General features: G+C 49.0%; 1 protein-coding gene across 1 annotated transcript; it reads right to left on the reverse strand.

Annotated features, from left to right (window-relative positions):
* Positions 1 to 11,084: 11,084 nt before the first annotated feature.
* Positions 11,085 to 104,580, reverse strand: ONECUT3 (one cut homeobox 3). Its single transcript, XM_044998929.1, has 2 exons — positions 103,551 to 104,580; positions 11,085 to 11,377 (listed from the first exon to the last, which is right to left on the reverse strand). The coding sequence occupies exons 1-2, from the start codon at positions 104,578 to 104,580 to the stop codon at positions 11,085 to 11,087; spliced, it is 1,323 nt and encodes a 440-aa protein (XP_044854864.1).
* Between the last annotated feature and the right edge of the window lie 39,599 nt (positions 104,581 to 144,179).

Genomic DNA, 144,179 nt, shown 5'->3' on the forward strand with positions numbered 1-144,179 from the left:
AAACAGTTGTCAGACGGGCGTGACATGGGTAGAATTGAATGGGATGACCTAGGAGAACTTAGAACCTTTTCAAAAGAAAACGGGCGTTTTGTTTGACAGTTTTCACTTTTTCGTTTTAAACAAAACAACATTGTTTTGTTTCCTTTTAAAAAATTTCATTTCACATTTTTGCATCCCCATCCCCAACCTTTCCGCACTCCCCACTGTTACGGCGAGGAGAGAAGGGAAAAAAAACCCTATGAAAAGGGGGTGTTTTTTCCCTCGCCATTTTGAAGTGAACAATTTTGAAAATTAAAAAAAAAAAGGACTTTCCTTTCAAAATGTTTCATTGCACATTTTTAATGTCAAAAATGACATGTCCCCCCCTCCACACACACAAAGTTTCCGACAAGACCCCGTTTTTCTACTAAAAACCTCTTCGCTGCAAAAAGTTGGCCCAAATCAAAGCAGACTCGACGCTCTTCCACAGACACCTAGCGTGGGCAGATCGGACCAGAAAGGGACAAACCTTGCAATTTTGGAAATTAGGGATTAGCTGATCAAAAGCAAACCCCGCTCAATTCCAGCTGGGGGAAGGGTGCTCCAGAGAGCTGCATAGGGTAAAATCCTGTCCCCCTTCCCCACTGCAAGCAGTGGCCTGAGTTTTAGTGGGGCCAGGATTTCACCCGTAGAATTCCACCTTCCACCCATCCTCCAGGTATATGGGGATTGTCCTAGCACGTTGCACCAGCTGTTTGCTCTCTGGGATCCCAGACCCAGCACTACTTGGCTGTCCCCCCACTGAGCACTTTTCATCCCTAGATCTCAAAGCACTGCACACATTAGCTCCATTGTACAGTGGCGCGCTGGGGAGTGGAGCAGGGAAATGACTTGCCCAGAGGGGAGACCCCAAGTCTCCCGGCTCCCAACCCAGTACCGGTGGCAGGTTTAGAAATCACCGGTGCCCCTTACTGCATTGCACCCTCGGCTTGTAATCCTGGATACAGCTAGCTGGGAAGGAGGGACGGTGTCTGAGCAACGGGAAGCCACAGGTGGGTCGGCAGCAGAATTTCACCTTCTCCAGGAAGGATAAAATGCTAATCACCGGCCATTGCACGTCCCAGGGCTGCCCCCACAGGGTCCAGAGCTTGCCTCTGCTTCCCACAGTACGAAAATGTTCTTCAGGGACACCCCTGGTTGAGAGAATTGTCGTTAGGACACAGCTAGGATTGTCGTTCCCTGGACGGAAAAATCTTTGGTATCGTGACAGGTTGTTCCTCAAGCCATTTTGGTGACTGTCTGGGCAGCCGGCAGCGCCAAGGGGACCCTGTGGGAGCCAGCAGGGCACTGGTGCCGGGTTTGGTTTACCGTCGGTGACTCAGCCTCCCCTCCCCCAGGCAAAGGCAGGAACACTTGCTGCAAGAGGGGAGAGGGACAGACGCCAGACTTGCCGACCTGCTCGGCGTTCGCCTCCTCCGGCGGCCACCCAAGTCAAGCCCGTCGACTCGCGTGGGAGCGGAATTAAGGCGCCGCCGCTGAGCCCGTCTGCAAAATCCCCCCTTGGGCCCGTCACGCCACTTTGTTGGGGCCGCTTGCTTGGTGCCGGACTGTGGAAACAAGCTCTCAGGTGCGGGAGGCCCCATGGCAGCGATGTGAGCTTGGACTAAGATCCCAGAAGGACCCAAGTTTAGGCAATGCCAGGGAAGCTCCCCTGCTCCAGGAAGGACGGACGGGGCTGTGAGTGTCTCAAGCAACTCTGGACACAAGATTCCTGCCCTTCTCCTGCCCAGCAGCTGGCATCTCAGTGACCTCGGAGACGACTCCTTGTCTGCACTGTAGGTGAGGGCGTCCCGCGGATGGAAACGTGGACTGAAGTGGTAATGAGATCTGGGGGAAAGCCCTGTGCGTGGAGAAGGTGCTGGTGCAGGTGGGGGGGAGGAATCTGGGGATCTCCCCACCTCCTGCCACTTAAAGAGCCCAAGAGCTGGGTGGGCCAGGCCAGTCTCTCATGCTGCAATCCAGTGCTGAGCATCCGTGCCAGCTCTGTGGCTGGCGCTAGGCAAATTGCCAGAAAGGCAAACCCAGCAGGCACCGATCCTGGAGCCTCCAGGCTGCATCAAGGCCGGTGGAGCGTTGCTTGCTGGGCTGGGGTTGCTAAAGGAGACCCCGTTTGAAGGAATTCAGCTAGCCTCATTAACCCCGTGTGGGCCAGTGAACGGCCTCCCCCTGCCATGTGCGACAGCGATACAGGCCAGGCTGTCTTGCACAGCCAGGGGATAGCAAATCCCTTTCCTGCCACAAGAGCTGCTAGTAAGCAAAGAAATAACGTGAGGCCAAGGTGGCAGGAAGGCAGCTCCTGCCGCTACGGGGAGCAGCGGTAGGAATCACCAGAGGCTGCAAATGGAAGGCAAAGCTGTTCCCATGGGCCCTGAGAAAGGTTTGCCACTCGCCCTTTTGGCCAGTAGGCCCAGACCCTGTGGGCACCAAGGGAAGCTTCTGAGCTCATTTACACTGGCGTAAATCCGGAGCAACCCCACTGCAGCGAACGGAGAGTTACTCCAGTGCGCGGGGCGGCTGGGAGGGAAAACAACTGGGGTTGAAAAGAGCAAGGATGAGACGCCATTGGCAGCCCCAACAGGTGTGGCTGGCCAGGCCGCCCAGGCCAGAGGCCATCGCTACCCCTAGAAGTCGGGACTGCGGAGTTCTGCAGAACCCACTGGGCCTGCCGCCGCCCAGGAGCCGAGACGAGGCAGCGGGGCCGAGGAGAGCGTGGGTGGCGGAGATGTTGTCTCGTGCTGCCTGCAGGGGGCACTGTAAGACGCTCCAGCCTGGGTCGGAGCTGTACCGTGCCTGCCGCAGTGGGCTGCAGAGAAGCTGAGATCTAGCTCAGACGAGCTCAGGGCAGAGGGACCATCTTCAGGGGTGGGGGTGCAGAGGGGCCTGCGGGGGGTGGGGGGAGCGTCATTTAAGGCATTGGCTCTTGTAGCGTTTGAGAAGCAGAAAGAGGTAGTTTAATCTCTTCCCCCCTCCAGGTGTGGCTATTTCCTCGTCTTTTCATGCGCCCCCCCCCCTGCACCCCCCTCTTTGGACAGGTGGGGCTGGGTGGACAGACCAGGACGGGGAAGGCAGGCCAAGCAGGCTGCACTGCGCACATTTCGGGGACGGTGAGCTGGTTATATTTTGCCCCATGGCTGGAATAGGAAGTGGGTTTCTCCCTAAGCCTTTTAAAACCTTCCCCTGGCCGGCAGGACGAGGCAAGCTAACCATCTCCCTCAGCTCCCCCTGCCGTGGGTGGGGCCCCACCACAGCCCAGCCCACTCTCAGGTGTTGTCAGACCCGATCCAGCAAAGCAGGTGTTCGGCTGTAACTTGGATGCAATGACCCACCCGCTTAAAGTCAAGCACGTGCTGACGTGCCGTGCTGAACCCCCCAAAGAGAACGGCAGTGGCAGGGTCTCATGCAAGGGCAACTGACCGGGGTTATGCACTGAATCCCTCCCAGGGAGTGACGTATCCCCTGGGTCATGCTGGCACAAGGGTGTGAATTTCACCCTGAGTTAAGGGCAAAAATGAGCCATCGGTTTAAACAGCGACAATTGTAATGAGCTTTAACACAACCAAGAGACAACCCCCCAGCTCTCCCGGTTGTGATTCCTGGTGTGTGTGAGTAATGAGACAGCTATTTAAGCCTGGGTGTATGCACCCCCCCCCGTGTAATAGGCACGGGATAGGAGCCCCAGTAGAATACAGCGGGGTCGCGAGGGAGAAGGGTGTGACCCAGGTTCAGGCCCTTCCTCTGTGACTTTGGGCAAGTCTCCGTGTCTTTGGCGCCCCATCTGCCCCTGCCTCTCACAGGGATAAATGCATTAAAGCGTGTCAGGTGCTCTGATCGTGCGGTACGAGCCTGTCGCAACAGACTAAAACTGGCTCTTTGGTCCATCCTGGAGCAGGAAAGTGGAACTGTGCATGGCCAGGCATCGAAATGCTTTCCAAGCCCGCTGAACCGGGGGAGCCTCTTTTCCCGCTTTGTTTCTAAAGCTGCCAAGGGATTTGGAATGAATGGGATCTGAGCATCCAAATCACCTAGGTTGCTTTGAAACATCTCAGCCCAATTGTCTTCCTGGCCTGGTTAGATCCTGGCACCGGAGCCGAAGTGGCTGAAACAAAGGGGACGCCGTTTGCGGGTGTGTTCATTGATTTGGGCCCAGGCTGGGCTGTTTCCCTTGTCTCAGTGGGCGCAGGGGCCTTGCTGGTCCAGCTGCAGGGGTCATCGTGACTGATTGTCTCTCTCGCTCTCTTCTGCGCAAAGACACTTGTGATTTGCTACGAAGTGAGCAAACAGATCTGCTTAAAACAAAACAAGGTGACTCAAGATTACAAGGAAAAACTCTGACAATGTGGGGGATTTTTTTGGAGGGGTGGGGAGGTCAGATGGGTTGGACTGCCATGATGGTCACTCATGGAGGCGATCGGCCTTGTGTCCCAGACACTCTTACCCTGTTTGCTGGACACTAGGATCTGCCATGTGACTCGGTCCAAACCCCATCCTCGATCAGCATTCCCTCCACCCCCCGACCCCTCACGGTGGGGGAGGGGCTTCTTCTAAACTCCCCGGTGTTGTTACAACACAATTATATACAAAGGAAAGGAAGAGAAGAAGAAAACTAAAGAAATAATCGTCTCCCATGAGCGCATGATTTTGAAAAACATGATCCATGCAGAGAAGTCCGAGTCAAATGAAACCTGGTGGACAAAATGCACATTGTACCCCCCTCCCCCCCCTCCCCCGAATAATTATTACATTACTTCAAGAAAGAGTATATTTTTCATGCATAAATCAAATTTTCATCTTGTCTTTTTTTTTTGTCTTTTTTTCTTCTTAAATTACATTAGAACACAGAACACATATAATAAATACTCTCGTAAGACATGACTCAGAGAAAAGTAACACATCCCAACGCAAAGGTATCGTCCTCATCAGTATTCGTTTTTCTTTTTTTTTTTTAAAAGGACTTGTTTAAATATGAAATCTGTAAACTCCACGGGTCCTTTTTTAAAATCTTTCTCTCTCTTTCTCTCTCTCTCTCTCTCTCTTTATATCGTGAAACTAACCAGCTTTCGTTTCCTTAACATTCAATATGTCTCCCATTGAACGCGTCAAAGAAATAAGAACATGCCGTCTTCTGCAAAATTATAATTTAACAGTATAAAGCTTCAAGTCACAAATTCCAAAAACTAGCTAAGTAATTTTTTTTATCACATAAACTATACATTAAATATTTTGAGGTATTTCAGAGAACATTGTCAAAGGCTTGTAAGGTCTGTGCTGGGTCTAAAAAGGGCTTTCCCGTGCATGGAAAAATGTCTTTGGTATCAAAAGCCATGTGGGTGTTGGGCAGAAGGCTGGGGGGATGGGGAGGAGAGGTCTGGGATGGGTAGGGCCAGGGGAAGGATTTGTAGGGTGTGTGTGGGGGGTGGGGTAGTGGAAGTATTGGGTGTGGATGGCTTAACAAGGCTGCTCACCCAACCTGCCTATTTTGAGGGCTTCCTATTGCATTTTAGCTTGGGAGAGCCGAGGGGAAAATTAGCTTTGGACTGTGTTTTTTCAAAGCGGCCATTACTGTCAATGGGAACAGGCATCAAAGTCTGTGAGGCTGCTTTGATAATATCTTGGCCTTGGTCTTTGCCTCTTCTTCACTGGGCTAAGAACTGAGGTTTGGAGACCTGGCCCCAGCTGACCCAGACAGAGTTAGCAGGACCGTGTTTAAAAACCATCTTCTCGATCCCTATCTAGGTTTCGCTTCTGAGCTAGTCTGGCCCCATGCAAATAGTAACCAGTTCTTTCTGGGACCGTGCTGGAACTCAGTTTAACGCGCCGGTTCAGGAGGGTGCTGCTGTGATTGACTTTGACTGGAAGTCAGCAGATTTGAGCGCCTCTGCTGCAATGCTCTCCTGAATCAAAGCTGACGGTTCCACCTCACTGGGGATGGGTCTTTGGGAGCCGCAGACCTGTAACATCCTAACTATGCGTGCAACTGACCCTGAGACAGTAAATGAGGGAGGGCACGACCTGCCTCGTCGCAACGGACCTGGGATAGTGTGAGAATTGGTGCTGCAGATCTTTGATATCACCAAAGAGGGGAGTAACACATTATTTCTCACTCACTGATCAAAGCAGGGTGAGGAGCGGGGAGTGATCCTCAGAGGCCAATGAAAGTAATGGAAACATGTCTCCAAGGGTATTTACACAATGCAAAATGTGGGTGAAAGGGGGTAATTTAATGAGGGGACCACCCTGAAAGTGACTTTCCAGGGAATATTGAACGTGTGCAAATGCTCATTGTTCACCCTGGCGGATGCACACTCTGGAACTGCTTCTGCTCCCACGTGCACCAGTGTCTCCAGGGGAGTTGCTCCTGATGTGCACCACTGTGCATGGGAACAAAATCAAGCCCCACATGCCTTTATGCCCCATCTAGTACATTGGTGAGTAATACCTCAGCTGAAGTCTAAGAACCGGCTTCTGATCTCGCTGACCCTGGTGTAAAACCCCCTGAAGTGAGTGGAGAATTACTCTGGATTTATTATTATTAGTTGACTCCTAGATTTTTAGTCCAGAAGGGACCATTATCTAGTCTGACCTGTATACTGCGTGCGCCATTTTGTACACTTGGAGCTTCCAGTGAGGTCACAAGTGAGTATCTCTGTCCCCCTCTAGTGGTGGCTGGGTCGTTTAGCTCAGGCAGGAGAGGCTCATGTGTTTCGACCCGGAGATCTTCGGTTTGAGACCGGCTGATGACGACCAGCCAGGGGGCATGGCGCTATATGAGGAACAGGGGCAGGCCGGCGAGGGGCGGAATTGCCTTGCCCAGCCCTCATGCAACGATGAGCTCATTCTCAACTTCCCTTCCGCTCCTCCCAGGTTTGGTGCCATCTTGCTTCGATTGTTCCTATCAGACATGCGGAGCCATGGACTGGAGGATACCCTGGGTGGGATCTCCTGACCCACAAACTAGGGTTCAGGATCTGAATTTCGTGGCTCCAGACCATGTTCTAAAAGAGAGGTTCAAAGAAAGCTAAAGGCAAAAGGCTAAGCGTCCTGCTGGAAGGATGTTCGTGTGTCCCGTATAGCATCTTCTGGGATGGGATGGAGGCTCCCAGTGAAAACATGGATGGGATGGATCTGAGCAGAGAATTTCCCATCCCCCCTTCCTTTCTTTCTACCTTTAGCCTTGGTATTTGGGAGCCTCACCCTGCCAACTTCTGTAGCTGCTCCTCCTTGGGCTCTGACCATGCTGCGAAAAGCAGGGAGGGGTCAAGGAATGCACCTCCCGGTCCTACACAGGAGGATGAAGAAGGGAATTTTTAACAGTGAAACACGCTTACATCTCTGTGGCATCTGCCAGGCTACAAGAGGGCCTCAAACAGACCCAGCTCCCATTTCATCCCTTGACTTGAGGCCTGCACAAGGGGTGGTGATCATGGCCTGGGATGCGTGAGGGGGGATTGATGGCAGAGGGGGTAGGGGAGTGGTATGCACTGGGCAAGGGGGAGGTTCAGGGTGAAAGGGAGGTAAGGGGGGGTTCTGCCCATGAGGAGCAGAAATGGGGGGCAGAGGGGTATTTTTCTGTCCCAACACCCAAAGGCTGCAAGAATTGCCAGAATCCATCTGCTTAGAGAGCTGAGGTAATAGTGAGTCTCTCGGACAAAAGCAAAGAAGCAGAAAAAGAAAATAGCCACACACCTTTGGTACAAGAAAAAGGCACTCGTCTACCACGCTACCATCCGGTTCTCTCTCTCTTTCTCGCTAGGGGCTGGACAGGGCTGCACAGGAGTGCTCAGGAAAGGAGCAGGAGGCTGGGGCAGGGATGGAGGGAAAGGGGGGAAGGTTTTACTCATATACCTGTCGCAAAGGTAGCTGGGAAAGTGGCGTTTCCAGCACAGACCAGACAAGGGGAACAAAATCTTTGGTATCAGACGTGATTTTCAAATCACAGAAATTGAAAACTCAAGTGAGGTAGCCTTTATTCTCGGGTTCTCACTGGAAATGTCTTTGCATCCTTGGGGCCTGCTTGACTCAATTTTTTTGTCACTTCCCAAACCAAGGCCCCTTCCTGGCTTCTCAGCCCTTGAATACTACTAGATGGGGTTCAGGAATCCATCACCGTCACCGCTTCATGACAAGACAAGAAGAAACAACGTTAGGGGAGTCTCGGTGGCAGGGGGGGAGGGAAACGACGTTGGCTTTTCCATGACTGGTCACTTTGGTTGGCAGAACGTGATGTGGCACCTGGCCTTTGCCTTCCGTCCCTCCTGCTCGCGCGTTTGCTCGTGCTTTTCTAGTAGTCAATTGTTACGTGTGATTTGGTCAGAGCCATATCGATCTGAGCCTCCCTTCCCCTCGCGTTTGGTTTGTCCCAACCTCACCTTTCCCAATGATTGCTTTGGTGTGACTGTCACAAGGCGTCCCGATAGCCTATGGGGACAATTCTAATACCAATCGGTTCTTTCTTTCTTTGTAGGTCTATTTCTTTTTTTTCTTTCTCTCTACCGTTTTTGTGTCTATAGCTGTATCTGTAGAGATAGCTAGGTATCTTTCAACAAGGTGCCTCGCTGTTTCACAACAGACCATTTTTCAAAGTAAAGTGAATAGAAGAAACCGTAACGCTAGATCAAAGATGGTACTGTTTTACCCGCATCAATTCAATATTGTCCCTTTAAAAAAAATTTTTTTCCCAGTGTGGGACGCAGCCTCCCTTTTTTCCCCCACCCCCATCTTGTCCCCTCCCACGCCTCCTCCTCTCCCCAAGGAGGCACTGGAGTTTTTTACGGAGGCATGTGGAAGGGATGGTTAGTTGGTTGATAGCAGATCTTAATCATCTTCCCTTGTGATTGCTTTGTATATGGCATGAGTCACCATTGAGAGCTCAGAGGAAACAATCATTTTGAAGCTAGTACCATCTCTCTAGGATTTCGTTTTAAGGCAGGTTGCTAATTGGCACAAAAAAAAATCTGTCGTCTTTCGCAAGTTGCTGGGGGGGTTTCAGGTGAGCTTATTATTTTTTTTTTTTTGGTTTTAATTCCTGTTTTGTTTATTTTTCTTTTTTCAATTTCTCCCCCGCTCTATATAAGTGTGTGTGTGTGTGTATATATATATATATATATATACACACAAAAACATATGAAACGTATGTGTGTATATATATGGATCCATATTTTTTGGTTTTCTACCGTGCACCAATGTTGATTCCGTGACGATTTTGATTTTCCGTCTTTGGTACCAGTGAAGAGGAAAGGGGCAGGGAGGGAGGGGGCGGAGGAGACAGTGCATGTGCTGGGGATGGGGAGGAGAGACAAAGCAGTCAAAACAGAGCTTTGTTTGGGTTTGCTTATAAACCAAAACTGAAATAAAGGTGAAGATCATGGGCTGAGCCAGACTGGCCTCACCGCTCCAGTCCCCAGGAAAGAGCAGATCCTTCAGGCGAAGTCTTTCCTCTTGGGTTTTTTCAAAGGATTATTTTAATACCCGATTTATGTCGCTAAAATGTGCTTCTTGACCTGCTTGAACTCTAGGTGACCCAGTGCAATTCAACGTAGCAGCCTCCTGCGCTGGCTCCCGAGTCCCTCTGCTTTCGGAGCAAGGTGAGCGGGGCTTGGGGGAGCGTTGTGACGTTAGTGTCTCCACGTTTTGCCATGGGCGTGGAATATCTTTGGAAGGAATCCTAGGAGAAAAGGATCTCCTCTTGGGGGGGTTCTTTCTTTTTTTGGGGACCTCTTTTGTGCACCTGGCGTCATGACTGGTGGCCGTGATGGATGCTCTTGGGCACTCCTCAGAAGAGCAAATAATCTTCCCTATGTGGGGGTCTCTTGGCTGCAAGGTGGGGGTGGATGGAGTGAATGGAGGGAGGGGGCGAGCTCTTCCTCACAACCTACAGTCTCATCCTGATGTGCCTGACCCCCCGGGGGAGCTACCGCTTGCAGTGGGCTAGCTCGTGTGCAGTAAGCAACCCCTGTGACTACCAGCCCAGTGCTTTGCTCTGCTCACGCTGGCCAGCTCAGGGTCTTGAACGCTCTTGACACAAACATTCACCCTTAAGCCTCTGGTCCCCGAGGAAGCATTTGCACCCCAGGTGTTGGAGGAGAACGGAGGGTTTGGGGACTCTCCCAAGGGCCCTAGATCAAGGCAGTGGCAGTGGGATTAGAACTCAGGAATCCTACCGCTCTCCCTGCTAGATAACACTGCCCCGCTCTCCCTGTGAGCAATAACACTTTAAAGGGAGGAGAGCACCTACCCTCTCCCCACCCTTGGGTGCTCAGTTACCTTTAAAGTGTACATCTCAGCATATCCTCTCTCCAGGTGCCCTGGCACCCGCCCCCCGGGCTCAAAGGGCCAGATTTTTAAACGTACGCAGGTGCCTACAGCTGCAGAGAGGTGCCTTGTGGGGTTTTGGGAAGGCTCTCGGATCCGAACTCCCAATGAAATCAGTCACTGAGATCAATGGGAATCAGGCACCCCAGTGCTACGTGCCTTGGACAGGCTGGGCCTGAATGCCTCGAATCACCCCCCCACACACACACACACACGCTCAGGGACTGAACATGTGGAGAGCGCAGGGCTGAAACTCACCCCTCAAATCTTGTATCTTATAGGGGGATGGGAAAGGCCAATAACGTGCAATAGAAAGACGAGCACAGCAAACGCGGCAGCGTGTGGGGGGCGGGGGTGGGCACAGTCTCCTCCGCTGCAAAAAGCAGGAGCCCCCATTCTCCCCCAATGGCCTGGGGGGTCACTCACTCCATCGGGGGAGATTCCTCAGATCTCTGAAGGGAAGGAAACCGCCCTGTTCCGAATGGTTCCCCTTTGAAGCGAGCTTCTTCCAGGGCTCGAGCGTGGCAGTGAGACACGGGACTAAGCCACGGCCCAGGGGGCAAGTTGCAGCATCTCCGTGCGATGGGTTTGGTGGGGTGGTTTCCCTGCAGCACCCAAGAGCACCCACCTGAATGGCCAAGGTTGGCGTGGCTTGTTGTGAGATGGGCGGGGGGATGTGGTTGGCTTTGTCGTGAGGAGGGAGTGGCTGGGGGTCGGGGAGGGACAGAAGAGGGGCGTCATGCTTTGGAGAAAGTGCTTGTAGAAGATGAGGGAACCCCAGGGTTGGCGCCCGCATCCTCCTGCCAGCGGTTCATGCACCGCCGGCGGGCGTTCATGAAGAAGTTGCTGACGGTGTTGAGCTCCAGGCCCAGCTGCTGCGAGATGGTCATCTGCATCTCCTTGGAGGGGCGCTTGTTCTCCTTGAAGATCGCGATCAGGGTGCGGCGCTGCAGGTCCGTGAAGACCAGCCGCTGCTTCTTGGGCTGCAGGTTCCTGTCTTTCTGCTGCTCCTGTTCTTTGCGTTTGCAGGCTAGATGTTCAAAAGAAAGAACACGGCCATTAATTGGGTGCGGGCCCATGGTGCCCAGCGCTCCTTTCTCACTACTTCCGCCCTCACTTTTGGCCCATCCCTCTCTGCCACCTCTCCATCTCTCTCTTCCTCTCTGTTGCCTCTGTCTCTTGAGATGGGGCCACCTGCCTAAGACATGCCATGCAAGCGACCACGTGGAAGCCTTGGATTGCACCTCATGGGTCACTCCAGTATCTCCTTCTGGCAGCAGGGCTGGAATTGGAGGAAACTCATGGCTTGATTTTGCCCTCCTCACCCTCTGGCAATTTGGGACCTCTTAATTCCTAAATCCTGAGTGGGACTAACACAGGGAAGCATGCAATCCTCTGCCAAGTTTACAGCCCTAAAGCAGAGGTTCCAGTAGGCCCCACTGGAAACCTTCTGTAGCTCTCCATTGGCTTCTGCTGGTCTCTGCTGACCTCAGTTGGACAATCAACAAACCTGTGAACCAGTTTCTCCTCAGACCCGTGGCTCTGCCCCTAAGCCCAGATGCCAACTTAAAACAGCAGGAAACAGCTGAAATTTTCTACGTGGACTTTCTGTGATGGCTGCTCACGTTTCCTGGCCCGCACCAGTGGTTCTCAAAGCAAAATGAGGCAACGATGATTCAGCTCCCCAGTGTGACGGGGTTTGCCCTCTGTGATGAAGTGGGACTGTTCTTAATGTTTCCTCTGAATACTGTGTGGGTGCCTCAGTTTCCCCTATGCATTTCTTAAGTCTCCAGCGTGCATAACTGAGTGACACTCTGTCTCCTGGCAACAAATGGCCGGGGCCCTTCCCCCCTGCAAGGGGATGGCTTAAAGTGAACAAAGAGATCAGGTGACCTCCTGGCCCAGGAAAGAGACAAAGGCCAGAAAGGAGGGACTGGAGGAGGTTTCAGTTTTGGGCTGGCTGGGAAGAGGCAGGAACCCCAAGTCTGGGGTCTAAGCTCCTTGTCCCCCAGAGGGACCTGGCTGAGGTGTCCTGGCTGTACCTACAAGCTCTGTGTTGGACTGTGTTCCTGTCGGCTAATAAACCTTCCATGTTACCGGCGGGCTGAGAGTCACGGTGAATCACAGGAAGTGGGGGGTGCAGGGCCAGGACTCCCCCACACTCCGTGACACCCTCATTTCCCCTCTGTCTGTGAAATGGACTGTGCGACGGTCCAGGAAATCTAGGCTTCCTCAACTGCCTTCGCTGCTCTCTTCGCGCCCTCTCCTGCTGGATTCAAGTCCATTCTCAGCACGGCATTTCTGTCCAACAGAGCCAGGTTCCATAGTTAAAAATCCCCCCCACGCCCCTGTCTCGGCATTGAGCAATAGGTCACCCCAGGAAGTGATAATAATTAATAATAAATAAAGCCCCATTAAACTCTCTGCACTCTGCCGGGGGGCTGAGGCAATGACTAAATATATGGGTTTTACTTGGCACAAATGCCCAATTTTTGCTCTTTTGGGGAAAGCTTTTGTCATTTTTTTTAAAGGAAAAAAACTCCTTGTTGAAGCAAAATACGTGGCTTTGGGTTGCCATTTTTCTGCAGTATATGTTAACACTGACTGGGAGGTTCAACAGTGCCTAAGTGATTTAGGAGCCTTGGGGTGTCTACACTTCAAACGCAACAGCGGCACAGCTCTGGTGGTGCCGTGTGGACACTCATTACAGCACCAGGAGGGGTTCTCCCATCGCTGGGGATAAGCCACCTCCCTGAGAAGCAGTAGCTAGGTCGACAGATGAATTCTTCCATCACCCTAGCCCTGTCTACACAGCGGGTTAGGTCGGCAAAGCTGCATCTCTCGGGAGTGCAGATTTTTCATGTCCCTGAGAGAGGTTCCTATGCTGATGTCCATGTTCAGTGTGGACTAGGGTGACCAGACAGCAAATGTGAAAAATCAGGACAGGGGGTGGGGAGTAATAGGAGCTTATATAAGAAAAAGACCCAAAAATCAGGACTGTCCCTATAAAATCAGGACATCTGGTCACCCTAGTGTAGACCTGCCCTAAGTGCCATTTTCTAAAACGGCCCTTTGGGTGAGACTTACGGCGTGTGTGCGTCCACACTGCAAACAAAACCCCGTGGTGGCATGTTGCAGAGTTCTGGCTCGTGGCTCGTGCTCTGGCGCTGAAAATAGCCGTGCCGACGTTCCCGCTTGGGCTGGAGCTCGGGCTGTGGGATCCATCCCCTTCGCCAGCTCTGACAGCCTGAGCGGGAATGTCTACACGGCTGTTTTCGGCTGTAGCATGAGCCTTGCAAGACCAAGGCTGAAGACCCAGGCTCTGAAACTCGCTGCTGCAGATCTTTTTTGGAAGTGTAGACATACCCGGGGATTCAGCGTTGCAGTGTCTAACTTGCAGGTGTCCTGTTGCCAGCCGGGATACACAGCCTTGAGTCAGGTGCCCAGGCTCCCTGTACTAGGTCCTTCCCACACGGCGAGTTCTCTCTCTGTAACTGTACCAGACCCTTTGTGGATCAGCCGTGTGAGTGCGACATCACACACACTCAACACCTTCTCAGCGGGAGGATCTCCCTGGTGGGATATTTGCACTCAGCTAATGGGCACGCTCTCTGCTCATGCCTTAAGCTCTTAGGCAAACAGATGCCATCAGCCCCCGTGCCAGCCTCACATAAAAAATATCTGAGTCTCATCAGGAGTGGTTTGTTCGCGGACTTTGGCCAGCTGGAGCAGAAGGACAGGATACCCCTGGTTCTACTTTCAAGGAGCTGAGCTGGAGCGGATGGGTGAGGTTCTGTGGCCTGCAATGTGCGGGAGGTCAGACTAGATGATCAGGATGGTCCCTTCTGGCCTTAAAGTCTATGAGTCTATGGCCTCAAAAACTCTGTGGGAGCTGGACTGCTTGAGAGGACAGATGGGAATGCATAGCCCGTCGTGTCCTATGGCTGTTGTGAAATGGAAATTCCTTAAAAACCAAGACCAAATAAGGAGGAACAGAGGATACAGATTAGACTGGTGCATTTCGTTGAGTTTCATGGGTGTGACATCCCCCACAGCCAATCAAGAAGCTCCATTTTTGTGTTGAGGATTCCAAGTCCATTTCAGACTCGTTTATCATGGATCTGGCAAGGTTGGTCTGGTACTTTCACCTCTTTGCTCTGCCCACCTGCCATTTAACACTCTTAAATAGTATCCTCTCCTTTTCCCGATGATTCACAATGAGGAGCACAATCCATCTTCATTTCCAGTGACACAAGGTAAAGCATTCCTGGCCTGTTATTTAATGGGGTTTTATGGGGTCAGTTCAGGAGAGCTATTAGGTCAGCAGAATGGTACCTTCTGAGGACACTGGGACTTGGTCTCAATACTTTGGTGAGGATCTTATGCCAGGGAACTCTACTAGAGTTTGTCTACACTGGAATTTCTACTCATGTTTTCCCATGTGCTAACTAACATGATTGTAAACTCTAGTGTGGACATGACACATATTTGTTCCTAGTTGTGTTTAGCCCTAGGTTGCACGTTCTGGGCTTGATTTGCCATTGTTCTGTACCTTGTATGGTCATTCACACCAGTGCATAGTGGGTATAAAACAAACCCATTTCGATTTTAGTGCCACTTTGCACTGGTGTAAAAGACTGTACGAGGTACAGGGCCAGGGGCGGCTCCAGACCCCAGCACGCTAAGTGCGTGCTTGGGGCGGCATGCCGCAGGGGGCACTCTGCCGGTCGCCGGGAGGGCAGCAGGCGGCTCCGGTGGACCTCCCGCAGGCATGCCTGCGGAGGGTCCACTGGTCCCGCGCGGCTTCGGTGGAGCCGCGGGAGCAGCGGACCCTCCGCAGGCATGCCTGCGGGAGATCCACCGGAGCCGTGAGACCGGCAACCGGCAGAGCACCCCCCGCGATGTGCCACCGTGCTTGGGGCGGTGAAATGTCTAGAGCTGCCCCTGTACAGGGCAATGGAGAATTTGGTCCAGACTGTCCTGTCTACCCCCAAATTTACAATTGTGTTCTTTAACATATGTTAAAACATGACTAAATATTTAAGTGTAGACACACCTACTGAGTCAAAGGAATTACTCTAGAATTGTAGCCATGTAAATGAAAGCAACATCTGATCTCTAGAGTTCCAAGGTCCTCCAGAAACGTAGTCATGACACTATTCTCAAAACTACCCTCTAGCTTGTGGTATTTATGGAGACATCATCCAAAATCTAGATAAGCGGGGGTCACAAGCACCAGAACCCTGAATATGTTCTCTTTTTTCGGAAGCTCCTAACAAACAAGAAGGATTATCATGTGAGAAAGGCAACACATTTCAGCACCAGCTCTCTAATACCCAAGGTAACACGTCATAACGGACATGTGGCTCTGCATTTTGGCATCTCTGCTTAATGATGCACAGCACCTTTGTCCTAGCAGTGAGCTGTCCTGGAGCTGAATTCTGAGGGTCCTTACTCACGCTTTACTCATTGCAACAAAGCTGCCGTTAACTTCAGTAGTAGTTTTGCCTGAGCAAGTACAAAAAATGAATAAAGTCAGTCCTGAGGATCTGGCTCTTCGGTAGGTGAGCTGGATTTAAAAAAAAAAAAAAAACGGTGTGGAGGGGAGCGAGGGGGGAACCCGTGAAGATTTTTTTTAAGCTTTACCCTTTTTTATTTCAAAATTTCTCATTTCTAAAAATTTCATATAAAATTTCAGAACATCTTTGATCACCTCTGTACTTGTTCAGAAAACAGAGGGGAAACATTAAAAAAAAAAGGCCTCACAAATTTCCCCAATATTTATCTATTTTTAATGTCCAATAGAAATGTTATCAGATCTCAACAGCGTTGATGTGTGTGACGAAGTGGGGGCGGGGTTCTTGGGTTTTCTTGGGTTTTCCAGTGGGTTGCATGCACAGGGAGTGGGACTCAGTGTCCCCGGGTGTTACTGGTTTAACGAGGGGAGGGGAGAGGGAGTTTGTTGGTACATAGGACTGGAGAGGGACTCCGGACCCCGGCCGATGGCCTGGAGGATGGAGACCCCAGTGACTGGTGACCCAGAGACCCAGCTCAGGAGTCACAGCCGGTTCTGGCCAGTGGGAGGACAATGGGCTGCGAAGAGAGGACCCCGGTGACCTGACCAGCCGGTTCCAGCCAGAGGAAGGCTGAGAGGAGAGGAGGAGACCCAGGCCTTCCTGTTTACAACCCTGCTTCCCTGGAGAGAAGACAATGGACAGAGGGGGGGGCTTGGGGCCAGGGATATCGGAGGCCCAGCTGGGAAGCAGGGGGGCTCTGGGCTGGAGAGGGGGAGCAGGCAGAGCCCACCTGGCTGCAGGGAGACTGGGATGTGCTGGGCTGAGGGAGGCCAGGCCTGAGGCCCGGAGAGTTTCCTGTGCTGTGTTCAACTCTCAATAACCCCTCCTGTTTTACTGGTCTAGAGAACAGGGGGCATCAACCCCTTTGGGGGTGAGGAGGCCCGGGGGGGGGCAGAGCGCCTGGACTCTCTGAGGGGGCCCATGGCAGAGACAGATGTGCTAAGGCTCAGAGAGGTGCGGCTCCAGGAGGTGGGGGGGCCTGACCCCGAGAGAGAGTGGACCCCCAAGAAGGGCTGTGGCACTGAAAGGGGCACCCCCCACGGACCACACGGGGCCACGAGTGGGCACGATCTGTGAGTCCGTGACAATGTGCAAATGGGGAGATATTTAGTGGGACAGAAAGGGAGGGTCTCATGTTATACGGTCAGTCCCAGTGTAAAGGCATCGTTCTGAAGCCGTCTGCCCTAATCTACCGGTCCCAAGCACTCCCTTGTGTCAGGCTTTGTGACGTAAAGGGATCCAGAGTGCAGGGAAAAGCCAGACATGTGGGGCTGATTCTCCCCTGCTGTACACGTGTGTGGTCACGTACACCCGTACAAAGTGAGTGTGAAATCCCACGGGATCAGCAGAGGAGTGTTCTACACCCACAAAGATCAGAGCGGTAGAAAATCACAGTGGGATTTTACTCTGTATTAAGGCCGATTTAAAGGTGAACTGAAATTAACTGTGGCCAGGTCTACACTACAGACTTACATTGGTATAACTGTGGTGCTCTGGGGTGTGAAAAATCTCTCCCGTGGGTGTAGGAGTGTCTTCACTTACGTGCCACGGCTATGCCGATGCAACGTTTTCAGGGTAGACCTGCCCTCAGATAGCAGCTCGCTTTCTGAAGATTTGTAGAGGCTTAGGGATGGATTTTGGAGAAGAGCCTTTCATTTTGCATGCAAGATCACTTGCATTTAGACATCTAACTACCTAACTGGGTAACATTTTAAAATGTGCCTAAGGCTATGTCTCCACTGCAAAAAATAAGCCGTGTTTTCACAAGAAGCTAGCTAGCCACCTTGAAACACTATCTCAATATAAAACACACACCTTGTGGTGGCTAGTGGAGATCAACCCTAGGTGGGAGTATATATAAAAACTAGAGTCATTTATAGGGGAGACCAGGTTACCTAGTGGATAGAGCTCTGGATGGGGATTCAGGAGCCCTGATCCTATCCCAGACTCTACCTCTGGCCTGCTGGGTGACATCAGGCAAGTGTCTCTGAGCCTCAGTTTCCCCATCTGTAAAATGGGGATTGTAATGCTGGCAGACCAGGTGCCAGCTCATGCCAAGGCTTTTAGGCCTCACCGAACAATGCATAGCTGGACGCCCGTCTGTCTCACCTGTGTGTTAGTATTGTTAAGATAGGTATTGGACTGAGATGGTGTACAGTGTTTAGACTTTATGAAATGCTTGTGAGTCACTGCATGCATTAATCTCACGCATGACCTTGAGTTCCCACGCTATGAGGTAATACTTACGTGTTTGTTCTGTGACTGTAGAATGTTTGGTCTGAAACTATGTAACTCGCCAAATGGGGGAAAACTTCATCTAATGCTGAGTGCCTATAGGAGATGTTATCTCCTGCCCATCAGGAAGGACTAGTGAAGGCAAACGAGCCATTGTGGAGCAGGCACTTTGCTGATTGCCTCCCCCCCCAGCCCTGAAGGGGGTACCTGCCTCATGCCATCACAGCGTGAACGCTGGGGGAAGGGAATTAAAATGCCTGTTAGAGAGAACTTCCTGGAACTCTGAGAGGTGGGGATTTCTAAGCACATGCCAGGAGCCCCCCAACTGTTTTGCCTGGGTTAACCCTGAGGGATGTTCTGAGGCTGCTTACTGTAGACGTTGCTATTCCCTTTTGACAGCTGACTGTAACTCGTTTGTGTGTGTTTGCTTCCCGGCTTCCACCTTGTAAATAACGCTCGTTTCTTTTTCCTAGTTAGAGTCCTTAGTTAGTTGACTACAGGCGTGGCTACAAGCGTTTGTCTTTGGTGTGGGAGCTAAGGTGCAAATCGAGCTGGGGTAAGTGACTGGTCCTTTGGGGCTGGGAGTAACCTGACTTTTTTGTGATCTTTGGTGTAACGTGACCGTCTGTCACAGAGTCAAGCTGGCCTGGGTGGCAAGATAGACCGGGGCGCCCAAGGGGACTGCCTGTGACTCCATGGCATTGCTGTATGGTGCCGGAGGAGTTTACACCTGTTACGCAATTGGTGAAATCTAAGTTTAGAACTTGCAACCAGTTTGGGGTTTGTGCCCTGCTCCTCAAAGTCTGCCCTGAGGGTGGTATTCTCGCGCGTGAGCCACGCCAGATGGCATGAGGGCTAATGATGAGGTGCTTTGAGATCTCTGGAAGAAAAGAGCTGCAGAAGAGCTAAGTGTTATTCTGAGCTGCATCAAGGTACAAACTACCTCTGCCTTGTCACCAATGCCAGAGCTATCTCAATATAAAAACACCCCCCCACCCCTTTTTTTTTTTTTTGCAGTGACTTAGGGCTGCGTATTTCAATGAAAGTCAATGAGATTTCAGTGCGTAAGTCCCTTAGTTGCTTTTGAAAACGTTACTGTGCGTCTCAGGCATGCACAGCTCTTCGCACTATGGTGTGTGCGGGTAGCTTATTGCAGGAGCAAAATTCATAGATCTGAAAGCCAGAAGGGACCACGGTGATCATCCAGTCTAATCTGCATAGTCCAGGCCAGAGAATGCCACCCAGTCACTCCTGCCTTGAGGTCAATAGTTTGTGACTGAGCTCGAGAATATAGTTTTAAAATATATCCAGGCTTGATTTAAAGACTCCAGATGATGGAGAATCCATCACAACCCGGGCTAAGTTGCTCCAGTAGTTAAATTACCTTTCCCGTTAAAAAATGTGCTTCTTGTTTCCAGTTTAAATGAAATTGCAGGCCTCAGTGCGGCTGCTTCTAATCCTGGCCTTTAACATGAGGAATAGTGAGAGTACATTTTAATTGCAATTCAGTTCCTCCTAATTACTGGCAAAACCCATTTCTTTTTCTGACTTGCTTTCTAAGTTCGCGTTCATGGACGAATCCTATTTAAATGACAGGCACCTGGAACTAACAGTATCAAGCTAACTTCTGAGGTCCTCCACTTCCAGCCAAAGTTGGGCAGGTCTTGTGCTGAGTGAGTCATGTCTCACAAATCATTTGTCCAGCAGATTTAGCCTCTTTGCCTGCTGCCTGGAATAGACACAAGCAGGTTGTAATTTCCTCAGATTTATTCACTAATCAATGAATTTTTGGCATTTTTTTAGCTCCATGGACTGCTCCCAAACAGATTCTGTATGCATTCCATGCTTCTGTCAGAGAGAACTGATTGGTCATATAAATCCCCCGGTGTGGATTCTGTCCCCTGATTGGCTGAGTGCACCATATTTGCTTAGCTCTACTTAGGACAGATGGTTTACAGGAGACAGCAGATTTGTCCAAGCAAATATATTCCGTTCAAGCCATTTTCTCTCTGGTAATAATGGTTAACAGAAATAAATATCCTGGCCCTTGCAAATGGCCCTGAATCCAGAGGCTCTTTCTTCAGTGGAAACAAACAGCCTACATAACAAAGATACTTTTAACCCTTTGTGGTACCAGGTGGAGCCTGCGTCCCATAAGGTACCTCAGTCAAACAACCGGCAGATGAATGTTGTAGTGGAAAAACCTACCCTATGACCATCAGATGCTTGCAAAAAAAACAAACAAAAGAAACCTTTTATAGAAAATTTGACTTTTTTTCCAGACACCAATTTTAAAAAAAACCAAACAAACCAAAACAAAGCAAGCAAACAAAAAACCCGCAGATGTGCACAATTGGAACAGTGAGTGATGTGTTTGCTACGACAATATTCCCTCCTCCACCTTCACCCCCGCCACCTCCCCGTTCGCTGCAAGACCCGCTTTTGTCCAATCCTCTGCTCACACTCGCAATGTTACAATCACGAGCCAGAGGCAAAGGTGTGCAGCAGGTCAAACCAGTGTGTACAAAGGACTTGGGACGGTGCAACTGCAATAACAATGTGGTATTGGAGTGTAAAGGAATTGTTAACGTTGTGGAGAAAGCAAAGACATAACGGGCGTGTCAAGGCTATTTACTGCCTCTTGCTACCTGTGATAGAATGGTCACCGTCTGCCAACAATTACTACCCAGCAATCTCTGGACTAATGTAACATCTTCCCTGTGATCAGAGTAGGAATTAACGCGCACGGCAAATGTTGACTTTCTGTTAGTGACCACTGTATAAATGCAGCAGCATCTCCCTCTGTTGGTGTGTGGCATAGCTCCAGCTTCTTGCTATGGGTGGCATAACAGTCATATCTCCTGCTCTCCATTGGGCGATAGAGTTATAAATTTTCAGGTCACAAGATCTAGTTCTAGTCTGACCTCCTGAGTACAAGATGTCTGCAGCCCCTCTTTGCTCCTTGTCCTTTATGTAGCAGAGCTGCAGGACCACCCATATCTGTTATCTGCAAATACTTCCTACCAGGGGCCTAGATTTTCAAAAGAGTTTTCAGGGCCCAGCATTCAGCACCTTCTAGGGGCCTGGTTTTCAGAGGGCGACTGCTCAGTGCACTCTGAAAATCAGGTCTGTTGAAAGTGTGTCCCGGTGGACCGGGCACCCAAAATGCCCCGCAGCTTTTGAAAATCGGTGCTGCCTCTTGCAGCCCTTGTCTCCTGCTGCGTGTGGTATGGCTGCAAATACCTCCAGCTTCTTGCTACAGTAGCTCGGTGGTTTGCATGGGAACTCCCGTGTGGTATGTGTGAGGTTGGTGTGCTCTCCCGTAGGCAGATAATACGCCATATTAACCCTGGGTGAAGCTACTGGGATGACCTGCAGGGATGAATTTGTCCTATTACGTTTCCCATGTATTGATTATCCTCTAGATAAGCATAGACAATATCGGTTATTCGGTGTTTCAAGTTTTTAAAACCAGCATTTGTTTCTAAATACAATTATCAAGAGTAATTATTAATAATCATAGAAATATGCAATAATTAATTACTAATAGCACTGTTGGAACACTCAGACCTCAGATATAGTGTTCTGATTGGTTGGCCACAAACAGGGCTGCTGTTGAAAATAAAGTTTAGCCTTAATCTTGCCACTGAATATCTTTGTCATACACAATGTTAGAAGTGATGTGCTTAGGATGGGGGGACCAGGGTCTGTTGTGATCTAGCGGGTTAGGCAGAAGGCTATGGAGCAAATAGAGATGGGTTCTCACTCTGGTGCTGATACTTTTCTGTCTGTGTGACATTGGGCTAGTCATTTTTCCTCTCTGTAAGAACATAAGACCGGCCATACTGGGTAAACAGAACAGGGCAATTTATCGAGGGATCCATCCCCTGTGTGTCTAGTCAGAGGTTTAGGAACATTCAGAGCACGGGGTTGCGTCGCAGACCATCTTGGCTAATAGCCACTGATGGACCTATCCTCCATCAATTTATCAAATTATTTTTTGAACCCCGTTATACTTTTGAACGTCACAACATCCCCTGGCAACGAGTTCCACAGGTTGACTGTGCGGTGTGTGAAGAAATAGAACCTTATGCTAGTTTTAAACCTGCTGCCTATTAATTACATTGGGTGACCGCTGGTTCTTGTGTTATGTGAAGGGGTAAATAACACGTCCTTATTTACTATCTCCACACTGGTCATGATTTTATAGACCTCTCATATATCCCCCCTTAGTTGTCTCTTTTCTAAGATGAACAGTTCCAGGCTTTTTAATCTCTCCTCAAATGGAAACTCTTCATCCCCCTAATCATTTTTGTTGCCCTTCTCTGTACCTTTTCCACTTCTAATATGTCCTTTTTTGAGATGGGGCGACCAGAACTGCATGAAGCATTCAAGGATTTAAGAAGTGACATTGACATTTTCTGTTTTATTTATTTATCCCTTTCCTAATGGTTCCTAACATTCTGTTCGCTTTTTATGACCACTGTTGCACATAGAGGGGGTATTTTCCGAGAACTAGCCACAATGACTCCAAGATCTTTCTTGAGTGGTAACAGCTAATGTAGACCCCATCATTTTGTATGTACAGTTGGGATTATGTTTTCCAATGTGCATTACGTTGAATTGATCAACACTGAATTTCATGTGAATTGAATTCATTGAATTTCATCCATTGTGTTACCCAGAGATCTAGTTGAGTGAGATTCTTCTGTAACACTTCACAGTCAGCTTTGGACTTTATTATCATGAGTAATTTTGCATCATCTCCAAGTTTTGTCACCTCACTATTCAGGGCCCTTTCCAGACCATTTATGAATATGTTGAAGAGCAGAGGTTGCAGTACAGATCCTTGGGGGACTCCACTATTGGCCTCTCACCATTTAATTCTACCCTTTGTTTCCAATATCTTTTAAGCAGTTACTGATGAGAGGATCTTCATTCTTATCCCATGATTGCTTACAAGGCTTTGGTGAGGGACCTTGTCAAAGACTTTCTGAAAGTTCAAGTACACTGTATCCACTGGATTACCCCTTGTCCACATGCTTGTTGACACCCACAAAGAATTCTAATAGATTGGTGAGGCATGATTTTCTTTTGCAAAAGCTGCATTGTTGTATAGGACTGGCTCAGGGACCCACAGATTCAAAACAGCCCAGAAGAACCCTTAATCCTTGAGGCTCTCTGATAACAGCAATGCTTCCCAGGTGCGGTATTAGCAACCCCAAACATTTGAAAATCTTGAGCCAGGTCTCAGATAATCTAGAAACTTCCTTTTACAAACAGTGAAAGCTGAGATTCTCCCCTAATCCAAGAGCCAGGGACTTAAAAAAAGAAGCCAAATATGGCAACCCTTGGGATAAAATCACGAGCATTAGCCACACTGTGGCTGTGCTATCAGTGCCCTTCCTACACCCTTAGGGATTAGCGGGACTATAGAGATACTAAATATTAAACCCTTAGTCTTTGTATGATGATGACACCCTCTCTGAGATCGGGGCGCCATGATGCTGGGTGCTGTGCACACGGATAAAGATGTATAAAGTTGTGTCTCCATTGCAGCTGGAAGCAGGCCCTCAGCCCTGGTGACGCGTGTTAGTGGGGCTTGAGCTAGCATGCTGAAAACAGCAGTGTGGACGTGGCTTGCGGTGGAGCAAGTCTAGGGCTTGGCTGGGCCTGAGACCCTGAGTTGTAGCGTCTGCGCTGCCAGCACGAGTCTGTCTAGCCAGGCTAGGAGGAGCAAGCCCAGCTGCCGTATAGCCTGATCCTAAGAGCTCACAATCTAAATAGACGACAAAGGGATGGTCCTCCTCATTTCACAGCTGGACAACTGAGGCCGCAGGAGATAAAGTGATTGCCTGAAAGACACAGGAAGTCTGTGACCCAGATGAGATTTGAGCAAAGATCTCCAGGGTCTGAGTCCACTCCTTCAACCAGGAGACCTTCTTTCTCTCAAAAGAAGCCTATCATTTAAGGGCTGAAGGTCCCTGGTTCAAATCCTGCTGCCAATCCATACAGGACTGAGAGGCCATAATAGTGGCCACCTGAACGAGGCTGAATCCTAGCTTATGATGTGTCAAAAAATCTCCCAACTCTAGTCACTAAGGCTGGAATTTGATTCTTAGCGCGGATGTAGCACTTTTCACCCAGAGAGCTCAAAGCACTTTACAAAGGAGGTCGGTATCATCGCCCCCATTTTACAGCTGGGGAAACAGAAGCACGGGGAGGCATAGTGATTCACCTAAGGTCACCCGGGGAGCAAGTAGCAGAGCCAGGGATAGAAGCGTGCTCCCCTGACTGCCTATCCTGGGCCTCGTGGAGAGGCTCACGCTGCTGCCTTTGGGATTTGGACAGTTTAGGCACTTTCTAGACTTATCGTGCTGAAAGGGGTGGACACAGGCAGGAGGGATGCTGCAGTGAAGCGGATCAGTAAAAAACCTCCCTCGTTCTTTCTTTCTTTCTCTTTCTTTCTTTCTTTTTCTGCTGATGCAGCTTAACATGCCTCTTCCCGGTTCAATCTAATTACAGCTCCATGCAAGGAAAATCAATAGTGACTCTAGTCAGGTCTATTTACAATGGCTATCTAAACCCCACGCTGATGGATCTTTTTCATATTTCTCATCCCTCGCAGCTGCTTTCCCAGGCAGGCTTTGTCTGCCAGGAGCTGTCTGGGCGTCCTCTGTCTGGAAGGAGTCCCTGACCTCATACCGCATCAACACGGTGGAAATGGGAGTGTGAGAGGTTTGCCACATTTGCGTTGCACCAGTGCTGGAACAAAGCCCAACTCTCACAAAGGCGGGGCTTCTTGGTCAGCCAATCGGTGCCCTTGGATGCGGCAGCCTCCCCCAAAATGCAGCATTCTGGGAATGGTGGGGGCAGGACAGAGGTCATTGCACAAGGAGCGTAAAGCTTGTCTACAGGGGGAAATTGACCGGACTAGCTCCTGCAGAATAGGCTAGTCCAGAATAGCTTCCTGAGTGGACACCCTATTCCAGAATAAAAGCCCCTTCATTCTGGACTGATTTGCCCTTACAAAGTGGGGTAAATATTTGGGAATACAATCACTTTTATTCTGGAATACAGTGCCCGCGGGGGGAGCCGTTCTAGAATAGCTCGTGCTGAATAGCTTGTTCTGCAGTCGCTGTGCCGGGCAGACCAACGCTACGTGGATGTTTGGAAGAAGGTGTCTGGGAGCACGGAAGAGGGGGGTGCAGAATGTTGGGATGGGTTTGGGGCTCGAATGTTCTCACCAGCCTGACAAATGGGGAGCAATCCAAGTATGTGGCGAGAGGATGGTCTTGTGGCCCGAGATGTCAGTACTTCGGGTTCAATTTCTAGTTCTATCACACAGGGCCGCCCAGAGGATTCAGGGGGCCTGGGATCTTCGGTGGCGGGGGGCCCCCGCTTCGGCGGTAATTCGGAGGCGGGGGGTCCTTCCGCTCCAGGACCCGCCGCCGAAGTGCCCCGAAGACCCGCAGCGGGGGGCCCCGCCTCCGAATTACCGCCGAAGACCCAGCTCTTCGGCAGCGGGTCCCACTCTGGTGGTAATTCGGCGGCGGGGGGATCTTTCCGCCCCGGGGCGGAAGGACCCCCCCGCCGCCAAAGACCTGGAGCAGAAGAAGCTCCCGGGGCCCGGCCCCGCGAGCTTTCCGGGGTCTCCGGAGCGAGTGAAGGACCCTGCTCCAGGGGCCCTGAAAAACTCTCATGGGGCCCCTGTGGGTCCCAGGGCCTGGGGCAAATTGCCCCACTTGTGTCCTCCCCCCTGCCCGGGTGGCCCTACTATCACAGGTTCCTTATAGCACATAACCGTGTCCCTCCTCAGCTATAAAATGGGGATATTATTACTCCTCTTGTCTCTTAAGGTTATAAGCTCTTTGGGACAGAGATGTACGGTTCTACGTGGATATGGACCCCACTGGTGTACAGGCTACAGGTCCCTCTCGATGCCATTCCACAGAGGATTTGAATTGTTACACTCCGTTACTCTAACTGCTTGGCTCTTCAGCTGAAGAGGTCAGTATCGAAAGCTTTTAGGTCTGGTATAATCCCTGGTGTGCTGGCCAAGCGGGTGGCCCTCATGCAGTATTACCAACCCCATGCATTCAAATATCATGCGATTGGCTTACAATCATGAGATCTGAAAAATAATAGATTTTGTACCCTGTTATTTGCCTTCTGCTTTTTGAAGTTTTATGGGGTCATGGTTTCAGGTCCAACAATCATGAGGGCTAGAAAGTTATTTTTTTAAAAACGAAATGCTGGGATTTCTGTCTAACCCCAGGACTCCAGGAGCTGGGGATTTAAGAAAAAGACCAAATATCATGAGATTTGCAATAAAATCGTGAGAGCTGGCAACTTTGCCCATTATGGCCATTCTTATATTCTTACAGATAAGTTCATGGAGGATAGATCCATCAATGGCTATTAGCCAAGATGGTCAGGGGTACAACCCCATGCTCTGGATGTCCCTGAACCTCTGACTGCCAGAAGCTGAGACTGGATGGCAGGGGATGGATCACTCGAGAATTGCCCTGTTCTGTTCACTCCCTCTGAAGCACGTGGTACCAGCCACTTTCAGAGGACAGGATACTGGGCCGTTCTTGTGTCCACAGTAGAACTGGGTGGGAACTCGATTTTCCATTTTGCAGGAAATTCTGCGCTGTCGCCCTTTTTCTGTTCAACTTCCTCAAGACATTTGTTTGCCCCTAAAACGAAATTTAATCCAGCCGGGCCCGTTGCCATGAAACGTTTGGCTTTTAACGCATCAGCCTTTCCCAACAGAAAAGGTTCCACTGGAAACTCTCTAACTAGCCTCTCACAAGGGGGTCGGGACCTTAGCTGGGGCCACTGCATGCGACTGCAATTCTAACGAGAGTGAGGAACTGTTTGGATGTAGGGTCCGTTGCTACTGGCATGGGAGGTGGAGGGAAGAGAGTAGCCAGCACTTCCCTATACCCTGCTGATCCTGTGTTACCATGTCAGCCACTTGGTGCCACTCCCAGACTAGCTTGTAACGAGGAGTTCGTTTGAGAAAACGGCAAACCGCTCGCCTAATGGAGCAAAATTCGCTGACTACATTATTTGCTGGGAATTAGTTACTCGACTCTAATCACTGACGCAAGCCGCGGGGAAGAGGATTGTTCCCATAAGTACAGTACAGCCCTATTTTATACGTGTGTCTTTGGGTAGACAATTAAAACTCAGATCTGGCCCTCATTAAAGTTCCACTTCAAAGCTGCAAGAATATGTCAGCTTGTGTCTATGCACCTAGAGCAATGATGTCCCATCTTGATGGAAGCTTTTGCTTGCTAATGCATTAATAAAATAATAATAATAATAATAATAATGTTTAACATTAGGGTTTTAACCAGAGGGATGTGGCCAAATTCCAGTCTGAGTAATGAATTATATTTTACCAACCTGCAATTGCAGTTGGATACATTCTTCTTCTTCACTTCCTGTCTCAAAGTGTTACTTTTATTAGTGTTACAGGTGCTGTTGTACATAGCAAGAGACAGTCTCTGTCCCCAAAGAATCTGACTAGATGCTGGGCGGGAGGGGAACGAGAGTGGAAGTAACTCACCCGAGGTCACACGTCAGGTTACTAGCAGTGTAAGGACCTGAACTCGGGTCTCCGGTGTTTAATTTGTAATGAAGGAGGTGCCAGGGCTAATTATTTTTACTTTCATCGCTGATGCGGCAAGGCCAGAGGTGCCGGGGCTCTGCACGGCCAGGCCCAGAGGTGCCGGGGCTCTGAACCGCCATGACCAGAGATGCCGGGACTTAACCATGACACAAACTAAGCACTGTAGGTCTCATAACCCTCTGCACTAGCCACTAGCCAACACTGTCTCCCATGCAGAGTGCAGTTGCCTGCTGTTTAAGAGCCGATTTGCTTCAGTGGTTGGTAAAGGGTGTGGTCACATGTGCAACGAGTGTGTTGTTCTCCTGTGGCTCCACCCCATGGTTGGGCATGAACAGCAGGGCTGCGTCTACACCGCACGTGGCAGTGAGGCTCCCAGCAACGTCTACACGGCTGGTTTTAGTGCAGTGGGGTGAGCCCGAGCCTGTTCACCCAGGCTGGCTGCCGTGGGCTGTGCGCACAGACCCTGCAAGATCAGAACTGACCTGCACTGGCAGAGCGGGGTGGGGGCCTGAGACGGTTAGAGCGTTGCACAACAGAACTGGTTCGCCAGCAGGGCGGGGAGCTGCAGAACTGGAGTGACGGGGCAGGGGGCCGGAGCCAGGCCCGAGATGCGGTGGTAGAACTGGGCGGGGAGCTCAGAACTGGAGTGACGGGGCAGGGGACCGTAGCCAGGCCCGAGATGCGGTGGTAGAACTGGGCGGGGAGCTCAGAACTGGAGTGACGGGGCAGGGGGCCGGAGCCAGGCCCGAGATGCGGTGGTAGAACTGGGCGGGGAGCTCCAGAACTGGAGTGACGGGGCAGGGGGCCGGAGCCAGGCCCGAGATGCGGTGGTAGAACTGGGGGGGGAGCTCAGAACTGGAGTGACGGGGCAGGGGGCCGGAGCCAGGCCCGAGATGCGGTGGCAGAACTGGGCGAGGAGCTCAGAACTGGAGTGACGGGGCAGGGGGCCGTAGCCAGAACCAAGATGCGGTGGTAGAACTGGGGGGGGAGCTCAGAACTGGAGTGACGGGGCAGGGGGCCGGAGCCAGGCCTGAGATGCGGCGGCAGAACTGGGCGGGGAGCTCAGAACTGGAGTGACGGGGCAGGGGGCCGGAGCCAGGCCCGAGATGCGGTGGCAGAACTGGGTGGGGAGCTCAGAACTGGAGTGACGGGGCAGGGGGCCGGAGCCAGGCCCGAGATGCGGTGGCAGAACTGGGCGGGCAGCTCAGAACTGGAGTGACGGGGCAGGGGGCCGGAGCCAGGCCTGAGATGTGGTGGTAGAACTGGGCGGGGAGCTCAGAACTGGAGTGACGGGGCAGGGGGCCGGAGCCAGGCCCGAGATGTGGTGGTAGAACTGGGCGGGGAGCTCAGAACTGGAGTGACGGGGCAGGGGGCCGGAGCCAGGCCCGAGATGCGGTGGCAGAACTGGGCGGGGAGCTCCAGAACTGGAGTGACGGGGCAGGGGGCCGGAGCCAGGCCCGAGATGCGGTGGCAGAACTGGGCGGGCAGCTCAGAACTGGAGTGACGGGGCAGGGGACCGGAGCCAGGCCCGAGATGCGGTGGCAGAACTGGGCGGGGAGCTCCAGAACTGGAGTGACGGGGCAGGGGGCCGGAGCCAGGCCCGAGATGCGGTGGCAGAACTGGGCGGGGAGCTCAGAACTGGAGTGACGGGGCAGGGGGCCGGAGCCAGGCCCGAGATGCGGCGGCAGAACTGGGCGGGGAGCTCAGAACTGGAGTAACAGGGGGGCTGCGGTCAGGCCTGAGGGGTACTGGGCAGAGCTCTGTGCTTATAGCATTTGCCGGCCCCGTACCTGGCTCAGCCCTGCATCAGCACTGACATTTACCAAACAGCCCCTAACCCGCTCGCCAAAAGACGAGCAACTGCTAGTTCCGCACCAGACACTTTCTCTCTAATTTCTGCTTCAAAGGGCAAGACGAATGTTTCACTCTGCTGCTGCACAGTCACTCATTACTCGGCCTGCCAGGCCTCACAGTTCTTGCCTTTGATTGATTAAGTGTGTGTTGCGGTCATTTCCCTGAGCGTTCAGGCCCCTTCTCTAGGGCGCTGCTGCCTGTGGGCAGACGGGGCGACAGCCTGGGGCTGGCTGATGGATCCAGTTCTCCTTGGATCGGTTGCCTCAGTGCTGTAGGGGCTCTGCTCCCCCTCCACGGGCTGGCTGGAGAGGATTCCCCGCTCCCCCACCCCACCTGCGTCAGGCTCAGCTGCTCAGGTTTAGGGCATGTGGATGGTATTGAACCACATGCTCCTGTGGCCACGGTTGGTGCCGCTCCACATGGCGACATTATAGGCAAATTATTAAAGGAGACAATTTGTATGTCTGCAAATAGTTTGTGTAGAGCCGTAAACGTCAGCTTTAAAAACCAGTGTGGATTTAGTGGTGGTGGAAGGCAGTGGCCTGGCAGGCCTGGGGAAGGAAGCGCTCTCCTTGCCTTCAGCCCTGTCAACATGCCTCATGCACAATCTAGGGGGGGGACGGGACCTCCTTTGTGGGCAGGTCACTCTCCATCCCCCTTGCAGTTCTCTGACTCTCTGCTGAGCCTGCCCGTTAGCGCACAGCTTGGGATGTGGGAGCTGGAGCTGAGACCCACCAAACTCATCTCACGGCTGCCACCCCACCTCCAGCAGAGGGGATCAATGTTCAGTCCCTGTGCGGCTGGGCTGGATTCAAACCCTTGACCAACTGAAACATCCAGCCAGCCCCCTAATAAATGCTAATTTAAGACAGGATCTCACATGGAGATGCCTTTGGAAATCTAAGCTCCTGCAGCTTTTTACTGCTGTTAGCTCTGCCAATGGCACTCTGGGAGCGGAGCTGGAGTCTATGCTACGTTTTCCTACCTTCCAGTCAGTGGTAACTGTGCAAATCTGCTGCTGGCAGTGGGACACCGCAGGTGTCGCTGAGGGATTAATTAGAAGACGTTAAGGTTGCAGGGACTGGGGTGTCACTGAGGGCATTGGTGGCATTTGCAACTGGGATCATACTTAGCGAGGCAGGAGAAACAGGCAGCCCTATGATTGCATCCCCACCCCCAGTCACTCGTAGTAGCAAGCAGACCCTCGCTTTAAAGCTCAGAGTGATCCACACTGGCCAGTAGCTGTTTATGCGCCTCACTTGCTAGATTACAAGACAACGTCGAGGAACGGACAGGAAACCCCCTTTGCCCCACAACAGTATTCTTTAAAAAAATAAATGAACCAGCAGCCCTGGAGATTAAAGTTCTCTATTCAGCCACAGGGCAGGTAATCACTACTGCATCACAATGGTAGTGTTTTACATACACTCTGCACTGGTGCAAGGGATGAGACAAGGTGCAGGGCAAGGGAGAGTCACACCCTCGCGCTACTTGTGACAAGGAGTGTCCATTCTATACATCTTTGTTTCAAGCAACATTGCTCTTCTAGGCGAGAGAGTGAGAGAGTGGTTAGAGTGCAGACTTGGGACCTAAGCAACCCACGTTCAATTCCCTGCGTTACCACAGGCTTATGGTATGACCTTGTCCAGGTCTTACTCTTTCTGTGCCTCAGTTTCCCATCTGTACAATGGGGATAATAGCATGGCCCTACCTCACTTGGGGGCGTGGAGGGTTGTGAAGCAAAATGCATGAAAGGTTGCAAGATGCTCTGGTACTACAGCAATGAGGCTATGTAAGGACCATAGATAGGATACTCCAGTGTGGCATGCACAAAAATATCTGCACAAAGGATTTCCCATTGCATTTTTCTATTTACCATATGGGAACATATGGTGTACCTCATCCCGTGCCCCAACAACAACTAGGGGGTGAAACAAGACAATCCCTGTGCTCTCGAATGAACTCGTGCAGGAAAAAAAGACTAAAATCGGAGATCATCTGTGGGCGAATCCTTTTCACAAAGCGATCACTCCACAGCTGACCTCTCAGTCCTCGTCCTCAAAGGAAACCTGCACAGCACCTTCGAAAGACGAGCCTGGGCGCTTACATTCATAACTTTGCTAGACACTAAAAAACCATGGACTGAACAGAGACACTGGATTTACGTCTCATTACAACAATCTGTAACCACTAACCCGCCAGCCCCTTTTTGTCCTGTGACTGCAGGACTGTTCACTGGCCTCTTTTCCTTGAATGGTCTCTCGAGATGTGTGTTAACGACTTATGCTAAACAATCCGAGTCCACCTTGTACTTAGCGGTGACGTGCTGAGTGAGTTTCCCAGACCTGAGGAGCTCTACGTAAGCTCGATAGCTTCTCTCTTTCACCAACAGAAGTTGGGCCAATCAGCGATATTACCTCCCCCACCTGGTCTCTTTACTGGGGGAAGTTTAGTCGTTCCATTCAAATAGTTTCACTCTCCAGGGAGGATTTTGGTTTGGTGCAGTGGAAAGTATTTTTTCACAAAACAGAGAGAGAAAATACCTTATTTGTACAGTAGCATCTAACAAATCCATTCAAGATCAGGGCCCCATCGTGCCGGGCGCCGAACAGACCCATAGTAAGAGACGGTCCCTTCTACAGAGAGTTTACAGTCGAAACAGATAAGACAGAAAAAGGGTGGGAGGGGAAATAAATAGAACGAGGAAGTGATTTGTCTAAGGTCAAAGAGTAGGTCCATGGCTGAGCCATGATTATGACCCACCAGCCAGATTCCTAGACCCGAGTTCTACCCAGGGCTGTTGGACCCCAGCCAGTCTAGTCCCACTCAGCTAGTACAGCTGCTGTTGGCTTTGGTCTTGTTTTAAAAGTCTACGGTGACCAGACTTCCTCCACTTTCCCCAGGAAACTACTTCATAGGCGAATCATCTCACCACTGGGGCGTTTATTCTTTGGCTTGTCCTGCTCTGTGCAGCGGCACATATTTATCAATGGGCCACTCAATGCGACGGATAAGGCAGTTTCATTTGTATCCAAATAATTCAGTTGAACGATGGTGGGGCAGAATAAGGAGGCAGTGTGGCTAGATTGAATCTCAGAGGACCTAGGTTCTCTTTTTTCAACTCCGCCACTGAGCTGCTGGATGATCATGGCCAGCTCACGTCACCAATCCGTGCCTCAGTTTCCCCCTCATGATACTGACCTCTTTGTGAAGCGCTTTAAGATCTATGGATGCTAAGAGCTAGGGATAGTATGAGTAGTTGCCCTGACATGGATACAACCCTCCTATGGCAATGCAGCTCAGTATGGAAATATGAGACGTGGGGCCTGGTTTTCACCTCACTTACAAATGCGGAAATCAGGAGCAATGCCGCTGAGCTACAGCTGGGTAAGTGAGAGGAGAATCGGGCACTTCAAAGGTGGGTTCCCCCTGGAAGAAGAACTCTCTAAAAATGGCCTTGGGAGGCTCCATGTTTATGGTCGCTCAGTGACTCCAGATCAAACGTGCTCAGCTTACAAGTAAAAATATATTTTGTCCAAATGCCACCCTTGCAAACACCCCTGGGCTCTGCATGCTGAGCTAGCCTCTGTTCTTCTGCATCATTACCTGTAACTAAGAATCTGCTATGGGGCTAATCAGGCCCTCCATGACCCCTCCGTAGCCCCACGGCGAGGGGTTACTGATTGGGACTTAGCAAGCCATTCTGTTGACGACACACTAGCAGAAATAGGAGCCAGCCCCCACTCCCAGAGTGGAGCTGTCTCTGCAGGGTTAACAGATATAACCTTGCTTACTTCTGGCATTAAGATCTGCAGATCTGACTGTGAAAAACACACTGGGAGCAAGTCCGAAGGGAACATTTTCTTAGTCAACTTCCAGAGCAGAACTAGTGCCGAGAGACGGACGGCAAAGAAACGCCCGCCTCCTGTTTCCCCCAGACGGGTTTCTGCTCTTGGGTAAGTGTCACAGAGACAGGGGGAAAGAGCATTTTCCTTGACTTAACCTTGACAACGCAAAGCAAAATAGCCACCAAATCATTTCTAAAGGGCCATAATAGAGACAATCAAGCGGCTGCTGTTCAGAAGCACCGATTATGCCTCCCAACATGAGCGCCGATAAGCATTTAACTAATACCTGATGGCTTTCCAGGCCTCCGCAGGCTGTCAGCCAGCAGTTTCTCCATTATACCCACCAAACCTCTGTTTTCTCCACCCCGGTGCTCTCTCCCTCTCCATTCATCTGCAATACAACCTGTAATTTTCTGCCCACTTTGCTTAAGTGCTGGCGATTTGTTGGAGTCACAAAAGACAGGCAGAGCTTTTCAGGGCCCACATGCTGGGTGTAAGTGAGGTGAGAAAAACACTGGGCTCTTTTCTCTTCTCTGTCAAATAGGCTTGAGCTAGCCCAGGGGTGGGGGAATCTCCTGGAAGGTTCGGTTTGAATGAGTGTTCGGAAGCTCAGGGGGGTTTATCCGAACATTTCTGTTGGGAAATCAGGCTGGGAATAGCTTTCCCGGGAAGATTTCTGGCCCAGCCTGCTCAGAGATACAGCGGAATCCTGGCCTTTCCGAGTTGCTGTCAGTATGTCCCACTCTGCTATAAGCCGAGCACTCAGTGCAAATGTATCTCGTGTCACCTATGTGATTTGGAAGAGCAGATTTCTTCTAGGCCAGTGGTCCCCAACCTTTTCGTCTGGCAGGCGCCAGACGAAGGACCGTGGCGGTGATGGAGCACCCGCCCAAATGCCGCCGAATTTCTGCGGCATTTCGGCGGTGACGCCTCTCGATGACGTCACTTGTCAGCGGCAAGCGGCGTCATCGAGAGGCGTCGCCGCCGAAATGCCGCTGAAATTCGGCGGCATTTCGGCGGATCCTCCACCACCGGCTAAGATGTGGGCGCATTTAGATGCCCCTGCGGGTGCCATGGCGCCCACAGGCATTGTGTTGGGGACCCCTGTTCTAGACTGCACTATAAGATCTGCCTTCCTCATGGGCATTTTGGTGGTTTGTTCCAGCCAAAATTGGGTCCTATTGGATGCTAGAAATGGACCAAACCAAAACCCAAGACGGGATCAGCAGCCCTTGGATGTGAGATCCAAGCTTTGTGTCTGCCCTGCATGAACCCTCTCCCGCCTTCCCACCCCCCGGCCCAGATCTGATCTCTGAGCTTTGGGGGAATTTTGAGTCTTGATCTGAATTTCTACAAAAAACGTAGAGTCCAAGGTTGGGTTGAGTCTCTCGTGAACAGAGAAGCTGCAAAGAAAAAAATAACTTGTGCCCTTGATGATGTAGCAAGAAGGCCTGAAAAGATTTGTTAAATACGCTTTTTTTACATGTAAAATTCAGGTCTCTCTAGTGACTGGCGAGCTAGTGAAATGGTGACATCACAAGAGGCCAGGAATTGAAAGCAGTTGAGAGAGGAAGGGGTTCTTAGTCAGATGGGTTGAAACACTTTTTTTTTTAAATTTCGTTTTTTTTTGTTAAAACATATTTAACTGCGAGAACTAATAAACATTGTTGAGAAAACATTGTCTCCTCACCTCAGAAAAGATACACTGGCACTAGAAAAGGTTGAGAAAAGGGCAACTAAAATGATTAGGGGTTTGGAGAGGGTCCCATATGAGGAAAGATTAAAGAGGCTTGGACTCTTCAGCTTGGAAAAGAGGAGACTAAGGGGGGACATGATAGAGGTTGTGACAAAGTTCCTCCTCTACCTTGGTGGGGCTTGCGCTTATTGGCAGATTTGCTCACCTCAGTGATCTTCCCCACAGTCTGGGTCAACTCCTCCTGTGTCGGATCAGGAGTTGGGAGGTTTGGGGGGAACCTCTACTCCGGGTTCCAGCCCAGGGCCCTGTGGATTGCAGCTGTCTCTAGTGCCTCCTGTAACAGCTGCATGACAGCTACACCTCCCTGGGCTACTCCCAACACCTTCTTTATCCTCACCACAGGACCTTCCTCCTGGTGTCTGATAACGCTTGTACTCCTCAGTCCTCCAGCAGCACAGCCTCTCCCTCCCAGCTCCTTGTGCCTCTTGCTCCCAGCTCCTCACATGCACTTCCTCTCCTCTGGCTCCCCCTGGCCTGACTGGAGTGAGCTCCTTTTTAAACCCAGGGGCTCTGATTAGCCTGCCTTGATTGGCTGCAGGTGATCTAATCAGCCTGGCTGCCTTAATTGGTTCTAGCAGGTTCCTGATTACTCTAGTGCAGCCCCTGCTCTGGTCACTCAGGGAACAGAAAACTACTCATCCAGTGACCGGTAGATTTGCCCTCGACCAGACTCCTGGACCCCACTGGTCTGGGTCTGTCACAAGGGATATAAAATCATGAGTGATGTGAAGAAAGTGGATAAGGAAAAGTTATTTACTTATTCCCATAATGCAAGAACTAGGGGTCACCAAATGAAATTAATGGGCAGCAGGTTTAAAACAAATAAAAGGAAATTCTTCACGCAGCGCACAGTCAACCTGTGGAACTCCTTGCCTGAGGAGGTTGTGAGGGCTAGGACAATAACAGCGTTTAAAAGGGAACTGGATAAAGTCATGGTGGTAAAGTCCATAAATGGCTATTAGCCAGGATGGGTAAGGAATGGTGTCCCTAGGCTCTGTTTGTCAGAGGATGGAGATGGACGGCAGGAGAGCGATCACTTGATCATTGCCTGTTAGGTTCACTCCCTCTGGGGCACCTGGCATTGGCCACTGTCGGTAGACAGATACTGGGCTAGATGGACCTTTGGTCTGACCCGGTACAGCCATTCTTATGTTCTTATGTAAAAGGAGCCCATGTTGAAGATGCAACACCTGCTCATTTTCAATGATGGTTTTGTTGAAATTGGCTTGTTTTTGCAAAGCTGTTCAGTTTCAACAAAACTGTATTTTTTGGATTGAAAAGAATTTTAGTCACAAAAACTGACCAGTCCCTGAATCCACAATAGCCATCACTAGTAATAACCTTCCCTCTGGAGAAGACCATAGACAGTCATCCTTCACATCTGTCTAGAGACACGGTAATTACTGCATATCTGGGAGCAGATCGTTCAGATGGATCAACAGCTCTAGTGCATGCTAACTAGCGGGGCTCTTCCAGCTTACTTCATAGTAAAGTGACCGCACTGGGTTGTAATAAATTATGAAGGGGATTCCTTATTGAGGCTCCTGGACACAGACACAACCTGTAGGACTTTCTGGCACATGTAGCTTCCTTTAATCCTGGCTGGGTCCCAGCAGTCATGCAAGGGACTAGTCACTACATTGCAAACCCATATCTCACACACCCACAGAAGTATCGGATGGCAATATTTTCAATGCCTATTCACCATAACCTGAGGGAAACCGCAAGATTGTCAGCTCTCGGGGACAGGGAATCTCTTTTCTCTGTGTTTGCACAGAACCTAACACAATGAGTCCATGACCAGGGCGTCTCTGTGCAATCATATATTATAATAAACTAGAGAGCTTGTACTCTGGTCTCCAGTCCTGCTTTTCACCACATGATATAAGGCTGGGGTTTGGACAGTGTAGGTTGCTGATGGGTATTTCACCTATCACTAAATGCAGCATATTCATATTTTTGCTCTCATACAGTACCTTCCAGCCACGCCTCCCAAAGCACGTGAATTAAGGCCCATGAGACGCTAGTGTAGCATTATACCTATTTCACAGAATTAAGGCCCATGAGACACTAATGTAAGTATTATACCCATTTCACAGATGGAGAAATTTAAGAGATTTGCCCAGGTTCACAAAGTGAGTCAATAGCAGATTTGTGAATAGAACCCAGGAGTCCCAACTCCCAGTACTAATCATTAGGGTATACAGTCCTATCAGGGACTACCACGCTAAAACCCAGGCATCCTGGCTCCCTGTCCCCTCCGCTACATTCAGCACCATTCCCTCCATAGCTAAGAAATCTTTATGGAGAATGTGTCTTTTGTTTGATGAAACTTTTTTTTTATTTCTTGCCATGAAGACTCAAAAGTCACGGGGAATTTTGAAGAAAACCCTGCTGTTCTTTTTAAAAATTTCCATTTAAAAAAAATTGGCAAGGCTCTGTCTTGAAGCCAGGGCTGGGGGAAATCTCAATTGCTGAGGCCCCACTGTACTACTCTCTGGTGCTGGCAAAGTCCTCCTCTGCCACAGAAAAGCCAGCGGTTACATCAGTGCAGCCAAAAAGCCACACAAGTCTGCAGTGGCGATTGTCAGAGCCCGGCTCAACTGACTCAGGCTTGTGCTCTGGAGCTAAAATAGCCATGTAGATGGTCGGGTTTGGGCTGGATCTGGAAACCCAGGGAAGGGGGAGGGCCTTCGGAGTGAGAACGTCTACACTGCTAGCTCAGCCTTGTAGTAGGAGCGCTGCCAGTCGACCCAGGCTCCGAGACTCGCTGTCCCAGGGTGTGTCTGGCAGTGGAGACATGCCCAGTGAAAGCACCTGTACAAACGCGTGTTCAGTGTAAAGGCTGGGCCCCCACTAGCGCCAGGTGATAAGCCCCTGGGGTAGCCTGCAGTTACTTGGCTTCTCTCTGTGATAAATAGGAAGGCAGGCCCGGATCGGCCACTGGGTTTCAGAAACACTGGGCAGCCTCTATTCCGTTTGAAGTCAACCTTTGCTTCTCATATGCTTTGGGGCTAAATGTTTTCAAACTCCCCTCCCCAGTGATTTAGGAGCCTTCATCCTGTTGATTTTCCAGTGACACTTGAGCATCTAAAGTCACTCTGTGTTGCTACAGTGTTTCTTGGGTACCCATCACTCAACGCCTCTAGAGGGAGCAGGGGTTCTCCTGCGAGCTGTCTATGGTACTTATATGATCCCCTTAACTTTAACATGTGTGCGTCTCACACACACACGCACACACCCCAGGAGGTAGAGCACTGCTATTATCTCCATTTTACAGGTGGGTTACAGAGCCACCAAAGGGTTAAGTGACAGGGCCAAGACCACATAGGAAGACTGTGCTAGAGCAGAGACTCAAACCCAGGCTAGCTTGCCTCTCTCGTGGAGGTACTTGCTATAGCTGGCTGGGGAAAAGAACAACAACAGTAAAATTGTTTTGAAAACGGTGTCAACGTTTTTAGGTTTTTAATGACTATTTTCAAAACCTGAATTATTGCCACCGGCTCTATAGCTGCGGAGGGGGAAAGAAAAAACCCAGAAAAAAATTAATGATTTTTTTCCAACTTTTTCCTGCTTTTTTATTTTTGGAAAATGTAAAAATGAACACTGTTGTTTGAAATTTGAAAAATTCTGATCAGCTCAACGAACGATCATCGGGTCCCCAAGGGGCCATGCTGCTGCATAACTCTGCAAAACACCCACTGACTTGAACAGAGCCTGGAGTCTACCCCTTCTCTTCTTCTCAGACCCTGTGGGATACCAAATACCTGGGATTTGGGAAACCTCGTTCAACTACTGAATTGCCTTCTTGCACAATATCCCTCATGGCAGGGCAGCCCAGGAAAACACCAGGTGGGGGCTTGGAAATAACTTGGAGAAATCTGGGATTTCTCCAAGTTAGACTATGTCTAGAATGAAAAAGTGCTCCCCCCTTCCTGCCCCACGCATACATGCGGTGGAATGTACCAAACATCCAGAATCCACAAAATTCTAGAAGATCCCAAACTCTAGAACCACTTCACTCCCTAGAGGTTCCAAACTTCAGTCAGTGAACATCTAAAAAGGTTCCAAATTCTAGAACCCTTCCGTTCAAAAATGTCCCCAAACGCACGCTGTTCCTAAAAATGGACCAAACGCCAGATGCCATGATGTTCCTAAAGCTTCTAAACAATGGAGTTTAGCGTCTTCTATCTGGAATAGTAGCCCTGGCAAATATTCTGCATCTAATTCACACACACACACACACGAGCACACACACACACATACATGAACACACACGAGCACGAGCACACATACATACACAAACACACACACACACACAAGCACACACACCTGCACACACACACGAGCACGAGCACACACACCTGCACACACACACATACATGAGCACACACACATGCATGAGCATGAGCACACACATCTGCACACACACATACACGACTACACACATGAGCATACACACACATACATGAGCACACACACAAGCACACACACCTCCACACACACACACATACATGAGCACACACACACGAGCACAAGCACACACACACACGAACACACTTGCACACACACACAATCACACACACACACGAGCACAAGCACACACACACACGAACACACTTGCACACACACACACAATCACACACACACACACACACGAGCACACACATACACACAAAATCTGACAGTAAAAAATAAATATCTTAAACGAGCAGGCAAGGTGTGACTATCTCCGGGGCAGTACAAGCTACAAACCTCAAGGCATGAAGAAGTGAAATGACCCAAAGGTTCACCTTACAGGTGAACAGCTGAATCAGGTGTGGAACCAAGGTCTCTCGAAGCCCACTCTAGTGCCCTGTAACTGCACCACGCTTGCTTAAAAGGTTGAGATCCTCAGATGAAAAACTCTAGAGAAGGGCAAGGAATTTTGATTATTCAACCACCTGAGCCTGTCGCATGACCCTAAAAACAGATCATTGCATATTTCAAATGGAACGTAGGGTCTCAAATGCGAAGGCTGTGAAGGGGTCACTGTTGCAGTTCAAATGCATCACCTCCCAAGTCCTCAGGATGGCAGCACTGCCCAGCTTTGCAGCGGCCAAGCCCTTGAGACACATCTTTCATTTGTTTAGTGTATTTCACTCTTAAGCACTTTGCAAAGCGCAAAGGAATCACTTAACTCATCACTGGAGTGCGGCCCCATCAGGGTGGATCAAGACGACTGTTTAACTGGATGCAGCAAGGTTGCACAAGACCTTAAGTTAGGATAGCGGGAAGAATCCTATATCCAGTTAAAGAGAGGAAGGACTTTTGGGGGAGGCAGAACGCAGTTGCATGCACCTTTCCAGAAAACAGGGACTCTCGCAAAAAGCATTGGGAGGTGGGTGGGAGGCAGTTAATGGCCCTTGGTTGCATCATCAGTTGCACTGAAGCAGCACGAAGCAGATGAGGATCGGGGCGAAAGGATCTGGTCCGAATCCCTCCAGTTGTGGGGATGGTGACAGACCTGAAGATCTTTGGTGTGAGACAGTTGCCCGAACGCTGATCCACCGCAGCTTCTTTGGAACCCCAAATTAGGAAGCCAAACATTTAGGAGGCCTGAGCTTGTGTCTCTAACTGTGCAGCCTGCATGTGGTGGGCTGGGATTTTCCCTTCACTTCCCGGGAGTGGTGGAAGGGTGTGCAGCCTGCACGCTCCGGGCAATCTGCTGTCCCGCGCAGGCCAGTGGCAGCATTTAAATCTCCCGCTGCACTCCACAAAGTAGGGTGTAAGGCAATACACAAAGTTCCTGTGTGCGTCGCTGTGGGTATTGTCTCTTCCTTAAGATGAACTTAGTCGTTGGGGAACGACACTGGATTGAGGCTGCTGGCAAGGGAAGGTCTCCGTTCGTCCATGCAGACTAGACAGGGCAAGATTCCCCAACGTCCTGCTGCCCTGCCAAGGTGTCTCATCTGTAGTCACACCCTAGTGTTAGGGGACTTTGGTCTGCATGGCCCATTTCATCCTTAGCCTTTTGCTGAGCTGGCCACAAAGCGTGCCAGACAGTCAGCTGCCCTGCGTCTTTAGGATGTGGCGGAGAGGCACGGAGACCCTCGAGCTCGTTAAAAGCAGCTGGCCAAATTGCTGTGAGATGGTAACACCTAGATGGGGCCATTAGCTCCTCTAGTCTGGCCCCCTGTAACAGACCAGGAAGGCCTCATACCCAAACAAGTGCCCTTCCAGTCTAGCCGTGTCAGAGATGCTTTGTTTCCCCAAGGCATGCTGGGAATAACTTCGCTGCTTTGAATGCACGCGTCTGCTGGGAGAGTTTCATGAAGGAGGCTCTTCTTAGGGTCTGTACTGGGTGACTTTTAAAGATCGGGGCATTAAAGGCCCAGCTAGAAATGAGATCTCAAAACGCAATGGGCCAAGTCGTGGCATCAGGCTCCAGCACCTCACAGGGTGGCTTTTGCATCAGGACGGAGGTACAGTCCCCGTCCCTGACCCCTCTGTGGGCAGGGGGGAGTCTGACACCTGCCCACCCCTGTGGAAATGCAACTTGCTCACCAGGCTGTTGCAGAGGGGAAAGGAAAGGCCAGGATCCCTCCCGCTCCACAGCCCCTTTGGGGTGGGATGCGCCTCCCAGTGACCGCAGGTTATCTCCCTACCTCACCAATGACACTGGCTGACAAAAAGGACTATCCCAATCCAGGATGCTGATTTTTTACCAGTTATGCAGCTTGGTTACTTTTCTGGACATCACTCAACTCAGCAGCGGGTCGAGGTCGGTTGCTTTCCCATTCTCTTTATTTAGTCACTTTCACCGAGCGGTTCAGCCCCAATGCTGTTGTGTTTGGGTCTCCAGTGCTGCAGGGGACTGTTTAAACGAGGGCAAAAGAAAATGCTTGCAAATGAACTAGCAAGTCCTCTCTGATCTGCATGGACAGTGAGCCACCGCCCCCCCCAAGAGCAGAGGCGCTGGCTTGGGACCAGAGCTGGCTTGCAGGAACTTCGGTGGAACTGTATCCTGGTGGAATATGCAGTTCTGTCAAAGTCACGTGGGGTCAATTTCCCTGGCATTTCATTTAGGAAGGAAACCTGGGGGGAAGTTCCCATCCCATTTCTACTCGCTGGCAATGAACCGTTTCCATTTTTCCTTTGGAAATGATTTTTCATGTCGATTTTTTTTAAAACGGTTGGCGCCATATTATAACCCCAAATGTTTAAAGAATCAAAACTGAAACAAACCTTTCTGACAGACCTGAACTAAAAATGTTCCTTCAGGGAGAGTTTGGAAATTTTGGATTTTTTTGTGCCAGTTCAAAATGAAACCAAATTAAAGCAAAAGAAAAACATCCCCCTCTTCCCCCGCCACACACAGACGTTTGCAAAGTGGAATTTCCATGCGCTGTACAGCTCTAGGTAGGGACATGGCTACACTACAGCACTACATCGGCCCCGCTGCACCGCTGCAGCGCCCCCTGGTGAAGACGCGCTATGCTGACGGGAAAGCGCTGTCCCATCGGCATAATTACTCCGCCTCGGCAAGAAGCGGAAGCTACGTTGGCAGGAGAGCGACTCCCGCTGACATAGCGCCGGTGTGGACAGTGTGAAACTTGGGGGAGGGCTTCTAGCTGCCCGTGAGCAACGTAAGCAGTAGTGTAGAGCTGGCCTAGTACTCAGGAAACTGGGATTCCTATTCCTGACTATGTCACCACCCTGTGATCTTGGGCAAGTCCCTTCCCCACGCGGTGCCTCAGTTTCCCGTCCCACCCTTTGTCTGTCTTGTCTAGACAGACTGTGTGCTCTTCAGGGCAGTGACAGTCTCTCATTCTGGGTCTGTGCAGAGCCTGGCGCAACGGTGCCCTGCTCTCCGGTGGGGAGGCCAGTGTCATCCATCATTCATTGATTAATCCCCATCGTGACCCTCATTGCAGAGTGATACCTTGGCACTGGGGAAGGGAAGCTGCATCGAGGTTCCCATTACGTCCCTTGCCGGCTGAGCTCTTCCTCTTTATCGTCTTCGCAGTCAGTGCTAGTTAACGTCACAAGAGCAAATTGGTGCTAATAAAGTGCAGGAGTAAATCGAATTGGCAGGCCAAGTCCATCGGTGCCAGAACGTACCTGCCAGGACCTGGAGTGGCTAAACGCACACCAGAATCTACAGGGAAAAATCAGCCCCTGCTGTGAGCCGAGGTAAGTCCTGGGAAATGGATTATTGGGGATGGATGTAAAGTATCATATTGGGAGGAAGGACACTATAGACACAGCGTGTGGATTTTGACCCTCCTGGGAGATCGGGACCACCCTCGTTTTCTTTACGGGTAGACTGGGGGAGGGAGCCTGAAACTTCCTTCTGTTGTAACATGGGGTCACGGCACGGGAAAGGTTGAGAATGGAGCTGTGCAGAGGACAGAAATTCTGTTTCACGAAAGATTCTGAGATTTCAAACTGTGTTCTCAGTCTCTGTTGGACCAGAGCCCCAATGTTTCAAAACTGCCTGCGAAAGAGAATTCAGGGGAAAACATTTATTTAAGATTGATCAAAACGTTTCAGGTTGACAAACATTGAAATGTTTTGTTCTGCTTTTGACCTTCACTTACTTTTCCATTACAACATATGTTACGGAAAAACCAAAATGAAAAACCATTTCAAAACGAAAAATCAAAGCATTTCATTCTGAAAATGTCAAAATAGGATCTTCCCACCCCCCCACCGCCACCCCCAGCCTTTTCTCCAAAAGGAAATTTCAGCACAATCAACACAATTTTGTGAAGCATTTAGATTTCAAGAGAACTGCATATTCTAACAGAAAATGGCTCCATCAAAGTTTTTCCAAGCACCTTAAGAACTGCTGGCCTAATTGTTCAAGCACAGGACTGGAGGGGTCAGGAAACCTGACTCTGTATCCTGTAGCCTCAACACAGAAGCTCTTTTCTATTTCACAATAGCCACCATAATATAATGTTAAACTGAATTATACTATTCAGCCAGTAGGTGGCGCTGGTTTTAAAATACCTTATTTAAATTAACCCCCTCAGGGATACCTTGCAGAGCATAAAAGATCTGAAGATGAGCACATCTGGTGTGTGTAAGCAAGCTCTGTAGCCAGTCCACATTCGGCGGCATTTCGGCGGACGCTCGACCGCCGCCACGGTCCTTCATCTGGCGCCCGCCAGACGAAAAGGTTGGGGACCACTGGGTTAAGAGAGAAAAACCTTTCACAGCAGCTACAACTGAAGAGAGATTTACCCTTATCCATAGCTATATAGATACCAAAACAGACAGATATCAGAGGTGTAGCCATGCTAGTCTGTATCCACAAAAACAACGAGGAGTCTGGTGGCACCTTAAAGACGAACAGATTTATTTGGGCATAAGCTTCCGTGGGTAAAAAACCCCTCACTTCTTCAGATGCATGGAGTCAGAATTAGACAAACAACAGAACAAAAGGCAGGAGCAACTTTAAAAAACAGAAACTGGCTTAGAAGCTTAAACAGACACTTGCGTATTAAAAGTCATTATCAGACATGCCCCCCCCCTCCCCCCACCGAGGCAAGGAGAGAGAACTCTCAGGCTAAGAGGAACAAATTCCAGCCTACATGCACAAGGTGTAGAGAAAGTCATATCCCAAGCGGTGATGCATGTTCAGCCAGAGGCATCAGGTGTAATAAATGCATGAAATATGAACATTTTGGTGCTGCTGCCTCACCAAAGCAGTCAGGGACGTTAACTCATAACTGAATATTCATGGCAAGACTAATGACTTTAAAACTGACTCAGGAACTGACATCCTAGACATTTCAGAAGCGATTTACAGTCACCTTCAACCCCTCCCAGAGGTGAAGTCACTGACTAGCCTTACAGGTATTCTGAACTGCATGGGCCAGTTCACCACAGAAACAACTTACTGCCAGGTTCCCAACCAGGGCAGTCAGGTTGGGAACAGCAGGGCAAACCTGAGGCTGGGAGTAGAAGACGAGTTCACAGTCAGGTCCAGACCAGGGCTGTTACAAAAGGTCAGAGTCTGAGTCAGGAGGCACAGTCCAAATCAAACCAAGGTCAAGCCAGGAATTCAAGAGCAAGGACCAATCAAAATAGCTACAGAAGATCCACACTGTTACCTGGACACTTCCTGGAATGTCTCTTGGGGTTATACAGGGCAGGGAGCTGGCTGGTATCTCTACATGTCTGGGTTCTACACCTGTGGGGCTTTACCTTTACAAAGGCAAAAGATTTGCATTCAGACTGCATGTGATCAAAGCACCACAGGCCAGCAGCCTTCTCAGCATGGCTGCCACAATGGGCCTAGTGAGAAAGGTGGAAGAACTTGATGGAATGTTTGGTGATATTGGACTCTTGAAAGGAGATCCATGAGACCATGCTGAACCATACAGTGTACAAACACCTGTCAGGATTCCTATCCCATCACTTCAAAAAGTGTAAACGGAGTTAAAGAGAATGGAGCGGATTGGCATAATCAAGAAAATCTCTGAGCCAACAGCCTGGTAGTGCCCCAATGGCATCAGTTATAAAGAAAAATGGAAAAATACAAATCTGTGTAGATCTTAAAAGACTCAATGAAGCAGTAATGAGAGAAAAATATATTCTTCCAGCACTGGATGATTTCCTTCCCAAAGTGAAAGACGTTACAGGATTCCCCAATCTGGATTCTGCCAAATTCCTTTAACCAAAGAAAGTGCTAAACTGACTACATTTATCATACCCTTTGGGAGATTTTGCTTTCAAAGATTACCTTTTGGGATTATCTGTGTGCCTGACATTTTCTAAATAAAGATGGCAGAACTGTTAACGAACACAAATAGAGTTGTAGTTTTCAGGGATGATGTTCTAATATGTGGCTCTTCGATGGAGGAACATAACAAAACCCTCCATGAAGTCCTAAGCCTAATCAATCTGTCTGGACTGAAACTAAACAAGGAAAAATGCATTTTCTGCCCACCCCAAATTGAGATTTTGGGACAGACGATAAAGAAAGATGGAATCGGTCCTGTCCCTGAGAAAGTAAAAGCAATTCAGAATTGAATGCACCAACTAATGTACCAGAACTGAAATGTATACTGGGGATGGTAAATTACCTTGGTGGATATCTACAAAAACTTTCTACAATGACAAAACCACTGAATGAATTGCTAAAGTCCACCACATCTTGGGTATGGGGGCTACATCAAAATTGCCTTTAAAAAGATAGAAGAAATGATCTCAGCAGCTCCAGTTCTCCAGTACTACGATGTGCACAAACCCAAGTGGTAAGTGTGGACACAAGCAGCTACGGCCTCGGTTGTGTATTGTTGCAACAACATGGCTCTGGAGTGGAAGTTGTCTCATTACTCTCACACACTTAGAGAGGCTGAAAAATGCCATGCACAGATTGAAAAGGAGTGCCTGACAAGCACGTGGGCATGTGAGAACTTTTTCAGCTATCTGTGTGGACTGGATTCGTTTATATTAATAACAGATCATAAACCGCTTGTAACCTTCAACAGAAGAAAAGACCTGCATGAAGCAGTGCTGAATCCATTACAATGTCTATTATTAAGGTTAATGTGATTTAGCCCAATTGCTAAATATGTTCCTGGAAAAAAATCTGGTAGTAGCAGACACCCTGTCATGGACCCCAGCATCACATTCAACTACCTGTGAGCTCAAGGATGACAGAAAGGTGTATGTGGATGCTGTGGACACACATAGGCCAGTGTCAGAAAGGAGACTATTCCAGTTACAAAAAGCAACCTCTACAGACATGCAACTTCAGGAAGTTCTAAGTTACATTAGGGGCGGTTGGCCCAAGTATCTAAAGGACTCCAGTGGAGGGCAACGAAAATGATTAGGGGGCTGGAGCACATGACTTATGAGGAGAGGCTGAGGGAACTGAGGTTATTTAGTCTGCAGAAGAGAAGAGTGAGGGGGTATTTGAGCGAAGCCTTCAATTACCTGAAGGGAGGTTCCAAAGAGGATGGAGCTCAGCTGTTCTCAGTGGTGGCAGATGACAGAACAAGAAGCAAGTTGCAGTGGGGGAGGTTTAGATTGGATATTAGGAAACACTATTTCACTAGGAGGGTGGTGAAGCACTGGAATGGGTTCCCTAGGGAGGTGGTGGAATCTCCATCCTTAGAGGTTTTTAAGGCCCGGCTTGACAAAGCCCTGGCTGGGATGATTTGGGTTGGTCCTGCTTTGAGCAGGGGATTGGACTAGATGACCTCCTGACGTCTCTTCCAACCCTAATATTCTATGATTCTATGACACTAAGGAAGTGGCAAGAGACTACTTTGCGGCGTGTGGACAATTAAGCAAGTCAAATGCACTCATGATAAATTGCATCGTAATTCCAAATGAAATGAGAGGAGAAATCCTAAACCTCCGCCATGAAGGACATCAGGGATTAACTAAATGCTGTGAGTGGACCAACCAGTCAGTTTGGGTCAGCAAGGACATAAAGAACAGAGTATCTGCACGTGAACATTGCAGAACTAACAGAACAACACAACACAAGGAACCTTTAATAACAACACCCCTACCAGGCAGACCTTGGAAGAGGTAGGTGCAGGTTGATGTGAATTCAGAGGACATCAATACCTGGTTGTTCTGGACTATTTTTCCAGATATAAAGAAATAATGTACTTGAAAGACATAACATGTTGCAGTGTTATCGAGAAACCGAAGAGCACTTTTGCTCCCTTTGATATTCCAGAACAACTAGTGACAGACAACTGACCACAATTCATGGCAGTAGAAGTTAATTCATTCTGAACAAAATAAGATTTTGATCATATTACTAGCAGCCCACATTACCCACAAGCAAACGGAGAGGTTGAGCAATCTGTACAGACAGCCAAGAAAATTCTACAGCATTTCTTGCTCTTCTGATTACACCAATAGCAGCTAGTGGATATAGTCCAGCACAACTCCTGATGGGAAGACAACTCAGAACTACTGTTCCAGCGTTGGAAAAGAATCTATCTCCAACATGGCCAGACATGAAGAGAATAGCCAAATAGGATTAAAAGGCTAAAAGAGCTTACAAACGCTTTTACAGCTGACATCACTCAGTTACAGAACTGCTGGGTCTAGAACCTGGTGACCGTCTTCATGTCAAATTGGACGGAGAAAAGGGGTTGAAAACTCTCATAAAGAAAAAGAATTCAGCGCCCAGATCATATGTGATTGAGACCAATAGTGGAGAGTTAAGCAGAAACCATGGACATCTACAGTTTGTACCTCAGAAAGCACAACCAACAGAGCAAACTCTATAGATGACAGATGCAGAACAGGAAGAATACGACTCAGGAATTTCCAAACCGACCAAAGCTAGCTGTTGCAACTCATGGACACCCAGATGACCAAGTGGTTATGCGTTCAGGTCATGTAATCAGAAACCAGGCTGATTCAGAGAGACTTACCAGACTGATATATACTAACTTCAAAGACAGGGTGGGAGTGTAAATATTGTAAATGTAGAACTTAAAGGGGGAGATGTAGTGGAATGCTAAAGTGTATTATACTGCTCTGGCACTAGGGGGAGCTGTGTGTAAAATAGTTGATAAAAAGTTAACCTCGGCCATACCTGGCAGTGCATTAAAGGATCTTATGATGAACTCAGCTAGTGTGTATAAGCAAGCTTTGTAGCTGCCCTGCATCTTTCCTCTGATACATACAGCTCTTTGAGGCAGGGATCACCCTTTCGTTAAGTGCTTGTACTGCAGTGGGGCCCTGATCTCTGATTCGCATCCCTACTTAGACTGCAAGCTGCTTCTGGCAGAGCCCGACTAGGGTTCCTCACTGCTACACAAATAATAATATTAAATATCCTGCTCCCGTTGAAGCCAGTTGCAAAAGTCTCGCTGACTTCAATGGCACCAAGATTTGTTTCTTACTGACTCGATAGGAGTTGAGAGCCATAGCAGCTTGAGAAGTAAAATAATAGTATTTCATTCTAATATGGCTACATCATATTATGTCCTTCTGAACTGATCTCTGGGGAGAACTGGCAGCCAGGGTTGGCACCTTTCAATTATCAATCAAGGACACATTTGTGTCTTTTTTTTTTTTAGGGTAGGAGTGTGGAGAGAGAAATTGACAATAACCCTCATTTCCTGATTAATATCTAATCTTTCCAGGCCTGCTTATCAGGAGTGAATCTGAAAAGGCAACAGCTGAGCTACCCTGTAGGTTTTGTCTGATTCATTCCTCTAATGGATGTATTCTTGTCACTGGGCTCCATTGTATAACGGCCGCCTAATCCTGCTCTCCCCGAAATCAGTGGCTGAACAACCATGCAGCGGAATCAGACCTGTAGCCAGTTTACAGACTTGGTGGGTGCAGTAGCTCTCTGTGAACACAGGAGGTCACACACAACATCCCAACGTCCAGAAGGGGTCCAAGGTTCACAGCTGGCTTTCCACTTTGGCCTTATGTTATTTAAAACACGTCTGTCGGCGATGCAGGCTAAGGGCAGCGAGGCGACTGCGGCAGGGACGTTGTCATGGGGCGGCGGGATCCCCGGACACCTCATTCTCTGTGCTGCCTTTTTGCCCCAACGGGGATGAGGGAGCTGTGGGTTTGGATTCAGCAGCTTCCTAAAGCTGTGCTGCACCAAGAGCCTGATTCAAAGCCTCCAGGAGTCAAGAAGAAAGACGCCCATTGACTGCACTGGGCTTTGGATCAGGCCCTGCGTGGATGCATGCAAACAGCTGATAGCACGTACAAAACGTACAAAGCTTCCTCTTTCTCATGCTTCCTCCTTCATATTGCATCCGCCGCCTCTTTACCGGAAAGGCCCTCTATAAATCCCAACCCACCTATAGTTCTGCCCGGATTCAAGCTATCCCTTTCCTTCTCCCTTTCTCTCTTTACCCCAGAGGTGCCAACTTTGTGATTTCCCCAGGGGTGCTGGACCCCTCTTTCCCCCACTTTCCCCGCTGCTCCAGATTTCACCAGCGCAGTGTCGTGCACAAAAGAGGCTTTTGACATTTGTACCCAGTTCACTGTTCATTCCCCCCATGCCTCCTAAAGAAAATGAAAAGTTCAGGGGCTTAAAAATCACCCAGAATGGAAGGGAGACTTTGTGTGCGTGCAAAATTGTTATTTTATTTTATTATCGTCACATCTAGGAAATATTTGTGGGGGAGGGGGGGAACGTCCTTAGCTCAGCTCTGTGGGTGGCTGCACATGGGATAATATTGCAAAAACACAATGCTCTGTGAAGGTGGCTTTGATTATTTTTTTTAAATGAATTCACTTTGCCTTTGGGATTTGCTTCCCACAAAGCTTCTGGTGAAAGAGTTTGCTGGGAGGGGGCATTCTTGGATGGTGAATTTAAAGGAGCACGTACATAGGAAAAGCATGAATTCAGAATCATTTGTGTTCTTGCTGGAAACCTCATTCTAAGTTACATGCCAGGGAGCATAGATGTTCCGTGTAACCTATTGTCCAATCAAAAGGGCTTGGGTCCAGTGACCCCAGGAGAGGCATATGTACAACTCCCGTTGACTTCAGTGGGAGATACGTATGTGACACGCTGTCTGACTAGTTCATTGGAGGATAACAGTCTACAACTGCTACCAGCTCTTAGCTCATGTAGTACAGGTCTGTGATGTAGGCTAGAGGGCCCCAGGTTCAAACCTTTCTGATGACCCACCATTGCAAAGGGAGATATGAGATGCATTTTATTGGGGATTAGTCCTGCTCTGAGCATGGGGTTGGACTAGATGACCTCCTGAGGTCCCTTCCAACTCTGATATTCTATGATTCTATGAGTGTGTTACACATGTGGGCAACTGGTGATGTCATTGGGGCTCTTAGATTTCAAACGCTCACGACAAACTGCTCCCAAGTGAGCTACAGACCAAAAATTATTCTCAGAAATGGGCTGGCACTCCTCCGGGTCCAAATGGAAATGTCATGCTATTGTATTCCATTTCAAGGTGACACACCTTATGCCCATTCTGCTGAGGAGCAGCAAGTAGACCAGAAGAATACAGATAAAGGAGGGATCCATGAACCAAGGTTGCCTGCAAAGCCAGGAACTCCCCTGAGCCAAGAACAATCCCCATTACCCGAATAGTTCCCAGCTGCCAAGACATGGGGTGTAGCACAATCATTCCCAACCTAATTGCCTTCCTCCTCTTTCCAGTTCGGTAGCATCAGCCAACTGCCAGATCATTGATCTATAGAATGCACACGGAATTTAACTCATATGCCATTTACAACCCACTGTCTCACAGCAGGGCCTGATTCTGATCCTAGTGTAATTCAGTTGACATCAGTGCAGTTACCCCTGATTTTAGAGCTGGTCAGGAAAATATAGTTTCCACAAAAGAAATTTTCTACAGGAAAATGGTAATTTTGCCACAAATTTAATATATTGTTTCATTATGAGTCAGTTGGACATTGAGCTGTGTTCACCTGCTTGTCTGCTGTGCCTTATGGGAGTTGTAGTTCAGGGGCCTCATGTCCTTTATGGGCCAGGCGCCCTTGCTCGACTATATCTTCCATGATGCACTCTGGACGTGTCACAGCAGGGAATCATGGGAGGTGTAGTCTGACCAAGGCGGCTGGCCCAACGGGAGAATGGAGGCATGAGGCACTTGAACTACAACTCTCGTGAGACACTGCAGCAGCTAGAATGAGGCCAACCTGACTCAAACAAAACATTCTGACATTTCTGAATGGACACTTTCTGGGAAATTTTCATTCTGCGAAAACTTTCAAAAAAGTTCAATTTTTCGCCCCAGTTTTGGACAAACACAAATGTTGACAAGCAGCGTGTCCCTCAGGGTGGGAATTCTGATTTCAGATCAGCTCCATTTGATTTATACCCCTGAAGGCGAGGTCAGGAGCACCTCATGCTCCATTCATTGCACTGATAAGATCACCGTCGAGTTTGTCTCTGAGACTTTCATGGGAGCCAGACCTGCTTACAATTGGCATGAATCTGGCCCCAGAGGCTTATAATCAGGTTTCCATTCCATTGGGAGCCAAGACCTCAAAGACTTAAACAGCCCAGATAAGCTCATAATGAAATTCCACTTTGTTATTTATATATGACAAATAGCAATGTCATATTGTGAGGAAACAGCTGCCAGCGCAGGCGAAATGTACCCCAGTGGGTCATCACAAGAAAATACTGTAGTGGTGTGTGTGGCAGGGGAGGGGCTGTTTCTAACTGTATCCTTTTTTACCTTTTCAAAGGACAGCATGACCGGAGGAGGCTGTCTGGGGGTTTTGCTGACTCCCCACACCCATAAAGAGTCCCCTTTGCAGATCTGGCTGGTCAGAGCCACATGTTCCTGGGGACTAGGTGTTTATCAGTGGGATGACTGGGAACTGGAAGAGTTAGCTACAAGAATTAACAACCTTAACAGGAAGCTGTAAAAAGAAAGCAGAAGCCTCAGTGGGTGTGGAGAGGATGAGCTGGGGTGTGGAGTTGGTCAGAAACCAGTAAAGGCTGGCATAGATTAATCCTTGCCCTGGAGCAAAGGGGGAACCGAGGATGAGATTATGCATGTCTGTGCCTCTGCAGCTGGGGCAGTGCACCTGTGCACTTCTCTGTCCTTAGGCTTGGGGCAAAGCTGCTATTCAGTCTCCTAAAAGAGTAAAACTGATGCATTAACATGAAATAACCATAAACACTGACCTCAATATTGTGCCCTCTGTCCTGAAGGCTCTCAAAACATTTCACTCACTGTAGAACAAATCCCTGCTAAGCCTTATTCAGTTCTTATTTTGGTCAAACTCCGATTCATTCCAATATAATAAGACCGAGTGATAATTTCAGGAGTTGGAGTTACAAGCAGAAGGATCACATCCGTTTACCAGTCACCACCTCTGGGGTTGTTTAACGGCTGCAAAGCCACACAAGTGTTTAGGTAGGAAAGTGAAGATGAATCCTGATTTCAAACTGACTTCAAACAGAAAGAGGTTTGGTGGTAAAACTCTTCCCATTTCATCTGTAAATGTATGTAACTATGAGGCCTTTAAGGTCAATCATTGGGGTTCCCTGATCTGATCCAATAGACGTTAAGAGCGGGATGTTGGAAGCCATTTTGCAGTTCATAACAACAACCTTACTGAACCCACTAACGTGTGAACAATTTATGTAGCACTCCTGTAACAACAGATGACCAATGATCAATTTCAGGTAGCATTAGGTGCTCTGCTCCCACCTAGTAAGGTTCTTATTGATATAATGCTCCCAACTCCAGTGAATCCCATTCAAATCCATCTCATTGTTAGATGGTGAAGAGAACAGATGTCACTCCCACTTGGCAAAATTACCGTGCTTGTGTGCACTAAATTAATATGTTATAAATCACTATGTCTGGCTTTTTCTTTTCTCTACATTTTATTTTGGTAAAGGGAACACCCCTGTACAATGCAAGGGAATGGAGCATTCCAACTGACACCCCCACATGACACAAAGGCATGGAACATTCCAGCTGACACTCCTATGCAACAAAAAGGAATGGAGCATTCCAGTTAATACCCCTACACAACTCAAAGGCATGGAACGTTCCAGCCAATACCCCTATGCAACAAAAGGGAATGGAGCATTCCAGTTGACACCCACACATGATACAAAGTAATGTGACGTTCTGTGAACTGTGTTATAGGGAAGGTCAGACGAGATGATCACAATGGTCCCTTCTGGCCTTGGAATCTAGGAAATCTATGGCACATTCCAGCCAACACCTCTACACGAGGCATGGGGATGGAGCATGCCAACTGACACCCCTACGTGATGCCAAGAGCTGGAGCATTTCAGCCAACTCCCCAACGTGATTCAAGAAGATGGAACAGTCTAGTTAACACCCCTACATGATGGAAGGGATTACAGCGTTCCAGCGGACACCCCTACACTACACAAGGGAATGGACTCTTCCAGCGGACATGGCCTACACAATTCAATGGAATGGAATGTGACATGATGCAAGGGAATGAACCATTCTCACCAAGACCCCTACATGACACACAAGAATGGAATGGTCCATTTCTCATACATGTTCTGCCCCTTTTTGAAGGGCTGGCGGGAGGAAGCCTGGGTGGGGTCCCTAGCCATAACCAATCAGCAGCCTCTATTCCGGGGGATGTAAATGCCCCGTGCAAGACAGCCCCTGTTCCAACACAGCCGATAGACCCTTGGGCCAACACACAGGTTGGCTGGTAGCCTCGCCTGCATTCACGATGCAACAGGAAAACAAGTGCTAATGTGGTTGGCAGCCCTGGGCCACTCTGGGTGCCAGGAATAATAAACTGCCCTTTGATGTGTGTCTATAAAACAAATGTGGGTCATTTACACCCATAACAGTAAAAGGATTAGCAGCTGGCTATCTGGGCGTCTGGCTGGGCCACGGCTAACAAGATGAATGGGAATATTTACTCCTGGCATAAGGGAAACAATCTATTCAAACACTCGGGCTTCCCAATAAATCCGCATATGGGATGGATATCAAACTGGTACTACTCAGAGCCAAAGCGATTCATCTACATGGGAAATCAATGCTTTTTTATTATTTACCAACGGAGACCATCCCAAGGCCAAACAGTGCGGGCGAGTCAGAGCAATTATAGCTGCTGAGCTTCGGCTGCATGGAAAGGAGCTAATTGAAATGAAGACTGCTGACCCTTGCGATGCTAAATTTGATTTGATATATAAATATATACATGTGAAATAATTACTTGTAATTAACGGAACATAATGAAAAATTAATGTTCCCTGTTCTGAGCAGATTCTCTGTGGAATATGGGCTTAGATGAAATTGTGGTATGTAACCTATTGCATAAATCAGCCTCTTTACCAGATGACTGGAGAATAGCTAATGTAATGCCATTGTTTAAAAAAAAGGCTCCGGAGGTGATCCTGGGAATTACAAGCCAACAAGCCTAACTTCAGGACCAGGCAAACTGATTGAAACTAAAGTAAAATAAAGAACAGAACTTTGAGACACACAGATGAACACAGTATGTTGGGGAAGAGTCAACATGGTTTTTGTAGAGGGAAATCATACCTCACTGATCTACTAGAATTCTTTGAGGGAGCCAACAAGCATGTCGACAAGGGTGATCCAGTGGATATAGCAGGGGTGGGCAAACTATGGCCCGGGGAGCAGAGGGCTCCATGCCCTGCTCTTGCCTCTGGGTACCTCCCCCGAAGCTCCCATTGGCCGGGAACAGGAAACCGCAGCCAACGGGAGCTTCGGGGGAGGTACCACAGGCGCGCAGAGCCCTCTGTGCCCCCTCCCCCAGGGGCGGCAGGGACGCAGTGCCAGCCGTTTCCTGGAACGGCGTGGGGCCGGGGCCAAGGCCAGGGCAGGCAGATAGGGAGCCTGCCCTGGTCCTGCTGCACACTGCTGCCACCCAGGAGCCCACACCCCGAACCCCTCCTGCACCTGGCACACCAACCCCCTGTCCTGAGTCCCCTCCCGCACTCCGCACCACCACCCCCTGCCCTGAGCCCCCTGCTGCACCCCTCCAGCACCCCAACCCCCTGCCCTGAGCCCCCTGCTTCACCTCGCACCACTCCTGCACCCCAACCCCCTTCCCTGAGCCCCTTTGTACACCCCGCACCCCTTCTGTGCCCCAATCCCCTGCCCTGAACCCCTTCCTGCACACCGCACCCCCTCCCACACACCGCACCCCCTCCCGCACCCCAATCCCCTGCCCCAGCCCTACATTCATGGCCCTGCAAGCAATTTCCCACCCTGATGAGGCCTTGGGCCAAAAAGTTTGCACACCCGTGGGATACAGTGTATTTGGACTTTCAGAAAGCCTTTGACAAGGCTCTTAAGCAAAGTAAGCAGCCCTGGGATAAGAGGTGTAACCCCTAAGGAGATGACCTAGATTCCTGGGGCTCTGTCTGCTGGCAGCTCAGAGAGGGAAAGCCAAGGCACACTCAGAATCTGTCCGGCAGCCATTAGGGAGTGAGATGCCCCCTCCCAGGTTGCTCAGGAAAGGGGAGAAGCCATTTTGGAGTCAGTCTGGAGCCAGCCAGGGCAAGGGCAGGACTGGCTGTGTGGGGAGCTGGGGAGTCCCAGGCCTGCATGCAGGGTTCCCCCTGAGAACTGGCCTCTACGGACCTGAAAGCAAGATCCCTCCGCTGGGTTTTCCCCTCTCCCCTGGTGAGTCCCAGTTTGTAGAGTTTTGCTGGGAAATTTGCCCAACCAGGCTGAGTTCACCCTCCAGCTCCCTAGAGGAGCCCAGTCCCCACACAGTCAGCTCTGCTCTGGCTGCTAGTCCAGGGCTGCTGCCTGCGGGGGGTGTGTCTGGACGCTGGGCTGGGAGACGACAGTTTGGATGCTAGTGTAGTTGTGTAACCTGCACCTTGAGCCCTGCACCCCTTTGTGGGGAGGGGAAACCCTGGGACCGAAGCAGCCTGACTCCTGCCTGACGAGGATCCCGGCCAGCAGAGATCAGCCCCTCTGCAGTGACCGAGGAGTCCAGAGTCAGCTCTGACCCTAAGGATCATTCATGGAGTTTGTGAGGGCACCAGCTTTTAGTCAGTCAGTCAGGGAACTTGTTTTGGGGACCCCCTGCTCCCCGAACTGTGTCCTCAAGCCAGGGAGTGAGGCTTTGGGGATTTTATAACCTGCTGCATATTACACCCCCCCTGTGGAGGGACTTACCACTTCCTCCCACTTGTGAGTCCTTTGGGCTCTACTGAACCCCGTCAGCCACACGGCTAAACCACGGCAGAGAAGATCTCGTGGTCATTGGTCATCAAGGGCCCCAACAAGGTACATGTACCAACGCCACACTGATCTTACATTTGCTACATCGTCACGTGACTGGGGAAAGTCACGGGTATTAGCAGCGTGGGCACCGGTGACCCCTAACAATAGTGTTACCCTGTTATGTTATATTTGTCTCCTGTTTAATATAATTATTGTGTTGAATATATTGTATGTGTTTGTGTTATTTCTTGGGAGTCTCCAAGTATCTGGCAAATAAGTGGGGGTTACCCTGTGGGTAGAATTTTCCTCCCACGCTGCCCTGGTGACCCTGCCAGGAAGGAGTGAGGGGGGTGGAGGCACCGCCGAATAAATTAATTGGAAAAAATTAAGAAGATGCACCCTGCTGAGTGGGTGGCTGGATCCAGAAGAACCCAGACCTGTCCATCATACCTGGAAGCAGACTGGCATTAAAGACGGTAACTGGGTGGTAACGGGGCGCTACCGAGGGAAGGTCCTCTCATGGGTCAGTAACAGGTTTAAAGACAGGAAACAAAGGAAAGGAATAAATGGTCCGTTTTCATAGTGGAGAGAGTACATAGTGGGGTCCTCCAAGGATCTGCACTGTTCAACATACTCATAAATAAGGCTTTTTATGTCACGGAGGTCATGGAAATCACGGATTCTGAGACCTCCAGAGACCTCCACGACTTTCTGTGCTTCAGCCCAGGGGCCGAGGGACTGGAGCTGGCAGGCAGCAGGGCCCGGGGAGGATTCCAGCAATAGGTGACAGCCTCCTCACGGGGCCCCTGCAAGGTTCCAACGAGAGGGGAAATCCTCCTGAGGGGGCCCCCCTCAGGGTCCCAGCAATGGGCGACAGCCTTGCCTGTGTGGGGGGCTAGGAAGGGGGGGCACCTTGGGGACGCGGCTGGGAGTGTCCTGTTTTCTCTTTGGGAAACATGCAGTTCCCAGCCGCCATGGGTGGAGGGGGATGTTGTGAAGGCCAAAGGTATAACTGGGTTAAAAAGAGATTTAGATCAGTTCATGGAGGATCGGTCCATCAACGGCTGTTAGCGCAAATGGTCAGGGATACAACCCCATACTCGGGGTGTCCCTAAACCTCCAACTGCCAGGGACTGGGCAACAGGGCATGATGGATCACTCAATAATTGCCATCTGGAACTGGCCACTGTTGGAAGACAGCCTATTGGGCTAGAGCATGGATAGGCAAACTACGGCCCGAGGGCCACATCCGACTCTTCAGATGTTTTAATCCGGCCCCCAAGCTCCAGCCAGGGAGTGGGGTCTGGGGCTCGTCTCCCTCCAGTGCTCCAGCTGGGGAGTGGGGTCTGGGACTTTCCCCAACTCCATGCATGCCATAGCTGGGAACCGTGGCCAATGGGAGCTGCAGGGGCGGCGCCTTTGGACGGGGCAGTGTGCAGAGCCTCCTGGTCACACCTCCGCATAGGAGCCGGAGAGGGGACATGCTGCTGCTTCCGGGTGCTGCTTGAGGTAAGTGCCGCCCAGATACTGCACCCCCTGACCCCCTCCTGTGCCCCAACCCCCTGCCCCAGCCCTGATCCCCACTGCCATGCTCCGAACCCCTCGGTCCCAGCCCAGAGCAGCCTCCTGCACCCCCAACCCCTCATCCCCAGCCCCACCCCAGAGCCAGCCCCCCTAGCCTGAGCCCTCACCCCCCCCAGCACCTCAGCCTGGAGCGCCCTCCTGCACCCTGAATTCCTCATTTCTGGTCCCACCCCAGAGCCCGCACCCCCAGCCGGAGGCCTCACCCCCTCCCGCACCCCAACCCCCAATTTCATGAGCACTCATGGCCTGCCATATAATCTCCATACCCAGATGTGGCCCTCAGGCCAAAACGTTTGCCCACTCCTGGGCTAGAGGGACTATTGGTCTGACCCAGTATGGCCGTTCCTGTGTGCTTATGTTTGTCTGAAGCCAATCCCCTCTGAGAAAGCAACAGCAGCTCCCAAAGGCCCTTTTGACCATTCACCCTCGTGAAGTGGATGTAATAGTCCTGGACTGGTCACATATACACAGCGCCCGAGAGATCCCAGCAGCGGCAGCTGGTCGATTATGGTGATTTGGGCTTAGAATCGGACCACATACGTTGCTGAGCTCCTCCATCAAATTTACATCAACCCAGGGGCTGCCTTGGCCTTTTGCATTCCCCATTTCGTAGGGAAAACCGACCGGACACACATTGTTGGTGAGCTCTGTTCAGAAGCTCAGATGCCAGTAGAACACGATGGCTTGAGGGAAGTCAAAATAAAAAAATAACTAACAAGCTACAGTCCTGACACTTTGCTCGTACGGTATCTATCAGTCACCGTCTGTCTGTCTTGGCTAGTGACATTGCAAGATCTTCGGGGCAGGCACCAGGCCTCGTTGTGTTTGAACAGCTCCTAGTACAATGCGGCTCTGCTCCTGACCTCAGCCTTTGGCCACTTGTGAGAGTGGAACTGAAAAGCCAAATAAAGGACCAATTTTTAGAGCTGATCAAAAAATGCCAATTATTTTTTTCAGGAAATTAAAAAAAAATTTTTTTTTATTTCTGGCTTTTTTTTCCAATTTAAAAAACTAAAATGGAAAAAAATGTTTTGAGAAAACTGTTTTGGTAAAAATGTTCCATTTTCATTTTAAAAAATTGGGTTTTGCTTTCTGATTTTTCATCCCAAACCTGGCAAACGTTGAAATTTTCACATTTTTCCTGTGACCATTTTTGGGTTTTGCTCACAATTACTTTTTAATTAATTTTTTTTTTGACTCGCACTAATGGATATGCATTTACCTCCATGATTTCCTTAAAGCCAGAAAATGTCACCATGATCTGATGAAACTGTTGAAGAACTGAAAGCTGAACTCTCAAGAGCAAAATTATTCTCGGTGTGAGGGGTGGGACATACATGCTGGCCAGTCAAGTGAGTCAAGCTGTAAGCTCGGGACTTTTAATACACCATTTTGCCATTTTTAGTTCTTCTCCCAAGGTATTTCAAAGAATAATTGCGCTGAACTGTGAAGGATTTACAAGATGCTGAAGTTATAACGGATGATGTTTTAATTTGAGCTATGGACCTTAAAGGACACAATGAAAGACACAGACAGTTTTTTACAGCAAGCAAGACACCTTTTGCTGAACTTTAAAAAGTCCTCAGCTGATTTAACAGCCGTTACCGCTATAAGTTATGTCTTAAGCATAGACAGTGACAGGCTGACCCATTGAAGTCAATGGCAAAACCGCCATAGACTAAAATGGGGTCAGGATTTCACCCTGATGGTTTGATTGGTGATTCGGATAAAATAAAAACAATACTTGAAATGGCCACTTTACAATTCATAGATTCCCTGGCCCGAAAGGACCATTGTGATCATCTCGTCTGACTTCCTCTGTAACAAAGGCCAGAGAACCTCTCAAAAAATAATTTCTAGTGCAGATCTACAAAAACATCCAATCTTGACTTTAAAATGTCAGGGATGGAGAATCCACTGTGGCTCTTGGTAAATTGTTCCAATGGTTAATTACCCTCACTGTTAAAAATCTACACATTTTTTATAGTCTGAATTTCTCTGGCTTTAACTTCCAGCCATTGGATCGTGTTGTATCTTTCTCAGCTAGACTTAAGAGCCCATTATTAAATATTTGTTCCCCACGTAGATATAATAGCAATCAAGTCACCCCTTAACCTTCTCTTTGTTCAACTAAATAGATTGAGCTCCTGGAGTCTATCACAATAGGACAGGCTTTCTAACCCTTTAACTGTTTTTGTGGCTCCTCTCTGAACCTCCTCCAAATGATCAACATCCTTCTTGAATTTTGGACATCAACACGGGACAGAGTATTCCAGCAGTGGTCGGTCGCACCAGTACCAAATACAGAGCCAATATAACTTCTCTATTCCTCTTCGAGATACCCTTGTTTATGCGTCCAAGGATTGCTTTAGCCCTTCTGGCTGACTGCTCGTAATGGGTTCTTCAGAGATTTATGCTGATGATAAACTATTTGACAAAATTAACTCCAAATCCATCCATGGTCAATAATCCCGGAAGGGGCCTGGAAACTGACATTGCCTGGCATTGAGAATTCAGGCATTGGAGCAGTTAGGTCCATTGATCACCAGTCCACCAGTTTGAAATGATTATGATCTGACTAAGCCAGTTGCATTATCTGTAGGTGCATTTTCTGAAGATCTAAGTGCGTGCCTCATGCAGGAAGGACAGACAGCTGGATTGGCATTAAGGTCCCCCCTCAAGGCGGAGAGGAACTACATCCAGACTGAATAGAAGGTGCCGGTGTGACAGGTTTAAGGTGCTGCCTGATGTACTGGGATACCACTGAGCCTGCCTGTTCTGCCAGCCTGGGCCCCCTTTACCCCGTCTTGCTGAGCCAGGATCTTAAACCTCCTCTAGCGCACACACAGGCAGGGCCACACCCAGCTGAAGAAAGACACAGCCCTGGTCTACACTACGAGTTGAGGTCGAATTTAGCAGCATTACATGGATTTAGCCCTGCACCCGTCCACACGACAAAGCCGTTTTTTCCGACTTAAAATCGATTTCTGTACTCCTCCCCCGACGAGGGGATTAGCGCTGAAATCGACCTTGACGGTATTGGCCTCCGGGAGCTATCCCAGAGTGCTCCATTGTGACCGCTCTGGACAGCACTCTCAACTCAGATGCACTAGCCAGGTAGACAGGAAAAGGCCCGTGAACTTTTGAATCTCATTTCCTGTTTGGCCAGCATGGCAATCTGCAGCTGAGTGCAGATCTCATCAGCAGAGGTAACTATGATGGAGTCCCAGAATCACAAAAGAGCTCCAGCATGGACCGAACAGGAGGTACGGGATCTGATCGCTGTATGGGGAGATGAGTCCATGCTATCAGAACTCCTTTCCAAAAGAAGAAATGCCCAAACATTTGAAAAAATCTCCAAGGGCATGAAGGACAGAGGCTATAACAGGGACCCACAGCAGTGCCGAGGGAGGGTCGAATGATGACATGGCTTACAGGGAATTAAAATCAACAAGGACGGGGTGGGTTGCATCGAGGAGAAACACATACAACGGCTCCCTTGAGGATTTAATTCAAAATGCTGGGTTTAGCAGGCCAATGCTCAAACCACTGAGCTATCGCTCCCCACACTATGCCAGGCAGGACTGAATCTCCATTAAACTTTTCAAGGTGCCCCTGACAGACCTCACCGAAACGATTATCGGCCGTTGATTTCATGGAGGGAGAGATGGGGGAGCAAATGAATACAAAACATATCTTGTCTCTTTCTTGTTTTGATCCACTCCATCTCTTTTATACATCTTGGGCTGGCAGCAGACGGTGCAGTACGATTGTTAGCCATCATCATCTCCTGGCTGCTCGCCAGAAGACGGTACAGTACGACTGCAGGCAGGACTCCAGGAGACGAAACTTAAAAAGAGAATGACCTGGAGTCACTCCCCATTTATGTCCAGGCGCCCCTGACCGATCTCACCGAGGTCAGCTAAAAGAGCACCCAGGAGACGACGACGATGGCTACCAATCGTAATGCACCGTCTGCTGCCAAAAGGCAATGAGCTTCTGCTGTGTAGCAATGTAGTCCCATGTCTGCCAGCACCCAGGAGACATATGGTGACGGTGAGCTGAGCGGGCTCCATGCTTGCCGTGGTATGGCGTCTGCATGGGTAACCCAGGAAAAAAGGTGTGAAACGATTGTTTGCCATTGCTTTCACGGATGGGGGGGCGGGGCTGATGACATGTGCCCAGAACCACCCGTGACAATGTTTTTGCCCCATCAGGCACTGGGATCTCAACCCGGAATTCCAATGGGCAGCGGAGACTGCGGGAACTGTGGGATAGCTACCCACAGTGCAACACTCCGGAAGTTGACGCTAGCCTCACTACTGTGGACGCACTCCGCCGAGTTAATGGTCTTAATGGTCTTAAGTGGGGACACACACAAGCGACTGTATAAAATCGATTTCTAAAAAAATCAACTTCTATAAATTCAACCTAATTTGGTAGTGTAGACATACCCACAGACTCTGAGATCAGCTCTGAGAAGACTCAGCTTAAGGGACTTGCCCGAGCACTCAGGTGCCCACCTCCCTTGGAGTGCAGACCCAAAGATATATTGTCTTGCGCTGTATATAAAGAGCTGCACAGTGCAAGCTCATAAAAATTCGCCCTCTCCCTCAATGTGAAGAGAGATATGCACAGTTTCTTGCACCCCCGGATATGGATTGCGCAAACTGGGTTTAATAATAAACAAAAACAAGTTTATTAACTATAAAAGGTAGATTTTAAGTGATTATAAGGGATAGCAAACAGCACAATGCAGATTACCAAGCAAATAAAGCAAAACACGCATACTACGCTTAAGATCTTAAACTGGTTTCGAGAAATAATTTCTCACCCTAAATGTTGACTTAGGCAGGATGCAGAATTTCTGTAGCTCAGAGCTCCAGTTATTTCTTCTTACAGACTGGATCCCTGTCTCAGTCTGGACTCACTCCTGCCTTTCCCGTCAGGTTAGTTCCTTTGTCCCTCCAGGGACTTTCAGCAGTCTTTCTTCTTGGGAGGCAACAGAGGAGAGCCTAGATTAACCCCCCCCCCCATGCCTTAAAAAGGATTTTCCTAAGACGGAAAACCTTTGCCTGATCCCCATCCCCTTACAGAGGAAAAGTACCAGCAGTGTCCAAGGTGGTATTTTGTATCAGGTGACAGGACCACGTGATCTGATAGTGTCACAGCTATGTCCCAGGATGCCTCTCAGGAAGACAGAGTTTAGTATCGTCACAGTCTTATTGTTTCTTCCTAATGGCCCATCAAGGCTGAGATGGCCGGTTGTCTGCTGGGTGTCTCCCAAATACACACCCTGTCGTAATTGTTACATAGTCAATATTCCTAACTTTAGATACAGAAATGATACAGGCAGACAAATTGGATAATCACATTCAGTAAGTCCCAACCTTTCCAGTGATATCTTACATGAGCCATCTTGCATTGAATATATCTTAGTTATGCCATATGCATATCATAACCATATTTCAGGTTTCAGTGGTAGCCCCGTTAGTCTGTATCAGCAAAAAAACCAAGGAGTCCTTGTGGCACCTTAGAGACTAACAAATTTATTTGGGCATAATATGGGGTGTAACGCCACAACTGGTAATTATACTTGGTTGCCTGTCATATATGGGAGAGAGAAATGCTATGTGTAGAAACTGATAGCAAGCCTCCTGAAAATGTCTTTAAACACTAGGCCCACTCATGCCCTGGCTTATACATCTCTTTATCTTTAGCATCAACTAGAATGCAATTTACGATTCCAAAACTGCAGATTAGAGTTGCCTACACATTTTTTAACCAAAAAAAAAAGGGGGAGGGGCTTTTTTAAAGGGGCTGAATATTTGTTTGCAAAAAGTATTCATTTCTTTCAAAATATTTAAAATTTCATTTCTTTTAGGTTTGAATTGAATTTTTTTGGTTCAGCTGAATTCAAAGAGAACATTTTTGGCTCGTTTCAATTTTTTATACTTCCACCTCTTTTTTAAAACCAAAATGCAATGACAACTTTCAACTGTGAACTGAAACAAAAATTTTCTTTTGATTCATTTTGTCAAAAATTCCATGTAACGTGTTGCAGGAATTCCTTTTGTGCATGAAATACTGGCCATTTTTCAACCAGACTTGCTGGTGATAGTTCTGAGATTTTCAGAGCTGTCTAAGAGATTAGCATCCCCAGTTTCCATTAAAACAAGTGGCAACTGGATGTCCAAACTGCCTCAGCTACTTAGAAAATCTTATCCAATTTATATTCCACATAGAGATAATGGCTAAGTATAGAGGGCAAGAGCACATTAAATCCATCTGTGGTCCTTATCTGTCCACCATTATCATCATATCTGAGCACTTCACAACCTTTTTAATGTATTTATCTTCACAACAGCCCTGTGCGGTAGGTGACAGATGCACAGAGAGATGAAGGGTATGTCTTCACTGCACTGGAAACTCGGGTCTGTGGGACCTGAGCTTGTGAACTTGGTGTTTTGCCAAGCCCGTGTGTGAACGTCCATACTGGATTGTAAGCCTGGGCTTACAATTGCTGAACCTGGGTCTTGCAGCTGTACTAACGCATCCTTACTGCACCACACGGACCGTCTGCGTCCACACTGCAGAATGACCAGCCCTTGGACCCAAGTTGCAGCAGGTCTCAGGCTTGGTCCTTCCCCCAGAAGGGTCATAGAATCAGAGAACATCAGGGTTGGAAGAGACCTCAGGAGGTCACCTAGTCCAATCCCCGGCCCAAAGCAGAACCAACACCAACTAAATCATCCCAGCCAGGGCTCTGTCACCTCCTCCCTAGGGAACCCATTCCAGTGCTTCACCACCCTCCTAGGACCCTAAACAATTGGAACGTGTTTTAGCTACTCAAGCCCAGCTCTCGTTCAACACGTTCTGAATTTCAGGACTTGCGTCTGGACCCCACACAAATGAATGCTAGCTAGCACCGGGTGGGAAATGGTTTTCCTATCCTGGGAAAATTTGCAAGCTTTCAAGAATGTTTCCCGTTCTGCCCTGGGACGAAAACAAGACCTTTCAGCGTTTCCTGTGAAAAATAAAAAGAGCAGAAAGCCCACCCTAGAAGAGTCAATAGCTAGGTGTATAGAGCACTCACCTGGGCTGTGAAAGACTTGGGTTCAAGTCCCTGCTCTGAATCAGGCCTGGTGTACGCTAAAAAGTCTGGTCTACCCAGCTACGTCATGCAGGGGTGTGACCAATCCACACCCCTGAGCAGTGCAGTTAAGCTGAGCTAAGCCCCGGTGTAGACAGCATTAGACAGACAGAAGAATTCTTCTGACGACCTGGCTGCTGCCTCTCGGGACAGAGGATTGCCTACACCGACTGGACTAGGGAGACCCCCTCCTATCGCCATAGGCAGTGTCTACACTGAAGTACTGTTGTATTTCAAGTGTAGAGAAGTGTTTGGGATTGAAAGTTCTTCAGGCCAGAGACTGTCTTTCCCTGTGTGTTTGTACAGCGCCTGGCACAACGAGACCCTGATCTGGGGGAAAGCATCAATAAGGTGAGAGAGGCTGGGGAAACCCTTGAGTTTTGGTTTCACGAGTACCCTGATTGCCGTGGGGCCCCTTGATGTGCGCACGGAACCTGAGGGCTTGTTTGGCTTGGTCTACACTTGAAAGTTTCCCTGCTCTCGCTATGCCAGTGAGGGACACGACTGTTTGTGCTGACATCCATAAAAGCCCTCGTGTGGATACGTCTGTATCAGTGCTTTTACTGGCACAGGTTATTCCACTTCCTGAACTGAAATAAACGCCGCTGGTAGAACGGACCTTTCTGACCATATAACTGTGTCTACCCTAGGAGGGTTTTGATGGCGTAACTATGCCTGTGTAGTTAAATCAGCAAAACTCTCCAGAGTGGACCTGCCATTAGAGTTATCTCAGTATTACGCAGTTGCTCTCCTTCTCTGAGTTTATTTACACAGGCTTAAATCCAGAATAATTCCGTAGATTACAATGGTATTGGAACTGCTCCCTTTCTCTTCTGTTTTTCTGTGCTGCCTCTAATGTTTCCTCCCTCTCTGGCTGGTTGGTTCTCTCTCTGTCTCACCTGCGGGTGATATATGTTTTATTGAATCGGGGTCGTAAATGCAGCTTGGAAAGAAACTTCCAGCCCGGTGCTACCTTTAAAAAATGACCCCCATGCACACGGTTCCTTCTGGTAAAGAAGCAATTAATCACGGGAAGGAGGTGATAGATTTGTAATCAGATCTCTAGGCTGCCTCCCCTCCCACGGCATTTCGCAGGCCTGGCTATATTTTTCCCGCTCGCCTCTGCTCCGCGCTCTGTGTGTATTGGGAACAGGGAGAAGCTGGGGCGGATCCTTGATCCTTGAGTTTGTTGAGCACCCCGTCGAGCAGCTTTAACTACGTGTTGGACGTTGCTGGCACACCGGTTTGATAGTTACGTGACTGGCTGTAAAGCTGGCAGCAGGGTTTGTAAGGAGGCAGGCAGAGAAAAGTGGCTGCTGGGGATGGGTATTTCTGTCTGGACGATGGAGTCGGACGGGATGCATGTTGCATGCGTGGGGGGTGGGGGGATGAGGGCAGGAGCGGAAGAGGAGCGGTTCCATTATGATTGCATATAACGATCCTGTTGGAACCACGCTGGGGGCTCCCCACTCTCCTCACAGCTCCCCCAAAGGATGGAGAAAGTAGTGCACCAAATCCTGCAGCTGGCTGGAAAGTTTTCCCTCGAAACATTTTTTGATTACAAAAGAAAAGAAAAGAAAAGATGGTAGAAATTTTCTGTTTTTTGGGGGGATTTTTTTATGAAAAAATGTAAGGAATTTTGACTCTTGGTTTTCAGTGTTTTGGGGTTATTTCCCCTCTCTTTCTCTCCTTTTCTTCCCCCATCTCTTTTTGTTTTCCTTTCACTTTTTTTTTAAACAGGAAAAGGGAAAGGAAAGTAAAAAAGAAGGGGGAAAACACAAATCAAAACTCAATTTTTTTTCAGGGAAACTGAGGCACACTAAAGTGAAATGATTCCAAGGCCACCCAGAGGGCTAGTGGCAGAGCCGGAAATGTAACCCAGGTATCCTGAGTCTCAGACCTTTCCCTCACCAAGCAAGTAACATTACTGTTGACTGGTATATATTCCTTATTATCTCTAAATCTCCGCATTCCACAACAAGGAGCAATGGTCTCAAGTTGCAGTGGGGGAGGTCTAGGTTGGATATTAGGAAAAACTTTTTTACTAGGTGGGTGGTGAAGCACTGGAATGGGTTATCTAGGGAGGTGGTGGAATCTCCTTCCTTAGAAGTTTTTAAGGCCCAACTTGACAAAGCCCTGGCTGGGATGATTTAGTTGGGGATTGGTCCTGCTTTGAGCAGGGGGTTGGACTAGGTGACCTCCTGAGGTCCCTTCCAACCCTGATAGTCTATGATTCCTCTGCACTGAGGTGCTAGGAGAAGTCACACAAACAAGAATAACCGGAATGAATTAGAACATCATCAAATTATCCTCACGGTCATGGCAAAGCCCAACAGGATGTAGCCTTCTTGTAGATCGAGCGCCACCTGGACCGATCGCAAAGAGCTCATATAAAGGGGAAATAAAGTGCTCTCAAAAAGATCCCCCAGCAGAACATTGTGAGGGGAAAATTTGAGGCACCAGACTGGGAAAATGTTCCTCCAGACGTCACTTTTCCAAGAGAAATGACACTGCTTGGAATGCAGAACACATGATTAAAGATCAATTCCCTGAATCTATCGATTAGCAGCCGCCTCTAGTGTGAAAAAGGGGAGAGATTCCGCTCCTTCCTGCCGTTTCAGAATTATAGACCCATGGCGCTGACACATCAGGGGCCAGAACCAGCCATGGTGTCACTGCGTGAAGTCACCTGTTACTCCAGGCAATATTTTGAGCCCTGGCATCTTTCTTTCTTTCTTTCTTTCTTTCTTTCTTTCACAGATTTCAGTGACCATTTTTAGAAAAACATCAAAATGGGCAGAATTCTCTGCTGTCCGCTGAGCAGCCCACGTCCCCCTGTTTAAGAAACCGGACCCCAAGTCCCGCCCACACATGCCGACACGTGACACACGCAGAAAGACACACGCTGAGGCACACATCCAAACCCTGTTCCCACCCTCTCAATACGCACGCTCACGCACGTGCACGTACACACGGACAAGCAGGCAGAAACCCGCATGGAGACAGACGTACACACTCATATGCCAACACTATTCCCACCTTTCCCGTGAAGATACACACGCATGTGACCCACATACCAACATGCTGAGGCTTTAAGCACCCATGCAGATACTCTCACAACATAACAAGGAGTCTTGTGGCGCCTTAAAGACGAAGAAATTGATTAGAGCATAAGCTTTCGTGGGCTATGACCCATTTCTTCAGATGTATGGAGTGAAAATTACAGTAGGCAGGCATAAATATACAGCACAAGAAAAGATGGGAGTTGCCTTACCAAGTGTGTGTGTGTGTGTGGGTCAATGATTCAATCAGGGTGGCTGTGTCCCATTCCCAACAGTTGACAAGAAGATGTGATGGTCAACAGAGTAAAAATGACTCTTTGTAGTGCTAATGAGGTGGATGGCCCGTACTCAACAGCTGATGGTAGATTACTTCTTGTAGTGACCCTGCCTTTCCCAGCCTTTATTCAGGACTAATCTGATGGTCTCAAGTTGGCAAATGAATTCCAGCTCTGCAGTTTCTTGAAGTCTGTTTTTGAAGTTGTTTTGTTGAAGAATGGCCACTTTTAAGTCTGAAATTGAGTGTCCAGGGAGGTTAAAACGCTCTCCTACTGGTTTTTGAATGTTACAATTCTTGATGTCTCCTTTGTGTCCGTTTATCACTCCATACATCTGATGAAGTGGGCTGTAGCCCACGAAAGCTTATGCTCTAATCAATTTGTTAGTCTTTAAGGTGCCACAAGACTCCTCGTTGGTTTTGCTGAAACAGACTAACACGGCTACCCCTCTGAAACGTCTCACAAACATGATGCCAACACACACAAAACAACGCAAGCCCTAACTCAAAGGAAACTCCTACCTCCATAACATACCATGGGCTTAGTCCAGTCCAGCCATCCCCCCCTTCCAATAGAGATCACACCTCTTTTCCCACCTTGTTAATGGACTTGGATGGAGAAAGCAGCATTTGGAGTGAGAACAGGCAGACACTGGGGTTCAGGTCTGAGGCCGCACCATAGCTGGGGAGCGGAGCATAACCCAGCTGAAACTTCATGAGCCAATGTCATGAGATTTCCAACCTCCTGGGCAGCACAGACACTGTGGCGCTGGGTGCGAGGCTAGACAGACAGACAGACAGACAGACGTGTACGGGGATAGAGAGAGAGATGTGCATGGAGAAAGAGAGTGACAGCAGCTGAACCATCTCTGTAAAACAGATCCTCTCTGGGTTTGTCTGACCCAGCCCTGAACTAGTAGATGTGGGCTGGGATCTGGAGTTTTGCCAGCTTCCCTCCCCATGCCTCAGTTTCCTCATCTGTAAGGAGTGGGGGATGTCACTTCCCTGCCTCACAAGCTGCACTGACTGCCTTACGGCAGCCCCTTCAAGATCCGGGCCCATTGTGGTAGGCACTGCAAAGACGCATGGTGAGCGAGAGCCTCTGCTGTGAAAAGCTCACAGACTGAAATAGGGACAGGCGGGAAATCAGAGGCACAGAGAGAAGTGGTTAGCCAAGGTCACATGGTCAGAGTGCTCTGGTCTCTTGAATCCCAGCCCCGTGCCTTGCTAATGGACTAATTAGCACCCATGAGGCTGTTAGATACTGAAATGACGGCAGCCCTATAGCCAGGGGGGCATCGGATACCCCCGTACGCTCTGCCTTCCCCACTGGAATGTCTCGGAGCACGGCTGCTGGCTCTGATGCACTGGAATCTGCTGCTCTCTCTGTGCTACAGAAGCTCCTGCAAGCAGTTGCTGGCGTCTTGAAGTGGGGTAACAACAGGAAGCAGATTCTCTCCCCTTGTCTCTCTCCCTGGCTCATGCATGAGAGAGAGAAAATGGGGGGCAGAGGAGTCTATCAGTGGCAAGAACACAACACGGACTGATTCAGGAACTGAGGTGGGGCAGGAGAGAGATGGTGATTCCTCTGTTTGTCTCTCTCCAACCGATGCTTGGGGAGCTCTCCGGGGCAGGGATTTGTATATGTCGAGCACCCAGCGCCATGAAATCCTGGTCCACGATGGGGCTCCTGGAAGCGACCACGATCCAAATAAATAAATGAACCATCAGCATCGTCCCCTTCAAATACTGGGCTCTGTAAATGTTACCATGGAATCAGAATATCCCCACTCCCTGCCTGAATACAAGAGAACAGCAACGTCTGTGCAGCGGACACAGTCAGTGCACATCTGGACTTTGTGCCATTCCAGATGCCCCGGGGCACATCCGTGCCCAGGGAGCTCACCCCTGGCATGTGTCTGGCTCATTCGGCTTAGCACCCTTTACGGCCCTGCAGTTCAATGAAAGGTGCTGGTGGTGGGGGAGAGATCTGCAGTTGCAAAGCATTCCATAACAGTCTCACAAAGATCTAGGAGTTACACATTAGACACCAGCCCATGCCCGACAGCCACTCAGAACATCACATCACGAAGGATAAGCCTAGCCACTCATCTCCAGGAGCACAAGGCCCTGGCACTTGACCTAAAGGGAGAGTGGCCTTTGGCAGCCAAGTGCATATGACACACAGCTGAGTAGCACAATTCCATCCAGTAGAGGGCAGCAGTGATGCATACACCCTAAACCAGTTCCTTACATCTCATTGGAGCGCAAGAGATGAGGAAATATTTGGAATTGTCCAGAGTTAGCTAATGGGAGAAACGGACACGCTCTGTCATGCAGTGAGAGAAGACGCTTACGCCATCCAGCATCAGCATCCTGAATGCAAAGACCAAGCTGGGGAGAGGAGCAGGGATCCCTTGAATTGGAGCACGGCTTCCTGCCTTCGGGTGAATGCTTGAGCAGGAGAGGGACACCACTAGGGTGGTGGGTCCTGGCATTGTGCCTGGCATGGAAGGGGAAGTCGGGGACAGGAAACGAGATCTAAGATGCAGGCCAGGGCAGAGCAGTGCATGGCCTTGAAGGTGAGGAGTAGAAGTTTAAAGGCAAAGCTAGAAGCAGCATGGTCTTACATAAGAACAGCCAGACTGGGTCAGACCAATGGTCCATCTAGCCCAGTCTCCTGTCTTCCAACGGTGGCCAATACCAGGTGCCCTAGAAGGAATGAACAGAACAGGGAATCATCAAGTGATCCATCCCCTGTCGCTCATTCTCAGCTTCTGGCAAACAGAGGCTAGGGACACCATCCCTGTCCATCCTGGCTAACAGCCATTGATGGATCTATCCTCCAGGAACTTATCTAGTTCCTTTTTTAACCCTCTTATAGTCTTGGCCTTCACAAGGAGTTCCACAAGTTGACTGTGCGTTGTGTGAAAAAATACTTCCTTTTGTTTGTTTTAAACCTGCTGCCTATTCATTTCATTTGGTGACCCCCTAGTTCTTGTGTTATGAGAAGGAGTAAATAACACTTCCTTATGTACTTTCTCCACACCCGTCATGATTTCATAGAGCCCCCCTTAGTCGTCTCTTTTCCAAGCTGAAAAGTCCCAGTCTTATTAATCGCTCACCATATGGAAGCTGTTCCATACCCCTCATCATTTTTGTTGTCCTTTTCTGAACCTTTTCCAATTCCAATATGTCTTTTTTGAGATGGGCCAACCACATCTGCACACGGGATTCAAGGTGCGGGTGTACTATGGATTTATACAGAGGCAACATGATGTTTTCTGTCTTATTATCTATCCCTTCCTTAATGATTCCCAACCTTCTGTTGTCTTGGGGAGACAACCTGAAGGGGGCTTCCGAAGAGGATGGATCTAGACTGTTATAAGTGGTGGCAGATGACAGAACAAGGAGCAATGGTCTCAAGTTGCAGTGGGGGAGGTCTAGGTTGGAGATTAGGAAACACTATTTCTCTAGGAGGGTGGTGAAGCACTGGGATGGGTTCCCTAGGGAGGTGGTGGAATCACCTTCCTTAGAGGTTTTTAAGGCCCGGCTTGACAAAGCCCTGGCTGGGATGATTTAGTTGGGGTTGGTCCTGCTTTGAGCAGGGGGTTGGACTAGATACCTCCTGAGGTCCCTTCTGACCCTGAGATTCTATGATTCTATGAAGCCAGCAGCACAGTACTTAAGAAAGCTGGGATCTGGTCCCAGCTCCACCATCTGTAATCCTGGGCAATTGGCTTCCTCTCCCCTCCTTTGTCTGTCTTCTCCATTTAGTGTGTAAGGCCCGTAGGGCAGAGACTGCGTCTGTACAGCACCGAGCACCATGGGGGGCTCAGTCTCTGTTGGAGCCTCTAGGTGCTACAGCAATATAAATACTGCTGGTGCTATGGGGCTGAGGGAGGCAATGGAAAGATTTGACGTGGGGAAAGGTGTCCTGGGACAGGGCCACATGGAAGAAACAGCCAGAGAGTGGGTGGGTCCCATCTCTCAGAACGGTTCTTGCCGTGGGTTGTGATTGGTGCTGGTGGTCACGACTCAAAGGAAACTCAGGGTCAGAATATAATGGAGCGTCACAAAGGAGGCCTTCTGCACATCCTCAGCTCTGTGTGGGTTCCAGGACTGCCAGGAAGGAGCCCGGCAGCTCAGGATTGAGGGCATCAGCAGTCGGGGGGGTGGGGGGGGGTGAGCGCGTGCCTGTCAGAGCCCAGGACTGGCATAGGAAGGGGCTGCAGGTGGGGACTGAGGGACATTGGCTAAACTGTACATGGGAGGGGGCCCAGGACTGGGATAGTGAGGGGGAGGGGAGAAGGCTGTAGCTCAGGACTGGGGTGCACCAGCAGAGCTATATATTGGGGCAGCTGGCAGAGCACCCACCTTCATTACATTTGGGTGTGGAGTGGGTGCTATTATTTTCTCACGTTCTCACAATTCTGAACCACTTAAAGGAGGGGAAAGTGATCAGGAACAGTCAGCATGGATTCACCAAGGGCAAGTCATGTCTGACAAACCTAATTGCCTTCTATGATGAGATAACCGGCTCTGTGGATGAGGGGAAAGCAGTGGATGTGCTATTTCTGGACTTTAGCAAAGCTTTTGATACAGTCTCCCACAGTATTCTTGCTAGCAAGTTAAAGAAGTATGGGCTGGATGAATGGACGGTAAGGTGGATAGAAAACTGGCTAGATGGTCGGGCTCAACGGGTAGTGATCAATGGTTCCATGTCTAGTTGGCAGCCGGTATCAAGTGGAGTGCCCCAAGGGTCGTTGCTGGGGCCGGTTTTGTTCAATATCTTCATTAACGATCTGGAGGATGGTGTGGACTGCACCCTTAGCAAGTTTGCAGGTGACACTAAACTGGGAGGAGTGGTTGATACGCTGGAGGGTAGGGATAGGATACAGAGGGACCTAGACAAATTAGAGGATTGGGCCAAAAGAAATATGATGAGGTTCAATAAGGACAAGTGCAGAGTCCTGCACTTAGGACGGAAGAATCCCATGCACTGCTACAGACTAGGGACCGAATGGCTGGGCAGCAGCTCTGCAGAAAAGGGCCTAGGGGTTAGGGTGGACGAAAAGCTGAATATGAGTCAACATATGTTGCCAAGAAGGCTAATGGCATTTTGGGTTGTATAAGTAGGGGCATTTCCAGCAGATCGAGGGATGTGATCATTCCCCTCTATTCAGCACTGGTGAGGCCTCGTCTGGAGTACTGTGTCCAGTTTTGGGCCCCACACTACAAGAAGGATGTGGAAAAATTGGAGAGAGTCCAGCGGAGGGCAACAAAAATGATTAGGGGTCTGGAGCACATGACTTATGAGGAGAGGCTGAGGGAACTGAGATTGGTTAGCCTGCAGAAGAGAAGAATGAGGGGGGATTTGATAGCTGCTTTCAACTACCTGAAAGGGGGTTCCAAAGACGATGGATCTAGACTGTTCTCAGTGGTAGCAGAGGACAGAACAAGGAGTAATGGTCTCAAGTTGCAGAGGGGGAGGTTTAGGTTGGACAATAGGAAAAACTTTTTCACTAGAAGGGTGGTGAAGAACTGGAATGGGTTCCCTAGGGAGGTGGTGGAATCTCCTTCCTTAGAGGTTTTTAAGGTCAGGCTTGACAAAGCCCTGGCTGGGATGATTTAGTTGGGTTTGGTCCTGCTTTGAGCAGGGGGTTGGACTAGACACCTCCTGAGGTCCCCTCCAACCCTGAGATTCTATGATTCTATGTGCTTATCCCCCCACTCCCCCTGCCCCAAACTGCACAGCAGAGGGCATGTTCTGAGCCTGCACTGCACAAGTTCAAAGCCCCGTTGTTGCAATTGGAATAGGCAGGTACATGGCATGGATCCCTTTGCCATCCCGGCATACGCTCCAGTGACTTTCTGGAACCAGCACCGGGAATCCATAGCCCCCTCTAGCCAGGAAAGGGGGCCCAATCGAAAATAGTCGTCACACTGCAGTGGGCTACGTACATCATGAAGAGTCATTGCCAGGGTCCGTATTGCTACTGCGCTTTCCAGCGTAGCTACCGTGTGGTTGGTTCCTCCCTGTGTTATTCTTGAGCCAGCCCATTACAATCAGTGGGATTGGTGGGTACTCAGCATCTTTTTAAAATGAGCCACTTCCTTGGAAGTGTCAATATGGATTTGAGGGACTCACTTTTGACACCTCCGTTTGAAAATTTCCACTCCCTTATTGTGTATCACCCAGGGGCTCAAACAGCCCCCATCCCTGGAGTATCTGAGCCCCTCACAGCAACCCTGTGGGAAGGAAGGTGCCCATTTTACAGATGGGCAACTGAGATACAAAGAGATGAAGTGACTTCCTCTAGGGCATGCAGGAAGTTTGCGGAGAACAGGGAATTGAATGCAGGCTCCCCAATTGTTCATGATACAGAGATGGTAGGTAATAAAACATCAAATACACCTCTACCCCTATATAACACGACCCGATATAACACGCATTCAGATATAACGCGGTAAAGCAGCGCTCTGGGGAAGTGGGGCTGCGCACTCTGGTGGATCAAAGCAAGTTTGATATAACGCGGTTTCACCTAGAATGCGGTCAGATTGTTTGGCTCCCGAGGACAGCGTTATATCGAGGTAGAGGTGTACTCTTGCTGGGAGGTTGCACCATAAGAGCTTTATTTCTTAGCATTGAGAACAGTGATGCATATGAACCCCAAACCAGAGATGGACAAAGCAGACTGCTCCCTCAAACAGAGGCACAACCCCCCCCCCCCCAGCTGGCTGGCTGCAGAACTGACTGCGGCTTGTGCTGGGCTCATACCGCCTGCCTCTCCACAGATCCCTTTGCCTGCGAGCAGGCCCAGGAACACCCTGGGAATTTAAAGTGATAGATCAATACTCCGCACCAAACCACAGGCTAGCATCTAACCAAAGACAATGTGAATTACACAGGAGTGTTCCTCAAACACCACTGTAGCTCCAGTCCATCCTTTCATCAGATTTCGCTCACAGTGGTAACCGCCAGCTGAAGAGCAACATTGGTTTAGTGGTGCTAACAAACTCAACTGGGGAATTCTTCCCAGTCAAATTGTGCATGCTATCCGCTCACCATGGGGCTAATGCTACTGTATATACGGTAAATCTCTTTTAAGGGACCACCCACCACAGGAGAAAATATCAGTCACCCAGCAGAGGTGACCTTCAGCCGACTTGCAAAGCAGACTGTGCAGCAAACCACAGGAGCCCTTGCAAAATTACCATGAATGTTATCCAGGCCACAGAAAAGAAATCCTCGCGTGCACCCTTTACCAAGATGACAGTGATGGATATTAATGGTATCTTCCTCCTCCAGCCAAAACATTTACTCTCCTGGCAAGTGGGTGAGCAGAATTTTGACTCGCTGGCAAAGTGTGTGTCATGTCGCCCTCTAGTGGCTGGTCCATACAGAGGATAACAGCCTCCTACTGCTGCTGGCTACTTGAGTTATTTCTTTAGCTCAGCTGGTCCTTTTAAGCCCTGATTCGGCAAAGAACTTAAGTATGTGTAAAAGACCCACTGAAATTTAATAGATTCCTAGTGACTTCAGTGGGGCTTAAATACATACTTCAGTGCTTTGATCAATGGGGGTTGGGTTACTCACGTGCTTAAAGCCAGCATTGCTTAGGGGTAACATTTTCAGACATGCCTACGGGTGTGTCCGCACTGCACACTGCGCCAGAGTCCATGGGACCTGGGCTTGACTCGATAGTGCCAAGACCACGGCTTGAGCATCCACGCTGCTTTGTAAACCTGGATTACAATGACAAGACCTGGGTCCCACCACTGTGCTAATGAACGCATATTGCACTAGGCAGGCCTTCTGACTCAGCTCTGTAGCTTGAGCTGTGTCCACACTGCAAAATGAGGGGGCTTGGCCCCGGGTAACAGCGGGATTCAGGCTCTGCCCCCCCTGCCCCCCAGGAGGGTGCTAGGACCCAGGTCCTGAGTGCTTGCCAGCCAAAGTCAGACTGATTTGTGTGTGGACAGAAGGGGGGCTTGGGCTCAAACTTGAGTCATAGAATCACAGAAGTGTAGGACAGAAAGGGACCTCGAGAGGTCATCCAATCCCGTCCCCTGCCCTTGATGCAGGATTATGTAATAACTGCACCATCCCTGGCAGCGCTTGTCTAACCTGTTCTTAAAAGCCTCCAGTGGAGATTCTACAGTCTCCCTAGGCAACTGGTTACAGAGCCTAACTTAACTGAGGTAGAGGCCAGCTTAGTGCGCGGCGTAGAGATATTCTAAGCATCTTAAGAGCCCAAGTCCCATTGTCAAAAGGGGCTTAGGCATGTAGGGCCTCAAAGATATGTAGGCACCTAACTCCCTTAGGTTTCTAAGTATCTGCGTTATTTTTGAAAATGGGACTTCGGTGCCTAAGTCACTAGGTACTATTGAAAATGTTCCTCTATGTGCTTTGCTGAATCGGGGCTTAGCTGGTGGAAGGTCCTGGCTTCAGAGCCCACTGGCGACTTGTAGGAGTGGACAGTGTACTTAATACACATGGCTGCCTTTCAAGTTCACTCTCAAATGGGCTCCCCCCGTGCCGCACCCTGGGAAGCGTGCGCACACACACACAAGCACACACACACACACTCTCAGTCTCAAGGCAGTTGGGGGCCTCTTGGAGGCCCACAGAGAAGCGATGACTCTCATGTGCTCCCCCCCAGTTGTTGTAATTATTCTACAACAACTACGGTTAGGTCACTTGTGAAGACTGAACCCCAGACCTCCGGCTTTAAAAGCTCGGACCCCTGCTGCTTGAGCTGAATGACGAAGGTCCATCACGACGGAGAGGTAGGAGCCTTCTTAAATAGCAACAGGGGCTTGAGCCACCAGAGGGGGACAAAGAGCCACAATCGGTTGCCGCGGGGCACGCTCTGCTCGGAGGGGTCAGCCCTTCTCGGCGGAAGGAGACCTCACCGCAGCCAGCTCCTGTGCCGGCTGGACGCATGAGTGACGCACTTGCCTGGGACCGCCTTTGGAGGCCGCTCAGCAGCTGCCACTGGAGCAGAAGATGGCAGCCCTGCTGCTTAGCAGAACTAGGTGCTCTGGGCATGTCAGACCTGTGCTCCGTGAAACCCAGTGGCACCCCCGTCTGCTTCCAAGATGTTTAGATTAATTTACCCACCGCTATGGTCCTCTGGGACCTGGCTATGAAGAGATCGCTTCTCCCCCTCCCCCATTCCTTCTAGACGCTCTCCACACAGGGACTGTCTCTTATTATGTGTTTGTACAGCACCGGGCACAGAGAGACCCGGACCTGACGGGGGCCTCAAGATGCTGCTATCGTACAAGTAATAAATAAATAATAACAATGAAGAGTCATTCCTGCCCTTTGTGGACTTTCATACATTGCCGTTTGTGTGTGATGCATCCTGGTGCCACAGTGGATGTACTAGAAATGATTAAAATACAAGAACTGAGCAGCATAGCTAGGTCTGTAAGCATATCACACACACACACACACACACTCCCGGGCACCTGCGTATTGCTAGCCACTCCTGTGCTTTCAGGCCCTGCAACAGACAACTGAGTTCCACTGTCTCCGTTGCTCTTTACTCTCTGATCAGCTGCACCCTGTGGCGGCTCTGAAGTCAGACGCGTTGATATCCCTGTGAGACCCTGATACCATCACCCATCCGCAGCTCTGAATAAATTTGCCATCTGAGCCCTAATGGAGCCAGCCTGTCCATTATCCACCACTTCTCTGTGAGCTGCTTCGCACAAAGGTGAATTGACCAAGGGGGGAATTCGGGGCTAGGAACTTTGATCCTCATCCAAAGTCCACTGAAGTCAATTGACTTCCAATAAGCATCCTTTTTGTCGGTGGTTTTAGCAATGCATTTTACAAAGGAGGTTAGTATCAGGATCCCCAATTTGCAGATGGGAAACTGAGGCACCGGGCAGGGAAGTGACTTGACCACAGTTACCCAGCCAGCCAGTAGCAGAGCTAGGAACAGAATGCAGATCTCCAAGGCTTTCTCCACTAGGCCGTATTCGTCTATGGGCTCTGGCTCAGGCCTTTTATTCAGTTCTTCTGTGGGGGTGGGGGGAGAGATATGAGAGAAGGGATGAAGATTAGGGATGGAGGAGCCTTGCCCTTTAAATTTTTCTCTTGGGATCTATTACTGTGATTGCCATTGGTGAGCTGAGAAGCCAGGAGCCACCTTCTCCTGGGACCCAAAGCCTCATGGTTGTAAAGAGAGACACCCCTTCCTGCCACTGCCAAAATAGCCATTCCCAGCCAGAGGGACTGGGCGAGGGAGGGTACTTAGTATTTCTACATGGGAAGTGGATATTAGATACCTCCCCGGGGATAGAGATACTAGATACTGCTGCGGTGGTGTTTGGTAGGGAGATGGTGCTGATTCTGATGTCCCCTCTTTATCCCATCTGCTAATCAATTTATAAAGGGTATCTGAGTCTCATATACAGGCTAGCCAGGCTCTGTCCCATCATTGTGAGACGGTCTTGTGGCTCAGGCACTGGACTACCAGCTAAGAGATCTAGTTTCGGTTCTTGGCTCTGCCACAGACTCTCTGTGTCACCCCAGGCAAATCACTTAATTGTGTCATGCCTGTTTCCCCAAATGGGGATAATAGTTCCCTACCTCCTGTGAGGATAAATTCATTGACGCTGGAGCGGTGCTTGGATGCTGCACATAATTAGATCTGGGCGGGAATGTTTTGACAAAACAGTTTTTGTTGAAAAAAATGCTGATTCATCAAAACCAAAACTCCATGGGGAAAAGAGTCAGTTCTGACAAATGTCTCATCTTGAAAACATTTTGAAATTAATAAAAAAATTAGAAATTGTTGAAATGCCGCATTTTGACAGTTTTGAAACCCAAAAAAATTGCAGTTTTCTAGTTCAAAACAACTTTGTGCTTCTAAAGGCAAGCTAATCACAGTCCAACTTTTTTAAAAATAATATTTTATAATGGTCAAAATCAAACCAAGACGTATCAGAACTATCGACTGAGCCAGAAAATGTTCAGTTTTCTCAAATTTTCTAATTTCTGTCACAATTTGGAGGAAGAATTTCCCAAGTCTCAAAAATATTCTCAGGATGGAAAAACCTATGTCATCATAGATGAGCCCTTTGTAGCAATAGTGTACATGTTCCTTTGGTCAATTGCTGTCGTCCCCATTTCTTGCATGATCTGTTTCTTCTTCTGCTATTTCTCATTTATCACCCACGTATTATGAGGCTATTCTTAGACTTGAGATTAGACGAAGGTTTCTAACCATTAGAGGAGTGAAGTTCTGGAACAGCCTTCCAAGGAGAGTAGTGGGGGCAAAAGACATATCTGGCTTCAAGACTAAGCTTGATAAGTTTATGGAGGGGATGGTATGATGGGATAGCCTAATTTTGGCAATTAATTGATCTTTGATTATTAGCAGGTAAATATGCTCAATGGCCTGTGATGGGATGTTAGATGGGTTGGGATCTGAGTTGCTACAGAGAATTCTTTCCTGGGTGCTGGCTGGTGAGTCTTGCCCACATGCTCAGGGTTTAACTGATCGCCATATTTGGGGTCAGGAAGGAATTTTCCTCCAGGGCAGATTGGCAGAGGCCCTGGAGGTTTTTCGCCTTCCTCTGCAGCGTGGGGCACGGGTCACTTGCTGGAGGATTCTCTGCAGCTTGAGGTCTTCAAACCACAATTTGAGGACTTCAATAACTCAGACATAGGTTAGGGGTTTGTTATAGAAGTGGATGGGAGAGATTCTGTGGCCTGCGTTGTGCAGGAGGTCGGACTAGATGATCATAATGGTCCCTTCTGACCTTAAAGTCTATGAGACAATCATATTAGATTAGTTGATAGAGCCGCCAGGATGCAATTCCCATCTCTGCCACTGTCTTGCTGCATGACTTCTGGCAAGTCACTCTTCTTCTGTTCCTGCTCTTTGTCCTGCTTGTTTATTTAGACCGTAAGCTCTTTAGGGGTTTGCATGTACAGCACCTGACACAATGGGGCCTTGAGCTTGTTTAGGGCCTCTATAAACACAATTCCTTCATAAATAACAGACCCTGATTGAAAAATTCACCCTGTTTTATTTTTGATGACGCACCGATTAAGTTTTTCTTCAATACTTTGAAACTCAGAAATAATCAACCAGCTCCAGTAAACAATAATAGTCTCTCCTGACTAATAATAAACTATCTATCCTTTAACAGTGAGAGTAATTAACCTTTGGAGCAATTTACCAAGGGTCATAGTGGATTCTCCATTTTTAAACCCAAATTGGCTGGGTTTCAGAAAGATCTGCTCTAGGAATTATCTGGGGGACATTCTCTGTCCTGCATTATACAGGTGATCACAACGGTCCTTTCTGGCCTTGGACTCTATGAATCTATGGCAATCTCCGGACGTTTTCTTGTGATTACAGGCAGACTCACTGAATTATAATTTCCTGGCTCACATCTTTCCCCCCGGTTTAAAATGGGGAGTAACAGTAACTATTCCCCAAACTGCCGGTGCTCTCCCTGCTACCAGGGGAAGGTATCTGCTGACGTGGTTAATTGCTCCTCAAAGGGTATCTCAGGACGCAAGCTATTGGGGCCTGGTGATTTATGTGTGTTTTCAAGTTTTGAGTTTTTTTGAGCACAAAACAATGAGGAGCCGCAGTTCCCACGGGGCTATGTGCAAACACAGAACAAAAAGCCAGTCCCTGCCCCAAGGAGCTTTACAATCTGAGTACAAAAGCCCCAGCTGAGATCAGGGCCCTCTTGTGCCAGGCGCTGCATAGATACATAGTGAGCAGGAGTCCCTGCCCTGCAGAGTTTACCGTCTAAACAGCCAACACACACAAGGATGGGAGAAAGCAGGGGGTAATTGGCCAAAGTTTCAAAAAGCAACTATTGATTTAGGGTGCCCGTTTTGAGCCCCCTGATGAGGACCTGATTTTCAGCAAGTGCTGAGCACCCTCCCTCTTCAATCACTACCCACTTTTGAAACCCTGGGCCGTTCCCTCCGTTTATCGGACAGGAAACTGAGTCGTGTAAGTGACTTGGCGAAGTTCACACCACCAGCCTGCAGCACAGCTGAGAACTGAGCCCAGCTCTGCTGTAGACTAGCCAGTGCTTTAACTACGTGACCCGCCTTCTACTCATGCTAATGATTTTTACGCCATCCTCCTTCCTTTCCCTTTGGAGCTTGACCAGGATGATGGCTGTTTTCACCAGCACATTGGCCAGCTAAGCTGCTTTGCCTCACGGGAGCTGTGTAGTACACCAATGGAGCGGTCTCTCTTTAAAGAACTGGCAGGCCACAAGAAGCTACCAGCCAGCCCCCGGGCAGCGTAGCCTCGTGATTAGCACTGCATGGGGATTAAGCAGACCTGGGTCCTGCTCCTGGCTCTATCACATCACACGCTCTGTCTTCTTCTCAGAAACACCCAGACATAAGCGCTTTGGCCTATCAACAAACCTAAGACCCCCACTGCACTTTGGATCCATTTGGTAGCTCTCCATGGATCTTGTCCCCAGTTTGTACACGCTGGCAGATGTGCACACGGTCCAGTAGGCAGGGCTATGGCGTGGCTTTGGGCTAAGGCAGAACAATATCTCTCGCCATGTTCTTCGGATACCCGCAAAGCTCCTCCCCTGTTGCCGCTGACCGTGAATTCCTCCTGTTGTTAGTGCATTCCACCTCGAGAGGCACATCTCTAGGCTCTAGGAATTGGGTAATATCCCTTTAAATAAATTGGAAGCCCTCTAGTGGGCCACCCTGTCTTCTACTGCACAAACCCCCAGAACCTGTCAGAGCCGTCATGTCTATTTGTAGCTATGAGCCAGCCTGGTTTCTACCTACTTTTCATATTGTTTCTTTCTCCGGGGGGGGGGGGAGGGGGGCCTGTCTATTTAAAGGGGCACTACCCAATTCCTAGACACAACAGCATCCCACTTTATCATCTTTCTTTTTTTTAAAAAGACCCAAAAGGTGTTAAACATCCATCATCCAAGGTGCCGGCCACTGCCTGGCCGGGTTTAAATCTTTCCGGAGATGAGTTATATCACTTGAGGTATTAACAAGATTTCCAACTTCCATTTCATCAGCAAATCCTGCCACTCGGTTGGGACAGCCCTGCATGAAGTCATCGCTGAAAAGCAGTGGCCATTAAAATACCGTCCTAGTGACCCCTTCTCACTGCAGCCCTTTGCCATACACACGTTTGTTTCATTTGTTGTTTGTTTTGGCTTCCACCCGCTTAGCCAGTCTGCTAACAAACATACAGACTTGTGTCCCAAGCTGCCCAGCCTCAGAACCAAGTGCTTACGTGGCACTGATGTCTAGCTGCAAAATATCCCATGAATTGCCTTTGGGATTAATCCCGCTTCCTGGAAGGAGCTGAAAACCCAATATTTTCAAGGCAGTCAAGAGCCTCTGGCATGATCTATTTCACATGAATCCCAGCTGGTTCCCCGTCATTACTCCTGCGTACACCCCTTCGCACCATTCAATAGATCTACCCGTGATGGCGGCCTAGGATTTTACCTGCGACTGCAGACAGACCAACCTATCATGCTTTCCTTTCTCGCACCTTCCCCCACACCCCACTGTTTAAAGACGGAGGTTAACATGAGCCACTCTGCAGTCTTCCAGTGTTGTGACTAATACCGGGGGGAGGGGGAATATAGCGAGATATGGAATTGGAAGCTACCAAAGCTAGTTTTTCTTGGCCTGATCCAAAACCCACTGAAGTTAATGGCAAGACTCAGGGGCACCTGCATGTTATGGGTACCACTGGCCAGTCGAGGAGGAGCAGTGCTGGCCGCCCCCCTGCCCACTCAGACTGGGCCCTGTGTCATGGCAGAGGGACCGCAGAGCCAGGCCTGAGATGTACTGCTACCCCCGCGCACCCGTTTGCAATGCCACTCACTCAAGTTTGGCCCCACCCACCCATCACAAGAGAGGGGCTGGGCCAAATCTGAGTGGCCAGTGCAGGGCCAGCATGGCTCCTCCTTGCTCTTGCCATGGGGCCAGCTCCTGCATCAGGGCTCCCCCGACCCCAGGGCCTGCCTGGCCTTGCCCCACTTCTGCCAGCCCACGTCTCCTCTGCTGTGCCAGCAGAACTTGCTCACGGAGTGGGAGGGGAGCTGTGGTGAGCGCCCGTGTGTGGGAACCAGGCACAAGTGGGTTTATACCAGACAAAAATGTTCCGGGGGCTTCCCTGGGAAGACTCCTACTGACATCAGCGGGTGTTGGATCAGGCCGTATATAACATTGTCCTTATATTGTTATTTATTATTTATATGAAGGTACCACCTGTGAGTTCAGTCACGGGCCAGATTCCTCTCTGCTAAATGCTGTACATACACAGGACAAGAAAATGGTCCTTGTCCCCTTGCAACTCACAAGCCTAACCCCGTTCACCAACTCCTGGACCCCGCGAGAAAATGGTGCGCGGCTCGGCAGACCTCTACCCCCGCACACACACACACTCCTCATTCTATTCTACTCTGTCGGTTCTTACACCACACTCGTCACACATAGGATCTAGGCAGTAACAATAAGCAATGTGCCCAAGATCTGTCACCCGTTTGGTCTCTCCTCCTCTCTGCAGAGGGACAAGTGTTTGCAGGGCAGTGTTTTGGTTTGGATTTTATATATATCTAGTAGGTGGATGGGTGTGTACACACACCCGGTGCTCCATAGTTCTGTTACAGAAGGCAAGATCAAACCCAGGTCTGGCCTGTGGAGGAGAAAGTGCTGAGATTTGTGATGATCCTTAGCTCCTGGGGGAGTTCACTGCATAATCTTGGGCCTGTCCCGACAAAGCTTAATCTCTCGGTCCCCTCCTGTTGTCTCAAGTCCTTACCTCCCTCCCAACTCACTACTTTAGTGGGTGTTTCGAAATCGACAAGGACCAAAACTCTGGCAGTCCCATCCGTAGCACTGGCCCCCCATATCACTTTGCCTGCCAGACCAAACCGAAAAGGGTATTTTGACCAGCAAACCACCCCCTGACCAGGGTCAATGGGCTGGTCTTAGCAAAAGTCCTGCATTTTCCCCTGGCAGAAGGCAGATGCCATCCCGCAACCTTTATCCCTATGTATTAGTTGGATGGCAGTAGATTGCAGACAGGATCAGGGCCCCGTTATGCCCAGACACAGAGTGTGAGACAGTCAGTCGTCCTCAGAGCTAACAACCGACCTGAATTTGACAAATGCTGTAAAAATCCAGGAGTAAAACCTGTTTGCACTGTCAGGGCTGGCACCAGGCAGGAAATATAACGACGACATAACCCTGTTTTATCAGTTATCCCATTGCGGCGGGTAGCCACGTTTTCCAGCCGAACCTGGATAATGCTAGATTAAGCCATATGAAAATAATGGAAAAGCCTTAACCCAGAGCCTCAACCTCTTTTTAAGGCCACTGCTTTCCATACTGGGAACCTCAGCCTCTCCTGCCTTGCCGTCTGAACTTAACAAAACGCTAAAATATTGGATTTGTTTTCAAGAGGAAAATCCAATATTCTGTCTGCGATTCCAGCCTCTGTCATTTTTGATTCGAAGGTTATCCTAAGGAAATGCTCCTCGCCCTGCAAATCTACCTCCCTTTCCATGATCGCCCGGGAGGGAGGGGCTGTTCTTGTTAAGCCTCATAATTTTTCATGCCATGAAGCGATTTCTTTGTTGACCATCGCTCAAAGCTGTGCTCACAGAGAGCCCCAGACCCCATGAAGTCTGCCTTGCAACTCCTCCACAGCAGTACTTAGGCACCAGCAATGGGGTTTTAATAGATGTATTTTCAAATTAGTTCTGGGGCTTTCAAGACTTATCAGTTAAATGAGCTTTTTCAAATTGATTCAAAGGTCACTCAGAGAGTTTTCTCTTCTCTGTTATCTCTCCCTTAAGGTTTCAGTGGCAATCGGGGAAAATAAAATAAAATAAACCTCACAACCACACACAGCCAAACAACCTGTAAAAATCTGCCCCCCACCCCCAAAATGACACAGTACAAAAAAAATCTGCATTGACTTGAATACAACGTGGAGAATTCGGATCCACTTTTCTGGCACATTTTGTGAACGTGTTTCCTTTTTCAAGCCAAGCAGCAAATGAAAGGACTGCTTCAAATAGATGTGACCAAAGAGGTGAACGTTTTGGGTGGGATAGTTGGGGTTTCAGATTAATAACAAAGCCGGGGGGGAAACACGATTCTTCTCGGGAAACAATGACATTTTAAAAACAAAAGTGTGAATTCTGATTTAAACCAACACATCAGGGTGAGGGGGAGAAAAGGCTTGAGATCAGATTGTTTTTAATGGGATTGAGCTGATTCATTGTGTGTGTGTGTGGGGGGGGGGAGATTTAATATTTAACTCACAGTAGCTTTTATTAGACTTCTTCTGGCCACTGTGCTTATTAGCAAACAGAAAATCCTTTGGCTCTGGAACACGGGAGTTTGAAACTAACAAGATAAAATGTACAGAAAAAAAATATATGGAGGGGCAGATTCGCTCCTCTGGATCCGACCTACGGTGTGTTACTTGGGGGGAGAAATTTAAGGTAAATCCTCCCCAGAAACTGGCCGAGTCTAAATAAAGAGGTTTCTCTCTTAATTCTTTATAATTTAGGGTGAATTATGTTTAGCCATTTCTACAGGTCTGTTTCCACTTCAGTGGGCAGGAAAAGGAGCAGATTTCAGTAGTTTATTCTTCGGAGACCGGCATCGGGGCGAAACAGATTCATGTATGTTTGAGAGTCGTTTCTTTTTTAAAAAAAAAACAAGAACAAACAACGAATATTGCTCGCTGTTATTTCTTTGAATAAATCAGCCACAGAATGAGCGAAAGAAAAAGAAAAGTACGACGTGGTTTTAATTTTTTTTCCCCAGCTCGCTGACTCTCAGTTTGGGAAATCAGCAGATTTAAAATCTGGGGGCTTTTCCCGGCATCTTGTCAATTGCACGAGCGAGGAAACAGGAGCGAAACGTGTCCCGTGGCGAGCACGTGTTACGGCTCCGCAACAGAACTCAGCTCCCCCCGGCAAGACGGTTATTTCAATTTCACTTTTTCAAATCCCGCCTTCCATTTTTTTTTAAATTGGATAAATATTTCCCGCCGCCAAACGATCGTTTTCCACCAGAGCAGCCAAATTAAAAGGCCTAGAAAGCCACGGCAAATCCCGCCATCCACCCGGGACTCCGTTTTGTGTTTACAAGGGGCGCACCAAATATTGGTCTCTCTGTTGCTGCGTCATCTAATGAGGAAAAAGTCTAATTATGCGGTTTCCTAAGACCCCGGTTCCTTTTTTGGTTGAGCGTATTTCGATCAAAAGTTCAACCGCCGCGTAGAAAGATACAGAGTCATAATCGAGTTCTGGGGCTACGGGTCTATATTACGATGTATCTGTATGTGCGTGTTACGTATGAAGAATTGCACCGGGAAATATTAATATGCCATTTATTAATTCTGTTATAGAATAGCATCATACATTACATATGGCGATCACATTGGTACACACCTGTGCTATAAATTCTATATGTTAATAATATATCATTATAATATAAATATCTATAAAAGAACAATAATATATTTCGGGGGTAATGGACATGTTACGATAAAAAAGGTGTGTGTATATGTGATAAATATATAAATACCACACACACACAACACACACACATAGTGGATTGCAAATATATATATATATATATATATATATATATATATATATATATATATATATATATATATATATATATATATATATACACTATTTATATACCACACACACACACACACACACACACACACACACACAGAGTGGATTGCAAATATATATATATATTTGCAATCCACTGTGTGTGTGTTGTGTGTGTGTGGTATTTATATATTTATCACATATACATATATAAACACACTCCATATACAATTAAATGAGTTGCAAATATATACACACCCACCACACACACATAGTGGATTGCAAATATATATATATATTTGCAGTCCACTATGTGTGTGGGGTGTGTGTGTGTGGTATTTATATATATATATATATAAACACACTCCATATACAATTAAATGAGTTGCAAATATATACACACACACAACACACACACATCCGACGAAGTGGGTATTCACCCACGAAAACTCATGCTCCAAAACGTCTGTTAGTCTATAAGGTGCCACGGGATTCTTTGCTGCAACACACACACACACACACACACACACATAGTGGGTTGCAAATATACATATATATTTGCAATGCACTATGTGTGTGTGCTGTGTGTGTATATATATTTGCAACTCATTTAACTGTATATGGAATGTGTTTATATATATACACGCACCATAGCAAATGAAAATGGATAATATATATAAACGATTGGTATTTGAAAATATGTCGCAAACCAAACATCTCTGTTTCGTTTGGGCAGATGGCAGCAATCTGAGATTTCATGCACACTAATTGTGTAAGCGCGCCCGGCTCTCCTGATAATTATCGGGAGGCGCCTTACATCCGCATTCGATCACAACAGGTGTTTCTCTCAATTTTCAATGAGTCAAATATTTTTAAACTCCCTACCCCTGCGCCGACGGCTACTTAGCGCGCAGCCCGGCGTAAAGCGGCTCTGGGAAAGGGGTTCTAAGAGGTGCTTTCGGGGGCTCGGCTGGTGAAATCCCAACCCCCAAAGGGACTGGATTAGAGAAACCAGGAGTGAACATGAACCTCCCGGCGCACAGGCAGTGGTGTATGGGGGGCTCTTTACGGCAATCGACTCCACTATTCCAGGGGCGGTTGGGTTCATACGGTAATCGGAGAGTAGCTGCTTATTAGAGTTTTACTATTGGTGTTGGCTAGTTTGTTTGTAAACCAGAGGACAAAAGCCAATCGGGTGTGCTGGGATTTTTACAACCGCAGGCTCGGTCTGTTTTTGCCAGTCTTCCCGGTGGGAAAGTGCAGGCAGACCCCCTCGGCCTGCCAAAGTGGGCAGAGCACTGACCCCTTTTGAAAATAGCGATCGGAGGCCGTCGGGAATGAAAAGCGAAATTCGAAATATGTATCGGTCTGAGCAGGGCATTAGCTCTTCCCCACACACACACACACACACACACACACACACACACACACACACACACACACACACACACACACACACACACACACACACACACCCCTGGTCTAAGTCTATGTATCACACACCCATCTCACATGCACGCATCTCTCTTCCCAGTCCCCATGCAACCGCCCCGCGTCACCAGCTCTGACACACGCGTGTGCTAAAGGCCCGACTCGCTCGGGGCTTGCCTAGAATCCTCTTACACAACTTCGGACACACAAGTGTGTCCGGGGGGAAGTCAGCGTGGGTCGAGAACCTCGCTTATTTTGGATGGAGGAGCCCGATCGTGGTGGCGGTGTGGCGGTGCGCACACGCGTGCCCACATGGCGCGTGTGGGGGTGTGCGCGCGCCATAGGCTCGTGTTAACTTTACTCAGTTTCCCCAAGTACAGTCTGTCCCTGGCTGGGATGGGAGTTGGTTTTTTGTTTGTTCGTTTGTTTGTTTTGCGCCCTGTGCGTGTGTTTTCGCTTGGTGTTGAAAATCGCCCACCTCCCTCCCACGAGGTTGCTGCGGCAAACCCAGAAGCGAATGGAGCATTTTGAAAAGCGGGTTATTATGTCGTATTATATATAATTCGTGAGCTCGATTAAAGATCCCGCTGGGCTGAACTGAAGCAGGAAGTAAACACCGATCAGAATGTTACCAGAGGGAGGTCTGCGAATATCCTACTGCAATATTGCGTCTTTCTTTCTTTCTTTCTTTCTTTCTTTCTTTCTTTCTTTCTTTCTTTCTTTCTTTCTTTACTAACCCTTATGTTTTCCACGGTCTTTCTTTGAAAAATGTTTCTATGTAAAGTATTTCCTTTAATAAAAGCAGGCTTCTCTCCCTAGAACTGCTTTCCCTGGGAACGCATGACTGTATACTGGACGCTACTGGAGAAATATCTACACATAAACAAAATCAATGCCGTTCCCGGGACTATAAACACACACATATAGAGACAGAATATGTATGTGTATGTGTATATACATGATTTAATTACGTATGTCATATATAAGTATATATAGTTCACAGGCTATGAGATTAATATATATTTACCTAGATATAATTACATAGTTTGTATACACGCATTTTTAATATTTACTAAATAATTCGCTTTCATATATGCCTGCACCATATAATATAATACAACTCACGTGCATATATAAAAACGAAATATGCTGCATGTGACTATGAGATCCAAGTATCGTATAAACACCCCCATCCAGTATATATTCCAGTAATACGCTCTCTAATGTACACATTTCGATGGCTTTCTAACGATTTGCGAATACGATTTTTCAATATATCGAATTGAATTTCGTCAGGCATCATTCAATATCATGAACTTCAAAACCACCCGATTCAAAAGAAACCGTGAAAATAAAGAGACCCCCAGTAACCAGTCCCCCCATCTCTGTTCAGCGCCGGCATTTTAACAACGAGGATCCCATTGACTCGCGCATAAATCTGATCAGCAGATCAAATGGTTTCTAAAGCCTTTTTTGATTTCTTGCCTGCAAGTGCATCTCATCGGAGCTGGAGAAGAAACGCCCGATGATTTATTAGCTGGGCGCTAATTCAAATTAAGGACAAATAACTAAGGAGAAGGGGGACTGATTGTGTAGCTCAACGGAAACAACTATGTTATTGACACACACACACCGCCCGTAATAATAATCGCAAGAGAATTTTCTGTTTCTGGATCTATTAATAAATCTTTAGCCAGGATGGATTTGATGCCTTTCTGGTAAATCCCCCAGAGGTGCTGGCACTAGGGGTCCCGGGGGTGCTGCCGCACCCCTTGGTTGAAACGGTTTCCATCATATCCAGGATTCAGCGGCTCTCAGCACCCCCATTCTACAAACGGTTCCAGCCCCCCACCCCGAAACTACCTATCGCGGAGGAGCAAAGAGACGCCATGACATGACCGATACCTGCCTTCAACCACCACAGCTCCCAGGAAAACAAATCAGAAAATGTGATTGAGTCGCAAACGTATGGTAGTGGCCTATTGTATTTCAAAATTGTCCTTCCTCATCAAACTACAGAAACAGTCATATCTGTATGGCTATACCTCGACACGCATGTATTGTTATGCACACGCACGCAGACACGTATGCGTGCAACACCTCGCTGGTTCTACAATTTTACGAGGAAGCACAAATCTACAATGTAATGCAGAAATAAAATGCATTTCCAATTCTTTCTCTCTCCACAGCTGCCTATGGAGAGCGGGGCATTGATAGAAAGATATTGAACTGGAAATGTATTTGATTTAGGATTTTGTTTTAAAATTGGGCTCCGTCGTAAAATTGTAGACACAACAGTCATGTATAATCCCCGTCTGTCTCGCTCGTTATTTTCCCCTTTTCGGTTAAGGATTTACTTGCCCTAGTTCAACAGCATTTTCTTTCATCCACTCCCGGATGTGTTTGGGTCGAACGGATGTTTGTCAATATCTGCTCCGTCCTGCTGGTTCGTGCCCAACCCCGAGTCCTGCCGAAGTTTCGGTTCCTTTACTAGTCGCTTCATTTTGCCTGATTTACAAAAAAAAACAAAAAACCCCACTCCAGAAAGTCTGTTGATCTTTGCTGGAGAGCAGTGGTGGGGAAACATCCCTGCCTGGAGAGAGAAACCAGCTTCTGCATTTAAACTTATGACACTTTGGTTTCAGAGACCTGGTGTTTGATATTAAACAATTCTTCCCGTATACCGAGATCTTTCATTATACATTACAGTGCTTACAAACGAATAACAACTCAGTCTAGATAATCTATATCTATCTGTGATTATAGATATCAATGTTAGTCTAGCAACCATCACCAATACGTATTAGCTCGCTAGCTACATTGAAATAGACACATAAATGGAAATCTCTCTCTCTCTGTTACTGACCTCTGGAATTTTCCCCCCAGTCCCAAGGCAAAGGAATCGCACATTCCGTAATGAGGCCGCTGGATGAGTCTATAAACGTCCCCGGCCTGTCTGTATTTTGATGCGTTGCGCACCCCTGACTAGCGGTGTAATATCAGTAGCGGTGGTTTGGGGCTTCAGGCGTTTTGATGCCAGTAGCGGCTGTGGCTGGCTTGGTCCGGGGGCAGGGAGTGGAGAGGAGACGGGAGAAGCTGCCTTGCCAACAGACCGGCAAAAGCCCGGGCTGGGGATCGATACAGACTCGGTTCAAACCAGCTCCAGATCCGCTCCCGCAGAGCGCCCGGTGCAGCCGGGGCTGGACCGGCCAAGGGCAGCCATCGGCACCCGGCGCCAGGCCGAACCGGGGACCAGCCCCTGCTCCAGCGCTGGGGGGGGGCACCGAGCGCGTGCGGGCCTTTCTCCGCTGCCCCCACGCCCCACCCCCAGCCCACGCCACGCCACGCCACGCCACGCCAGGAGCCGACTTGCAAACACGTAACTGTGCCCGGGGGAGGTGGCGTGCCCATGTTCTGCTACATTAGCACTTCTGCGGACACACACTGAGATAGAGAACGGCGGGGGGGGGGAATGATTAGAGTTGGGGGTTTCAACAGGGCCCAGCTAAGACTACCGAGGCTGTGTGAGCTAGTTCCCTAAATGAGTAAGGGACCGATCAATGAAAGTGAGAGAAGAGACGTGTATGTAGATAGATAGAGGAGGTTTCTGGGGATGGATAGATAGATGGGGTGTATAGGGAGAGATGGACAGATACGCATGGGGATAGATAGACAGACAGGGGGTGTATAGGGATAGATAGAGGGGGTGGGGGAGAGATAGATGGATGGGGAGAGATAGATGGGGTTTTCGGGGGATAGATAGAGGGGGTGGATGGGGAGAGATAGATGGGGTGGATGGGGAGAGATGGACAGATACGCATGGGGATAGATAGATGCGCATGGAGATAATGGATAATAGAGGTGTCTGTGGACAGATGTGTATGGGGATAGATAGATCGATTGACCGATGTGTAAGTGGACAGACAGCTGGATACATAAAGTGGGTATGGGGAAGAGAGAGGTTTTTTTCGGAAACGTTAAATACGCTGCCCGGAAAACACCCCGGTGTGGATGAGCCCGCTCGTCCATACCGCTTATGGCTATTTACAGGCCTCGCCACGGCCTAGATCCCTGCTGGGCGCTGAAACAGACACGTGGGAAGGCATCTGCAGCAGAGATCAGACAAAGGCAGAAGCTTCCTTGCTCTTTAAAGAACCACCGGTGGTTCTTCTGTTATGAGCCGGGAGATGCTTCTCGCCTTCCCGCGGAGCACCCTGCCACCCCGTGGGAATGCAGTGGGGCCCCGTGGGGAGGAGGTGCGCGACTGAGAAATGCTGCTGTAGAGCGGTGACCCGCTAAGGGCCTGCCTCTGGGTGCCTGTGATGGGCGGAGGGGAGCAGAGGCCCCAGGTTACTCGAGAAATACCGTCCCAGGCGCACAGTCACCGCTGGACCCAGGCCTCCATCCACACGGGCCGCTGCGCTCTGTACGGGTGTCCTGGCAGATCCCCAGTTACTTCCATGGGCTTTGGCTTCGGCCCTACGGCTGCTTTCAACTGCAAGATCTTTTCCACCCACCCGCCCGCTCTTGGGCTGTTGGAAAGACCCCTCCGGTTGCATGTTAACTGGGCGAACTGCCCGCCATTGCTCATCCCCAGCGCAGGGGGGTCCCCGGTCTCCAGTTCCCCTTTGGAGGCTGTTAGAGGAGCTGCTAGGGCCTTGCCTCCCGCTCTGGTTCCCGTGCAGAGCTGCCCCCAAAGGCGACCAGAACAGGCCGTGGAAGGGGAGTCAGATAGACCCTAGGAGGTGAGCACCTGGGAACATCTCAGCTCATTCTGGTTCATCAGAGCTCCTACCCTCTGCCACTCATCCGCCTCCTGGGACCCATCTCCACACCCCGAACCTCTGAGCAGCTTCACAGCAAATGAATCCATCGGCCAGGGTTTTCTTCCTTTCAATCCCAGTGCAGAACGGCCCCCCCACCCCCCACAAGGAATCTGTTGCATGCTGGGTACTAGTCACTCTTGGTCTGAGATCGGATCTTTCACAACCCTTCAGGGGGGGGATCTTGATACAACAGCCAGGGGGAGATTCCCCATTTGCCTCCACAACATCCAGTCTCGGGACGCGCCCGGGTGTTGGGCATCAGCATCATTCGTGTGGGGTGGGGCCCTTCTGAGAGGGGATTTAGCTCCTTACTGCCAGAGCCTCAGGTGGTGTAAACCAGAATAAACCTGTTGACTTCAATGGAGCTATTTCAATTCACCCCAGATGAGGATCTATTTTTACACGCGTGTACGGTCCAGTCGATGCTCCCTGGAACAACTGGCTCCATGGGGCTGAGGGGTACGAGAAATGGTCTCAGTATAAAGCCATCGCTGCTCTAAAATATATTTTTCTGTGACATGTGTGGCACATACATGACGGGATTGCATGTGAGGAGTGGACAGAAGGAGGAGGGTTGTTAATTGCACAGTGGAGGTGTAAGGAAGGGATGGGGTGGGAGTGAATTATGATCACATGGGGAAGCAGCTGTTGATTTTAGTGGTTCAGTGTAACTTGATTTTCGGATTGTTTTAAATATTAGAAGGGGCACCCAGCGCGTGACATAGGGTGTTCTAAAAATCTAAATAAATATATATTAAAAAACTGTCATGTTGTCTGGTCGTTCATAAAGGATGACCTGGAACATTCACTTTAGGTTTTCCCACAAAATACATTGCCAAATGTACCCTGATAAAACCACCCTACAATCGCCATGCTGCACACCGCAGATTCACACGCACAAGTGCACAAACACAGGACACACACATGTTCACTGTGTGTAACATTCTCTACGTGGCTTCTTCTCTGGGTCTGTTGTGTGCTGGCCTGCACGAATGTTCACCTTTAGTTTACACGTCTGGTGATGCATCTTCTTCCTCTCTCGACACACGTTGTTTGCAGTGTTGGTCCCAGGATATGAGAGAGACAAGGTGGGGGAGGTCATGTCTTTTATAGGACCAACTTCTATCGGTGAAAGAGATTAACTCTTCTTCAAGCCCTGCAGCTGGTCTCTTTCACCGACAGAAGTTGTTCCAGTACAAAGGTATTACCTCACCCACCTTGTCTGTCTTACACACACGTGTGCACAGTTATGCCCATCCACATCCACATGTGCACACTCACCAAGTACACACGTATGCCCAACAGAGAGACCTTCCACATCGCTCGGCCTCTGGGTGCGTTGTGTACTTGGCTCTGCGTCTTTGTGGGTGGGTTGCACGTGAATCTGCTTCTGGAGGAGGGGGTGTATCTCTGTGCAACTGCACTATACCCGGCTGTGAGTGCTTGTGCGGGTGTGTCTGGGAGCCCTTCTGTCTGTGCACCTACCCCCAGGACTCCCCCGGGTCCCACCCCCCCCCTTAGCCCCCTCCCCTCTCTTCCTAAGCAGAGTCCGAATCGGACCGAGGCAGGGCAGAGAAGACAGAATCGGGCCGGGGGGAGATTTCCACGAGACAGGCAGAGGTAGCGATGGATGGGCAGGCGAGAGAAGGGTCCATCGGGCTAAAAGAAACCGACCACCCCCGGGGGGCGGGGACAACCGCAGCTAGAGAGAGACAGCCCCCCCCCCGCCGGAGTCCAGCCTGGCAAGCTGGCTCCCCCCCAAGCCAAACAAACCCGCCTGCTGGCGCTCGGAGCCGCGGCCGCGGCCGGCTGAATAATTAATGGTTCAGCTGCACGTCGGCCAGGCGCTGCGGCTGGAAGCGGGAACTGGAGTGGAAAGGAGAGAAAGGCACCAACAGCCATTTTATAGGGGCCCCGCTTGTTTATTGATCTTCCATTTACTGGCTCTAAGTCATACATCAGGGTGGACTTGTGAACCCGGCCCAGGGACTGCCCCGCGGGGGCGGAGGCGGGTGGCTGCCTGCAAAGCTCCATTTCCCCCAAATGTCAGAGCCCCCTTCCCTGCGCGGGGGCTGGGGGTAAAGGCCCGGTAGATGGAAACACCCCCCGCAGCTTCCTTCTCTTGGGGAGGCGTTAGAGGGGCCGGTCTCACGCACTGCCAGGGGCTGGGTGACTCCCAGGGTCGGTATCCAGCTCGCCTGTCCTTCCCCTTCCTCCACTATTTGTATCAGATACATTGTCCCCTCCCTCTGTCATCAGCAATACACACCCCACTGTGCCTCCCTCGGTCACCACAAACACAAACCCCACTGTGCCTCCCCCTGTCACCACAAACACAAACCCCACTTGGCCTCCCTCTGTCACCACAAACACAAACACACTGTACCTCCCTCTGTCACTACCAATACACACCCCACTTGGCCTCCATCTGTCACCATCACCAATACACATCCCACTAGGTGTCCTTCTGTTACCAGCACCAATACACATCCCACTAGGCTTCTTTCTGTCACAACCACCAATACGCACATAACTGCCTCCCTCTGTCACCACCAAAACACATCCCATTGTGCCTCTGTGTGTCACCATCAATAGACATCCTACTGTGCCTCTGTCGATCACCACCAACACACTCCACTGTGCCGCCCTGTCACCACCAATACACACCCCATTAGCCCTCCCTCTGTCACCGCCAATACACACACCACTCTGCCTCCCTGTGTATGCACCAAGACACCACCCACTGTGCCTCCCTCTGTTACACCAAAATATACACCACTTTGCATCTGCCTGTCACCACCAATAGACTACCCACTCCATGTGCCTGTCACCACCAATAGACAACCCACTGTGCATCCCTCTGTCACCACCAATACACACCCACTGTGCCTTTCTCTCACCACCAATACACACCCCACTGTTCTTCCATCTGTCACCACCAATACACACCACACTCTGCCTCCCTCTGTCACTACCAACAATACACACCCCACTGTGCCTCCATCTATCACCACCACTAATACACACCTCACCAGGCCTCCCTCTGTCACCGCCACCAATATACACCCCACTAGCTCTTCCTCTGTCAACAGCACTAAACACACCCAGTGTGCCTCCCTCTGTCACCAACAACACACACCCACTGTGCCTCCTTGTCACCAGCAGAACACACCCCACTGTGCCTTTCTCTCACCACCCATACACACCCCACTGTGCTTCTGTCTCGACTACCAGTACAAACCCCACTGTGCCCCCCTCTATCACCACCACTAATACACACCCCACCGTGCCTCCCTCTGTCACCACCAACAATATACACCTCATTAGCTCTTCCTCTGTCAGCAGCACTAAACATACCAATGTGCCTCCCTCTGTCATCACCAATACACACCCACTGTGCCTTTCTCTCACCACCAATACACACCCACCGTGCATCCCTCTGTCACCACCAATACACACCCACTGTGCCTTTCTCTCACCACCAATACACACCCACCGTGCATCCCTCTGTCACCACCAATACACACCCACTATGCCTTTCTCTCACCACCAATACACACCCCACTGTTCTTCCATCTGTCACCACCAATACACACCACACTCTGCCTCCCTCTGTCACTACCAACAATACACACCCCACTGTGCCTCCATCTATCACCACCACTAATACACACCTCACCAGGCCTCCCTCTGTCACCACCACCAATATACACCCCACTAGCTCTTCCTTTGTCAGCAGCACTAAACACACCCAGTGTGCCTCCCTCTGTCACCAACACACACCCATTGTGCCTCCTTGTCACCAGCAGAACACACCCCACTGTGCCTTTCTCTCACCACCCATACACACCCCACTGTGCTTCTGTCTCGACTACCAGTACAAACCCCACTGTACCCCCCTCTATCACCATCACCAATACACACCCCACTGTGCCTCCATCTATCACCACCACTAATACACACCCCACCGGGCCTCCTTCTGTCACCACCAACAATATACACCTCACTAGCTCTTCCTCTGTCAGCAGCACTAAACACACCCAGTGTGCCTCCCTCTGTCACCAACAATACACACCCAGTGTGCCTCCCTCTGTCACCACCATTACACACCCCACTGTGCTTTCATCACCACCACCAATACACACCAACTGTGCCTCCCTCTGTCACCAACAATACACATCCCACCGGGCCTCCCTCTGTCGCCACCAACAATATACACTTCACTAGCTCTTCCTCTGTCAGCAACACTAAACACACCCAGTGTGCCTCCCTCTGTCACCACCAATACACACCAACTGTGCCTCCCTCTGTCACCACCAATACACACCCCACTGCGCTTTCATCACCACCACCAATACACACCAACTGTGCCTCCCTCTGTCATCAACAATACACATCCCACCGGGCCTCCTTGTCACCAGCAGAACACACCCCACTGTGCCTTTCTCTCACCACCCATACACACCCCACTGTGCTTCTGTCTCGACTACCAGTACAAACCCCACTGTACCCCCCTCTATCACCATCACCAATACACACCCCACTGGGCCTCCTTCTGTCACCACCAACAATATACACCCCACTAGCTCTTCCTTTGTCAGCAGCACTAAACACACCCAGTGTGCCTCCCTCTGTCACCACCAATACACACCCCACTGTGCTTTCATCACCACCACCAATACACACCAACTGTGCCTCCCTCTGTCACCAACAATACACATCCCACCGGGCCTCCCTCTGTCGCCACCAACAATATACACCTCACTAGCTCTTCCTCTGTCAGCAACACTAAACACACCCAGTGTGCCTCCCTCTGTCATCACCAATACACACCCCACTCTGCGTCTCTGTCACCACCACCAATACACGCCAACTATGGCTCCTTCTGTCACCAGCAGAACACACCCCACTGCGCCTTTCTCTCGCCACCTACCAATACACCCCCCACGCTGCCTCCCTCTGTCACCACCAACACCCCCCCACTCTCTATCGAGCCTTCTTTCCTTCTGCCCTCTCCGCCCACCTCTAACCCCCTCAATTCTCCTTGGGGTGCTCGCTCAGCTGGGTCTCTCTTCCCTTTAGCCACAAGTGGCAGGAGACAGATCGGTGCCTTAACCCCGCCCCCTCCCGATTCGTTCCTTGCTGGCTTCCCTCCCTTCCCCGGTTCCGGGTCTCGCCCCACACACCCGGCTCGCCTCTCGGTCAGGGGTCCCTGCTCACACCTCCGAGCTGGGCTGTTTCGATCCCCGGTTTGCAATGTCCCCAGGCCGGCGCACTGGCCGTCGCTTTGTACTTTGGCTCCGCCATCGATTTCCTGTGCCTTGTAGCCGGTCTCAGCCATGTATGATTCAATATCGCAACCCGCCCTCCAAATACAGCTGGGCTCTGGTGCGGGCAATCGGAACAATACCTGAAGAGGGTTTAAAAACTGCAATGGCTGGGGGGGGAGTCATTGGAAGGTATCGATTGGAGCCGCCCCCTCCCCCCAGACCAAGTCCCCCGGCCACCTGATGACGCTTTTTAAAGGCGATGAAGGGGGGACGCCTGCAGCGTGTGCAGCTCAGCCGCGAGGGGAGCAAAGCCAGGAGAGACCACAGTCACTAAAACAACACACCACCAACCCACCGGCCAGGAAACACCGGGAAAACCCGCAGAAACGGAAACAACCCCCGGGGTGCCGCGCCTCTCCAGAGAACCTACATCTCCTGCTCAGCTGGCATGTTCCCTGCTCCGACCTTTGCACACACATGTGCACGCAACATACACCCAGGGGTAGTCATCCATGGGACTCTGGCAGTGCTAGGAATGCAGAGTTAGGCTCTAGGGGGGTGTATGCTTTTAAAACACCCTGATGCGCGGGGACCTAGCGAATCCGGCTAGCTAGGACTTGGGTTCATACAAGTACCAAAGCAGTAACTCGCTGGTGTCCCTGCCTTTCTTCACCCCGACAATGATTCCAACAGAGTTTTGAAACCAGGCGCCGGGGAAAGGTGCCCTTTGAAATTACACCCTCGCCCTCTAAGTACACAAAGCCTCTACCCGCACATTAGCTGCCATTTTCAGCGACTCCTCGGGCTTTTTAAAAATACTGCTTGATGGCCTTGTCTCACCCTCGCTAGTACTGGTTAATTAGCGCTCGCAAAATTCCTTGCACATCCCCAAACCCAGTGGCAGAGCGTTACCAAACGTAGACAGACCCTTCCCTAACCGATTGGCAAACGTCGTTTGCAAGAATGCCCTTTAAATTCGGGTTTGGGTTGCGATTTTCAGATTATATTTTCCAGACACACCTAGTGATTTACAATCCGTTTTACCTTTTTGTTTAAAGAACGTGGCATTCTCCTGCTAATTTGGAAACAAAACAAAACTTTCCAGAAAAAAATTAATGCTCATCTTTCTTAGAATTGCAGTGCATATTTACAATGCAGTGCATTTAATATGATGCAGTACTTTGATTGTAATCATAGAATCATAGATAATAATCCGCCTTATTTTGTGTGTTTTATTTTGGTTATGTAACATAACTGATATTTAAACGTTTGCTATTTCCTGCCATGTAATATAGACGTATTAATTTAATAGAACTGAATTTTATATACGTAACATAGCTGATATTTTAAAATCCAATGCAACACATTGCATAGTATGCATTACATTACTTTTCTTTTGAACCGAACTATATTTTAATATATGCAGCAGAGAAGGTAGTTAAATGTGTATCCAACAGATTTTGACTTAAATCAGTGAAAATCACCCAGGGCAAATTACCTCCTCGTTCACAAAAAAAAAAGTTGATAGAGGAATCCCTAATTTCATTTCAACTCAAAATTCAAAAAAACGATTTAAAAAAATAATCATGAAGAGTGACCCTGTTCCAACAATATTGTAAGTTCATTTAGTGGAGGGTTTTTGTTTAATCTTTTAGGTAAAATACAGGGCCATATATATATATATATATATATATATATATATAAACCCCCTTGAATCTTCAAGCTTTGAAGTTTTTTTTATTTTATTTTGGCGAGTCAGAAATAAAACACCAACTGCTCAATTAGATTGAACAACGGGGGTACTTAACAAGCCAATCGTGGCAGTGTTTAAATCTTTATTTACCAGAACCTTGTAAAGGCAGGAACAATTTGCATTCTATTAACTGCTTTTCAATAGGGCATCGACTGGAACTAAAGGATGCCACGATCTTGCCCTAATTAAAGAGCAACTGAATTACACTAAATACATATGAATACTGCTCTCCCCTCATAAATAACCCCAGACATCTTGCTATAGGTGAGGAGCGCTTCATCACATTCGCCCAGGATCTGCTTGGAGCTCAGATACACTGACACTAGATGGCCCACAGGTCATGCGGATTTTTTTTTAAATAGCCCGATCCACCCCCTTTGAGGCCACCAGACACAAACTATCCATAAGAACGGCCCCACTGGGGCAGGCCAATGGTCCATCTAGCCCAGTCTCCTGTCGCTGGCAGTGGCCAGTGCCAGGTGCTTCAGGGGGCACCAACAGAACCGGGCAATTTCCAATTATTTATCCCCCCTGTAGTCCAGTCCCAGCTTCTGGCAGTTCTGAAGTCCAACCCAGAGGACTTCCTTGTCATTCAGCCTCTGAAGCAATCCTGTTCCCTGAGCAGCAAGGCAGGTGGGTTAGAGCACAGGGGGGAATGAAATGGGGAGAAGCGATCCTGAGAACACAGGAGCGAAGGGGGGGCTGGAGGTGAAGGAGGAGGGGAAAGTGGGCAGGTGTGTATAGCACACCCATGGCTGCACCAGCCGAGAGCCTCTTATTTCTGGAAAGAGTCCTGAGGCGGTAGAGAACCCCGAGCCCATGTGAACAATGTCCTCTGCCCACAACGAGCCGAGAAAGCGAAAGTCCGTGATACACAAGGAGGTTTTCATCTTACTTATGAATATCTTAAAGAGCTCGCTGTGTTTCCACATGGAGAAAATCGATCTGGGTAAATACATTTCACCTTGTATTCTGGGTCCGTAACAGGCGAATTGCATCTGTGTTTACGCTGCATTATAAATGATCAGAAAAACCAGTATAAAACCCAGGGTTCTGTTAGGCAGACACACAAGCAGAAGAGAAAGAAACTGGCTCTGTTTGTCTTGTATGCAGAAGAGAGGAATATTTATCCACACTTTGCCTTCAGACCGTATCATTTATAAACACATAAAGACTATGAGTATGAATATATATATGTGTGTGTACACACGTTGCATTATACACACACACACACATATATATATACACGCATTCTGTATAATGTACATAATACACGATGCATACTTAGTTATAATACACGTTTCCTGGGACTATATGTTTAGCTGTATGCATCATGGATGATATATATCATACAGACCGTATGCATGTATTTTTCTAGACAACCGTGTTTATAATCATGAAATCCACACGCGGCTTTAGACTGGACGCATGAATTCCTCCCTAGTGGAGGGGTGGGGGGGTGGAGGGAATGTGTAGAAATTCTATCAATGCAATTTTAACCTAAATCTTAACACAGAGAACCAGACCCCACCTCTCCCGGGATACACAGAAATCATTCCCAGTTCGCTCTTTGGGGGTCTCTCTGCTCGGTGCCATAGGCCCATGGAGCGCAAGAGGCAATGTGTCCTGCCCCCCAGTCCTAAGACCAAGCCTGGGCGCATTTATTTGTCGGTGACTGTCCATTCATTTAAAACGAAGTCAGGACTGCATCAGCATCTGAGCCGTGATGGTTTGGGGACCTGCCTCGGCCTTTCAGAGCCAGACAGCAGCATCTCCCTGCTAGCAAAGCCCCCTTCGCTCGCAAAAGAACCCCAGACTGGGAGAGGACCGCGTCAGATAGATCCCAAATGCAAATCATTGCCCGGGCTATAGAGAATTGATTGGCGGTAAAATGAAGAAGCTAGCCTATCGATCCATGGGGCAGGCATGGGAGGAGGGGAACAGCTGAGTTTGGACTCATTCAGCAGCACGAAGAAGCAGGCCTCGGGGTTTTCTGTGTATACAGACCCTTCAGATCTTACCGGGGTAACTGATTTACCGCTATGCATTTAGTGTGGCGATTCCACGTTAGTATTAAGCCCCTCCAATGGACCAAAAATAAACCTGAGAAAAGCAGGTAGGTAGCTAAATAGCTGCGTAGAGATAGATAGATAGATAGAGGGGGTGTATGGGGATAGATAGATAGATAGATAGATAGATAGATAGATTCTAAATAACCTATAGCATTTGCACCCCTGATTCCTTTGACCTATGATCTTTATATTTCAGACTGTCAGCAGCAGGCTGGTCGGAGGAGGGGATTTTGAGGTGGGGGAAAGGATAAATATGATTTGCTTTTCCATGCGATCGGTTAAAGACTTGAAACAACCGGTAAACACAGAGAGAGAAAAAGAAGGGTTCAGCTACCCAGTGCGGAGCAGTGAAAGGAGAGCACACCGTGTGTGTGTGTGTGTGTGTGTGTGTGTGTGTGTGTGTGTCCCTTCCCCGACTAGCAGCATGTCCTAGGAGAAGCACGGATCGGATTTTTGCAATCTGTACAGATGTGCGCGTGCAGAGGGTGCCTTCGGGTTTCTAATGCCCCCGGCCCAGTCCCACCACCCCCGCGCCTCCTCTGCCCCCTACCTGCGAGCCGCAGCGCCGACATCCTCTGGAACTCGGGCTCCTGCAGCCACTTCCACATCCTCCGGAAGGTCTCCCGCCCGGATTTGAGTTTACTCCAGGGCTTGGGGTTGCGCAGCAGGTCGGACAAGGTCCCCTGCGAGCGGCACAAGATCCGCTGGGCGAAGATGGCCTGGGGGATGCTGTAGCGCTTCAGCTCGGCCGTGATCCTCTGCGCCACCTCCTTGGTGTTGATCTCCTCCACCTGCCCGGAGCCGCCGGCCTGCGAGCCCGAGGCGGACGCCTGCCTCTCCCGCTCGCCCAGCAGGGAGCCGTTGGGCTGGCCGTGGGGGTGGCCCGGGTGGTGCATGGCGTTCAGCGGGGGCATCATGCCGGCGCCCGGCGCGCCCAGCCCGCGGGCCAGGTGCTCCTCGCTCCGGGAGAGCATGGCCGCGTGGGAGTCGAAGCCGCTGGGCGAGAGCATCTTGTCGCCGGCCAGGTGCCCTCCGGGGCCGTAGGGGGCCAGCGGCTGCTGCGCGTTGTGCAGGGGGCCCAGGCCGTTGGGCAGCGGGGAGAGGGGCTGCCCCATGGCCGGCATGTCCTTGGGGTAGTGGCCGTAGAGGTTGCCCATGGAGGAGAGGCTCCGCTCGTCCCGCATGAGCGTGAAGCTGCCGCTGACGCTGGCGGGCAGGCGCTGGTGCGGGTGGTGGTGCGGGTGCGGGTGCGGGTGGTGGAACTTGTCCGAGACGGTGGAGATGGGGGGCAGGTGCTGCAGCGGGGTCAGGGTGGTGTAGGTGCTGCTCAGGCTCATGCCCGAGGGGGACTCGCACGCCATGCTCATGGCCGGGTGCAAGGGGCCCCCCAGGCTGTGCTCCGGCCGGTAGTCCCCGGCGCCGTCCAGGATCGAGGCCATGCTGGACACCATGGCCGGCCGGGCGTGGGAGACCAGGTTCCGGTGGGCAGCCGGCCGGCCGTGGGCAGGGCTCATCAGCTCCCCGGCCTGCGAGTGGGACACGCCGTGCAGGCTGCCCAGGCTCTCCATGGTCAGTTCCATGCTGGCCCCCCCACCCCGCCCGCCCGGCTTAATTCAGAGCCATCGATCTGCCCCCAGTGCGCAGTCAATCCAGCATGGCTCGGTGGGGAGCCTGGCCTCCCTCCCGCGCGCCTGGCTGCCCCCCTCCCGCCCCCACCGCCTCGCCATACAACGCCCGGCCTCAGTGGGTGCGCGCCGCTCGCCCGGGCTCTGCCCCGGCTGCTGGCAGTGGCAGCCCGGGCTCTCCGCGCTCTGCAGCCGGCGCTGGAAAGCTGCGGATTGCATTGAATCCCGGACCTCCAGCCAGCCTCAATCTCACAGCCAGCAGGGCCTGACGTCAGCAGCTCCTGGCTCGCCACACAGCCCCCCCCCTCCCCTCCGCCCCCTCTCTCCCCCTCCCCGCTAATCTGGTGAAACTGTAACTTGATGGCAACGTGCAATTGGAAAATAAATGAACTTCTGCTTTCCTGGTCACCTAGCGCTCTAACCTCCCCACCCCCCCGCCGGCCCCCACCCATGCACACACCTCAGTACAACCTGCCTCGCCTCCCGCCCCGCCGCCCTGTGCAACAAAGCCCAGGCGTGTCTGAGTGCAAACCCAGAGCCGCGTGTCAAAGAGGAGAATTGATCGGGTTTGAAATATATAGAAAAATGTAGATAGCAAAGAGACCGTTTGCACGCGCTGCATTGGTGTAACACACACACTGATTAATCGATGATTAGTGCCCTGAAGCAGAGGTGGGGTGGAGGGGAAAATATTCTAAAGGGATGTGCATAGGCGAAAAAAAAGTTGACAATTGTGGACCCAGTTTTAGTTAGCTTATTGCTCTGTTTATTATAGATCATACAGACTCAACTGTATATGATAGATATAGCTCTGACGTTAGCTAATTTCTATATCGATCGATCAATCGATGCACATGCAGACTATTCCATGGAGATGTGTGTGTGTGTGCGTGTGTGTGTGTGTGTGTGTGAGAGAGAGAGAGAGAGAGAGAGAGAGTATCAGACAGCGTGTGTGTATGTGTGTGTGTGTGTGTGTGTGTGTGAGAGAGAGAGAGAGAGAGAGTATCAGACAGCGTGTGCGTGTGTGTGTGTGAGTGTGTGAGAGAGAGAGAGTGTGTGTGTGTATCAGATAGCGCGTGTGTGTGTCAGTGTGTGTGTGTGTCGGTGTGTGTCTACATACATTCACGATCTCTTTCCCTGAGTGTGTTTTGGGGGAGGCGGGCGGGGCTCTGTTGCGGAAGGGGAGGCGTTGGAAAACACACACCGTTGTGCCCTCTGACAACCCCAGGCTAACGGGATTGTCCCACCTGGGCTTTTCCGCCCGGCCTCTGGGGATTGCAGGCTCGCGGGCGATCTCGGCTCTGTCCCCACAGGTATCGATCGCTCCAGATGAGGAGAGGAGGAGAAATATCTCCTGGCTCTCTTCCTGGGGAAAGGAGCGGGTCAGCTCCGGCTCTCTGGGCACCCGTGGGCACGCAGGGGAAACCGGATTCCACTTCGGGCTGGCTGCTTCGCTCCGAGGCAAAGGTCTGTTCACACCGCCAGGGCAGCGGCCAGGGAACGTGGTAACCCTCGCTGGGAGGTGGCCGGGTGTGTGTCTGGGTGTGAGATGGCAACGCACGCACGTGTGCAGACACACACACACCAATAGGCGTGCGTTATGCACGTACCACCGGGCGGCCTGTAACCAGCAGTAACTTTACTCAGGTGAGTATTCCTCCCGACTTCCGCAAGGCTACTTACAAACACAGGTCTTTACGGGTTCGCGCCATAGAATCCAAGAGCTTTTGGCCTTGTACGATAGATAGATAGATAGATAGATAGATAGATAGATAGATAGATAGATAGATAGATAGAGGGGGTGTATGGGGGTTGATAGATAGATAGATGGGTTGTATGGGGATAGCTAGCTAGCTAGAGGGGATGTATGGGGACAGATAGATGGGTTGGGTGGGGATAGATAGATAGATAGATAGATAGATAGATAGATAGAGGAGGTATATGGGGATAGATAGATAGATAGATAGATAGGGTGTCTGGGGAAAGAAAGAAAGAAAGGAAGGAAGGAAGGAAGGAAGGAAGGAAGGCAATTGGATTTCCAGATCCAATCAGTGTTTTACTCATCTTTAAAACTTACTTACGTGTGACCCCCGCCAACAGCACAATAGCTGGCAAAATTAAAAAGACAATATTTCCGCAGCAGAAATAGGTTGCTCCCTGGAAATCAAAGACTGGCAGGAACCAATAGACTGTACCGACATTGCAATAACGCCCACACCTCTCTCCCTTTAAACAACTCCCGATCTTTACATTCAGCTCAGACACATGCATTAAACAGAATCTTAGAAAGCGAGACAGTAGGTGAGAGACAATAAAACACAGACATTTAGCTATAGCCAGACGGGCAGACAACAACATCTCATCTCTCGCCTTTCTAGGGAAAAAGCACTAGTGAAACCCGAGACCATTCTTTGGCTAAAAAGAGAGGACGAGCAGACAAAAAAGGACAAAGAATGTAGCGTCCATGGAGCCTCTGGCTAATATTTAAATTGATATTGAAACAGTTCCAATATTTTCAGTCTGTTCTGAGTCCTTTCAGGTCAATATATGCTGGTTTCCAAAGCTTTATTGGACTATGTAACAAAAATCTATAGCTTACCGTTTTTAAAGCATTACTAACTATTCTGAAGCTTTGGATTTAATAAGCGCCATCAATAAAGGACACGTCTATTCCTTTGGAAATCATCCTCCAACCCTCTAAATCTATTACAGTGGCCTGCATGAGACCAAATAATTGTAATGAGTTGGGGGGGGGGAATAGAAGTCTCCATTTAGCTGCTATTGACCCAGATGCATTGCACCAACTCTCCTCCCAAACCAACACCACAAATGCAATTTATGTAGGAGAAAAGTCATTCTGACGTGCAGTATTTTATTTTAATCATTGCCAGTTTTTCTCGCTTGATCCAGTCTTTTCCCTTGGAATCCCTGGTCAATTTCTTTCTGGAAGGGGTTATCTTGTGTCGATTGTATTTGAATCCCTTAAACATGTCCATTGAAAGCACCTATGCTGCTCACTCTATATATTCCTGCAGCAGTTTGGGGAATAGGATGGCCACAATACCTTGACAAAAATCTCTAAAATGCACGTTTGCTGCTTGCACCTGCTGCGTGTCTTGCATCCTTCCCCTTTGACTTCGGGCTTCCACAGGTCTCAAGAAACATCTGAGCTGCAGAGACATTTCATCTTCCAACAGCATGAAATGACTGAACTCGTGCATCGGCTGATATATGGCAGCCTCTTGCTGATCTGAAATGGCAAAGGGAGGCTTGAGCTTAATAATTCATACTAATAATTAACAATCATAATGAATAATAAATTTAAACTCTGCTTCCGTGCAGCCGCTCAACAAGCTGCATGAATATTCAATTACTTCTTCGTAGCAAACTTTTTTATGCAAAATATTCAAAAATGTCTTTATTTTTGCTCTGTACAGAGACAAGGAAAAAGCCTTGCTAAAAGCTGTCATGCTTTCACTCTAGAACTGGTGAGCCTGAATACAGCTCTTGCTTTTCTTTTTGTTTGATAGCCATATAAAATCAATCCCAGAGCCAGCCATTTCCTTAGTCCTTGGTAGGCCCCTGACATGCGAAATAACAGCAGCAGCCTGGAGGGAAGTGGTAGGGAGGCTGGTTGTTTTCCAGGCCTCACTGAGAAGGAAGAAACCTGAGATGGCTTGTGCCATCCATTTCTCCTCTTCAGCTGGGCAGGAGACTCCCTCAAAGGGCAAAGGAGATACTGGTTCCATGCATTCCCCCCTCACCCCCATTACTGAAGGGGCAACTTCTTATCCTGGAGAATGACCATAAGAACATAAGAACAGCCATGCTGAGTCAGACCAAAGGTCTATCTAGCCCAGTGTCCTGTGTTCCGACAGTGGCCAATGCCAGGTGCCCCAGAGGGAATGAACAGAACAGGGCAATTATCAAGTGATCCATCCCCTGTCACCCATTCCCAACCTCTGGCAAACAGAGGCCAGGGACACTTCAGAGCATGATTTTGCATCCCTTTCCCCCCTCGTTGTAGGTGTCCCTGAAGCATTTGAAATGTCCCCGAGACCAGGCATCAAGGAAGGATGGTTGCCCTACAACCCACCCACCCCCAAGCCCCTCCCGCTCCACTTGTGCGAGCCCAATAGGCGGCAGAACCCTGCCGTGGCCTAGAACCGGTTGTGGACAAGGGAAAGGGGGTGGAACATGGCACTCCCACTTCCACCTCTCCCAGCCTTCCTCCATCCAGAGCAAGGGTGTCAGTGGTGGCCCAGAGAGACATCATGAAACAGGGCCCCAAGGATCTGGACTTTCTTCTCTCTGCCCCGCCCCAGGAAGTGGGCGCGTTGGAGTCTCGGAGAACATGCCAGGGTCATGACACTGAAGCACCAGGCGTGTGAACAGGACGGTGTCTGAAAAGTCCCCAAGAGCTAGCAGGGAGGTCTACAGCCCGGGAAGCGTATGCCACCTCTCCCCGCATTTCTCCAGCATGCAAGGCCCCAGCTAGTGCCATAAGGCTCCCAGGGCCCTTGTCACAAGCAGGTGGTCACTGGTGTCTGGGCTTACTCTCCCCACATTATAACTCTAGGACACGGGTTCACAAACTTTTTTTGCTGGTCTCAGAGGGGGAGCCGTGTTAGTCTGGATCTGTAAAAGCAGCAAAGAATCCTGTGGCACCTTATAGACTAACAGACGTTTTGCAGCATGAGCTTTCGTGGCTGAATACCCACTTCTTCGGATGCAAGATTGAATCCGAAGAAGTGGGTATTCACCCACAAAAGCTCATGCTGCAAAACGTCTGTTAGTCTATAAGGTGCCACAGGATTCTTTGCTGCTTTTTTTGCTGGAACACCCTTTGTAAATATTTCAGGCTGTGACAACCCTCCCCCCCCTAAAAAGGGATGAGCCCCCCATACCATACCACCCTCAGTTCTGCGCTGCTGCTGGTGGCAGCGCTGCCTTCCGAGCCGGGCACCCGGCCAGCGGCTGCCACTCTTGCAACCCCCCTACAATAGTCTTGTGACCCCCCTTTTCGGTCAGGGCCCCAGCTGGAGAAACGCTGCTGTAGGAAAAGCTCCAATCCTCACTCCAAAGTTTGGGGGGAGGAGCAGAAGCTGCACTACAGCTGCCCTCCGCTAGAGGGCAGAATACCACTGAAGGAGCCTGTGTGGCAAAGTCCAGGGTCCCCTTAATGTCCAGGAGACCCAGAGCCATTCCCCACCCTCGGCTAACCCACTGCTCCAAATCCCCCAGACCTGGGGACAGAGAACAGATCATTCCGCCCCGGATCTTTATTCAAGCTTTCACGTGGTCTCAGTGTAGCAGTTTAACCTTTAAGGAAAATCATAGGCCGAAAGCCCCCTTTCCACGGGCGTTTCTGCACCATTTCGGAGCAAAAAGAAAACGAAGGGCGGTGAGAAATCTTAGCGGCTGGAGCCTTGAGGAGGGACTACTTTATAATGAATGTATCCCGCAAAAGGCGCACTCAGCCATTGCTCTGTGGACCTGAGATGGGCCTGGACCGGATTCTGATTCGTTACTGGTCTAAATCCGGATTGACACCGGTGTGCCCCAAATCAGAACAGCGCGCGCTCTCTGTGTCGCTCCCTAACGCTCCTTTCTGGTGGAGCAGAGCCAAGCAGCAAATGCTGGAAAGGTCAAACCAACCCCGTCTTTTCCTAATGCAGCCACCTGGTTCATTGTCCAGTTGCTTTGATGTTTCCTCCTCTCGTCAATAAAGCATCGTTTAAAAAAGAAGAGGAAAGGAAGAAGCCTCGGGTTAGTTGGAGACCGCGCAGAATGCAACGCTTGTGCATGAGCTGATAAAAATAATAATTAATCATTAATAATAATTAATGAATAACTCTCATTGCCTCGCGTCACCATGTTGCAAGGCCACAGGCCTCTTTCCCTTTTCATGCCATCTGCGAACTTTTTTTTTTTAAGTCGTTGTAAATTTCATTTGAAAATACCGGTCACTTTTCGCAGCCTTGTTCCAGCTCCTAGTCCTCTGTAATTCTGCCTCTTCTGGTTTCTTAACTTGGACACGAGGCTGGTCAATTTCCATTGGTTGACAGTCAATTTCCCTTTCGTGTTTATGTATTTATCTCATCCATCTACTGTTTCTTTCTTTCTTTCTCAATGCAAGGAGAGTCCCGTGGGAATCCTTGCTAGCAAGGGAGTGGGAGCTGGATGCAGAAGGTTCTGACTCTTGTAGGAACTGAAGCCTCTCAGACGCTTTTGGAGGTTGGGCTGTGGAAGAGGTGTGCTATTGTGATGAGTACCAGGTCCTCAGGGAAATGTCACTCGTAGCCCGTGAATCCGGCATGAAATGGTGTTTGCTTTAAAGAGACTTACACGGAGGATTTGTAGCATAAAGGAATACAAACCCCTCCCCCCCCCACACACACACTGAGATCCCTTTTTGATCTTGAAATGGATTTCAGACAGAAAGATTTTTCCAAACGGCCAGCTTGTGATTCAGAGACAGGAAGGGAAGAGAGTGGATCTGGGGAGCTGGGGGTATCCCCTAACCCCCAACGAGAAGGATTATGGGACAAAATCCAGTACTGGGTCTGGGGCCATTGTGTGAATATGGGGGGGGGCAGTTAAAGAGATTTCCCCGTGAAAGAAAAACCTTCCCCAAGCAGCCTAATCACACCCCTTAGCCAGGGAGCTGGCAAACTTTGATGGGAAGCCTCATACATTCCTAGCGAGCGGGCAGAAGAGCTGGCCCTCAGCTAGAAACGGGAGGGAGAACCCAGGAGGGAGGGAACGGGAACGAGGAAATCGGAATAAATACAAGACACAGAGAGATCCAAACCCTAATTCAAGAGCAGCCCCTGAAAGAGGGTTTTATTCAACTTCACACACACAAAAAAGCACATCAGTGTTTGGAAACCATGGCATATAACATAACAGCACTAACACATCTATTTGTCTGGCCTGAGTTCAAACCTGCAGTCTTACTCCTGCAGAAAGTCCATGGACTTCCATGGGAGTTTTGTAGGATCCGGCCCTAAACATCTCGTGTGTGTGTTTTATCCGTCTGGACGTGCGTGGCTCGGTACGGTGGGGCGCACAACAGGGCAAACGTCTAGTTTAATTAATCGTAGTAATGCCTGGAGAGTCTCCCTGGAGTGCTGCAGACAGACTCCTGCCAATTGCTGGCATCTTGGGAAGCCAGAAATTGGGATCTTCTCTTTTGCACAATAAACCTTTCGCCTCTTCATTTGACTCCGGGGAAGGCTAGGCAAGGATCCCTCCCCTGCCGAAGCTTCGCAAGGGGACTTTTAGTAATTAGTAAAATATAATTGAGCAATGCTCGCGCGTCTCTCCACTCTGCGAGACACCCCATTGCTCCTCCGCGATCAATACAATATCATTAGGCGAAAGGCTGGCAAATGTGCTGAGCCATATGGGGAGGAGGGAACTTTAGGAAGAAGCAGGATTTCTGCAACAACGTGAAATCCTTCCCCAGAAATGCAACCCAGGAGAGGTGGAAGGGGGGGGTCACAGGGAGTGTCTGAGTCTGGGGGAGTTCTGCTCTGGTAACAAGAGGGTGCTTGGAGACAATACATGAGCATCAGAAGTTGTCCAGGGCGCAGGAAAGTCTGGGGCGATCCGCTGGTGGGGTTTGGGTCAAAGGAGCATAGTTCATAACCGAAATCCGCCCCAGCGGCCCTTCCCTCCCTCCCGTGCTAGGAACAGGTCTGGCCCTGCTGGCTCCAAAGCCGGGGAGAGGGGAAAGCCCCCTCCACTTCCGCCTTGCTGGGGGCGGCTCATTCATCCGGCGCTGCCGCTGCTCGTTTTAGGGTTGGGGGGTTGAATGTGCCTCGGAAATCTCTGGCGGGGGCTTGTCAGTTTCTGAAACACGCCCACGGTCACACCCAAATCCCCATTCCCCTCCCACTTCCCCCCACCCCATAGTGTCGGTCAGGAATGTATACCCAGCACAACACAGCGAGAGGCGATCGCCTGGTGAGCTACAAGCAGCCCAGAGCCCCCTGCCCAGAGCCGGAGCCGCTGGAGGGAAGGGCTGAAGCCGGGACTCGTGGGACAGAAAGCACAGGGCCCCGCTGAATGGGACAGGGGTGTCGTGCTCCAGAAATCCCTGGGCCGGGAGCAGCTTTTCAAAGGCCACGTGCTCGGGGGGCGGGGTGGTGGGGGAGCGTCTCAGGCCCCCCGGGATCCATGCTGGGCTTGGGGTGCGGGGGTTGGTTAGAACCTTGCTTCCTGCCCCGTCCCCCGGGGGACTCTGGCTGCCCACTTCTCCTCTACCCGAGCCGAGCCCCGCGTCTCATTACCAGTCAGGATTTGGCAGGCTGGGCCCGCCTCGGGCTGCTCTCTTGTCACCAGGCTTCCCCAGGATCGGGCCCCGTGTGAGGGCTTTCTTTGAAAGAGGGATCCAGCCAGCTGCCCCGGACAGCCGAACCCTCTGGCCCTCCCAGCTCGAAGGGATTCGAGCTCATTCGATTTCCCTGCTGCAAACAGGTTTCATTGGAAACCCTTTCCAGTCTGCAACGCCCATGCAGTGTTCCCATAGATAGATAGATACAGGGGGTGAGATCGATCGATAGATAGATGAGGTGTATGGGGATAGATAGATAGATAGAGGGGGTGTATGGGGATAGATAGATAGATAGAGGGGGTGAGATAGATCGATAGATAGATGAGGTGTATGGGGATAGAGGGGGTGTATGGGGGTAGATAGATACAGGGGGTGTATCGAGATAGATACAGGGATGTATGGGGAGAGATATATAGAGGGGGTGTATGGGGATAGATAGATAGATAGATAGAGGGGTGTATGGGGATAGATAGATAGATAGAGGGGGTGTTAGAGGGGGTGTATGGGGGTAGATAGATACAGGGGGTGTATGGAGATAGATACAGGGATGTATGGGGAGAGATATATAGAGGGGGTGTATGGGGATAGATAGATAGATAGAGGGGGTGTATGGGGATAGATAGATAGAGGGGGTGAGATAGATCGATAGATAGATGAGGTGTATGGGGATAGAGGGGGTGTATGGGGGTAGATAGATACAGGGGGTGTATGGAGATAGATACAGGGATGTACGGGGAGAGATATATAGAGGGGGTGTATGGGGATAGATGGGGGTGTATGGAGATAGATAGATCGATAGGCAGGCATCTGACACACAATATTTTCCTGTTTCTCCTGAGGGTGGGCATCCAGATGTCACCTCTGGAAACTCCCTGGCCTGGCCCTGCACGCCCGGCACTTTGGTAAACTGGCTCAGAATACAGCCCGGTCTCTCTGCTGGTCACTCGGAGTCTTTTCAACAATTAGTTGAGCTGCAGTGGTGGCAGGCGGTTTTGATTTCCTTTCTCCCTCTCCATTCGACAGCTGCATCCCATTGATCCCCTCCTCTCTCTCTGGCTCTTTTTTTCCTGCGCTCCATCTCTCTATTTAATCCTCATCTCTCTGCTCCTCCGAAGCCACCCGGTCACTTTCACGAACACGGGGCGAGCAGGAGCTAGGGGGCTGGGGGTTGCATGGTGCCAGTGCTAAAAACCTGCGGAGGATGGGGGAGGAGGCAGAAAGCTGGTAAATTGGGAGTCCAGGGACAGCGAGGATGTAGGGGGTCAGGAGCTTTCGGACCGTCATTGGGGTAGGGAACCTTGTTACTAAGCCTTATTACGGTCTGAAGTTTGTTCCTTGGGTTCCAACCTGCCTTTGAAAGAATAAGAAGGAAACAGCCCTGCTGCGAAGGGCCGAGTAAAGGGGATCGCTGATCAAACTGCAGGGCACCGTGTCTTAGAGACCCCGAGTCCTGGCGTTATTCCCACCAGCCCTGTATGTAGCCTTGTTTTCCAACTTCCTCTCTGACTTCCAGGCTGTTCAGGCGTGAAGAAGATCTATGGGGACGGCAAATTTGAAGGCATCTGATAAAACGTCCGTTTAAATGTGACTCCTGAGGGGTTAGCTAAATTTGTGTTCTAGTGAATGGTGTTCACCTAGACCCACCCCACCCAGAAATAATTCTGTAATACACAGATAGTGCTTATATCTGTCTATACAGCCAGTACAGCTATTGCATTGCAGAGAGATTGTTTATGTCTGCAACTATAATTACTGTGATCTCCTTTGAAAGCTGCTGGATACTGAGTTGCTTAGATGTATTCCTAAACATATTACGGTTGCTTCATTGATCTATCTATCTATCTATCTATCTATCTATCTATCTATCTATCTATCTATCTATCTATCTATCTATCTATCTATCTAATCTATCATCTTATATTTCTTAGAATTTGGGAATAGATCAGCCAATGAGTACTGAAAAATATTTTAATTTAAAGAGAAAAAATATGAATGACACAGTATCAATGCATTTCCCCGTTTATAATTCTCCCCCCCTTGTGACTAAGGTGCTGGTCAAGGCTGCTATTTTGTTACGATTTTTTCCCTGCATTTTTCTCTGTTTCTTCCCATTTAGGAATAGCTGCAAAGCAAAAGTTGTGTGTCTCGAAATGTAGCTCAGGGACTCACTGGCCAGCTTTGTAGGGGCTATGTCAATCTTATGTCAATCATCTAATCTTACACGCACAAACATCAAATCTCTTTGGCAAGGCATACAGGGTCGGAAGAGAGAGAGAGAGAGAGACAGGGAATATTTCCTTTATGCAGTTAGAAAGACAAAGCTTACATGGTATGTCTCCTCCAGAAAATCAAGTTCCTTAAAGTTCCTTAGAGCTTCAAAATAACTACGGAATCGCCTGGCAGGTGAATTATTTAGTGGCTATTGAAAATATCCTTTTGCAGACCCTTTCATTTCGGTTCCAAATATTTTATAGCCCAGCCTGTGCCTATAGATGTCTCGATTTTACAACAATTAACTGTAAAGCAAACACCGTGGCAATTTCTGCTAATCGATTTTCCATACAATGGGCCCCAGATGATGGTTTAAAATGTGAGAAACTAAAATGTGTTGGTTTAAATAAGACTTTTACAATCAATACCTTTAAAAAAAGGAGACTTTGATAGTGGTTCTTGAAGGGAATTCAAAAGCTTTCACCTCCAAAACAAAACAAAAAATCTAAGCTGAGAAAGTTACTTTAGAATTTGGGTCCATTTATATTGAATCTTTGGAATTCTGCTTAGGGACTCAAACTTTTAGTAAATAAAAATACCCTTCTCTCTCTCTATATATATATATAGTATGTATACACACCTATATCTTACTAACATGTATACACACATATTCATACAGATATATAACACCACCACCCCATAGAGACACACACACATATTCACATCAATCTATTTATAGAAGGACATATACAAACAAAAACGGTTATATACGTATAGATAAAGATCTAGATGATATAGATACATATGTATATGTGTAAATATCTATTGTCTCTATAAATGTACCTATCCATGTGATTATAGAATTATATATTATATATTTTTATTTGTCCCAAGATTTTTCGAAAAAAGAATTTAGACCATTATACACAGAGACATATCCCGTATCACCCCCGTCTTTCCTTGTGTAAGTAAATTCCCGCACGTGACACTCTTGGAAACATAACTTTCCATTAACCTTTTGCAACTCCTGGGTTTTTCTTTTTAACGTTTCTCTCCCTAGGTTCTCATTCCACGTGGTAAATTAACCGCGTGGCGATTCTGCGTGATTCTGATTGAAGTATTCAGCATTGAGTGGTGGGAAATATTTTTCTCTCAGGGGAAAGGCAAGGTGAAAGGGATTTTTAAAAAAATGAGTAGGTAGCAGGATTTAAGCTGAATTTGTATCTTTTCTATTTTCTGAGTTTATATACCCCGTTTCGTTCTTATTTTCAAATCTAATACACAGAGAGAAAACACTCTTCCGGTTCGAACCCGACCGGGGTTTTCAAATCAATTGAAATAAATCCATTTATTTTTAAATTTAAAAAAATCCCCAATACTCTAATAGGACGACACTCTGTGAAAGCTCGGTTCTGAATCCATTGTAAGGTGGTTCGATAAAGGAGATCTTTTAAAATTGGAAAGGGGTTAGGTTTAAGGAAAAATAAAGGAATTACAGGAAAAAATATTTTGCATCATGCATTATATTTTCATACATTGATCAATCCGATTTCATAGCTGGACACGTCTCCAGTTCTGAGGTTTAAAAAGCACTCCTATTGAGAGGTTATGGCTGGGAGAGATTTCTCATTTCATACCAACTGGCTCGCAACTTTCTATTCTCACAACATTTTAACTGGGACGGATGGCATAAGAACAGGGCTACCAGGGAAAAGTCTTTAAAAAAATCTGTTTATCCAGGTGTCTGACTGCCTTATTTTGAAAGAAAGAAAGAAAGAAAATATTAAGACGTGGAAGAAAATAATGTATTAACATTTAAGGGTATTAATTATATGATATTTTAGATATGATCATATGATGTTTTCTTAGATATATAATTTATTCCATTAGTGGTCTATATATTATTCTTACTATTATCCTATATGCTTATAATTTATAGAGCGACTGTTTATATACACACACACACACAGAAATAACTTTTTAAAAAAGAGAATCTAATCTAATCTAAACGCCTTTTCACAGCCTTCCGAACTGCAAACCTTTGTTACATTTCCAGGGGTGACGTCCAGCCCAGATGTTGGTATCTCCATTCCCTCTGCGACTTGGAAATCCAGCAAAATAACTTTTGTGCTTGTGTAATATTGCAAATATCACAGGCGAGGGCTCATCCCATTCCACCAACTGAAAAAAACGCCTGTGCCCAATAAGACGAGGGGGAAATCAATGGCAGACTTGGAGAGCCTTTTTAATTCGCAATTTATTTTGAAAAGTTAAATGGGGCCCAACCCTTGAACTTTAAACTCTTCCATGAGCAAAGCCCGGCTTGCAAAGAGCGCAGCTTTTGTTTGTGAAAGCAAGAAAACATTTGCTTAGGGACACAGAACAACATTGTGTAACCATAAAACGGGGGACATATTTTCTTTGTAAAGGGGTCCCGGCTGGCCTTTCCCTTTCCTGGTTTTTCTCCTTCGGTCCATTTTTTCTTCTCTTTTCTAGTCTTTCTCGTCTCACAGGCAAAGCACATTCCCCGCCAGAGGTACAGACATGACTTTCCAGCAGACGATTTGAATGGGCTGGTCATGGAAAGGTCTTAGATGGGGAAAGTGAAGCATTGATCCTATCGGCTTCAGCTGTTTATGTAACTAAAACATTTCAGCTCGGAAGAGAGGGTTTCATTTGTCAGAAACCTGGATTGTTTATCTTCTGTAGCTCACAGTTAAAAGCAGAAATGAATCTGGATGGTATGGGAGGGAGATAGATAGAGGGGGTGTATGGGGATAGATAGATAGATAGATAGATTAGATAGAGGGGGTGTGTGGGGATAGATAGATATGAATTATATTATATTATTATATATTATATAATATACTAATATTATATATTAGATATATTAGATATATGCGTCTATATATGAATCACATTACATTATTATATATTATATAATATACCGTATATTATATATATATGAGTCTGTATATGAATTATATTATATTATTATATATTAGATATAATATAATATTCTTATTGTTACAGGGTTTATTATATATATATATATATATATATATATATATATACATATATATATAAAATAAACCCTGTAACAATAAGAATGGTTGATAAAAACAATTGCTGAGGTTTATTTCTTAACGCACACCCTTCTGCAATTCGGTTTGACCTTCCAACGTGTGTAAGATCTGGGAGTACTACAATCGATTGTGAGTGTGTGGTTTAGGTCTCCGAGTCGTGGTACTGCTTCCTTTTACGGTTTGTGTCGTTTGGAAATTGTATGAGGGGTGTGTGTGTGTGTGTGTGTGTGTGTGTGTGTGTGTGTGTGTGTGAGTGAGAGAGACAGAGAGAGAGAGAATCTGAAAATAAAAGTTTGTTCAGTGGCGCACAAAACCCAGTGGAAAGCGAGTAACGCGTCCCCCTCCGCTGTGATCACTCCGCTGATATTGACAAAGGGAGGTCCCCTCCCTCGGGTATTAAAGTTACAGATGTAACGGCTCGTTCGAATGTGTTTAGTAACTAAAGAACCAGCCATTCTAAGCAGGGTGGTTTGGGGACGGGGGGCGAGACTGGGGGGGGGCGGGGGTGTGCAGTCGCTAGGAGTATTTCCGTAGGTATCCCACATCTGTGAATATGTTAAAGTCTATCGACCGGCCATAGCTCCAAATCCCTTCTCAGCCACATTAAGGAGCTTCGCGGGCAGTTGTCTTGTTTTCATATTTTGTAACCAATCGGGTCGCAAAGAAGGCAGGCGAATCTGTCCTTTAAAACAAACAAACAAACAAACAAACAAACTAAACCAACAACAACAAAAGAGAGGCGAGTTTAGAGAGGGTATTTCCCCGGTGATTTCTCCTTTTGCCAATAAAGGGTTAATGGCTCCGGGGGAGGGGGGAGGGGAAGGGGGCTGTTTGTGGCTAAAGCAAAAGAAGAGATTCTGTTCTCAGCCCTACAAGTGAGGCTAACTTCAGTTTCCACCGGTCAGCCCCCCGCCCCGGTGCCTCCCCAGAGATAGCGCCTTCGACTGAGGGCCCGATCCTGCTACCGCTGCTTTCTTTGACTTGGGAGTTTGGTTGATCGGACTCCAGACAGCGGCCTATTGACCCTATTCCTGTCGCTAAGGGGGCACTGGCGGGTTCACGGGTAGGAGGATCTGTGCGGGGCCCGATCCTGCAGCCTTTGGGGGACAGTGATACCCCCGACTTCAATATGTTCCCTGGGCGTTATTGAATTTCTGCTTCGTGCCAGGAGATAGAGAGAGAGAGAGAGAGTGTGTGTGTGTGTGTGTATAGGAATAGATAGAGGGAGTGGGTGGAGATAGATAGATAGAGGAGGTGTATAGGGATGGATAGATAGATAGAGGGAGTGTATAGGGATGGATAGATAGATAGAGGGAGTGTATAGGGATGGATAGATAGATAGAGGGAGTGTATAGGGATGGATAGATAGATAGAGGGAGTGTATAGGGATGGATAGGTAGGTTGGTCGATAGATATAGACTAGAACAGTGACTTTAGCCACAGATATATTTTAAAAGCTCTGATATGAACAGAGTCCAGGTTCTAGAAACTAGCATTGAAAATACCGTTATCAGAAATTATATATGAATAGTAAATGTCTCTCTCTCTCTCTCTCTCTCTCTCTCTCTCTCTCACACACACACACACACACACACAGAAGCACGCTATTGCCCCGGCAATTCAGATGTGCGATTGCCCCAGGGGAATAATCAGAGCTATATGATGGTAATACAAGATATTTTATTTCCCCCTTGGGCACTCTAGACTTAGCACTGGACACACCCGGTAGGTCCGTGGGTACCTCTGTGCTCATCTCTCTCTCTCCTGGAAAATCTAAATCTTGTTACGATGCCATTTGCTTCGAACCCAGAAAAGGTGCTGCCTCGCCAGGGACCCCCCCCACACACACACACTTCTTTACCTAAAGGACCCAGGGAGCCGAGGGGCCCCCGAATGAAATCTGCGCGTAGGGAGGGGGTGGCCACGCCTCTGTGCAATGCAGCCTAGGAAGAGAAGCCACCTTCCCACCGCAGCAAGAGCAACTTCAGGCAACATTTTTTAGCACTTTTTGCTCCTTTGTCGCAGCCTTTGAACCCATGTTGCTTGTGCTCAGAATAACGGAGCTTTTACACCCAGGGCTTTGGAATGGCTCCTGGCGCCTCCCACGGATACAACGCGGGGGCCTTTCCTAGATCGTAGGCACGAAGATGCTGTCAGGATGTTGCAAACGGTGCTATGGTCATTGCATGCAAAATGGGGGGGGGGAGTTCATAATGACAACGTGTGTGTGTGTGTGTAAAGCAACACCCAAGCCAGGTGTTTAATGACAACAAACAGCCTCCCAGGCAGAACCAGCTTCTGCAGGGTCAGCTGCAGGTAAATTTTTGCGGGGGCTGTGGAAGGGGAAATCATCGATTTCCTCCATCCAGCCCGTCTTTCCGAACAGGCGAGCTGGCCTGCCTGGCAGGGGCAGGAGGGTGGACGTGCCACAGTTCAATATCGTCATATTCCCTCTGCCAGGTGCTTTCCACGAGCTCGGATTTTCTGCTTTACTAAAGCTTCAACTGCCCCTGTATAGTCGCTTGTGTGGATTACCCCCCCCCCCCGCCCAGCTAGCTGCCAGAGAGGCGAGGCGGGTGAGGTGAGATCGATCTACCGCCAGAGGTGCTGGAACGAGGGGTGCTGGGGGTGGGGCTTCACCCCCCCCCCCGGCTGGAAGTGGTTTCCATCAGACACAGGGGTTACAGGTTGGTGCAATGGCCCTCAGCCCCTCCCACTATACAAATTGGGGTTTGTGTTTGTTTTCACACACACACACACACACACACACACACACACACGTTCGAGCACTGCAAATCCCATGCACCCTACAAAGCAGAAGGCGGGATTCTGGGCCCGCTGAGGAAGGGGGGCCTGCCTCTTATTTCCCCTGTGATCCAGAAAACAACCCCCACTGCGATTTGCTTTCCCTCTGGTGTCACTTCTAGCCGTAAACTCGAGGCGGCTTTATTCTCTGTATCCCGACTGCGGGGAGGGCAGAGACCCACTTCCAGGAGTCATTTTCCGGGAATCCTCCTCGGTGTAATTGTTTTGAGAAGAAACCCAGACGCTGAGCCGGTGCAGGAATTGCTTTTCCCCATTGTCATTTATTATTGAACACAGTGGGGAGAAGAAAGGGTGGGGGGGAGCGGGGGTCGTTTCTGCACTTGTGAAAGGGAGCAGAGCGATTTCTTCCCGGGAATGTCCCTGCGGAGCCGGAAATCGGCTTCTTGGGGATCACTTCTATTTAAATACATCGCTCGGGTCTCTTTATTTTTAAGTATTGAAAACTAATGACGTGATCCGTTAGCGAACCCGTTAAATTAAGATCCACTCTTGGATTTAATGATGCCGCCGGAAGAATTGACAGCAATGTGGAGACAGACTGTCAATAGATTCCTTCCCCTGGTTCCCCTGTAGAAAGGCGATGAAAACAGAGCGCCCAGGAAGGGTGCCCCAGCCCAGGCTGGGGGTGGGGGGGGTTGGCAGGCTCTGCTGCTCCCCTGGGTGGGTGACCCAGGGTCAGTCCCTGCTGCTGTGCTGTGGGGCAGTGACTTGTGCCGCACAGGCAGACAAGCCAGGCTGACTGTGACCAAGTTGGCTGTCTCCTGTGGAGTTATGTGTGTGTGTGCGTGTGCATGGGGGTGGGGGATACACCCCTCCCCATGTGTGCTCCGTCAAGAAGACGGCTTGGTACATACATGGGATCTGGGGTAACCGGGCTGGGAGGACTTCCAAAAAGTACCCAGGGAAAGGAGAAAACAAACAAATCGATTGCAAAGGGGTCACCCCTCCCATTGTGCGTCCCTCATTTTGCAGGCTTCTCCTTCCTCCCCTCCAGAAACCTCCGGCTTTACAAACTCTCGTGTCTGGGTGTCCTTGGGAGGAAGTGTCTGTGTCTGAGAGAGAGAAACAGCCTCTCCCCAGGAGATCTGAATCTCACCTGGACCCCGGAACACTGAAACGGTAACCCGAGCTTCACGCCACATGGAACATGGCCCCCAGGAACAGGGGGGCTGGAACAATGTGTACAGTGGGGGGCTGAGAGCCCGTCAACCAAACTGGAAACCCTGGATGTGATGGAAACCACTTCAAGCTGGGGGTGCTGCTGCACCACCTGCACCCTCAGCTCCAACACCCCCTGCTCAGGAAAGGGGCAGGGCCTTTGATGGGAAATATCCCCACGCACAACCCTCACTTCACTTGTGTGCATTGCAGCAACCATATACAGCCACACTGTAGCACCAGGCAAGCCTAGCCTAGGCTGGTTCCCCCGGCCGTGGTCCTAAAAAGGGCCAGGCCAGGCCACCTTTCTCCTCTGGGGATAAACGCAACCCCCCCGCCTTTTTGTCCTCCCGCCGCAGTGCAAACAAGGGGCTGTAGCGTGAGCACACACACACCTATCACTTTCTGCCTAAGCTCTCAGGTAAAGGTTACTTTAGCATCCAGGCTGAAAAAATCAATGGCTGATGCAGCATGAGATTCAGAAAGACAACATGCATCTATCACTTAGGGCTTCGATGGGATTAGAATAGTCTTGTCAACAAATGATTGTTTAAACAGAATATCTCAGCTGTTTATGGCACCCTTAATCCATACATCCAGTTGCCACTGTAACGTGTCACAGCACCATATTGCTCTATAGAAACCTATGCGGCGAGGTCCCCATGCTGCAAAACACTCAGGCATGGCCTTAAATCCTATTGACTTAAAGTTAAGCAGGTGCTTAGCTGAGCCGGGGCCTCAGATCAGGAGCTGCGAGTGCATTTCCTTCTGTTCCTGAATGAGGTTGTATTTGCATGACCTGCTGTTGTGTATCTTATATCTCATTCTCCTTCCTCCACTCCCGCTGAGTAACACCCTACTCTGCCAGGAACCCCACTGATGTCTCTCAGTGGTGCAGGAAGGAACCTGTGTCTTTGGGAGGAGGCAGCTGTTTCTCCACAGCCATGTGGACCCCCCAAACCCCCTTTTCACAAGGCTGTGGTAGGTTCCAGGCCTGCAGCACTGGAGTGTGTGGGTTATAGGAACTGGCTGGATCCTTCTAGGTTCTCATCTCCTACCCCCAAATGTGTGTGTTCACAAAAATCTTCATCATGTTAAACAACACAGCGTGAAATAGTAAATAGCAGTGGAAGAGAGAGGCGGAAAGACCTCATCCTTATGAAGAATACTGCATACAGGTGTGGTCTCCTCATCTCAAAAAAGAGATACTGGAACTAGAAAAAGTTCAGAAAAGGGCAACTAAAATTATGAGGGGTTTAGAACGGGTCCCATATGAGGAGAGATTAAAGATGCTAAGACTCTTCAGCTTGCAAAAGTGGAGACTAAGGGGGGATATGATAGAGGTCTATAAAATCATGAGTGATGTGGAGAAAGTGAATAAGGAAAAGTTATTTACTTGTTCCCATAATATAAGAACTAGGGGCCACCAAATGAAATCAATGGGCAGCAGGTTTAAAACAAATAAAAGGAAGTTCTTCACACAGCGCACAGTCAACCTGTGGAACTCTTTGTCTCAGGAGGTTGTGAAGGCTAGGACTATAACAGGGTTTAAAAGAGAACTGGATAAATTCATGGTGGTGAAGTCCATTAATGGCTATTAGCCAGGATGGGTAAGGAATGGTGTCCCTATACTCTGTTTGTCAGAGGGTGGAGATGGATGGCAGGAGAGAGATCACTTGATCATTACCTGTTAGGTTCACTCCCTCTGGGGCACCTGGCATTGGCTGCTGTTGGTAGACAGATACGGGGCTAGATGGACCTTTGGTCTGACCCAGTATAGCTGTTCTTATGTTCTAAGAGACTGCAGAGCAAAGGCATAATCTGTGTCCCTCTGGAGGAACAGCTACATGGAGCTGCATAAGAAGAAAGAAAGGGGTTGGGGGAGCTCTTGGAATGTGTCTCAGCTGTTAGCTGCAAAGGGAAGGGCGTGTCTTGCAACAAGCAAGGTCAGGTCTTCCCTGATGAAGGGAACCAGAGAACATTCTGAAGGTACAAGTAATGCCTGAGAGATAGACATGTCCTGCTGCCTTGGCGTGCCAGGGCTTGACGCGTGCTGGCCTGGGTTAAAGGAGGTGCCATTCAGTGGAGCTACCTGGATTGACGCCGGCAGAGGGCCTGTCCCCAGAAGTGATGAGTACCCTGGCAGGACAGTATAATAGCCAGAGGCTCTGTGTCCCAGTGCCATTGGGAATACACTCTTCATCCCTGGAGCTGAGTAGCAAACCTCTTATCACAGCCAACTGGAACTTGTCTGCCTACAGCCTGCGGGATCAGGCTTGAGGCATGTGCTCAGTGAGCCACCAGAGTGAGCCATGACTATACTGGGGCAGCAGTATGGCCTAGTGGATAGCGCACTGGGAGTCGGAAAACCTAGGTCCTATTCCTGCCTCTGTTGCTGGCCGGCTGAGTTGCCCTGGGCAAGTCACTTCCTCTCTCGGTGCCTTGGTTTCCTCATTGCGATACTGACATTGACCCCCCCACCCCCGTACGGCTCTTTGAGAAGTGTTAGGTAAGCGCTGTGTGTTATAAGGCAACCACTGCTATTAGATTACATGTAACTCCTTCCCGGCTGCATCCTTTCTAAGGGCTTGGCTACACTTACAAGTTGCAGCGCTGGTGGAGGCTTTCCAGCGCTGCAACAACACCCCGTCCACACTTGCAGGGCACAACCAGCGCTGCAACTCCCTGGTTGCAGCGCTGGCTGAAAACCCATCCCGGCAGGGGTATAAGGAGTGCAGCGCTGGTGATCCAGCGCTGCCCAGCAGGTGTGGACACTCACCAGCGCTTTACCTGTCCTCCAGGGAATAAGGAGGTATCCCAGAATTCCTGTTCAGCCACTCTGCACATCAGTTTGCACTCTACTGCTCTTGCCTCAGGTGACCCGCCCTGTAAATGCCCCGGGAAATTTAAAAATCTCCTTCCTGTTTGCTGCAGCCAGGTGTGGAGTGCAATCAGTTTTAATCAGTTACAGGTGACCATGCCTCCACGCGGCAAACGAGCCCCAGCATGGAGCACTGGTGAATTGCAGGACCTCATCAGTGTTTGGGGTGAGGCATCTGTTCAGGCACAGCTGCGCTCCGGCCGTAGGAATTACGATATCTTTGAGCAGATATCAAGGGCCATGCTGGATCGGGGCCATGATCGGGACGCAGTACAATGCAGGGTGAAAATTAAAGAGCTGCGGAGTGCCTATTACAAAGCCCGAGAGGGGAATCGACGATCCGGAGCTGCTCCCACGACCTGCCGTTTTTACAGGGAGATGGATGAGATACTTGGGGGTGACCCCACTGCCAATCCCAGGATAACGATGGACACTTCTGAGCAGGCTGGGGAACAGGAGGAGGAGGCGGAGGAGGCGGCGGAGGCGGAGGCGTGGGGGGGGGAGGAAACCGCGAGTGAAGCTCCTGGCATGGGGGAAGAAACCGCAGATTCCCTGGAGGCATGCAGCCAGGAGCTCTTCTCAAGCCAGGAGGAAAGCACCCAATCGCAGCAGCCAGCAGTTGCAGAAGGACAAGCAGAGGAGCGTGTTACCGGTAAGCGGCTTTTATTTTCTGGGTGAAATGTTTCTGGAGAGGAGGGGGGGTTATGGATGCATGCATGCCAGCCTCTAGATGTGGAATAGCCCGTTGATGTGGTCTATCACGTCGCGGTAATCTGCCTCAGTTATCTCAGCAAAAGCTTCATCCAGAGCGTGGGCAATATGCCTGCGCAGGTTTATAGGCAGAGCCACTGTGTCCCTTGTCCCAGTGACGGTGACGCGTCCGCGCCACTCTTCTGCCAGTGGTGGGGGGACCATTTCTGAACACAGGCAAGCCGCATAGGGTCCCGGGCGGAATCCACATTGCTCTAAAAGAGCCCCCCGCTGTTCCCTAGTGACTCGCAGTAGGGAAACATCTTCCAGGATTAAGTCCTGTGAAAAATGTTGGGAGACTCTTTAGTGAAGAGATAGGGAGATAAGATCACCCCTGCATCTGCATCTTCATTTCACTCAACCCCTCTAGCACTCCAGATTACCCGAAGCAACCAGATCCCGTCTTTCACCAAATCCCATCGTATCCCCATATAAGCACTGCTCACTCACCATGTCGTGGCTTCTGTAGTGTTATGCGTGTGGGTAAAAGAATGCTTAAATAAGAACTCACTCCCTCAGTGTAACAATTCATGTCTGGAGATAGTGGATACAATGCTGCCCGTGTTAAATGTTGTCATTTCTGTTTCTACAGTGACCTTGACTACTGGACTGCCCAGATGTTCAACATCACAGAGGCTTCAAAATTTGAGAAAAAATCCCCGAAAGAGCAAAGAAGACATGCTGAAAACTGTTCTTAATCAGTCTGCTCGAGAGAGTAAGGACTTGAAGGATTGGCGAGAGAAAGAAAGCAGGACACGCAAGAGAAATGCAGTGGCCAAGAGGAAAACCACGGAGCGGCTGCTAAGCATCCTGGAGCGCCAAGCGGAGTCTATAGAGTCACTCGTTGCCATGCAAGCAGAGCACTACCGTGCTACTCCCCCACCCGCCCCGTCCTTTGTGCCTTGTGCCCCAATGTCAGCTCAAACCACCTTTCCCCAGCATCCAGGTTCTTACCACCACCAGCTGCCTCCAACACCTGTATGTTCCCCAACCAGCCCTGATACCTACCACCACCCTTACCCTCTGCATTCAACCCCCATCACCATGCAGTATATGAACCCTGAAGTGCAGGATTCATTAAACAGCAATCCAGACAGGGCATATGCAAACTTGTGACTGTACAGTTCACCAACCCACACCCCTGCCCTCTTGTGTTCATGAAATGTTGTGTGTCTGTCTGTCTGTCAAGGAAGTTTTTTTCTTTTCAATAAAACAATTCTTGGCTTTGAAAACAGTCTTTATTATAGCAGATAGTGAAAGATACCTTAGCCCAGTAAAGAAAGAGGCACTACAAATCATATTATTATTATGGATAATAGAATAACAGTGTAAGCAGTGCAATTCACTCCCATGCAAGGCAGCAAACATTATTGTTGGCTTTCAGCCTCAAATTCTTCCCTCAAGGCATCCCTAATCCTTGTAGCCCTGTGCTGGGCCTCTCTATTAGCCCTGCTCTCTGGCTGTGCATATTCAGCCTCCAGGACTTGAACCTCGGTGGTCCATGCCTCACTGAATGTTTCACCCTTCCCTTCACAAATATTATGGAGGGTACAGCAAGCGCATATAACCGCGGGGATGCTGCTTTCCCCCAAGTCTAGCTTCCCATACAAGCAACGCCAGCGGGCTTTTAAACGCCCAAAAGCACACTCCACAGTCATTCTGCACCGGCTCAGCCTGTAGTTGAACCGGTCCTTGCTCCTGTCAAGCTTCCCTGTATAGGGTTTCATGAGCCAAGGCAGTAACGGGTACGCGGGGTCTCCAAGGATCACAGTGGGCATTTCGACATCCCTACTGTGATCTTCCTGTCTGGGAAAAAAGTCCCTGCCTGCATCTTCCTGAACAGGCCACTGTTCCGAAAGATGCGTGCATCATGCACCTTTCCAGGCCAGCCTGTGTAAATGTCAATGAAACGCCCGCGGTGATCCACAAGCGCCTGGAGAACCATAGAGAAATACCCCTTCCGATTAACGTACTCTGATGCCAGGTGGGGGGGGGCCAGAATAGGAATATGCGTCCCATCTATCGCCCCTCCACAGTTAGGGAAACCCATGTGTGCAAAGCCATCCACAATGTCCTGCACGCTCCCCAGAGTCACGGTCTTTCTTAGCAGGATGCGATTAATTGCCTTGCAAACTTGCATCAAAACGATTCCCACGGTCGACTTTCCCACACCAAACTGGTTCCCGACCGACCGGTAGCTGTCTGGAGTTGCCAGCTTCCAGATTGCAATAGCCACTCGCTTTTCCACCGTCAGGGCAGCTCTCAATCTTGTGTCCTTGCGCCGCAGAGTGGGGGCGAGCTCAGCACACAGTCCCATGAAAGTGGCTTTTCTCATACGAAAGTTCTGCAGCCACTGCTCGTCATCCCAGACTTCCATGACGATGTGATCCCACCACTCAGTGCTTGTTTCCCGAGCCCAAAAGCGGCGTTCAACGGTGCTGAGCATTTCCGTAAATGCCGCAAGCACTTTAGTGTCACACGCGGCAGGCAAATCCATATTGATATCATCGTCGGAATCCTCACTGTCACTTTGGAGCTGAAGGAATAGCTGGACTGCCAAACGTGTTGTGCTGGTGACACTCATCAGCAGAGTCCTCAGCAGATCGGGCTCCATTTGCCACAGAAATCGCGATTCACACAGAGAGTAACAGAAAGACACTCACAAACACTTCCTTCCCCTTCCCACAATACTCAGCGCCAAAACGGCGCCAAAACGGGCCGAGGTGCTCTGTGGGATAGCTGCCCACAATGCACCTCTCAATACAGCGCTGGAAAGTGCTGCAAGTGTGGCCACACTGCAGCGCTGGTAGCTGTCAGTGTGGCCACACTCCAGCGCTGGCCCTTCCACAGCTGCATGACCAGCGCTGTAACTCCCAGCGCTGCAACTTGTAAGTGTAGCCAAGCCCTAAGAGACACTGGGTTTGTCTGCACTGCAATTAGACACCCGGGGCTGGCCCAGGCCAGCTGACTAGGGCTAAAGGGCTGTTTCAGTGGCAGTGTAGACATTAGCAAGTTTGCAGATGACACTAAACTGGGAGGAGTGGTTGATACGTTGGAGGGTAGGGCTAGGATACAGAGGGACCTAGACAAATTAGAGGATTGGGCCAAAAGAAATATGATGAGGTTCAACAAGGACAAGTGCAGAGTCCTGCACTTAGGACGGAAGAATCCCATGCACTGCTACAGACTAGGGACCGAATGGCTGGGCAGCAGTTCTGCAGAAAAGGACCTAGGGGTTACGGTGGACGAAAAGCTGAATATGAGTCAACAGTGTGCCCTTGTTGCCAAGAAGGCTAATGGCATTTTGGGTTGTATAAGTAGGGGCATTTCCAGCAGATCAAGGGATGTGATCATTCCCCTCTACTCAGCACTGGTGAGGCCTCATTTGGAGTACTGTGTCCAGTTTTGGGCCCCACACTACAAGAAGGATGTGGAAAAATTGGAGAGAGTCCAGCGGAGGGCAACAAAAATGATTAGGGGGCTGGAGCACATGACTTATGAGGAGAGGCTGAGGGAACTGGGATTGTTTAGTCTGCAGAAGAGAAGAATGAGGGGGGATTTGATAGCTGCTTTCAACTACCTGAAAGGGGGTTCCAAAGAGGATGGATCTAGACTGTTCTCAGTGGTAGAAGATGACAGAACAAGGAGTAATGGTCTCAAGTTGCAGAGGGGGAGGTTTAGGTTGGATATTAGGAAAAACTTTTTCACTAGTAGGGTGGTGAAGAACTGGAATGGGTTGCCTAGGGAGGTGGTGGAATCTCCTTCCTTAGAGGTTTTTAAGGTCAGGCTTGACAAAGCCCTGGCTGGGATGACTTAGTTGGGTTTGGTCCTGCTTTGAGCTGGGGGTTGGACTAGATGACCTCCTGAGGTCCCTTCCAACCCTGAGATTCTATGATTAGGGTCCGTTAGAGCCCAGGTGCCAGCCCAAGCCTGAACTTCGACTCAGCAATTAAACAATCCATTAGCCCAAGCCCCGAGGGTCTGGGCCAATGGACCTGGCTCGCCGCAGGTGTCTAATTGCCATGTAGACATACCCAATGGAGTTTCATAAATCACAGTTGAATGCATGGGCCAGATCTTTCTTTTTTTTTTTTTTATTTAGGCAAAACTCTCATTGAAGTCCACTGAATTCCTACAATCAAAGCAGCAAAGAACCTACAATCTAAATACACAAGGGACGAAAGGGGAAACCAAGGAAGAAGCAACTAACCCAAGGGTGGTGGCCGTGCTAGAAACAGAACCCAAGTCTCCAGCAAAGAGTCTTATGGCACCTTATCGACTAACAGACATTTTGGAGCATGAGCTTTCGTGGGTGAATACCCACTTCGTCGGATGTGGGGATTCACCCACGAAAGCTCATGCTCCAAAACGTCTGTTAGTCTATAAGGTGCCACAAGACTCTTTGCTGCTTTTACAGATCCAGACGAACACGGCTCCCCCTCTGATACAAGTCTCCAGATTACCTGTCAAGTATCTTACTCAAGTATCTATCGGACTATGCTGACTCTTTACACGTATTAGATCTGCAGGGTATTTTCGTGATCTTTAAAAAAACTCTCACTGGAAACAAGTGCTATTTTTTCCCCACTGTCAACGTGCTACGTGGTGTTGTCAACACAAACTCAGCTGCTCTTTCTTGTCTGCATGGTGCCAGGGCACACTCATGGCAACAGTAACCTAAGTGGGCTGGCACATGAGCCTCAGAAAAGTGAAATTGACCATAAACCAATGGGAAACTGACCCATGGGAATGTTCAAGTTAAGTGGAATGAAATAATGCTGCTGATGATGAAGGAAAGGGAAAGTTTTTAAAAATCCTTTCCATTTTAAAGGGACGCAATCAACTTGAAATTGAATCCACATCTTTACAATGATTTGAAAATAGTTTCAAGTGCCCCTGAGTTCCCTCTGCCAAGTTTTGTGGTTTTATGGTACAATTTGTCTAGTTTAAAGTTTGTCTTGTTTGTGTGAATCCTTCACACCACAAACAGGGTTAGCCCTCCCCCCCCACCCCCCCGATACTGAAAAAAGTGTTTTTCCCCCTTCCTCTGATATCTTTCTGCTAAAATCATCTAAGGGTTAGTTGTAACAACAGGAGGCAATTTTTTCTAGACAGAGCTGATGTGTAAGGAGATGCTGTTCCTTTAATAATACAAGGTGTCATTAACAGTGCAGATAAGGGATTTCTTTTACTATAAGATATTTTATTTGCCTCAAGAAAGGATGTTTTGCAACCAAAAACGCACTGAGAAATGACAGCCCCACCGCGACAGGGCTGACACGTCTCCACTGAAAGCCGGGACAAACTTTCCATTGATTTCAGCAAGAGATGGATCAGGCCCTACGTTAAAAGCTGCTCATCCATCCCTTGAAAGAACCACTGCTTTCCTTTTATTTGTCAATAGCTTTATCCCAGTGCAGAAGCCTGGATTCTGTCAAGAGTCGCCTGGGGGCTGACACCTGTGCTTGAGAGGAGCCCCCCCTGAAAGCAATAAGGCTCCACATGAGTGCTAGGGTCCTTTCGCCCACACAGAGCTCCTGGTAGGGCTGGGGTCTAAACCCTCAGTGTTGGACTTAAGTGGTGCATGGGCCTTTTGTGGGTCCTCTCCACAGAAGTGACCTGCTGGGAGTCAGTGACACCTAACGGATAGTCCAATGGAGCAGGACTCAGGTGAGCTGGCTTCTGTTCTTAGCTCCACCCCGACCTTTGCACTTTCTATGATGTTGGACACGCAAGGACTTGAACTGGAGACCTCAAGAGCCAAAAGCATGAGCTGGTATAGCTTGAGCCAAGCTGCTGCAGCTTATATTGTGACAACTCACATCCTCTGTGGATCAGCACAAAGGGGGCCCTGTAACGCACGCTCACCAGTGGGTTATATTTCTATTTTTCCCTTGGTCCCTTTATCTGTCTTCTCTATTTAGGCTGTAAGATCTTTAGAGCAGGCACTTTCCTTCACGATGGACACAGACAGCACCTCAGACATGGGTGCACTGATTTTGATTGGGGCTTGTAGGCTCCACTATTATATTCATAACAATCATAATAGCCCTGGGTGCACAGGAAAAAAATACTGCAAAAAAATAATAACGCTAAGACAAATTTGAAAATTAGCTTTCATATGTCTGGGTGTTTTGTTTCCATGATCCCTCACTGCAGAAACACCCTAGGAATGCTGGAAGAAATAGCATTGAAATGTATCAGCACAGAAGCTGCCAGAGTTTGGATCTGTAGTTATTTCCCATCCCTCACCACTTTCCTGCCTGGGTCAATGAAATCATGCAGCAGGTCTGTTGTGAGATGCTAAGCAAATGTACATGCAACATGCCTGTGAAATCACCCCACGCTTTTTTCAATAAACCAAGAAAGAAGAAGAAAATAAAACCCCTGCACTTTGGTTGAAAATGTATTTCCTTAATGCACAAGAGATGAGCATCGAAAGATGGAGGCTTATTAAAATGTAATGGTGTGGAGAACAGAAATAAAATGGCAAAGAAAGCAAGCATTAAACCTCGTATCAATATTTCTCCTGAAATATACATAATGCATTTTCTTTTCTGAAAAATTAATAACCTTGCTTTGTCAATTGACTTTTTCCTCTCTCTCTCTCTCTGTCTCTCCCTCTCTCCTGCCCACAGTGGATGTCCAGTGGAAATCAAGCAGAGGGTGAAAAAAACGGATAATCCTTGGCAGTTCAACACTTGAGCTTTTTAGTGGCTGCTGAGGGTTCGGCTTCCAGACACCAAGTCTCTACGGGATCTGTAAAGAAGAAACTTGGATACCCTTGCTGCTGAGTTGTGCATGGGTGGTTGTTGGGTTTTTTTTGGCATGTGGCCCAGCTCAGCAGAACATCCTTATTCAGCGAAACACGTAAGCATGTGCTTAACTTTAAGTATGTGCTTATGTCCCATTGATGTCAATGGCCTTAATTCTCCATGGCTCTCAGGTGTAAAGGAGGCTCGGCGTGTGTGTAAATCAGAGAGGCCTTAGGCAGACTGAGCATTCAGGTCATCGACTTCAATGCGACTTGAACACGTGCTTAAAGTTAGACATGTGCTGAATTCAGCAAAGCACTTAAGCACAGGCTTAAATTTCAGCATGTTCTTGACCCCTGATGGAACTAGTCACATGCTCCGCTGAATTGGGGCTTTGCTGCACAGGGATGGCCTTCAGCGTGTGCTGAAATGCTTTGCTGAACTGGGAGCCGTGTGAACAGGCTCCGTTCCCTTTTCCAAGATGATGGGTCTCTCCCATTACACTCAATCGTCCTGTTGTTTCATCAGCGAATATCAGCTATAAGCAGCAAGCAGTCCTCCCTGTCTGCATTAAAATCCATAGCAGCCTGGCTGCAGCAGTGCGGCCACTCCGCAATAACCCCTCGGCTGAAATCCAGTCTCCACTGACCTCAGTGTCTAAACTCCCAGTGACTTCAGTAAGGCCTGGATTTCACTTCGAATTTAGACACGTGAGGTTTAACCCTGTCATGGCCCGAGGTCAGCCCTGCTTTGTGCTGACCAGCCCGTCTACGTCAGGGGTTTGTACCTTCGTCGCAAGGTCAGCGTCACTACATTACTGAGAATGCCCTTCAGGTTGGGAGGGGTGAAAAGAAATCTCAGGAATCTGGTTAATCAGGAGAGTTTCATGGCTAGATGAGCCGAGATTTCCCAAAATGACTAGGGATCTTTAAAAAAGCCACCAACAAATATTGTGTGGCCTGGGAGCCAGGATCTTAATAAAATGTGACACTCCATCAACCTCCTTTGCCTCCAATGATCTAAAACAGGGGTAGGCAACCTATGGCACGCGTGCCGAAGGCGGCACGCAAGCTGATTTTCAGTGGCACTCACACTGCCCGGGTCTTGACCACCGGTTTGTGAGGGCTCTGCATTTTAATTTAATTTTAAATGAAACTTCTAAAAATGTTGAAACCTTATTTACTTTACATACAACAATAGTTTAGTTATATATCATAGACTTCTAGAAAAAGACCTTCTAAAAAGGTTAAAATGTATGACTGGCATGCGAAGCCTTAAATTAGAGTGAATAAATGAGGACTCGGCACAGCACTTCTGAAAGGTTGCCAACCCCGATCTAAAAGGATTTTACATGCTATTGCCGAATGACACTCGTGGATGGGATTATTATCTCCATGGGACAGATGGGTAAACTGAGGCATAGAGCAATGAAGGCCAATACTGCCAAACTTGGGTGCCTCAGTCTAGTTCTGGGTTCAAGGCAGCCAGTGATCTGGCCTGTGGTATGCAGCAGGTCAGACTAAATGATCATAAAAGTCCCTTCTGGCTTTAACATCTAGGAATCCACCAATCCAGAAAAGTTAGGCTCTTAAACCCATACTTAATCCTGAGAAGCATATACATCACTGCGCTCAGTGTGAGTAATTCCTTTAATTTCACATGAGCAAAATTACTCATGAGCTTAAGTGCTTTGCAGGATCAGGGCCTTGGGGACCAAAATAAGTGGCCTGATTTTCAGATGTGCTGATTATCCGCAGCTCCTCGACACAGGAACTAGACAAGATCATGAGGACAGGTCCATCAACAGCTATTAGTCAGGATGGCAGGGATGTCCCTAGCCTCTGTTTGCCAGAAGCTGGGAATGGGCGGGGATGGATCACTTGATGATTACCTGCTCTGTTCATTCCCTCTGGGGCACCTGGCATTGGCCACTGACAGAAGACAGGACACTGGGCTAGATGGACCTTTGGTCTGACCCAGTATGGCCAGTCTTATGTTCTCCCACTGATTTCAGGGCAACTCACTTTGAAAAGGCTATCCCAGAGCCACACACCAGCTTCATGCAGTACAAGGACGAGAACCCAGGAGTGCTGGGTCTTTGGCCTCTCTTTGAACAATGGCGTCACAATCCCTCTCTCATGTCCCCATCTGAGGGGGGTCCAGAACATTTCTTTTTCCGATGTTAACGAAGAAGGGCCTTGACTGTGCTCGTATTGAAGAGAATGTTGATTTTGCTCCTGATTCCAGGTGAGAGCAGGGTCAGGCATGAGGCCTCAATTGATTTGTCTGTGCACGCACTTTAAAAACCATTGTCTATGGTGCTCTTAGAATCCCGAATCCATTTGACACAAAAACCCAGGAACTTCCATACTCATGGCTTATCACAGGGAACCCCCTGAATAGTACATGTCATGGAGTCACTTTAGTGCCATGAGCTCCCTAAACTTTCTGCTTGACCAGCCATACGTGTCACTGGGGAAAGATACTGGATATCCTGACAGCTTGTATGATAGGAGAACACAATTGTTACAAGATAATTGTTCTGGGCAATATGGGAAGGTGACTAGCTGGGAAGATTTAATGGGCATCATCAGTGAATGCACTGAAACCGTTACAGCAAGGGATAGGACAGTCTCTCAGGGTGAAATTAATCCCTGGTGGATTAAACCCCATTTAAATCTAACAGGTTTACATGGGATGCAGTGGCACACAGGTCATAGGTAAGCCCCTGCATGAAGGTGAATTCAGCCCTGTTTGAATATATTTGCCACACTTTTTCCAGTGTGTTTTCTCTATGGATTGATCACAAATGCCAGCAAGCTGAGCTAGGTTTCTTAGTGATGATTGGTAAGAGAAATCATGTGCTTCGGTCCTTGTTCCCTGATTGGATGAGAAAATGTGAATTCACCCACCTCTGAGCTGTATATTTGTTTTCCTCACACGCTTTGCAATTCTTGCTGGGCAGCAACACGCGGGCATGCACCCGGAAAGTGACCACAAAAGGGGGCATGGGGCAGGGCCGAGGGCCAATTCACTGGAAAACAGGAGCAGGTCCAGCTCTTCCCAAGTTCAGCAGAAGTTTTGCCACTGATCTCAACAGACGCTGGATCGGTCTCAGACAAATATCCCCATTCAGGGTAGCGCTTAAACACAGGCTTAAATTCATTTCGTCAAATTTTGACCAGCTTCCTGGCTGGCCGAAAAACGAGGAAAAGCTTTTGTCAGCCAGCTCTAGGAACTCTCCTTGATACTTTTGCCAAGTACCATGGGACTTCCCCCTTCCCCGAGATGAGACTTTGGTTTACGGTGGCATTTAAAGGACCTGTTCTTCCAATTGTGCAGCACCCTTCCCACGTGTCTGGCATTAGCAGGGAGCTCAGATCATGGGGTAAGGGCAGAAGCCAGAAGTTTCCAGTTCAGAGGTAAACCTGCTCCCTGGCATGACTTGTTAACACCTATGCATGTGTGTGACTGCAATGGTGCAAGAGACCAAGCATGGCTGATAGAGCTTAAGCTAAAGCTCTCAAGCGAGGGTTGTAACTGACTCAGATTCCTGCCAATCAGGCACTGAAGGGGACCAGGCATCAGTACGTTACATGACAATAACTGGTCTTGAGGTGGCATCATTGAAGTCCTTCCTTTGGGAAGCTTTTCTTGGAAACAAAGCCGAGAAAGGTGACTGCTGGAGGGATGGCGGGTTAATCAGAGCTGTGGAAAGAAGAAAGGAGTCACTGGAACCCTTCCACGCTTTGAGGAATTCCATCTCCTCGGCAGCTTTGGCCCATCTAGCGCTAAGAATGATCCGACTGGAAACACTTCTTAGATTCCAAGGATAGAAGGGACAATTGTGATCATCTAATCCAGTGGTTTTCAACCTTGGGACCCCTAAACATTTTCAAATGGAAGTTCAGACCCCTTTGGAAATCAGACACAGTCTGCGGACCCCCAGGGGTCCATGGACCACTGATCTAATATGGTCCTCTGTATAACACAGACCACTGAACTTCCCCAGAATGACTCCTTCTGAACTAAAGCAGCGGGTCTCAAACTTCATTGCACAGCAACCCCCTTCTGACAACAACAGTTACTTCATGACCCCAGGAGGGGGGACTGAAGCCTGAGCCCACCCGAGCTCCACGTCCCTGGCTGGGGGCGGGCAAAGCCCCAGACCCACCTCTCCGGGCAGGGGAGCCAAAGCTGAAGCTCAAGGGTGTCAGCTCCAGGCAGGGAGCCTGCAACCTGAGTCCTGGACTCAGGGCTGAAGCCCTCAGGTTTTGGCTTCAGCACAGGGAAGTGGGGCTCGGGCTTCAGCCCTGGGCCCCAGCAAGTCTAATGCCAGCCCTGGTGACCCCATTCAATGGGGGCCGTGACCCCCTTTGAGGTCCCAACCTGCTGAACTAAAGCACATCCTGATTTAAGAACTGCCAATGATGGAGAATCCACCATGGCCCTTAGTAAATGGTTCCAGTGATTATTTACCTTCACTGTTAAAAATGTACGTCTTATTTCCAGTCTGAATGGGTCTAGCTTCAACTTCCAGCCACTGGATTGTGTTAGACCCTTCTCTGCTAGGCTGAAGAGCCCATGATCAGATATTTGTTCCCCATGTAGGGACTTAAAATGAAACATAGCTCTTAAAGTTCTTGGTATCTGTGGGCTTGACCTGAAATGTTCTGATGGCTCTACTAGCTGCCAGTGGAGTTAATGAAAAATTCTGGCTTCAGACCAAGCCAACAGAAAGAATCAGAACATCCGCGACAGTCTTGGTTTCTCCTGCCAGCTGAGGAAGGCCTGGATCCATTGATTTCAGTGAACAATCCCGAGAAAGTGGAGTCTGCAGGGCAAAGGTAGGAATTAAGTGGTTCTCTGATGAGCTCTTTCAGAGAAGACAGCTGGGCTTGTGGTTGAGGCCCTGTAGCAGGCATTAGGCGATCTGGGTTCAGTTTCTAGTTCTGCCATGAAGTTAGCTTGGCAAGTCATTTAATTCCTCTGGGCCTCAGTTTGCCTTCCACAAAATGGGGATAATAGTCCTACCTTTGTGAAAACCAGTGTGGGCTTTGCTGAATTCTCTGCCTTGTAGGAGAATGCCCCTAGTAAATGGCAAGGTGTTGTCATGGCCACCAGAGCTGTCCATGGCCCTGGCTACGGCTGGGTTAGGGTGAGTGAGGAAATGGCTTGAAATCAGAAAATGAGGAAGTCAGTTGCTGCTCTTACATCATTCCTCAAGGCCCACAGAGGAACTGCCGCGTGGCTACTGCTTGCTACCAGAATGGAGACCGAGGCCATTGGAGCTGGTTCAGATTGTCTTGGACAATCCCGAGACAAAGTTAAAGGGATCCCACTTAGCGCTGGAATACGGGAGAAAGCCACGAGCTTGACAAAGTGGAATCCAGCTCATTAGAAGAGTTTGATTACCGAGGCTTGGGATCAAAATGAAGGTTTATGTGGTGGTGAAGAACAGAGGAATATTTAACAGAGATACTGGTAAGATCTCAGCAGCTGACAGGGTCAGCAGATAGCTTGTCAAATATTGAGCAGACATGTCAATGCTGCTAGCTCTAAGTGAAAACAAAAATCAGTTAATGGTCTTCCTGAGACATCCTCTTGGCATGGTAAATTCTCACAGAACCTGGAGTAGACAGCGTTCACAAGGAGTTGATATAGTGTTTAGTGAAATGATCATTCAACAGCCATTAACATAAAACAGACTCCAACCCCCCCAAACCTATGGGGAAAGGATGTTATTGCCCTGTTTCTGGGAAGATCCATATTCGACAAAGCACTGAAGCATGTGCTTAACTTTATGCTTGTGCTTATGTCTCCGTCATGCGGTACCCTACTCACCGCAGGTGGTGCTTCCTCCTGTCTGTCCTCTCTCTCAATTTGCAGCCTCTCTCTTGCTCCAGGAGCTGCAGCTTCTCTTTGTGCCTTGGTCCTCTGGCCTGGTTTCCCCTTCTGGGGCATAGAGTCTCTCTGGACCCACTATCCAGGCAATGCCGCCCCTTCAGTGGCTGGTAGGGGAACCCAGGCCTGCGCACTCCTCTAGCTACCAGCTCAGATACCCTCTCATCAGCAGTCAAAGTCTGCACTATCTTAAACCCTCTTAAGCTCCCTGAGCCTTTTCCTATACCCTCTCCCCTAGGTTTCCTTCCTTCCCTCTCTAATGCCAAGAGATAAGCTACGGGCTCCCTCGCTGCAGACCTCTTCTGCTGCCAGCTTCCTAATTAGTCCCTCTCCATCATCATTCAGGGGTTCCTCAACGCCCCTAAATCCCCTCTGCTGTGGCCCCTTTGCAGCCTCATTCACCCCTTCCAAGATGGTGTGGGGGTGAACACCCCATCACAGTGCCGCTGACGACAATGGGACTGAAAGGTAGGGGCGGGCAGGAAATCATTTTCCCATCTGTGACGGGGTTCACTCGCTGCAAGAGCACCTCATCCTGGCAAGTCATTGCATAGCAGCTTTCTCCCACATGGTGCCCCTTGCCGACGGTCACTCAGCCACTGGGTTGGTCTCTCTCCCTGTAATTCACAGGGCTCTGTCTTCATGACTCAGCCCTCTGGCTACGTGCCTGTATAGTCCCCCCTTCTGGGGTATCAAAGTCTTGCTGGACTAGCTGTCCAAGTGGAGACTCCAATAGCCCTCTCCACTTACCAGTGGCTGGGAGGGGAACCCAGCCCTGCCCCTACTCTGGGTTCCAGCCCTAGGACCCTATAGCCATCTGCCAAGGTCTACACAGTCCCCTCCTTGCTGTTGTTTCCCTGGGCTTCTTCCTACCCTGACTTCTCAGGCTGTCTTTCCCCACAACTCCTCTGGGGTTGACCCTTCTTTCAGGGTTAAGATCTCAGGGCTTATCCTTCCCCTTGAGTTTCCTCCTTGTCACCGCTGTTCTCTCAGAGAGTGACCAAGATTCTCTCTCTGCAGCCACTTGCAGCTACAAACTTCCTCCCGTTATAATCCTGGCCTACCTGTGCTTCATCAGCAATTAGTACCGTGATGTTAATTGGCACCTTAACCCCTTCAGGGCCGGTGTGGGGTGAACACTCCATCTCGCATCTGAATTGGGACAAAAAGTCAAAATCTCAAAAAATTGTGTGAACCGATAAGCTGGCAAAACATTCGGAGCAGGTAAATGGAAATGTTTTGTTTTAATAATTGCGAAATAGGTTTTTTTTGTTTTCCACCTTTTATATGGTTTTAGATTTTTTTTTTTAGCCTAAATTAACTACGACTTTGAAAAAGTTGTTTCAAAAGAGAAAATGAAACTTCTTTTTGAAAATGTTCCCCTCACAGATGGGAAATCTATTTCCTGCCCACCCTTGTGTCTCAATCCTATATGTGACCTCGTTGCCTTCAACAGGCCTGTGATGGAGTGCTGACATTTTGACAATGTCAGAGCTTTTTTTTTTCCCTTCCAAAAAATGTTGAATTGAGAGATTAACCAACCCTTTCCCGCAGTGCCAGATTGCACAAAGCAGCCTTTTCCACCAAAAATACTCACCAAAAAAAAGAAGAAAGAAAATGTCACTGGAAAATTCCTAACCAGCTCTAAAGTATAGGGATAGACTTTAATTACTATAATGAATTTGGGACCTAAGGTTAAGAAGTCAACTGCTCATAAGCCAGGCACTGCCAGAAGGAAGGTATCATTCTTTGCTGCCTACTGTCTTCCCCCCTATTTTTAATAACTTCAGGACTAGTTTGCATCCTACCTTGAACTACACACACTTTCACCCGTTTTTTAAAAGTATGGCTACATTGATGAATGGAGGATTCTGATTCGTCCACTTCTCTGGAGCAATCACTTTCTGAGAAGCATTTAGATTCCTAATCCAGAGTCTGATGCTGATTTCATGCCGCTGAGTTTGCTGGCGTCTACCGAGTTCCACCAGTATGAGGCACCTTGAGTAAGGTTTGTGCGCCAGAGGGTGCAAAGTGGGAGGACCGGGGAGAGCTCGTGGTCTGTGTGGAGGGAGTTACTGTGGCTGCAGAAACCTTGACATCTCCAGGGCCCCAAGGGAGTGAGTGTGCAGTGCATGCTGCCACACCTGACAGAAAGGCATAGCAAAGGATACAATTTTATCATGGAGGTCACAGATTCTGTGACTTTCATGGCCCTCCATGACTTCTTCAGCTTTAGCTCCCACCACAGTGCCAGGGCGTAAGCTGTCACCCACCCGCTCTCCCCTCGCCTACGTGGCATGGCTAGGACTGCCAGTCGCGCCCCCACCCTCCCGCACCGACAGATCACGGGCTTCCAGGAAATTTTGTCTATTGCTTGCGACCTGTCACAACTTTTACTAAAAATAACTATGACAAAATCTTAACCTTAGGTATCGCCTATGTGCTCCCCTTGTCATTGCCTGGGGGTCAGGGGAGGAAGTTCTGATTCAAGTTAGGTGATTTTTTTTTGGACAAATAGTTTACTTGACACAAAAATGTGGTTTCAGGTCGACCGAAATTATTTGCAAATCCATGTAGAATTCAGTGAAAAGTTACGGTCAACCTCACCCCCACTCCCTGCCCGCCCAAAAAGACAACATTTTGAGAAAGTCTCAGAGTTTTGACTTTTTGTTTCAAAACAACATTTGATGCAGAATTCACTGAGATTTATTCTTTTTAAAAAGGGGCTGGGTGTAAAAACCATCCCAAGATGAAATGAAATGTTTCCTTCCACCCAAAATGATTTTTTCCCCTGATTTTTCGGTTTGGCCACCCAACCAAAAAGAAATAAAAATTAATCAAATCATTTTCTCAGTCTGCCTCTGATCTCACTTCTTTGTCTTGTCCATGCACATAGGGTCAGGTTCTGCTCTCACTTACATGTGTGTAAATCTGGATTAGCTCTCCAGTGAAGTCACTCTGGATTTACACTGGTGTGATGCAGGTGGGAATCTGGCTTGTAGCGCTTGTGAGATGAGACATTGTTCCTCAAACTCTAGGGGATCAAGAATGTAAGACTCCACAGGAGACAATCCATTGATCCCACTGCCTTCTCATAGTCAACAGCGAACACGACAGGCCAGACTTGCAAAGACTTGCCCCTTGGTCTTTCTTTCCTAGATGTTATCTTTCCTCTGCAGTCTGCTTAACCCATATAACTACCATCTATGAGATTAGGAACCATTGGGGGATCTGATCTTGATATGTTCTCCTAGCTATATGTAGAAGAAGGTGGAGTTTGGAAGATCATGATTTAAAATCAATGAACATAAGAACATAAGAATGGCCGTACTGGGTCAGACCAAAGGTCCATCCAGCCCAGTATCCTGTCTGCCGACAGTGGCCAATGCCAGGTGCCCCAGAGGGAGTGAACCTAATAGATAATGATCAAGTGATCTCTCTCCTGCCGTCCATCACCACCCTCTGACAAACAGAGGCTAGGGACACCATTCCTTACCAGTCCTGGCTAATAGCCACTAATGAATTTAACCTCCATGAATTTATCTAGTTCTCTTTTAAACCCTGTTATAGTCCTAGCCTTCACAACCTCCTGAGGCAAGGAGTTCCACAGTGCAAATCATGAGTGCAAAGTGGAAAATCTTTATGGGAGTAATGAGTTGACCCTAGAACTGACCCTTGTCCTTTGACCCAGGCCACGGAAGATTGGACAGGCAATTCTGTAAAATACTTGGACAAATAATGGCAAACACATGAGAAGAGACATCACTGGGATATTGCAACTTCCTTGCCACAAGGAGAAAAGAGACTGTGGGGCAGGTCTGAGAGCCCTTGAGTTAGGAGATTACAACCATTGCCTCTTTTTTCAGCCTGTTATCGCGGGTGAGTAGCTGAACAGGGGAAGGCCTGTGGAAAACAAACACACAGGGCCATATTCTGCTGTCAGAGACAGCAGGGTAAATCCAGAGTGACAGAGAGCCGAATATGAGCTACACGTTCTAACGCAACAGGTAGAAATTCAAATGATTTCCTTTACACAGAAGAATCCCTGCAACTAGAATCGACGGTTGAGGTTTAGCTTTCCAATTGTACATTGCAGCTGCTGGTGTCACAAAGACCACTGAAAAACCATAACTCAGATCAGCAGATCCCAGAGACTGAATACACAGTGGAGTGGAGGTATGTGATATTGTGTGTGTGTGTGTGTGTGTGTGTGTGTGTGTGTGTGTGTGTGTGTGTGTGTGTGTATCTTTCCATTATGTCATCATGCCATGCTCTGCTCTGAAGATGACTACTGATTTTTTTTCCACATCAATAAGAAATTTATCACCAAACCCTGCTTATCCTAATCACATAAGTAATTGACCTCCTTGGGACTCCTCTAGTGAGAGACGAGCAGGATTTTGCCCTACCTTTTAAAATCAGTGACGACTGTGGCGTATCAAGGTCCAGGAGATTGAGAGCAAAATCCCAGATTTGGATTCAAAGCCCGTGAACCACATTGTAGTCCAACAACACATTGTAAATCCAGCCAAAGAGCCAACGTGACTGCTTGCATTTGATTCACCTCGTTTTTATTGTGTATCGTTCCTACAGGAGCAGAGCAGTGTATGGGTAGCTATACACAGAGGCACGACAGCCTTCCAGGCCTATATAGCTTCAAGGTGTAACACTGCCCTGCAGTGGCTCAAGAGACTGCGTACCACCCTCAGGGCAGACTGTCAGGAGTCAGGGCACAAACCTCACATTGGTGGTGAGTTCTTTACCTAGATTTCACCAATTACCAAGTGTAAGTGTCTCAGGCACTGAAACAATCTTAACACGGAACCCACAAGGGGAGAGGCAATTCTTGATTTAGTCCTAAGTGCAGCACAGGATCAGTCCCAAGAGGTGAATATAGCTGGGCCGCTTGGTAATAGTGACCATAATATAAATAAATTTAACGTCCCTGTGGCGGGGAAAACACCACAGCAGCCCACCACTGTAGCATTTAATTTCAGAAAGGGGAAAGTTAGTTAAACAGACATTAAAATGTGCAGCGCCAAAAGTGAAATCCCTGCAAGCTGCGTGGAAACTTTTTAAAGACAGCATAATAGAGGTTCAACTTAAATGTATACGCCAAATTAAAAAAAACATAGACAACCAAAAAAGTGCCACCCTGGCTAAACAACAGAGTAAAAGAAGCAGTGAGAGGCAAAATGGCATCCTTTAAAAAGTGGAAGTTAAATCCTAGTGACGAAAATAGAAAGGAGCATAAACTCTGGCAAATGAAGTGTAAAAATATAAGTAGGAAGGCCAAAAAAGAATTTGAAGAACAGCTGGCCAAAGACTCAAAGTAATAGCAATTTTTTTTCAAGTACATCAGAAGCAGGAAGCTGCTAAATAACCAGTGGGGCCACTGGACAATCAAGACGCTAAAGGAGCACTCAAGGATAATAAGTCCATTGCGGAGAAACTAAATGAATTCTTTGCATCAGCCTCCACGGCTGAGGATGTGAGGGAGATTCCCAAACCTGAGCCATTCTTTTTAGGTGACAAATCTGAGGAACTGTCCCAGATTGAGGTGCCATTAGAGGAGGTTTTGGAACACACTGATACATTAAACAGTAATAAGTCACCAGGACCAGATGGTTTTTACCCAAGAG

This window comes from Mauremys mutica, chromosome 24 (genome assembly GCF_020497125.1).
Source record: "Mauremys mutica isolate MM-2020 ecotype Southern chromosome 24, ASM2049712v1, whole genome shotgun sequence".
Classification (NCBI taxonomy): domain Eukaryota; kingdom Metazoa; phylum Chordata; order Testudines; family Geoemydidae; genus Mauremys; species Mauremys mutica.

Coding starts and splice junctions, on each gene's coding strand:
- ONECUT3 (XM_044998929.1), bottom strand. CDS start 104,580: ATGGAACTGACCATGGAGAGCCTGGGCAGCCTGCACGGCGTGTCCCAC. Junction 11,378..103,550: donor GTCGGCGCTGCGGCTCGCAG/GTAGGGGGCAGA, acceptor TTGAACATCTAG/CCTGCAAACGCAAAGAACAG.